Raw genomic sequence first — 144,179 nt, 5'->3', positions numbered from 1 at the left:
GCAGATGAGCTGACAGCTCTGACCACTTTCAGGAGCATCCTTGTGACACTGCTGCCACCACACTGCCATCTGGGCTATGGCAGCCGGCCAGCCTTGCCCAGGGGAAGGTGGCCTCTGACCAGGCTCCCGCCTGGTCTCTAATTAGAAAGGGACATTTGGCTGCAGACTGGCCTCCAGGTGTTCAAAAAAACCTATTTGTCCTCCCTTGGTCAGATTTCTGCCCAATCTCTGCTCTTCTCAGACATACAAGGGAAAATCAGAGAGAGGGGACCAGGATGTCTGGAAGCCCAAGTGGAAAAGAACCAGAATGAGGGGCAACATGGATGGAACTGGAGGACGTTGTATTAAGTGAAATAAGCCAAATAGAGAAAAAAAAAAAAAAAAACAGTACTGCACCATCTTGCTTATACTGTGGAATTAAAAAAAAAAAAAAAAGATCCTGAGGAGTAGTAAGCAGAATGCTGTTACCAAGAGGCTGGGATGGCAGGGGGAGGGTAGGGGTTGGTCATAGGTGCAAAGTTAGGATAGGAGGAATGTCCAGGTGTTCTCTTGCACAGTAGGGTGGCTATGGTTAATAATGGCGTATGGTATATTTTGAAATCACTAGAAGAGAGGATTTTAAATGTTCTACCACAAACTGATCATGAATGTTTGAGGGGATAAACATGCTAATTAGCCTCATTTGATCATTCCATCTAATGGAGTGATCATTTATATACTTATATCAAAACATCACATTGTATCCCATACATATTGTACAATTATTATGGGTCAATTTAAAATAAACCTTTTTAAAAAATTCCTACCATAGGGGCTGAGGCTGTAACTCAGTGGTAAAGCACTTGCCTCGAATGTGTGAGGCACCGAGTTCCATCCTCAACACCACATAAAAATAAGTATGTATGTTCATCTACAACTAAAACAAAACAAAACAAAACAAAACAACACACACACAAAAAAACTCCCACCAGAACAGAGAAGGTGGGTGGTTATATTTAAGCTAAGCTGGCTTTCAATGTCACATGACTTACTCAGGAATGAGTGGATAAATGAAGGCCTTGGTATTATAAAATTCATCCTTTAAGCTGGGCATAGTGGTGCACACTGATAATACCAGCAACTGGGGTAGCTGAAATAGGAGGATCAAAAGTTCAAAGCCAGCCTCATCAACTTAGTGAGACCCAGACTCAAAATAGAAATAAAAAAGGGTGGGGATGTGGGAATGTGGCTCAGAGGTAAAGCATCTCTGGTCTCCCCTCCCCTCCAAAAAAAGAAAAAAAAGAAAGAAAGAAATATCCCTCCTTTCCTTGCATTCCAAATTCCTATTTGGGGCATTTGTCTAGATGTATAAGGCACTGAATTCAATTCTCAGCACCGCATATAAATAAATAAAGTCCATTGACAACTAAAAAAAATATTTTAAAAAATTCTCATTTTGAGAGAACAAACACAAATAATAGTCCCTAAGGGACAATAATAAAGATTTGGCCATTAACTATAGACCAATGTCTCCTTCAAAATTTAATGAATGAGGATGGGAGATGGAGCTCAGTGGCAAAGCAAGCACAAGGCCCTAGGTTTTATCCCCAGCACTGAAAAAAAAAAAAAAAAAGAGGGAAAATTGTTTTCCTTTACTATTATAGAATATTTAAGGTGATTAGCTCTTGGCTGAGTTTTCTGCCTTCATGTTTATAACTGAATTTCTCAAAATGAAAAGCATGCATTTCGTTCAGCGTAGACACCAAATTAATCATAGTACATTATTCTAATATATTTAACAATGTGGCTATTCTCATTTCCCATAGAAGAAGGTGCACAATGAAGACAATCCATGAAAACCAGATATACTATCATGACAAGGACAGCAGGACCAGGCAGCAGAGGTCAAGAAACATCAGGCTACCCAATCATGGACGAAAACGATTTTTCAGAAGATACAACTTATAAGCAACAGGAGGATTTACCTTATGATGGTGATCTCTCCCAAATGAACATATGCAATGATTACAATTTTACCGGAAATACTAACACCCTCAATGTTATTCCAATAGGAGATGACCCTAAAGTAAAGGCTGCCCATGTTGAAACATACAGAAATACAGCCAGGGCCATGACGTGGGATAAAGTTACTGAAAATGCTACCAATAAAAAGTGTGATAAAGAGAATCAACGCGCCATGATTCTTCATGTTCAAGCTACTAAAGGAGCTGCTCCAAAGTCAAACATTTCTGATATTTTACTCCATCATCTTTCTAAAGAGCAATTACTAAGAGTTCAAGGTATTAACTTTGAAACTCTCCCAGAGGTACGTAATGGTGACTGTTTTGATGAAGCAGCTTTTATTAAAAATATTATTTCACGTTATGTTAAGAATTCTTTCCCCAAAGCACAAACCTCAGAATTCATTGACCAACTCAACCCCAAAAGAGATGTCAAAAAAAGCAGTAAGCCCACCTGTTCTCCTATCATGGCAAAAGAAAATACCTGTGATTTAGAAAAGCCAGTTGTGACTGCAAATAGCAACCATCACGAAAATTTAAATTTTCTAACTAAAGCCAAGGGTCCACAGGATGAACAAAAAAGTTGCCAACGGCAGACACCCCAGAAACAGTTGACAGAAAAAGCAACTTCAAGCAATGACTTCAAATATGGAAAAGGTCAAGTTCATTGCCAGCTGCCAGATTTCTCTAAAGTTGCTCTCAAAATGAAAATCCCTAAAAATCACATCATGAATAAGTCACTTACAATGACTAAGCCAGCCAGTTTTTCTCCTAAATTGAGAAACAAATCAGCAATCATGCAAGATATTTTAGAAACCATGTTTAGGTCAAAGTATGTTGAAAAACAACATCCGGAGCAGAAAGGGGAAAGTACAAAACCTTCACAACGAATGCAGGTAAATGAAAAGAGTCTCCTGTAAATATATACTGGGACTACTGGTCATCTCTGTCAGGGTGGGTTTTTGGAGGGTGAGTAGGGCTTAGTTCTGGTTCTGAGGTCTCATTCAGCTCCCTGGGACCATGGGGGCGAGTGACTTGACCTTTCAGAAGCTCAGTGGTATTCTCAAGAGAAAAATCATGGGCCAAATATACAACAGCATACAAGAGGGTGAAATCCAAATTCCTCAAGCGGGGCATCCCCTTTAGTGTCTTACTTCATCCTAACCTTCTAAACTCCGCTTCAGTTACCTGGCCAGCCTAAACCTCTTCTAAGCCTCTGAATTCTCTGAGCTCCTACCTTCCATGAAGCATCCCATCTCCTCTTGCCAAAGACCTGCTCCTTTTCATGGTCTCCTTCAATTTCCCCTGGACCGTGTAAATTTTCAAATCTGCAAAATCACAGTTATTTCTGTCCTTTGCTTATTTAGTACTTTTGTCAGAGCTTTTATCTCAGCCTGATTTGGATCAAAATAATTTAGAGGTAACTGTTTCTCCCACTCGAGTTTAAGCCTCTAGAGGGCCGCAACATTATCTTCGTCTTTCCATTGTCTAATTTCCATACAAACGTTGTCTAACAAACCATACAAACTGTTACATTGGTAACCACTTAATACAAAACGTTGTTAATGCTTAATCTATGCCTTTTCCCATTGCCCCACATCCCCTCTTCTCATCCCTTACCCAACTTTCCAATGTGATGAGGCTGAGGATCTCATCATTTGAGGGAGAATAGTAAGGCAAATTCACATTAATAATTAAAGTAGGCGGGGTGCTGAGGCATCCACTGTAATCCCCATTACCCGAGAGGCTGAGGCAGGAGGATCACAAGTTCAAGGCCAACCTTGGAAAGTTAGCAATACCCTATCTCAAAATAAAAAATAAAAAGGATTATGGATATAGATAAGTGGTAGAGTGCTTGCCTTGCATGTGTGAGGCCCTAGATTCAATCCTTAGTACTGGGAGAAATAAAAAGATCAAAGTGAACATTTTAGTTCTTTTGTCACTTTCCCAGGACAGTATGAAATTTCTTTTCAGCCTTTTATGAAGAGCATCCTGGACTGAATAGCAGTGTCTGCCTGTTTCAATTTCCATCCCTCATTTAACCCAGCACTGGGAAATTTGAACCAGAACCTCCCAGACACAACCTGGAGCCAGCAGCCAACCTGGTGGTGACAGCAATGCTTCCCTAAGTCTTGGAGAAATCTATACCTTTATGGTATTGGGAAGTTTCAGGGTTACTTGTTCTTTTTTTTTTAATTGGTGCATTATAACTATACATAATAGTGGGATTCATTATGCTTTATTTGTACATGCACATAATTTGGTCAATCTCATTCCTCAGTACTTTCCTTTTTCCTTCCTCCTCCCTCCCCCAATCTTCTTGCTCTACTTTACTGATCTTTCTTTTGTTATTATTTTAATTAGTGCATTATAATTATATAGCTAAGGCAGGATTCATTATAGTATGTTCATATGTGGATATAGCATAATTTGGTAGATTTTGTTCCCTAGTATTTCCCCTTACCATACTTTCCACCCCTCCTTTCTAACCCCTTCCTCTACTCTACTGGTGTCCCTTCTATTTTTGTGAGATCCCATTTATTTATTTATTTATTTATTTATTTATTTTTGCTCCCCCCCGCCTAGTTTCCACATATAAGAGAAAACATTCAATCCTCGACTTTCTGAGTAGAGATTAGTCACTTAGTTCAATCCATTTACCAGTAAATGCTATGATTTCATTCTTCTTTATGGCTGAGTAAAACTCCATTATGTATATATGCCGCAGTTTTTTCCATTCCTCTGTTGATGGACATCAAGGCTTGTTCCATAACTTGCCTATTGTGAATTGTGCTGCTATAAACATGTGTATGCATGTGTCACTATAGTATGCTGATTTTACTTCTTTTGAATAAAAAATACAAAGGAGTGGAATAGCTGGGTCATATGGTAGATCCACTCCTAGTCTTTTGAGGAATTGCCACACTGCTTTCCAAAGTGGTTGTACTAATTTTCAGCCCCACCAACAAAATATAATTGTATGATTTTCCCACACATCCTTGCCAGCAATTGTTATTTGTATTCTTGATGATTGCCATTCTAAATGGAGTGGGATGAAATCTCAAGGTAGATTAATTTGCATTTCTCAGGGTTCCTGTTCTACTTGGAGGATAACATTAATATTGTTCCCAGTTCTCAGTCTCCTGTGTTAGTAGAAGGAGAATGGATATCAGGCTCATCTCTCTCTCTGGCAATGGGAGTTTGAGATCAGGCATCTGTTGTTGTTTTTTTTTTTTTTTTTTTTCAGTCCTGTCAATTCAAGCTAGAGAACTGAACGCTCTAGGTTTCACATCTAGCCTATATTGGCGATATTCATAATGACCACAGCCTACTTTTACCACTGCCATTTCATTCTCTGGCCTCTGTGTATTTCTGAGCTTTATGCTGGGAGCAATGGGAAGACCCTCAAGGTGATTCATTGTGGGATTAAAACAGTTAGCCTGTGGTGAGCATAAAACAACCACTATCTTGACACATATTTTGGAGTGCATGGCACATTATAATTCCTAGAACATGTTTGGTGTTAGTGAAAGGACCACAACAGAGCTGCTGGAAAGATCAACAATGGTTCCTGAGTCATGGAGCTTACAGTATAATTTTAGGAGAAATGTTTGGTTAGTCCACCTTCTGGTATCAAACATGATCATAACGATAGCTAAGATGTATTGCTGAATGCTTAGCACATGCCTGATATTATAGTAAATATTTAACATTTAATTCTCATAGTAGATTCTATTACTATCTCCATTTCATCACCATGAAATTTGATGCTTACAGTGATGAGGCAATTGCTTGTGTCACCTAGCAAATTAGTGTCATAGTGGAATCCAACCCAAGCACCATGGTCCCAGCTCTTGACCACAGAACTGGGCTGCCTTCATGATGACCAGAACACATCAGATGTCCTGGAGGCAGCCCATTGATCATTCTGAATAATGGTGTAATTGGTCAATTGCAACAGTAATGTTTTCTTATTCTTTAACTATGCAGATGGAGCCCTCAGTACACAAACATCAAGACTTTCTTACAGGTATAGAGTTTTAAAACTTCTTTGTTTTAGAGTTTCAAAGACTATGTTGAATAGAAATGGTGAAAGAGGGCATCCCTGTCTTGTTCCAGTTTTTAGGGGGAATGTTTTCAATTTTTCTCCATTTAGAATGATGTTGGCCTTGGCTTAGAATAGATAGCTTTTACAATGTTGAGGTATGTTTCTACTGTCCTTAGCTTTTCTAGTGTTTTGAACATAAAGAGGTGCTGTATTTTATCAAATGCTTTTTCTGCATCTATATGATTTGATATGTGTTTTGAAAATTTCTAGAAGAGAATAGCAAGGCTGATTACTGCCACAGATTTCTGTTTTCAGTACTTAATAAGATGGAGATGAGTTGAAACGCATGAATGCCAAAACTTGTTCTTTCTTATGTAGAAATAAAAACTGAGACACATTTGTTGAAGTTGTCATCCGCCTCTCAGAAAGAGCCCTTCTCAAGTACTTACATATTTCAAAAGCTATCCCAAGGCAAGCAGATGTGTCAAAAGTTAAAAGAACAGACTGATCAACTGAAGACTAAGGTGATACTTTTAAAACTTATTATATAGAGGCTGAGCGCCTGCTTTGCATGTGTGAGGTACTGGGTTCGATCCTCAGCACCACATAGAAATTAATAAAGATACTGTGTTTTATTTACATCTAAAAATTTTTTTAAAAACTTATTATAAACATTAGAAATAAACAAATTTAAACACTGGAGACCATGCTATTAATGAAATATTATGTGTTTTTATTGCAGGTACAAGAATTTTCCAAAAAAATAAAACAAGACCCTTTCTGCCATTTGAAAGAAAAAAGAATGGTAATGAATTTGATTTAGCTTTTTTAAATCTTTTTTTAGAGAATTTGACATGGGTAAATACAAATGAATTCATGGTACCATGTTTTCTCTACAAGTGGAATGTTCTGGTAGGAAATGTTTGGCTGAAGATTAAACTGTCTTAGTTTATGGGGCTAAAAGAACTTAGAATTCTGTTTCTGTAAGAATTTAGCTCTCTTTCCTTTCCAGGGGATAGATACATCACTGACCTCACTAGTCAACTCATAATAAATCTGAGGTATGCTCAAGAGAAGAACATGGAAGCCATTATAAAGAGGGTGCCTGTCCTAATTGATCGGTCCTGGTGGATTTAGGTTATAAAAATTGCTAGAATCTGGCAACTCAACATTTAAGACTTTGAAAACTTAAGATCAAACTTGAGGCAATGCTTTTCAGGTCAAAATCTTTTACTTTCACACCCTTGATTGTTGTTAAATTTGATCACTCATTTATGTTGTCACTCTAACAGCCTTGTTATCAGTGACAGGGTTATGGGAAACGTGTGGACAATGAAGCAACAGGCCGAGGCTGGGAGAACCATAGATGAGCTGAAGTGGAAGATGTAGTTCAGGTCATCAAGTCAGCAGCAAGGCAGGTAGTGGGGAGTCCTGATGTGTGCACAAGCAAGGTCCAGGACGGGCTGTGCTGTAGAAACCTAAAAGTACGGGCCAAACCCAGGAGAACCCAGATGCTAAAAGGTACCATGGATTATCCATTTACTCATCAAATTAATGAAATCATTCATTCCTTCAAAAACCATGCACCAGGCCTTAGGGATTTGGAAATGAAGAAATTCTTCCTTTTCAAGTGGCTTATAGTCTCCTACAAACAGGATGGTGAACCGATTGTTAAAAATGCACCTTGAGAAAGGTTACAGATGATTCTCATGGCAGCCTAGGAGAAGCTCCTCCTGGCTATTGAATGCTTTGGAAAGCTTCCTGGAAATGACTTTTAACTTGGTGTATCGCAAGAGGAAGAAGGGTGAGTTCAGCAGAATAGGAGGCAGAGAAGTCTTCTGGAAGAAAGGAAACCACAGATGCAATAGTGTGAGGGCAAAACCTGCCTCTCGTGTAAATTTGTCAGACAGAGCTCAGTACATCATGAAAGGCCTTGAAGCAATGCTCAGGAGCTTAGATTTTTTTTTTTCCTGAGTTTGAGTGATAGGGCAACATGGAAGGATTTAAAATTGAGAAATGGCAGGCACCAAGCACTATGGTAGGCATAGACCCAATGCAGGACGAGTTTGAGGGCTTGAAGGCTGATGTGAGGAAGATGAAGAGGGAGACAAATCTATGTGTTCAAGGTAGTGGTGGCAGATTAAAGGAGTGAATAAAGAAAAGGAGGCGTCTTGGATGAATTCCAGATTTCTGGCTTGGGTGACACAAAGGTCAGGAACAAAAGTGGAAGATCCAGTTCAGAAGGGGTGTGGAAGGCAGGCAGAAGGCAAGATGTCAAGCGTAGTTTGGACACTTTTGAGTATGAAGTTCCTAGAGGACATTCAAATGAGGATGTCCAGTAGGCCCTTAGTGTGATGGGTCTGGCCCTCAGAAGCATTTGGGCCAGAAATGTAGATTTGGCACAGCTGTGAGTTGACGCTATGGAGGGATTGAGGTTTTCCAGGTCAAGTGGGAAGTGAAGAGGGTCAAGGATAGAGTCACTGTTCAGCAGCAAGCAGAGGGCAGGAGGAAAAAAAAACAGAGAGGCCCAAAAAGGAGACTGAAGAGGAAAGACCCAAAAGATCAGGAGCAGATCTGAAGAGGAAGAGCTATTGAAGCCCCAGGAAGGAGGTTTTTAAGAAGTAAGGAGTTAGGGCTGGAGTTGTAGCTCAGTAGTAAAGCTTGCCTAGCATGGGTGAAGAACTGGGTTTGATCCTCAGCATCACATAAAAATAAGTAAATAAAATAAAGGCATTGTGTCCATCTACAAAAAAAAAAAAAAAAAGATGTAGGAAATTGGGCCACACCATTCAAAGAACAAAAGAAAACAAGATGTATATTGGTCTGGGGATATAGCCCAGTGGCAGAGCACTTGCCTAGCATGTGCAAAGTCCTGGGTTCAATCCTCATCACTACAAAATAAAAAGAAAGAAAAGTTGAAAAATCGTCTATTAAAAAAAATGTGCATTGGATTTGGCAAGCCTGGTTTCACTGAGGTGGTGGATGGGAAGGCAAATTGCAGAGGCTAAGGATTAAATGAGAGATAAAGGAGATCTCTCAAAGGCCAGAGTTTGGGGAGCTTGCAGAACACAGAATTTTAGAGGGCAGAACTGGTTTAAGGCAATAGCCTTCAGAGGCCTCAAGTCAGAGAGATTCTTCTGATGGTAGAGGGTAAGTAGAAATTCCTGCTGGGACAGGGAGAACAGAAAACTAGCTCCTGAAAGTTTCAGCCTGTGGTCTGAGCGTTCCAGGCCCATTTGGATCAGTGTTGGAAGAAGGCCAGACAGGGTGGAACCAGCCTTCTCAGCTTGAGCAGCACAATAATGGGAAGCATTTGGATTTTGGAGCAGACATCCTAGTTCTACTTATTGGTTATACAGCTTAGACATGTTGTGGCACCTCTCCCATCTCAGAATTGTTCTGAGAATGAAAAGAGATACAGTTATGTCTAGAAAACTGTGCCCTATCTTCTGGAATATAACATGATTTATAACTCCAAGATCCTAAATTAGAATTAATACTTGGCTTTCTTTTCTTCTCATCCTCTGGCCTTTGAATACCTGATTCCCTCTCCTGGCTTTAACTGCCATTTATTTTCGTGCTATAGATTCCTAAACCATTGTTCTTAGCTTTTTTTTTTTTTAATATTTTTAGTTGTAGATGGACATGATACCTTTATTTTACTTATTTATTTTCATGTGGTGCTGAGGATTAAACCCAGTGCCTCATAACTTCCAGGCCAGTGCTCTACCACTGAGCCACAACCCCAGCCCCTAGCTTTTCATGTATAGTTCCAGCACTGCTGCGTGTCTTTCTTGGTCTCCTGCTCTCTCTACAACTCTAGTTCAGCCTTGATATCTTCACTCAAACTTGCTAGCCTTCTCCGATTCTTCATTTTACTCAAATCTATTACATTCTTTCTACCTCCCAACCCAGAAACTCTCTAGTTTGTTAGATTCTTAGTACCAGGATCTCTTCCTGGCAGGGAATAGATGGCTGGCTCTAATGGGGTAACCGAGGAGAGTTTAATAAAGGCCTTCTTTTACAACAAGATTAAGGAAAACCAATAAAGGATGAGAAAGCCTCTCACAGAAGGAATGTGGGGAGCTGCTTCACCTGCAGGCTTAAAGGAGCAGAGGAAAACCAGGCACCGGAGCCTACAGGGAGAGCTGTAGCTGTAGGAATAGTGGACAAGCTCTGTGGCTTTTGATAGACTGACATTAGCCAGTCTATGCAGGAAGAAGGAAAATCAGGGAAATAATGACTCTCACTCCTACCTCATTGTCTCCACCTCCTCTCTCCTGCTGCTGCCAACTGTTGGCTGGAAACAACTGAAGCCAGGGTAGAAAAGAGCCTGTTGATACAGTTGACTCAAAGTCAGCCCCCAGTCTGGGGCACAGAGGAAGAGAGAGGATGAATACAGGGAGGAAACGGAAAACAGCCACCAAACTTGCCATTTTCAACCCTATGGCCAATATGTTTCTAAACTCTTGTCTATTTGTTAATGTTAACAAGAATGCATAATAGTAGCAGCTATTATCTTTTGTATATGTATAGATAGCACCTGACTTAGGATGGTTTAACAATATTTCAATTTTATGATGATGCCAGGTAATACCCATTCAGTAGAAATCATGCTTTGGATTTTGAGCTTGGATCTTTCCCTGGCTAGGGTCATGCAGTAAGGATACTCTCTCAGATGCTGGGCAGCTCAGAGTTAGCCTGCAATCACGAGAGTAGACAGCCAATACTGTACAGTAGTCTGTGTTCAACAAATCACATGAGATATTCAACACTTTCCTTACAAAATAGATTTTTGTTTTAGGGATTTGTCCCAACTGTAGGCTGATGCAAGATTCTGAGCACATTTAAGGTAGGCTGGGCCAGGCTCTGATGTAGTGAATGCTTTTCTACATGTGATATTTTCAATTTACAGTGACTTTTTCAGGATGTAGCCCCATTGTGAGCAGAGGAACACTGGTACTGTGCTCCTGGCATGGTTATCTTATTTAATTTTCAGAAGGTGGGAGCTATTATATTAATTTTACAGATGAAAAATTGAAGTTTCAAGAGTTTGAGTTAACTCAAATAATTCAATTAGTAAGGGACAAAGTCTGAACTTGAACCCTGTTTTGTCTGCATTGTAACCTCATTGTGCAATGTTCCCACCCTTGGCAACATAGCTTCAATTCTTCCTTTAATCTCCATTTTCATGAATACTGCCTAGGCTAGGCTTCCCCGAGCATCCTTTAAATCTGACTTCAGTCTTACTTCCTCCATTGTGTCTTGGAGTCAAATACACAGTCTCTCTTTTCAGCAGAATAAAATCATTTGTACTAGGACTGTTCCTGAGATAGTTTTTGAATCTCATGCCTCAGGCCTAGGGTCAGACATAAGCAGGACTCAGAGAATGTTTAGCACCTGGGGATTTGGGTCAGAAGCCTCTACATATCTTCAAGAGAGGATCCTGACCTGCAGTGTTTAAACATTCATTTAGATTCATTTACCAAGCTGCCCCAGGTGACTTCTGCAAGACCCACCCACTTTTCTGGCTAAATTTTTGCTATTCCTTCCCCATCTTACCCTCCAGCTGCCATAGACTGAAACCCAGGTCCTCTAACTTCAGATCCTTTTTCAGATCTATGTGACTTCAGACATAATTTCTAGAGCTCCAGTTTTCTTCCTCTACAAAACCAGGATAATGAAGTCTCCTTTGCAAATTCACAACGTTGATGTGAAGATTAAACAAGATAAAGTGCCCTATAAGTGAAAGTCATTCTGCAAAATACAGGATAATGAATATGCCACTCAGGGGGTTCAGAGGCCTCCAAGCGGGTTCCAAGGGAGAAATCAGAAATGACTGTATTTTTCAGCCATCTGCTGTGAGGGGGTTGCGAGTGCCAAGATGACTCTCGGGTTATCTATATTTTAGATGTCAGATTCTGACACTACTGTAGGGTACACCTACTCTGCGTTTTGGGGAAAACAACTACACACACAGCTTACATGTGGATGATTCCAATGACTTCACTGCTACAGGTCCTGAAGAAACTTCAGGAACACCTTGAAGTGCTGGAGCAGGAGTTGCTGGCCACCAAGGAAAAGCATTTGGGCTTGCAGCAGCAAATCCACAAGCATGAATGCCCAACTGTAGATGACTTTGATCCCAACAGGTCAGGTTCACACCTACCGTGCAAGGTTCATGGGCCCAAGGTGGCCTCTTTCACGTGGGATTCTGAAGTAGCCATTGGCTTAGTAGGTGGAGAGCCACTGGTCTAGAGTCAGCAAAAACTGTGTCACCAAAGGGAAAAAAGTGACCATTCTCTCTGGTCAAGTAGCATAGATCATCTGTGATGTGTAAGGTGCTGTCCTGGACATCGATCCCAAATGACCAGTTGTCTCCTGGGACAGAGCTACCATGCCACAACTGTTGGAAGTTATTTTAATTGGTTCTGAGACTCAAGAGGAGCACAAGAAAATCTCAGAAGAATTCATGTGTCATGACAGAGGGGGGGCCTTCTCCTCTCCTGTCCTCCTCAGCTCTTTCCTAGTTCTCTCTGCTTCTAACTTTGCTATCCCTGCCTGGCTCTTGCCTCCTGTCCATTTTTGACCCCTTCCTTTTCCATCCATCTGACAATTCTGAAGGGCGGTGGCAGGAGAGGATCATTGGAAAGTTGATTTGTGCGGAGGTGAAGGACCTTCAAAATCCTGATAACGGAAAACAATTCCGGAGTTAATTCACATTAGAAACTTGGACGCACACTCCTATTGAAGTTTCCAGTTGGCCATTTTTATGGAATCATTCTCTTCTCGCTTCACTCCAAATAATTTTAAGATCCATTCCAGAACTCCAGGCTAAGATTGTTTCCATTTAATTTCCTGGTATGAATTAAAAGAAACCATTGAGTAATATTTGTGAAGTTCAACTCTTTCTACTCACAGCATTTTAATGTGGAATCATTCTTGATGCCAAAATAGTTTAATGATTTATGTTTCAGAACTAGCATCCTGAGATGTTTTTTTTTTTCTCCCCTGAGGTACAATTTACTTTTTTCAAGATGAATGGAACCTCTGTCTGCCTTTATTTCAATACTGTATAATTAAACAGCAGGGATGAGGTTTTAATATTGATTTTTTTTTCCCAATGGCTTTTTCTCCCTCTGGCGCGGGGCGGGGGGGGGGAACCATCTCTACATTATTCTGCTTTTAAAAAAATTAATAGAGTAAGTATATTTATTTTCAAGGAATCTCTTAGCTGTCATTTTCAAGACAGGCCTCTGTGTGCATTGAGACTGAAGTTATGCAACGCCTTATTTATATCCTAGTAGCAACCACACTGTGCCTGGCACAAGTATAAATCAAAAGGGTTTTAACTGCAATTATATCCCATATACGGGAAAAACTTTCAACACTGGGGCAAGGGAGGGACCCAGCCTCTCCCAAAACTCCCTTGGAGCCACCTCAGGACAAGCAAAGCTGATCCGCTCAAGACTGGTCCTCTTATTCTCACATAGACTAACGAGGCAATGGCAGAAGCCCATATAACCTTTAGGGTCTTGAAATGTTGAGAACCTTCTAAGTGTTTGTCCAGAAGCCGATATAGGTAGCCTTCTGTGGGAGCAAGGATTCTGCTGATTTATTGAGTAGTCACTTGTTTCCATTGACTGCTGTGCTCTTAGTAAAAGCTTTTTATCACAGTGGTAAGGTCTTCAAACCCCAGCCCCCTCCCACATACACAAAAAGGTAATATGCAGAATTATTTGTTTGGATCTCATCTATGTTGTTCATCAGAATGTCCAATGGTTGTCTAATTCTTTCAAACATCAGAAACCAAAACGAGTCAAGAAATGGGATTCTACTGCCAGGCACATGCCTGTAATCCCAGAAACTGGGAGGCTGAGTCAGGAAGATCGAAAGTTCGAGGTCAGCCAAGCCAACTTAGCAAGACCTTGTCTCAAGAGAAAGAAAGAAAAGGAGGGAGGGAAAGTGCTCCTGGGTTCAATCTACAGTACTGCCCCCACCCAAGCCCCCAAAAGAAGGAAGAAAAAGAAATGGGTATCTACCTCCATCAATCTCTCTGATAGTCTCAGCATCAATCTTGTCCTTTGCTTTACAGGAAAAATCATGAATTCCCTCAAAAATGTGTCTTATCTATCTCCAAATCTCCATGTTGACACCTCTTTTTTCTTCCTTCCTTCACCCTCCAACCTCCTTGAGCCTCCTGAGTAGCTGGGATTACAGGTGTGCACCGCTGTGCCCAATGTCAAAAGACGTTTTATCAAATACAAAATCTCTGCATGTAGATGTGACATTTTTCTATTTCATTCTACTGATCTGTTTCTGTCTCTATATTAACCAAATGTTTTTTTTAAAAAAATATTTTCAGTTGTAGGTGGACACAGTACCTTTACTTTATTTTTATGTGAGGTGCTGAGGATTGAACCCAGTGCCTCCCAAGTGCAAGGCTAGCGCTCCACCACTGAGCTACAACCAGACCTGCACTTCTGTTCTTAGCATTTTGTTGATTTTTACTTGGTTGTCTTCATTTATAAGGTATGACATTGTAGCATCTAAAAGCAATGACAGGCTTTTCCTCCCTAAATATTTATATACTTTATTTCTATTTTTCCTTCCAGTTCCTATGTATTTCTTTTTGTTACTTTATTTCATTTGCCAGGTTTTCAAGAATAATATTGAATAATTAGTACTTGTGAAAGAACTTTTTTTGGGTGGGGCTAGCCAGGGATTGAACCCAGGAGTACTTAACCACTGAGCCACATCCCCAGCATCTAAAATTTTTTTTAAATATTTATTTGAGACAGGGTCTCACTAAGTTGCTGGGGCTGGTCTTGAATTTATGATCCTCCTGCCTCAGCCTCCTGAGTCACTGGGAGTCACCACACCCAGCTTCTTTCTTTTTCTTAATGTTATTTATGTTTCTCATTACTTTCCAGCAGTTTATTTTGCAGATTTTTTGGAAACAAATTTATTTTATTGATCAATTTTTAAAAATTTCTAGATGTACTTTCTTTTTCTGTCTTCCTGTTGTGAACACTTAGTTTATTGATTTTTTTCAACTTTTTTCTTCTAATAATGCTACTTTAAGACTCTAAGCTGGGGGCATATCTTGGAACATAGCATACACAAGGTCCTGGACTCAATCCCCAGCACCAAAACAAAACAATCCAGAATGAAAAAGAAACATACCAATCCTCCCTCCCCCAACTCAACTAAGCTGGGTGTAGTGGTTTAAGTCTGGAGTTCCAGCTCCTCAAGAGGTTAAGGCAAGAGTATCACTTGAGCCCAGGAATTTGGGACCAGCCTGAGCAACACAGAAAATTGGTCTCTTAGGAAAAAAAAAAAAAAAAAGTATAAATTTTCCTCAAACTACTGCTTTAACTGCATTGGATTGATTTTCATATATTTTTCTCTCAAATTTCATCTGCTAATAAATTATTCCTCACTCCCATTTCTATTTTATGTTTAACCCAAAATTATTTAAATGAAAATTGGGTAAAATCTATGTTTTAAAATATACGTGCATGTAATCATAACGAGCTTATTCATTAAATTATTCTCCTACTTTTATGCTCCTCCTCTCTTTTAATTGGCATAATGATTATTTCCATGGCATTGCAGCTCTTAGAACTGTCAGGGATCCTGGTGTCATCAGATCCAGAAAAAAAAGGTAGAGCTGAGATACTGGAAGCTCAGAAAGATGAAATGATTTACCAAAGGATAGATAGCTAATAGATAGCAAATGAGGCTCAGAGCCCAGGACTTTGGAGTGAAACTCTAAACAGAATGCATCAGGGCAGAGGTCCCTTATCCTTCCCGTCTATAGATAGGCCACATTAAAAATGTAGATCAGTGCCCTTTTCAATTACTGTTGTCACCAGTTAGGAGGCTGAGAGCATAGCCCAGGAGGTGCCTGTTTATGTTTACCCAGAAAAGTGGAAGGTAAAATCTTCAAGTTGGAGGTGCTACTTGAAGATGTTAGAGAGAAAATTGACGAAAGCAAATGTACTTCAGCACTCTGTCTTCCTGTGAGCTCTCCAATCTTCCTGGATGACTTGGCATCCACAGCCTCTTCGTCCTCAAATGAGGTCATGCAGCAACCTACAGCCTAATTTTGTGCCAGGAAAAAATGGTTTTTATGCATGTATGGACTCCTAACTCATGGATTCACTGGATTCTATTTTAATATTTAATGAAAACTGAACTTTCCAAAGCCCTTTGAATCATAATATTTAAAATGGAACCAGCTTTTAGTAATTGGATGCTATTTCAAGTGTTGGTTTTGAAACATCCCATTAATTTTGGATGCAACATTTCAGTGTGAACTGATGATCCACAGAATAGCTATTTCTTCTGGATAAAGAGCAAAACTTGTGGATCGTGCCTGGGAAAATTTTTCTTTTCAATAGTTTTATGCTCTTTCTTCTAAATAAAGACTAGCACACTCAGTGAAATAATTATTTCCTCTAAATCCACTTCTGCATTTTCCTTCTCTCAAGTTAAATTCTTTTGATTGTCTGCATATACCAGATTGGGAATTCAAATCAATCACCACTGTCTAGTTTCTACGCTTTTTGTTTTCTTCGCCTCAACTATCAGAACATTTCAGACTAAATTAAAATTTGAAAAAAACTGAATCATCTAAATAATTGCCTTAAGTCGACTCTGGTGTCATTCAGTATTTGAAGACACAGTCCAGGGATGATATTCAAAATTCAAATGAGGTTTTTGTCAGAGCTAAGGACAAAATTTATTATATAAATATTAGCCTTCCAAAGAAGTGTGTTCACCTCCTCAGAACGCTTTGCTGCCTGACAAAAACCTCATTCCCTCAGGCCCAACTTTGGACACAGGTAATTTCTGCATCCTGGATCCTCAGCCCCCCACCTCAGGCAGAATTCTTTGCCTGGAGTGGTGTGAGGGAGCCTAAGGGTTCTTCAAGTCATCCGGCAGGGGCTGCCTCAGGCCTGGATTCACTCTGCTTCACTTTTTCCCAAGTTTACATCAACTGTTGTAAAATGAAGAAAACTCCACACTTTGTAATGATCAGTACTGAAGAAAGCATCTACTGCTGGTATTTATTATTAATTCATGCATTTACCCATTCAGCAATATTTATTGCTATATACTAGGCACTTTTTTCCTTTTTATTGTCGCATTATAATTATACATAACAGGGGATTTGTTGTAATATATTCATACGTGCACACAATAAAACAGTATAACTTGATCGATTTCATTCCCCAGTACCCCTCCCTTTCCCCTCCGCACCCTCCCCCTGATTCCCTTCTTCTATTCTACTGGACTCCCTTCTATTTTTTTTTCTTTTTAATTTGTTCTACTAGGCACTTTCCTAAGTATTTGGGATTCAACATAAACAAGGCAGACAAATCACCCCCTCCCTCAAGATGTTTGTGCTTCTGGGAGAGTTGAATAGGAGTACAGAATGTAAAAAGCACTATGCAGGAAGTGATCAAACACTCCCGTGACTCTGAGGCCAAACTTCCTGGGTTCAAATACTGGCTGTGTTACTTATCAGCTTTGTGATCATGGGGGAAGTTAGGCAACCTCCCTGTGTCTCAGTTCCCTCCTCTGAAAAATGGGATATCAATGCCTGTCTCGCCGGGTTGTTATGATGTTTAAATGAGTTAGTACACGTAAAGTACTTAAACCAGCACATTACTTGGGTGTTAGCTGTTGAGACTATTAAGTAATGGGACATGACCAAGGTAACTGTGAGAGGGCAGCATTACTAAGGGAGAGAGTCAGAGGGAACATTTGAGTTGAGTCCTGGGAGAAGGAGGCTACTTGGTGAGGAGTCTGGGAAGGGACCCTGGGAGGCATATTATGGTGCCTTAGGAGTGATAATGGGGAGCCTGACCTAATTTAGAGTCTCATCTGAAGTTAACTCTGGCCCTAAGGGCAATTCCTTCTGTGTGCTCCCAAGGAGCATTCTGGAGCCCTTTGGGCCCCAGGGGAAGTAAGGTGAATGGGGGTGGGGGTGAGGGTGGGGGTGGAGGTGGTGGGGGTTGCTGCAGGCTCCAAGCCAGGAGCTCTGTGCAGTGCAGATTTGAATCCTCACCTGGTTTTGTGTGCATGCACCCATTACTGGGAATTGAACCCTGAATTTCTCCCTTGCTAAGCTTTTGCTGAACCACTGAGCTACATCCCCAGTCCCCAGCTCTTGGACTAATTGGCAGGCTGGGTGTTAGGGCTGGTGATTATGGCTCTTGCTAAAGGTTTCCCATTCTTCCAGCTCTCAGGAGAAACTTGATTGAGGTACCTGGACCTAAATGAGGGCTTCTTCAACTTCACTGTATCTAGAAATCAATTTCAGATCTTTTTCTTTTCTTTTCTTGGTTCTTTTGTGACAATTGACAGTAGAATTCATTTTGATACAATTATCCAAGCGTGGAATATATCTGATTCTAATTAGGTCCCCATTCTTATGGATGTAGATGATGGGTGGGATTTGCCTGTTTTGGTGCCAATAGCATGCTGTTTTTGTTGTTATAACTCTGTTGTATAATTTAAGATCTGGGATTGTGATGCTTTGCTTTTCTTGCTAAGGATTGCTTTGGCTAGTCTGGGTCTCTTATTTTTCCAGATGAATTTCATGACTGCTTTTTATATTTCTGTGGAGAACATGATTAGAATTTTGATGGGAATTGCTTTGAATCTGTATAGCACTTTTGGTAGTATGGCTGTTTTGATAATATTAATTCGGCCCTATCCAAGAACAATTGATGGTCTTTCCATTTTCTAAGGTCTTCTCTCTTTCTTTCTTTAATGTTCTGTAGTTTTTGTTTTTTTTAAACATGGTGTCATTTTTAATACCTTTATTTAATTAATTAATTTATTTTATGTGGTGTTGGGGTTCAAACCCAGTGCAAGCTCTCTACCACTGAGCCACAACCCCAGCTCTCTTCTGTAGATTTCATTGCAGAAGTCCTTCACCTTTTTTGTTAGATTGATTCCCAAGTTGGTTTTTTTTTCTTTTTTTGAGGCTATTATGAATAGGATGGTTTTCTTAATTTCTCTTTCAGGTGATTCATTGTTGGAGTATAGGAATGCAATTTATTTCTGGGTGTTAACTTTGTGTCCTGCTACTTGCTGAATTCATTTTTTAGAGTTTTCTGGTGAAGTTTTTGGGTCTTCTAAATATAAATCATGTCACAGGCAAACAGATAGTTTGAACTCTTCTTTTCCTATTGGAATCCTTTAAATTTCTTTCCTTTGCCTAATTGCTCTGGCTAGAATTTCAAGGACTATGTTGAATAGAAGTGGTGAAAGTGGACATCCTGTGTTCCTATTTTTAGAGGGAATGCTTTCAATTCTTTTCAGTTTAGAATGGTGTTAGCCTTGTGTTTGTTTGCAATGTTTAGGCATATTCCTTCTATCCCTATTTTTTTCTAGTGTTTTAAACATGAATGAATGCTGTATTTTGCCAAATGCTTTTTCTGCATCTATTGAGACAATAATGTGATTCTTGTCTTTAAGTCTCTTTATGTGATGAGTTACATTTATTGATTTCTTTATGTTAAACCAACCTGGTATGCCTGGGATGAAACTTGCTTGATCAAGGTATACGCTCTTTTTTAATGTATTTTTATATGTGATTTGCCAATATTTTAGTAAAATTTTTTTGCATCTACGTTCATCAAGTTTTCTTATTATTTTGCATCTATGTTCATCAAGTGTATCTTGTTAAATTGATTCAGTAGGTCTGGGTGATTTGCAATCCTGCATTTCTAACAAGCTCCCAGGTGATGCCAACGTTGCTGGTTTTGGTCTGGACCCCATCCTTTAAAGAGTAGCAAAAATCCAAAGATTATTTCATTATGAATAAATTGGAAAAACTGGGATTAAAAGCCCAAGGGACCAAAATGATATCCATGTTATAACAAGCAGTGATAATCCTGTTGATTCAGAGCCTTACAGTTTGCAAAGACTTTTTGCATAGGAGGAATAACTTAGAAAGGTGAAACTTGCCCAGGGCAAAAGGTATTAAAGCTTCCATCTTCCAATTCAGTGGAAGGACACCTCCTCCATTTTGCTAATGCAAATCTGTTTGAAATGTCAAGTGCAGGGGAACCCTGTAAACTTAGTAGTGATAAAAGAAAATATGTGGAACAGATCGGAGGGGGGAACCCTTCATTTTTAAGTTATAAATGTGATAAATCTTTATTGCAAAAGAAATAAAAAAATATAGAGAAGTGTAAAGAAGAAAATTTTCCTTAGACAAGTTGTGGCTAATTTTTTAAGTAGTTTTTTTTTAATTGCTGATGAACCTTTATGTTCTTTATTTACTTATATGCAGTGCTGAGAATTGAACCCAGTGCCTCACTCATGCTAAGCAAGTGCTCTACCACTGAGCCTCAACCCCCAGCCCTCGCTAATATTTTAGTACATTCATTTTAGTATATATCCTTCCAGTTTTCCCCTCTTTTTTAAAAACTTTATTTTTTTATTTTTATGTGGTGATGAGGATAGAACCCAGTGCCTTACACATGCTAGGCAAGTGCTCTACCTCTGATACCTCTTGTGTATATATTTTTACAAAAATGAAATCTTACTATATGTATTTTTTTATAATCTACTTTTTTTCATTTAACATATTGTGGACATCTCTCCACGTCACTTAAGAATAAACCTACTTTTTTTTTTCTATTGAATCCAGTGCCTTGAGCATGCTAGGCAAGCACTCTACCGCTGATCTATATTTTCCGACTTACTTTTTGAGAGAGAGGGAGGATCTGGGGTTGCCCTAGCTGAACTCCAACTTTTCTTCCTGCCTAGCCTCCCAGGTAGCTGTGATTACAGGCATGCACTACCATGCTCAGCTCTATGGCTTCATTTTAATGAGCTTTTAAAATAATGTATACGCCTCCACCTCACCTATTGTATCAGCATCACCATGGTGCATTTCACTATATGGATGTATCCTGATTTATTTAAACAATCTCATTGATGGACATTTAGTTTTTCCCCAGTTCTTTGATATTATAAACATGGTTTCAGGTAACATCATATTACATGCAAACTTTTTTGTTGTTGTTGTCCATTATTTCCTGAGAATAAAATCGTAGCATTGCAGTTAATGATTCAAACCATTGTGAAAAGTGGCTATTTGTAGCCTCCACTTTACTAGTGCTTGGGAATATCAGGGTCTCTGACTTGAGCTCACATCAATGTTTTCCTAAGCTTTGCTACAGTGGTAAGTGAAAATGGGTATCTTATTATACCAATATATATATATATTTAATACCAGAGATCGAACCCAGAGGCACTTAACCACTAAACCACATCCCAGCCCTTTCTACTTTATGTTTTATTTTGAGAAAGGGTCTCCCTAAATTGCTTAGGGCCTTGCTAAATTGCTGAGGCTGCAATCCTCCTGCCTCAGCTGGGATTACAGGTGTGCACCACCAGGCCTGGCCTCAATCTGTTTTTTTTTTTTTTTTTTAACTATTTGTGAAATTCAACCTATTTTCATCTGTTTCTTGGACATTTGTACCTCCTCTCTGACAATATCAAAAAATTTAACTTATGTTTGCAAAACAAATTACAGTCAAATTTTTAAAGACAGAAAAATGGGAATGTATGAAAAACAAAAGGATGTTCACTGTTCAAATTGGTATCCTATCAAGTGCTCTGACAAATGCACAGTTAAACAGATTTGGGGTTAAGAACACAAGCAAATGAGTCACACAATAAAGATTCAATTCCAGCTCAGATACTCTCTATGTGATCTTGCCAAGTTGCTTAAATTCTCTGAGCCTCAAATTATTCATCATTAAGTTGTCACAACATGCCAGGATGGTAAGTAATAAAAAATTATCTGAGAAGCACTGGCACATAATGAACAATCAACAAATACGGCAGTTGTTTCTATCAATAAAAAAATAATGAAGCCCTCCCAAAAAATCAGTGGGCAAAAGATATGAACTGAAAAGCCACAAGCAGGAAATGCAACCAATAAATAAGCATGTGGGGAAATGCTCATCTTCTTTGGTAGCAGAGGAGATCCTTAATATAACTCGCCCCCCCCCTTAAATTAATGAAAACATTTTCAAGAGATAAATCCTGGTAGTGAGAAAGGTGTGGTCCAACTGAGCCATCCACATTGTTGGTGGCTGTGTAATCCGTGAACCTTTTGTGGAAAGCAGTTCAGCAAAATGTATCATCACACAAACATGTTCGAAACCTTTGGCCCAGATGTTTCCTCGGGAAGTAATTCAAAATGTGGAAAAAGATATGTCTATAATAATGCTTATGCAAGTATCCTTTGTAATGGTGGAAAAAAATACATTGATTTTCTGTTTACACAAAGGATAAGGCCATAGTAAAAAATACAGAGTGGCTGGTGTTAGCCCTTTCTGTTCAGTAGTGCAATTGTTTTGTGTTAAAAAGTGATGTATAGGGCTGAGGCTGTGGCTCAGTGGTAGCGCACTAGCCTGGAATGTGTGAGGCACTGGATTTGATCTTCGGCCCCACATATAAGTAAGTAAAAAAAAAATAAAGGTCCATTGACAACTAAAAAAAAAAAAAAATTTAAAGTGATGTATAAGCTGGGCACTTGTGGCACACACCTGTAATCCTAGCAGCTCAGGAGGCTGAAGAAGGAGGACAGTGAGTTCAAAGCCAGCCTCAGCAAAAGCAAGGTGCTAAACAACTCAGTGAGACCCTGTCTCTAAATAAAATACAAAATAGGGCTAGGGATGTGGCTCAGTGGTTGAGTGCTCCTGAGTTCAATCCCTGGTAACACCCACCCCAAAAAAGCGATGTATAGGGCTGGGGTTGTTGCTCAGTGGTAGAGCACTTGCCTAGCATGCATGAGGCACTGGGTTCAATCCCCAGCACCACATAAATAAACAAACAAACAAACAAAAAAGATATTGTATCTATCTACAACTAAAAATATATATATATATATTTTAAAAAGTGATCTATAGGGCTGGGGAATGTAACTCAGTGGTAGAGTGTTTGCCTTGCATCCGAGCATGTGCGAGACCCTGGGTTAGATCCCAAGCACCCACCCCCATAAAAAAAAAAAAAAAAAAGATGTTAAGATGTAGAAGACATAAAATCAATCATTTAGGGCTCTGAACAGTCCCTAAACCTTTTTTGTTTTAATTCATAGTTAAATGGATTTTTTTGAAGAAGCTTTTAGAGCTCTACTAACCTGTGATCAGATTGATAAGATTTTAAAATTACCTTCCAGGCTGGGTATAGCTCAGTGATAGTGTGCTTGCCTGGCTTGCACCCTGGGTTCCATCCCCAGCACTGCAAAAATAAAATCATCTTCCAAAATTTGTTCATTCTCTGGTACAGGGTGAGATAATTTGAAATAAAGGAGGAAAAAAAAAGGCAGGGGGGTTATCTTCTCATCTGTACCCTAGACTTAAAACCTGTTTTAAAGAAGAGAAGCCCAGCCAAGGTAGAGCTTCCGTTCTTAACACCCGGGCCTTCAGAGGCTCAGACCACACTGACAGACATCAGAACTAAGGATGGGCTCCTTTTTCCTTCCTGATCTCCTTGGGCCTCTGTTTCTCAGTCTGTATGGTGGTGTGTGTGCGAATGTCTCCCATCCTGATGTGGCAAGTTCAGCTGGGTCTGAGCAGCAGACTGGGCTGGGCTGCAGTCCCCGGCGGTGGGGTGAGTCACATCCTCCCTCATACCACATCTGTGTGTGTTTTGTGGTGCAGGAGGACCCCAGCAGCACCCGGGGAAGGCAGAAACGTGCAGAGATGATGACATCCAATCCAAGCTGTGCCTTCTGCAGCCGGCTCCTTGAATGGTGAGGGCTTCCTGCTGCTACTTTCCCAGGATGGGTGGGAGGTGTTCCTGGCATAATAACTCCAGTAACAGTGGGTGACAGCTTACTGAAGCTGTTCCTGGCATCCTAGGCCAGAGGCCTGACTTCGGAGTCCCAACTAACCAGGTCAGGTCTTGTTACTCATCCCTCAAAACTGAGCAGAAAAGGTTATAGTGGAAAGCAGGAAAAGAAACTTTAATCAATATTGCCATGTTGGCAAGGTAAAGCGAGATCCAGTGGCTCAGCACTGCCTTCGGGGTGCTGACAGGGGCTTTAGGTTTAAATAGAGGAAGAACTAGGGCAGTGGGTGAGAGGTCTGCTTAATTAAGCAATCTTGGCCAAACTGTGGTCTGGTTGATCATTCCACCTCACTTCTCTGTGAAGTGGCTCCAGAGAAGTCTTTATCACTCAAGGGGGACATTTCCACTTGTTGCTCAGAATGTTTATGAGACCCATGATCCTGGATGGGGGCAAAGACAGGAGACTTCCAGGCACCGATTCAGGGGTCTGAAATAGGATGCTGCAAATCTCCCCGCAAATCTGGCCTCAGTCTTGAAGAGAGGGACAAGATAGGTTAGGTAAATTTAGGGTTAAGAAATCTTGCATTACTAGATTTTGGATGGGCACTCGTTAAGTGATTAACATGCCTACCCATAGAGCCAAGCAGGGACCTGACTCAAAGTTTTAGATAGCAAAGGAGATAGATGCAGAATAAAGGCAGAGAGGCCAGGCTTGATCCTGCTTTTAGTTACCCACAGGGCAGCTGCAGATCTAGGTAAAGAGTTACTGTTTTTAGCAAAGGTATTCTAAGTCCCTGTTACAAAGCCACTGGCCAGTTAGTTATAGAAGCAGGGATCTCAGGGCTGGGCACCTTACAAATCCTCTAGCAGTGGCTCTTTACCCAGAGAACATCAACATACCTGGAGAGTTTCTAAAGTAATGCACATGCCCCTGCACACCCAGCCCCCATAGTCTCAACATCTCCAGGAGTGGAGCTCTGGTACGCACAGCATGTTCAAATCTCCCCAGGTGATTCTGGTAAAGCATCCTTGGTGAAGAATCAGAGCTACAGCACAAGGAGGGTGGTCCTGAGGACTATTGGAACATTGCCATATGGGAGATCATTCCCACATAGACAAGCTCCCTTTCTCTGCTCTCTTTATAAGCAAAAGTCTTCCCTGTAGGGTGCCACCTGTGTCCCCACCACCACATCCCAGGCTACTGGAAGTAAGCCACTTTTCTCAGGCTGACTTCTTTCCATTCCTAAGCGAGAACTCTTCCAGAGCTAACAAGCTGGAAATCATGTAAAATCCTAAGGAGAAATCCTTGTGGTAGAGCACTTGCCTAGCATATGCAAGGCCCTGGGTTGCATCCCTAGCACCGCAAAACAAAAACCCAAACAAAACTAAGGAGAGATCTTTATGGTTTAAACATCGATTGTATCGATCACAAACAAGGCTTCTGTCATTTGTAGTGTGTCTATGAGTTAGTGACAGGTGCCACTTCCCAGCTCACTACCACTCAGCCCAAGCTTGGCTAATTTACCTTTGAAAGGTCAAGAGTTAAGGAGGTAGCGGCTATTAAGCAACAACTATTACAAGTGCATAATGAACTCTAATAGAAGCAGGTGACAAGGACTGAAAGACTGACGTTTCCTGTTAGAAAGCATTGCACCACGGGAATGGGCACTTGTCATGAGTATTTTATTGAGTTTCCAAATCTAAAAAAAGAAACAGCACGGAGTCTGTACTAAAAATTACCATGTGTCATCGGGTACAGACCATGACTCCAAACCACCATGCCACTCATCAGCTTTGAGTGCTCCTTTAAATACCAGGGGCACTAATGAAGCTTGCTCACCAAGTCATCCCAAGCTTACTATTTTTGCTTATTGAATCAAAGTCTGAATTTTTTTTAATTTTTAAAAAGGTTTTAAGCATAATAAAAATATTTTGACATTAAAAAAAAACACTTTGATTAGGCTTTCAAGGTACTGTTTCTCTTCTGAGTTCTTCATCTAGATTCTACACAATCATGTAAATAACAAGACAGGAACCAATTTTCCAGACTAAATGTGCTCTTTTATTTATAACAGACAAGATAGAAAAGCACAAAAAAATGTAAAATCAAACATAGTGAATCCACTGCTGGGGAGTGATGAAGAGATAGGCATAAACTATGAAATGAAATCTTGGTAAATCATACAATACTCAGAGTTATTAATTGCAGGGAGCACTGTACACTCTTCGCTGTTAGATCACATTGCTCTATGATGGGGTGTGTTCTTTATGAAGTTTGCTCACGTGCATACTATTTTCAGGGTATTTTTAACTTGTTACAAATGTGTAGATAAATATACACATTTTATTTCTCTATATACATATTATTTATCTAAATGTAAATACCAATAAACATAAAATGTATATCCCTTTATGTTATTTCTGGCGCAAAAAAAAATTTAGATTTAAGTTAGGCTGGAGGTGCTTATCTGTAATGTATAGGCTGAGGCAGGAGGATTGCTAGTTCAAGACCAGCCTCAGCAACATAGCAAGAGCCTGTCTCAAAATAAAAAATAAAAGGGGCTGGGGTTGCAGCTCAGTGGTACAGTGCCGCTGGCATTTAACAGAATACCTTAGTTACTTTGTCTTGTTGAAAAACTTCTTCTCCTGTAGAATTGTCCTTGGCCATTAAGTTTGACCAAAAGACTTCAGTGCACAAAGGAGTTTAAAAGAAGTAGAAAAAGTCATGTGTTAGACTGTGTTAGACTGCACTCACTTGAGTGAGATCCAGGTTTTCCACTTTGGAGAGCAGATGTTCAAATGCCCCATAGGCAGAGGGTGGAGAGAAAAAATTAGGTGTGAGAAAATGTGTGACTCAGGAGGAGAGCATGTTTTCCAAGAGGAGGGAAGGGGCCTGGCTTCCCAGCCCAACCCCACCAGCCCCAGACCCAAGCCCTGCGTCCCCTCTACCAGCAGCCCGTCCAACACTCATGCCTTGGCTCAGCAACACCCGCACTTCCTACCCCAGGCCTAGGCCTCTCCTTGTGCCAGGACATCTTGGCAAAGCGCCACATCAAGAATGAGCAAGGTTCCCTGGGGACTACTACTGTATCCCAGTGGCTGAGCAAGAGCTTTGTTAAAAACTGTTTCCTTTGGAGGAGTTAGTTAGAATTTCTTTGGAGGAGGGAGGACCACACTACAGACAGGTGGGAGAAGTCTCCTGATAAATGCCAACTGTAGTTCCTTTTTTTCTGATGCCCCCTGGTGGCCTTATAAAACTAAAATGAACTCCACACTGCCACAGCCTTTAGCCCTATACACTGACAAATCCCACTTTGCTGGACTTCTTGGATACATTCAGCTTGTCCTTAAGAGCCAAAGCCATCTGACTCAGTGCTGAGGGATTGCATAGCTTCTTTCCCAGATAAGAATTGATTTTGAGGCATAAATATGAGGAAAACAAGTTATACACTTCCATGCTTCAGTTTTCTATTTTGTATATGTGTATATGATGATTAGGTATCATCCTTTATGGAACAAAATATTCATTTTTAATGTTTTGTAAATATATTATTATCAGACCAAATTGTGCTGGGTGCAATTTCTAAGAAGGCGGCTCTCAAACAGAAGGGCAGAGGGGGCCTCTGTGTTGAGGATGACCGGCCTCTCCTACGTTGTTCCAGGCTCTGATATATTTAACATTTCAGTTTACTAGCACTTTTTCCTTTCTCTATGAGAAATAAACTAAAAGTTTCTGGGATGTTATGCACCTTTTTTTAGGAAGCAAAACACAGAGAAAAAAGGCCACAGACAGATGGACTGTGGAAGGCTTTCAGTTGTCATTCATGAAAAGGCACTGCGCCAGCGTTCAACTCTCGGTGAGTGGAGGGGCTGCGGCTGTGGGTGCTCAATCTTTGGGGTTCTTCATTGTGGGGGATCTGGCCACAGCTTGCTATCTGCCACTCAAATAATATTGCTCTACACTAAGGTGTTGTATGTGGTTTCTTTTTCCCAAAATGAGAAGAATGATTGAGTAGATTTTTAAAAAGATGTGATTAACATGTTTATAGCAGCACAATTCACGATAGTCAAACTATGAAACCAGTCTAAGTGTCCTTCCATGGATGAATGGATTTTAAAAATGTGGTCTGTACGCACAATGGAGTTTTATTCAGATATAAAGAAAAATGAAAATCATGTATTTGCAGGAAAATGAACGGAACTTGAGAGCATTATGTTAAATGAAATAAGTCAAACTCAGCAAAAGTCGTATGTTTTCTCTCGGATATGGAAGCTAGAGAGGAAAAAGGAAAAAGGAAGGTGGAGGGGTGGGATCTCGTGAAAATCAAAGGGAGATCAGTGGGGCAGAAGAAAGGGACCAGGGAGAAGGAAGAGGAGAGGGAAAGGGAAATACTGGGGATTCATATTGGCCCAATTATATTGTTATATCATGTGCATGTATGAATATGAACAGCAAATCCCACATTATGTACAACTATAAGGCATCAGTAAAAAATATGGAAAAAAAGATGTGGCTAAGTAGGATGAAGTGCCAACACCTGTTTCTAGCTAGAGTCACAGAGGAATCTGGTCATCTGTCCATCTTTTGCCCAGCATGACCCATAACTGTCCGTGGGAAGGTGAACAGCATCATGGGGGTTGCTACTGACTTGTTCAAACATATTTCATAGAAGCAAATAAAGTTAGAACTGGCAGGAGACCCAGAGGGCACAAGTACATGGAATTCAATGATTTTAGTCTTCTAAGACCCTTTCTCCCAGGCTAGTTTAAGCAGAGAAACATTCCCTGGCGGAACTGTCCTGGGGAATGAAGAGGCGGGGCCAGAGGCCTGCCTGCTCAGGCAGCTCCTGAGCTTGAATGTCCCTGCTGGAGCCCAACTTGGAGGAAGCTGGAGGCCAGATGGCTGGTGTGTGCAATCACACACCCTATTGCCAGAGCCTTGCCTTCAGCTCCGTATTGTTAGGTCACTCTCCGTTCCGATCTGGGCTCTCTGTGATGGTACATTTTTCAATTAAGAGGTCTCATGGATTAACACTTAATACCAGATGCTGTAACAGAGTAGGGGTTTTCAAGCTGTGGTCAGAGGGCCTCTGGGTTCCCTGAAACTCTCTCAGAGAGGCCATGAGATCCACCCCTTTTCCAGCAAGGCCAATATTGTAACAGACTGATGGAGATACAGCTGTGGGATGCAGCTGCCTTCTATGAAGCCAGACCTTTAATTTGCCAAAATATAAAATAATAGCACTCTTCTCATTCCTAAAACATTTGGAACATAGTTTATTTTTATTAAAACATGTTAACATAAGCCTATTATTTTATTTATTTATTTTTTAGAGATACAGTCTTGCTGTGTTACCCTGGCTGGCCTTGAACGGCTGGGCTCAGGTGTCTTCCTGCCTCAGCCTCCCAAATAGCTGTGACTATAGGCACGAGCCACAGAGCTCTGCTTCTGGTTATTTTTGGTGATGCTGGGGATTGAACCTAGGGCCTCTCACATGCTAAACAGCTGTTCTAACACTGAGCTACACCCTCAGCCCTAATTATTATTATTTTAAATTGTTCTTAGCTGTAGAAGGACACAATACCTTTATTTTATTTATTTATTTTTATGTGGTGCTGAGGATCAAACCCAGTACCTCACACATGCTAGGCAAGAGTGAGCTACAACGTCAGCCCTAGTCCTTATTATTATTATTATTATTTTGGGGGGCAGGTACTGGGGATTGAACTCAGGGTACTCAACCACTGAGCCACATCCCCAGCCCTGTATTTTATTTGGAGACAGGGTCTCACTGAGTTGCTTAGCGCCTCCCTTTTGCTGAGGCTGGCTTTGAACTTGCGATTCTCCTGCCTCGGCTTCCCGAGCTGCTGGAATTACAGGCTTGTGCCACCATACCTGGTCTTAGCCCTTATTATTTTTAAATGACATAATAAAATTTTAAAAATGTGTCAGTTTAAAACTCTTTTTAAACAAAAAACCCAGAAGCATCCATTCAGTCTTGGGAAATCTGAATACAGAAATTATTTGCAATTTATATATCAAGACATCTCTACCAATTCATCCTCAGTTGACTGAATGTTGTATGATAGCTCTTCTCCAAATCAGAAGGATATATTTAACTTCAGGTATATAAACTGGCATATATTATGTGGTAGATTTTAAAAAATCCCCACAGAAACACATGTTGTATAGTGTCCTCAATTGTAAAAGTGTGAAGGATTCTGAAATCAAAAGTTTGAGAGCCATTGACATAGTGTCATTTAATGATTACAACACTCCTTTAAAGTAGGAATTATTATCTTTAATAAGGAAATGAAGGCTCAGGGAAATTAAGTGGCTTATCAAGGTCAAAGAACTAGTGTAATTGGTTATCCATCATTGTGTAATCACGTATCCCAGAATTTAATGGCTCAAAATAATGAATCTAAAATATCTCAGTTTCTGTGGATCAGGAATTTGGGAATGGCTTAGCTGGCTCAGCTGCCTGGCTCAGGCTCAGGCTCACACAAGGTCACATTCAAACCTATACCAGGGCTGCAGTCATCTGGAGGATCGACTGACGCATGAGGAGCTGCTTCCAAGGTGGTTCACGCACGTGGTCATTGGCAGGAGGTCTTAGCTCCTTGCCACATGAGCCTCTGCAGTAGGCTGCTTGCAGGTCATGACATGGTGCCCAGCTTTCTCTGGAGCAAGTGATGAGAGAGAGAGAGAGAGAGAGAGAGAGAGAGAGAGAGGTGTGGAAGCCTCAATGTCTCTTATGGTCTCGTTTTGGATGTTATAAGCCATCATCTCTTATTTGTTTGAATTGAGTCACTAAATCCAGCCCTCCCAGGGATGAATTAGGCTCCTTTATTTCCCCCTGTGGTGCTGGGGATTGAGTGCTAGGCAAGTACTCTACCATTGAGCTACACCTCAGCCCAGGTTCCATCATTTAAAGAGAGCGTCAAGGAATTTGTGGACATATTTTCAACTATCACAGCTAATAAGTACCAGAGTCATGTTTAACCACAGGCGTTCAAACTCATTCCATTGGTGATTCATACTTACATGCTCCCCTGTCTGGCCTTGTGCTTTCACGCTCTGTCCCTCCCTGGGGAATTCCACCGCCCAGCAAGTTCTAGGTCTGTACCAGGCACTTGAGCTCTCTGCTGCTACCCAGCCTCTTAGCTAAGAGAGTCAAGTTATCACTCAGATTCTCATGGACTTATGAATGCCACATACAGGAAAATTATCTTTTCAGTTGTGTAGATGACAAAACAAAAGCTCTTGACCATAACAGAGTCTGAGTTTAAGAATATGGATGTATCAGGGTAAGTCTGGGGAAAAAAAACAAACAAACGTACAAATGCAACATTGTCTAATTCACTGGGTCAAATTCCCACTCAACTCAGCAGACGTGCATCTATATATGTACTAGGCACATCTTGAGACTTTCATTATCAGATCTGTCACTTACCAAAATATCTCTGTTGTCAGAAGAGGATCCAAGATGTTCCTCTCCCGCTGACAACATCCCTTGGAAACACAGCCGAGGAGGTGAACACTTTGGTGTCTAATGCATACCCTGTGTGTTACAACCCTACTCTCCACACCACATTTAATGACTGTACTCAAGAAACTCACACCTCCTTTGTGTAACTTGGGCTTTTTTTTAGGTTCTGACACAGAAACCAGGTTCTGTTCTGGTTCTGACACTGGGTGGCAAAGGAACAAATGTGAGAACTGCGGCAACAATATTCGTAACTACCGAAACGTCTGCAGTAAAGAACCACTGAACGGTGAGACCAACTTGGGGGCCTCTGCAAGGCTAAGTGTAGTGAGAGCTGTTGTTTCCAAGCAATGAATTGCGTTTGTAATCTTTTCTTCTTAGAATTTTATTATAGATACAACACCCCAGGACAGAATTACTTAAATCATAGCAGAAAAGGTGCCTTTGTGCAGTCTTCAGATGAAAATAAAAATTCTTCACCTCGTAAGTACATTCCCTGCAGGATCCTGTCTGTATGGGTCGCCCATGTGACATTGGCCACTGCTTCTCCCTGGAGAGCCTTGCCCTCTCCAGTCTGCTGCCCAAGTGTCCTGCACTCACCTGACACTTCCAAATTCAGCCCTACACCTGGGTGGCAAGAGGACAGTGGGGGATGAGAAATATAAAATCCTAGGGATAAATGACTTTGAAAGTTATTGTTACACCAGTGCAAATCAGTAACAAAGCATAAATGTTTGGTGAACAAATGACTGAATAATCGCCACTATTCAGAGTGGCTACAGTTTTTAAATATATCCTTTCTAAAAGCATGTAGAAAAAAAATAGACCGTTTTTATATTTCTTAGACATCATATAGCTCATTTTCAATGTGAAATTTTGCTGTCTTTCAAGAAAATTAAAATCCCACATTTATTTATAAGGATGACTAAGACATGGCTCCTCCCTCTCAAGGGGTTTCCAATCACAGAAAGGAACTTATCTGCACATAAGGAAAGTTCAAGGCAAAGTGTGGTGCGCCCTGGGAACATGAAGGACGGAAGAAAATACCTCTTGTTTTACCCTAGTGACAGCCACATTTAATTCTCCCACAGGGGCCACATCCTTTCCTTCATCCCTTCAGAACTCTTCCCCTGGGGACAGGAGACCAGGGAGAATTTTCTTATTTTTCCCCTATTGCTAGTGCCCAATTAAACAATGTCATTTACCTGACTGACCTTAGCTGTGTCTCCCCTACTCACCGCCAGCTGCCAAATCCTCCACTGAGATGTATTCTCTCAAACTGAAAGTCACTAAGACCCTGCAGAAGCAGATTTCTTTACTACCTCCTCAGTCTTGGGAACTGTTACTCCAATACATGTATGAGGAATACACCTGAGCCACTGAAATGTGATCTTGAACTCCCTTAGTAAACACAGTGGCTAAGGGGGTAGAAGTCACAGTGACTAAGAGGGTAGAGGCAGCTTTTTTCTGGTGTTGGAAAGGAACTTTCCAGTAATTGGAGCTGATAGAAAACTGAGTGGGCTGTGGCAGGCCTTGAGCCCCATCTGGGAGACAATGGATGTTGTCTGATATTATAGATCCGTGGACTAGACTAGAACTGGATCTGATGACCCTGTGGTCTTTCTGAATTTCTGTTTCCACAAAATCCAAAGTTACATTTGGAGACCACCAAAAAATTATGATTGAGCTCATTAGTGCCTCCGTGCATCATGACCCAATGCCAGGTGGTCAGCATGACTAAAATCTGGACTTTTTGGCTTCTGTCCTACCTTCCATGTCTGAGGGACAATCCCTTCCAGTTTCCCTTGTCCAGTGGGGCGAAGCCTGGCTACTAACACCAGTGAATACAGCAGGAGACCTGGATTGAGAAAGCAGGAAGATAGAGAAAAGAGGAAGAGAAAAACAGAGAAAGAATGGAGAAGAAGGGACCTCAGCAGATTTGCTAGCTGATGGCTTGTCCCTCTTCCTTTTTCTTTCTTCTTATCTTTCATGGTGACTTTCCTACATACTTCTTTTTAAAAATATATTTATTTTTTAGTTATAGTTGAACACAATACTTCTATTTCATGTATTTATTTTTATGTGGTGCTGAGGATTGAACCCAGGGCCCCGCATGAGGCGAACACTCTACTGCTGAGCCACAACCACAGCCCCCCTACATACTTCTTTTCTGTTTAGTCTCAAATTATCTTTTTGGTGTGTGTGTGTGTGTGTGTGTGTGTGTGTGTGTGTGTGTGTGTGCTGGGGATTGAACCAGGGGCACTTTACTCCTGAGCTACATCCCCAGCCCTTTTTAAGTTTGATGCAGGGTCTCAGTAAGTTGCTAAGGCTGGCCTTGAACACTGACCTCCTCCTGAGTTGTTGGGATTATAGTCATGCACCACCATGCCCAACTCAGAATTGTGTTAACATAATTGCTAGTTTTTGACTCCTAGATTTCTCACTCTGAAGTTGGAGAGGATTTCAGGAACTTCCAATCTCTTGGAAGCTATTATCTCTCCATTTATCAGATAAAGTAGTTGAGCCACAGAAGTTGGACAACATGCCCTGGTTAACAGCAAACACCTTAGGATTCTAAACTCTTGGTCTCTTGTCTGTTAATAGAATTCCTTTTAAAAGTTACCCTTCTTTTCATGAATTCAGAAGACTTGATAGAAAATTTCTTGTTTTCTGTGTTTCCTTTATTTACATATTTATTAAAATTTTATGAAATATTTTATTCACATTGAAAAGTTCGGGAAATGATATACATCATCATCTGGGAATTGTTTTGTTTTCAAATGAAGTTTATTTAATTTGGGGGATCATTTTTTTGCTCTCAATTTAATCATAGCTAATCATTTTCAGTTTGTCCAAAACCAAAACGGATCTGTTCCCAGAGAGTGAATTCAAAATCCTTTCAAGGTGAACATGAGCCCACACCTGGAAAGTAAGTATCATTTTGTTATTACTAAAAGTCACGAAATTAGGTATCATTGGTTAGATGCATACAATGTGTTTATCTGGGAATGATGGGAAACCAAGGAAGAGAGTTTTGTAATGTTTTAATTCACTTTGAAATAGACTAGAGGAGCCAAAGGTGGAACAAAGAGGCCAAATAAAGAGGCTAATGCAATGATCCAGGTGGGACAGTGGTAGTCATGGAGACAGAAGTATGTGCATTCAAGAGGCAGAACCAATAGCAAGCAGGGTGCCTAATAATTCAGTTCTGCGATCAGATCAACTCAGTCTGAATCTACTATCCACTATCATAGTACAGCATAGGGCTTAAAAATGTAGTCTTTGAAGACTTCTGGGGTTTCCATTTTGGTTGTGCTCTTTGGCAGGTTATTTGACTTCTCTGTGCCTCTGTTTCCCCATAAGTAAAACAGGGAAATCAATAATAGTGCAAATTCATTGAGGACTGAGTCAATACATTAAATATTGAGAATGGTACCCAGTTCATAAAAATTACTAAGCAAATGACAGCTGTTATTAATATTATTGAAAATGATAACTGGACACAGGGTAAAGCCCATGCTCTTCCCACTGCACCACCGCCCACTGCCACCCCCAGCCATTTTTCATCAGCTAGGGGACCCTGATGCAGAATGGACAACACTTATGTGGAGGTCAGATCCAATGTGCTAAACAGCAGAACCAACTAATGTTAATGTGGTAAGGAAAGAGGGATGAAGGGAGGTTCTGAGGTCACAAGTATCTGAAGTAAGTCTTATTGGAGATGATATTGCTCATAAATGCAAGTACCAAAGTAAGGCTTAGTAGAGGGATGAAGCAAGGATGGACAGGCAAGTTTATATGGCAGCTCTCAGGGCTACTTTCTCATGGTTGAGAAAAGCATCACTACTTGCATTGCCCATCATACATGCTGTGTGAATAAACCCCCTAGTTATGAACAATACAATGAACAATACAATGGCCCTGGCATTCCAGTCACCCAGTGCAGACTTCGGGCCATCCCTCAGCAACAGAACCATAATTATAGTGTAGTAGTCTAGGGGGGCCTATTGACTTAAAGAGATGCTTCTTTTATTTTTCTACCGCCTCAGCTTCCTTACTGTGTGAACTCATTGGTGCTAGAATAAACTCTATCCAAGGTGCCTATGGTTGGCAATGTTATATGTGTATTTGTTTTATAAATATTCAGGGTATAAGACTGGTCCCCCCAAGAATGAAAATGAGGTAAAAATCCCTTTGGAGTTTTGCCTGTCTGTTTCAAAGAAAAAGGAGGCCAATTCTAGAAGAATTGTGCCCTCCTGATCATGGCAACAACCTTGTTCCGAAAGTCAGCTGTGGTTGGTGGTAAGTCCACAGGACAAACAAGAGCTATGAAAGGCTGTGGGTGTGTACACACATGTATGAATCGTCCCAACCTCTTGCCCCCAGAGAGCCTTTTTAGTAATAGTTGTGCACAATATCTTTATTTTATTTTATTTATTTATTTTTATAAGGTGCTGAGGATCGAACCCAGGGCCTCATATGTGCTAGGCCAGCGCTCTACCACTGAGCCACAACCTCAGCTCCCAAAGAGCCTTTTACTAAACCCGTGCTGACTGCAACAGGAGGGTTTTGTGAGGGTGGCACTTTACACAAGTACCAATGAATGTGTTTTTGCCTTCCAGAAAAAAATCTAAAATCTTAAGACTTTCATGACCTACAGCTCAGACTTGCAATACCTTTACTCCTTTTTCACTCCTTCAGGATTCCTGGAAGCAAATCCTTATGTGGCTTTAGTGGCTCTGAAGAAACAGAATCTAAGGTAAGGACTTAGGAAAAAAGGTTCTAGAATCTTGCAGCTCATAAGTTTAATCTTAAAACTACAGAACTATTAGCTTTTAAGTCATTACAATATAGGTTTTCAGAAAATGCTCTGTTAAAAGCATTTTGTGCTCAGTACTAACCTAGAGACCTGCCATGTGGTTTGTATCATTCCTAAATTGGTTCCAAAGGACATTTCCTGGAGAAAGTGTTTTGTGGGTGGTGCCTCTGCTGCAGGATTCCCCTGGCCCAGGCTTGAAGGTCTGGAGTGTGTTCCAGGGACACTGTGGTGAGGGTTGCCAGCAGTTTCCTATTTTCAAGCCAGTAACACTTATCCTCAGGCCACTTTCAGATGTTCCACATTTGTGCACTGTCTCCCTGGGTGGTCTCTCAGTGGTATGGCCCCTAATTGGGACCCCTTCAATGCCCCCTAAGAACTTTTCTTTTTTTTCTTTCTCTGCAGCAGGGAAACAGACCAGCAGGTTGCTGACCTCACCCTCTGATTCATGCTCATCAGTCACACGTTGATCTTTTCTCTCTCCCTTTCCCTAACAAATATATTCCATCTGACTGGTTTCCTAGGAAACCAACCCTCAAAAACAGAAATAAACTGTGTGGAAAACAGAATGCTCCAAAAATTCCATCTTGCCATGTTTAATAATGAAAGAAGCCAATTACCAGAAACATTAGTAAGCTTATGTAACTAAAACATGTGGACTTTTCCTCTGTAGATTTTAAACTCGGCTTTGGATCATGCCCTAAAGACAGCAACCATTTTGAAAAAAACTACTGATCAAATGATTAAAGGTATTGCAGAAGATCTTGCCAAAGCAGAGAGATGGAGGAATCAACTGAAATACTACTAGTTCAACACAAAGTAACCAAGGGTTAAAAAGATAAAGAAAACTTGATCTGGCCCCCAAAGTATTTCACTTATTACACAATTGAGAAAGATTATTTTCTACAGAAAGCACCAAAACCATAAGAAGTGGTCAACAAAGTGTTTAAATGAAAACAAAACAAAACAAAACAAAACCCTCTGATTCTTAAAAAATCAAAAGCAACCAACAAATATTTATATTAAATAAATCTATGTCCTTCCTAATTCATAATAAAGAAAACAAAATGAAATAAAATCTACTTTCACCTATTAATAGTATGGAAGAAATTAAAGTTTGAAAAAACTTTGTCAGTGAAGATGGAAACAAATGGGTGTTCTCATACAACGTTGATGGAATTATAAGTTGGTGAAGCTTTTTTGGAAAGCAGTTTGTTAAAACAGATGATCCTCCATTATGAAGGAAATTTTACATCCTGATAAACCTATAGTAAACTGAAAATACCAAGTAAAAAATGCATGTGAGGGACTGGGGTTGTAGCTCAGCGGTAGAACACTTGTCTAGCATGTGTGAGGTGCTGGGTTTGAATCTCGGCACCACAATAAAAAATAAATATTGTGTCCATCTACAGCTAAAAATATTTTTTAAAAATGCATGTGAAACACCTGATCTACCAAACATTGCTAGCCAGGCGTGGTGGTTCACACCTGTAATCCCAGTGACTTGGGCAGCCGAGGCAGGAGAATTGCAAGTTCAAACCCAGCCTCAGCAACTTAGTGAGGCCCTAAGCAACTCAGTGGATCCTGTCTCTAATAAAATATAAAAAAGGGCTGGGGATGTGGCTCAGTGGTTAAGTGTCCCTGGGTTCAATCCCTGGTACCAATACCAAAACAAAACCCAAAAAACCATTGCTTAACAACACACACACACACACACACACACACACACACACGGTAAAGTATCACTTGTTTCCCCTTGTGACTGTTCAGCTAACTGGGAGCTGTGGCTGGCTGTCACTAAGAGCATTAACAGAGTATTATGCCACATATCACTAGTAAGAAAGAGTATCAGATCAAAATTCAAAATTTGAATTACAAGTTCTACTGAATACATATCAATTTTGCACCATCATAAAGTTGAAAGAATTAACAATCCAACAATTGCAAGTCAGGGGCTGTTTGTAGCTACCAAAATCTATAGATTCAAAAAGCATTTATCTTTTGACCAGCAATTCACGACTTGGAATTTATAGATAACCCATACAATATGTTACCATACAGGTATAAGAAGGGCTGCTGGATCATTGTAGCACCTTTAGGGAAAACGAATCTTAAATACTCTGTATGATGATTAACAAATAATACTCTGCAGCCACTGAAAAGAGGTGGATTATCTGCAAGGCAGATAATGAAGAAAAGATACCTAACAGTATATCTAGTGTGACCACATTTGTGCATGTTTTGTTACAGGATATACCTATTTGCTGGAAAGATGCATACAATTCTTAAGTGACCTCTAGGAAATAAAACTGGGTGTTTTGGGAGAAGAGGAATTTTTTTTTTATTGGTTGTTCACAACATTACAAAGCTCTTGACATATCATATTTCATACATTAGATTCAAGTGAGTTATGAATTCCCAATTTTTACCCCAAATGCAGATTGCAGAATCACGTCGGTTACACATCCACAATTTTACATAATGCCCTATTAGTAACTGTTGTATTCTGCTACCTTTCTTATCCTCTACTATCCCCCCTCCCCTCCCCTCCCATCTTCTCTCTCTACCCCATCTACTGTAATTCATTTCTCTCCTTGTTTATTTTCCCATTCCCCTCACAACCTCTTATATGTAATTTTGTATAGCAATGAGGGTCTCCCTTCATTTCCATGCAATTTCCCTTTTCTCTCCCTTTCCCTCCCATCTCATGTTTCTGTTTAATGTTAATCTTTTCTTCCTGCTCTTCCTCCCTGCTCTGTTCTTAGTTGCTCTCATTATATCAAAGAAAACATTTGGCATTTGTTTTTTAGGGATTGGCTAGCTTCACTAAGCATAATCTGCTCTAGTGCCATCCATTTCCCTGCAAATTCCATGATTTTGTCATTTTTTAGTGCTGAGTAATACTCCATGGTGTATAAATGCCACATTTTTTAAATTCATCTATTGAAGGGCATCTGGGTTGGTTCCACAGTCTAGCTATTGTGAATTGTGCTGCTATGAACATCGATGTGGCAGTATCCCTGTAGTACGCTCTTTTAAGGTCTTCAGGGAATAGTCCGAGAAGGGCAATAGCTGGGTCAAATGGTGGTTCCATTCCCAGCTTTCCCAGGAATCTCCATACTGCTTTCCAAATTGGCCACACCAATTTGCAGTCCCACCAGCAATGTACAAGAGTATCCTTTTCCCCACATCCTCGCCAGCACTTGTTGTTGTTTGACTTCATAGTGGCTGCCAATCTTACTGGAGTGAGATGGTATCTTAGGGTGGTTTTGATTTGCATTTCTCTGACTGCTAGAGATGGTGAGCATTTTTTCATGTACTTGTTGATTGATTGTATGTCCTCCTCTGAGAAGTGTCTGTTCAGGTCTTTGGCCCATTTTTTGATTGGGTTATTTGTTTTCTTATTGTTTAATTTTTTGAGTTCTTTGTATACTCTGGATATTAGGGCTCTATCTGAAGTGTGAGGAGTAAAAATTTGTTCCCATGATGTAGGCTCCCTATTTACCTCTCTTATTGTTTCTCTTGCTGAGAAAAAACTTTTTAGTTTAAGTAAGTCCCATTTGTTGATTCTTGTTATTAACTCTTGAGCTATGGGTGTCCTATTAAGGAATTTGGAGCCCGACCCCACAATATGTAGATCGGAGCCAACTTTTTCTTCTATCAGACGCAGAGTCTCTGATTTGATATCAAGCTCCTTGATCCATTTTGAGTTAACTTTTGTGCATGGCGAGAGGAGGGGATTCAGTTTCATTTTGTTGCATATGGATTTCCAGTTTTCCCAACACCATTTGTTGAAGATGCTATCCTTTCTCCATTGCATGCTTTTAGCCCCTTTATCAAATATAAGATAGTTGTAACTTTGTGGATTAGTCTCTGTGTCCTCTTTTCTGTACCATTGGTCCACCCGCCTGTTTTGGTACCATGCTGTTTTTGTTACTATTGCTCTGTAATATAGTTTGAAATCTGGTATCGCTATACCGCCTGATTCACACTTCCTGCTTAGAATTGCTTTTGCTATTCTGGGTCTTTTATTTTTCCATATGAATTTCATGATTGCTTTATCTATTTCTACAAGAAATGCTGTTGGGATTTTGATTGGCATTGCATTGAACCTATAGAGAACTTTTGGTAATATCGCCATTTTGATGATGTTAGGGAGAAGAGGAATTTTTACTTTTTCTTTATTTACTATGCTGTATGATATTCTTACAATATTATGAATTAAAGTTATATTATGAATTAAAGTTACTGTTTAAGAATTTTTTGAAGTCAATAATCAAAAAAAAGTCCTAGATTAATGAAATTTTAGAAAAAGATAATCAAAACTGCATACCAGGAATTAAGTATATTTGATAACATTCCCCACAGAATGCTATGGCAAGCTTTTTTTTTTTTTTTTTTGGTACTGGGGATTGGACCCAGGCTCAACCACTGAGCCACATCCCTCAGCTTTTTTTTTTTTTTAATTTAGAGACAGGGTCTTACTAAGCTGCTTAGAGCCTTGCTAAGTAGCTGAGGCTGGCTTTGAACTCAAAATCCTCCTGCCTCAGCCTCCCCCAAGCTGCTGGGATTGCAGGTGTGCACCACAGCACCCAACAACAGCAAGCTGTTGATTTATTACCTCCTAATGACAAAGCAGCAGATTATTCCTGAGGTCTCCAAACTCCACATACTCTTTTTAAAAAATTTTTCTATATTTTTAATTTGTTCTTTTTAGTTATACATGACAATAGAATGTATTTTGACATATTATATATATAGGACTATAATTTCCCATTCTTGTGGTTGTAATGGTGTGGAGTTACACTGGTCATGTATTCATTTATGAACATAGGAAAATTTTCATGCACTCTTAACATTCAACAAAAGGTTTCCCAACCCCTAGAATTTGGTTCAGCCGTGAGGAAGGAGTTAAATGCACTCCCACTTTAAAGTTTTGTGCCAACCAAGGCAGTTGCTGTTTGTCTAGCAGGCTGGACAATGGGTTATTTTTAACTTTGGGGCTTGGATCTTGGTTTAGGATACAATGGAAGAGATAATGAAAAGGCCAACTGGAAAGTAAATGACTTTGTGGCTAAATTTAATTTTGGCTGTGGTAATATAAGAAGACAACAAAGACTTAAGGCAGTATTGTAAAAGAGAAGAGGGAGCTTAAGCTGTATATATTCTACTACATAAAATTTGTGATGGCTCCCTTTTGTGTCAAGCTCCTGTAGAGTAGACCAAACCAAACTAGAATGGAGTCACTCCTGCTAGATGCCATGTAGTCAGACTAAACTTTGAAATGCAATAGTTTAGTTGGCCAAGGTGGTACATGCTTATAATCCCAGCAACTTGAAGGCTGAGGCAGCAGGATTGGAAGTTCAAGTCCAGTCTCAGCAATTTAGTGAGACCCTGTCTCAAAATAAAAAATAAAAAAAGACTGGGAATGTAGCTCAGTGGTAAAGTGTCCCCAGGTTCAATCCCCAGCACATATCCCCCCACCATTAAAAACCCCTCTTTTTTCAGTTTAAAAACAAATACCCCAGAATATTCACAGTTAACTAGTCAGAAGGGGCCCAGTCAACATGAGCTGGCACCATAAAGCAGTCCCTTCTAGCCAGGTGCAGTGGAGTACGCCTGTATTCCCACCTACTCCAGAGGCTCAGGCAGGAGGATCTCAAATTCCAGGCCAGCCTTGGGAAACTCTTGAGAACTTGTCTCAAAACAAAAATTGAACAGGGGAGGTAGCTCAGTGTTTGCCTAACATGTGTGAGGCCCTAGGTTCAATCCCTAGTGCCACATAAAAGGTAGGTGGGGGGCCAACTGGATCATTAAACTCAATTATCTATCTATCTATCTATCTATCTATCTATCTATCTATCTATCTATCTATCTATCTATCTATCTATCTATTCTAACCAGTTATACATGACAGCAGAATATTCTTCAATTCATTGTACACAAAAGGAGCACAATTTTTCACTTCTCTGGTTAAACCCAAAATAGGGTCACACCATTTGTGCAATCATACATGTACCTAGCATAATGATGTTCATCTCATTCCACTATCTTTACTATCCCCATGTCCCCCACCCTCTCCAGTTTTATGGGGAACTTTGGCTGATCCAAAGTTCTTCCACTCATCCCATGCCCTGCCACCCATTATGGATTAGCATCCACTTATCAGAAAACATTCGACCTTTGTTTTTTGGGGATTGGCTTACTTTGCTTAGCAAGATATTCTTAACTTCATCCATTTACTGCAAATGCCATAATTTTATTCTTCTATTGCTGAAAAATATTTCATTATATATACATATATCAATCACAGTGTCTTCATCCGTTTATCTCTTGAAGGGCATATAGATTGGTTCCACAGTTTGACTATTTTGAATTGTTCTGCTATAAACATTGATGGGGGTGTGTCATTATAGTACACTGTTTTTAAGTCCTCTGGGTATAGACTAAAGAGTGGGATAGCTGGGTCAAATTGTGGTTCTGGTCCAAGTTTTCTAAGGAATCTCCATATTGCTTTCCATATTGGCTGCACCAATTTGCAGTCCCACCGGCAATGTATATACATTCAATTTCTTGCAATTTCGTTTTCTAGTAGCTCTAACAGACTTCTAGCTTCATAAAATAATTAAATTTAATCATAACTTGATAGTGTTTTATATACTAAGTATCACTATCTCCAAATTTGATTTGGTTGAAGTATTCTTAGATGATTCATTAGTCCTTAATGTTTTGTGGGGGGGGGGTATTGGGAATTGAATCCAGGGGCACTGAGCTACATCCCAGTTCTTTTTTTTTGAAATAGGGTCTTGCTAATTTGCTGAAGGTCTCACTAAATTGCTGAGATTGGCCTAGAATTTGTGATCTCTGGGATTACAGGTGTTTGCCACTGCATCCAGCTAGTCCTTTATCTTTTTTGGGGTTTATCTCTGAGAATCTGATGAAAGATATGGAGTTCCCCTTCCCCCATGTTCTGCCCTCCCATAGAAATATGTGCATATACACAATTTTTAAAAGTTCACGGTTACACTGAAACAAACCCATGGAAATATGGTTAGAAATAACTACCATTGATGAATATTCCTTATTCTTTAAACCGACCTTTATAGAAACTTGCAAGTGTAATCATTTTTATTTAAAAACATGGCTCATCTATGCCTATTAAACCATATTCTAAATGTAATTTTACAGCTTTTTGATGACTGTGAATCATTACCAGCAATCACTGCAATGTGGCTAATTCAAGAAATAAAGAAATAGGGCAATGTCATTTAGGAGTTCTGTTAAAGTTACAGGCCTTGATTTATAAGGATAATTTTATACTTACTGATCCTGTAACCTTGGCTGTCTCCTCTCTCATGCATGTGTGTGTCAGTTCTTACAGACCTTTCTTCTAATTCTTTTCCAGTAATAAAGCGGAAAAACCAGCTTGTTAAGTAAAATTGTATCCCTATTGCTGTGAGCCAAGGGGCTCAGGATTGCCTAAGGGCAGTGGTGCTGTATATAAACAGCTGGCAGTCTTCATTGTGCACTTACTCCAAGGAGTAAGCAGTGTTCTGCCTGTTGGACTGCCAAGAGGGATAGCAGGGTGAGATTATCTGTAGAAAGTTTTTCTAGGAAAAAGTTAGGGCCATCTACTTTAGTTAATAATTAAACCATGCAAAAGAAAACTCACCTTTTTGTTATTCATTTCTATTGTAATCTTGTTAATGAATTATATAAAATAGACCTAATTTACACTAAATATGAATATATACTTATGAATATATATTTATGCTTAAAATCCCAATTATTTTGGTAGTAATTTTGTTGTAAGAGGAAGGCATTTTTTTGCTCCTTCAGTTTTAGAAGAAATCCTTATATCCTGACAGGACTCAACAAAGGTTACAAAATATCTAATGCAGAACTGAATTATGGAGGCATTGCATCTTACACAAAAAACTGCTAGAATTAACTCCTCTAGGGCTCAAATCCAAGAATCTTGTGCCCTTGTGAATTACTTCTTTGATCCTGGGACAGTAGATGCCAAGGGCCTAAGAACAGAATTACTGAAGATATTTTTCTTATTTGTTTTTTGCCAATATGTATGAACAATGTGAATTCACTGTATTTTATAAACCAAGTAAATTTCAACAGGAAGCAAAACTACCAAGTGAATTTCAACAGGAAGTAAGTATAAAAGAGAGCTCATGTTAAAATAAATAAATAAGAAAAATTATAGCGTTAAGAGATAGTGAATAAATAATTTCAGTTAGTTGCAGTAACAAGAGTCTTTTTTATGGACTTGATATCAGAACCCATCATTTCTAATACTCTGGGGGAAAAAGTCAACTTAAATATTAAGAGCTTATGAGATCATTAAAGTATCTCTCCAATTCTACACTTAAGTATATATAAACAGGCCAGTATTTGCTGGCATCACATTTTCAATTCCATTTGTCATTGGACATTAGGTTAGTCTAAATATTCCACACAGATTCCAACTCTGGGCAGAGAGTAACCAAGGTATTCAAGACTCTCAGGTAAAATGAAAACATCAGAAATAATTCTCACTGGAAAAGTACTATTCTTATTACAGAGATTCAAAGAAAAAGCCTATTTATTAATGCCAAGACTTTCCTCTCTATATTCACATCTATTGTCAAGTTACATAACTCTCTTGGTGCCTCAGTTTTGTCAAATTAAAAATGGAAATGATGGGCTGGAGTTGTAGCTCAGTAGTAGAGTGCTTGCCTACTGTGCCTAGCCTGTAATCCCAGCAGCTCAGGAGACAGAGGCAGGATGATCCAGTTCAAAGCCAGCTTCAGCAAAAGCATAGGCCATAAGCAATTCAGTGAGACCCTTTCTCTAAATGAAATAAAAAATAGGGCTGGGGATATGGCTCAGTGGTTGAATGTCCATAAGTGTAAGCCCCAGTATAAAAAAAAAAAAATGGAAATAGGAAAAAATGTTAGAACTGTATAAGAATCTTAAAAACAACAACAACAGTGTCTGGAATATAGAAAACACTAAGTAAGCATTTACATATTATTTTATTATCAGTACTTAAATAGCAAGTTAGGAAAATAATATATCAAAAAAATTTTCAAAGACTTAAAAATAAATAAAAATTTCTATATATTAAAAATCTATTTAAAAAGAATAGAAGATCCAATCCACAATGGAACCAAAAAAGAGTATATACAGTACCTATATAAAGAAAAATTTTGATTTTTTAAAGATTTACACAAAAATATTGTGCCTATATATGAATATATAACAATGAATCCTTTATGTACAACTGTAATGCACCAATGTTAAAAAATGGAAGAAAAATAAAAAGATTTAAAGACATTCTATTTTTTTTTTTTTTTTTGCAGTGCTGGGGATTAAACCCAGGCCTTGTACATGCTAGGCATGCCTTGCTCTGAGCTACATTCTCAGTCCTAACATCCACATTATTTGTATCAAAGTTAAAATATAACAAAGATTTCAATTTTCCCTAAGTTAATCTATGAATTTAATGAAAATATCAAATAACATTTTCGGGAACTCAACAAAATAATATAAATTCATCTAGAAGAATAGAAAAAATTTTTTAAAAATATTAAGGATCACTACCACTACGTATTAAAACATCATGAAGGCTGGAGATATAGCTCAATGGTTGACCACTTGCCTAGCACGTGCAAAGCCTTGGATTTGGGGTTCAATCTCCAGCAACACAAAAAAAGTAAAGCAAAACAAAACAACAAAAAACATACCATATGTTGAAATAGGGAAAAAGAAACACAAACTATAGGTCAATTTAGACAAATCCTAAATCTATGATAAAGATGGTACTTCAGATTAGTTGAGGAAAGAGAGATTACCCAATAAAATGTGGTACAACACCTGCCCAGAAAGGAATAAAGTTTGATCTGTGTTAAATTCTGCATGAGTGAGGGTTCTGTGCAGGAAATAAACCCCTCTAGATACTTCAAGTAGAAAGGGATTTAATAGAATTGGGTTTTTACTAAATTGCTAAAAAAGTTGCAGGAGCAGAAACTGGAGACTCAAGGTCATACTACCATCTGTGACTCAGAAAGCTAATGCTGCTGCCACCACCAACAGCATTACCTCTTACCCAAGAAGCAGGTGACAAGACACTAACCTGGAATCTGGTTGCTACAAACAATTGTCTACACTTGCACATCCACAGAAGAAGATGGCCTCTGCCTCCTTTCTATCTTCCAAATCTTGACCAAATGTATATTATTGATAGAATCTAAGCTTTTCAGAACCTACAAAGTCTGCAAAGCTTCACATTGGTGGGAGGTATGGGACCTAATACCAAGTGCCAAGACAATACCTAACATATATTCTTATATTAAAATAAATTTCAGATAGATGAAAATTATTTATAAAAAAACTGAAATGAATCTATCAAAATGTTCTAGAAGAAACCATGGGTGAATTTATTATCTTAGAATAAGAATATGAAATTCTGAAGCCAAAAAGGAAAACAAATGGATCTATCTGCATAAAAATGAAAAAATAGGGCTATGGGTGTAGCACAGTGATAAAACACTTGCTTAGCATGTGTGAGGTCCTGGGTTCAAAACTCAGCAACACACACACACACACACACACACACACACACACACACACACACCCCGCTTTGTTTAAAAGCTTTATTTCTAAGAGCAAAACTCTGAACATGAGTACTACATAAAATTATGGTCCATCAAATGACAGAACACTCTTAGGTCAAGTAAAAGGAGAGATTTAAAATGAAGACGTTACCTTTGAATAACACAAACACAATTGCAAACATATTCTTATGTGATGTAACCTTATGCAGTTATCACATCGTTTTTTAAAAAGTCATTAGGAGTTATCTTGGTTGGATTTTATGGTACCTTCTTTTTCTTCTTTGTAATTCTAATTTAGAATTTTTAAACTTTCCAACTTTCTCCTTTTTTCTCAGGAAAAAACCCCATAATTTTTGTAACTATATATTTTATTTTTTCTTAGAATATTCATGATTATTTTTGGTTTTCTAGTTTAAACATACATCATTTCAAAATTACATAAAATTGTGTTTTTTAGAAGTATCTTGACAGTACACTATGAAATCACTCAATGACTCAATTATTTTACAAATAAAACTGTGAATTTCAGTTGAAAGAAAAGCTGCACTAATAGGAAATAATTCTATCATACATACACATTTACAGTTTTTACTTTTATATCTTCATTTAAAAATCATTTTTCCCCCCAAAACTATACTTCAGCATAAGATAGATAAGTATTTAATACATGATTAATATATATACACAAGGGGTTGTGAAAATTCTTTAAGAAATTCTGTTCCAGAGGTTAAAAAAAAAGTTTAGAAAGCATTTTAATATCTTATCACCTATAAAGCAGCAACAATATTTAAATTATTAAAGGTGGCAAATCCAACAATACATAATCATAAACAGTCCTTTAAGAAATGTATTTGAAAGTCATTGTTCCATAAAATATTTACATTGTTTAAATTACATGATAGTAACATTTTCTTTTTCTATTTTTAATTAAACGTATTAATTAAAAAAGCCTCTAAACCACTTCCCCTGAAGCTACTCTTCTTTAGTAAAGGAGACTTTATCCTTGGGTTTATTCAGCATCTTTATATCATCCAACAGCTTTTTGGGTGTTAAAATATGTGTAGAACCTGATAGAAGAAAAGAGAAAAGATAAATTTTTAGAGGCCAGCATTTAAATTGATTTTCCTTGGCTTAATATTTTGTCTTATCCTTCAAATATGCAAAGTGCAATAGCTTTGGGGCAAATTAACAACATTTCTATAGACATCTTCTTGAAATATGCCTATATTGTACTAGTTCAATTGTTCCTTGTCTCTGAACATGCTCAGTAATCCATCAGAAACACAGCCAATTCCTAGTGTTCTACTTTGTACCACATTTTTTTTAATATTTATTTTTTAGTTGTAGTTCGGCACAATACATCCATTTTGTTTTATTTATTTTTATGTGGTGCTGAGGATCGAACCCAGGGCCCCCACATGTGCAAGGCGGGTGCTCTACCGCTGAGCCACAACCCTAGCCCCTGAACCACATATTAAAGAGCAAAACTGAGAATTTTCTCTATCCTCATAACAGAACCCCAATAGTTATCATTTAGTAACAGAACGTCTAAGCAATACTGACATATAAATCCTGAACTTCCACAGGTCAGGAGAGTTTACTCATCAGTGGCTTTGACTGAAGTTCTTTTTTTTCCCTGGTATCAGGGATTGAACCCAAGGACACTTAACCACTGAGCCACATCTCCAGCCCTTTTTACATTTTATTTTGAGACAGGGTTTTGCTAAGTTGCTTAGGGCCTCACGAAGTTTGAGGCTCGCTTGAACTTGAGATCCTCCTGTCTTAGCAACTTTTAGTTGAGTTGCTAGAATTATAGGTATGCACTATCACACCCAGCTTAACTGAAATTCTTAAAACTGAATTCCTCATAGGCCTTACCTATGTGGCATTAATGTCCATAAAATGTCACATTCATGTCCACAAAAATTTATTAATATTTCTGAAGTAAACATGTATTTATGTGTCCAAAATTACTTAATGATCAGAGGAAACAGAATCATAGGATATAATATTTTAAAGGGACAAGGTTATTTCCCCCAAATCAGAATATTTAAAAATAAAATTATCAAGCTGGGCATAGTGGTGCAAGCCTGTAAGACCAGCTACTCCATAAGCACAATGCATTTCAGAATATGTAATTCCTCAGCTACTTCAGGGGCTGAGGCAGGAGCATCACAAATTGAAGTCCAACCTGGGCTACTTGGCAAGACACTGTCTCAAAGTAAAAGAAGTGGGGATGTTGCTCACTGGAGTGTTTGCCCAGCATGCATGAGATGTCTCTGAGTTCAATCCCCAAGCCTATAAACAAAATAAAATAATCAAAAATATCAAATCATATAAAATACATTTTATGGTTGAAAATTTATTTTTGCATTCATCAATTTAGTCTTTTTTTAAAAAAGAGAAAGAGAATTTTTTAATATTTATTTTTTAGTTTTCGGTGGAAACAGCATCTTTATTTTATTTTTATGTGGTGGTGAGGATCAAACCCAGCGCCCTGTGCATGCCAGGTGAGCACGCTACCACTTGAGCCACATTCCCAGCCCATCAATTTAGTCTTAAATTGATGAAAACTGACACAATTTTACATATTCATTTTTGTATTTAGTATTTGTTTTAAAATACAAAAAAAGGAAAACAAAAATCTTACCAATAATAACTTCACAGGATTTATGTGCCTGAGAAACTTCATAAGCACAACGCATTTCAGAATATGTAATTCCTCCAATTACAAAAATAATCAGCTTTGATCCATTTTTTCGGTCCAGTTCTAAATAATTGGTTCTAGGTTTCTGGCGAGCACTTAAAAGTAAAGGAAAAAAGTGAACATGTTAAAAAAATTTCCAAACCTATACTTTAAAGACTTTTAAAAAGCCCAATTTAATCAAATTCAACTGTGATACCAATTATATTGATTTTTAAAATATTTATTTTACTTATTTTTGCAGTACTGGAGATTGATCCCAGGAACACTCTAACACTGAGCCACCTATTCAGCCTTTTTAATTTTGGGGACAGGGTCTCACTAAGTTGCCTGGGATGGTTTCAAACTTAAGATTCTCCTGCTTTGGCCTCCTGGGTTGCTAGGATTATAGGCATATATCTTGCCTGACCCAAATATATGAATTTTAAGGAAATGACCTAACTACAGTATGACTAGAGCACCCAGAATTAGCTAGGATAGCCCTGTCTAGCTTAGCATTTTAACCTTAAAGTAGAACTAACATCCTCCCTTATTTATTTGATACGAAGAAATAATGCACCTGAAAAGTCTGCAGCTTACTGAAATTAAAAAGAAAAATTGGTAACTGGCATTGAAACAGTAAGGTTTTGAAGATATGAAAGGGAAGTGGGACATATACAGATTTGGAGCCAATATATTCCTGGAATTCAGCAAATATGATGGTAGGAGGCTGGGTTGTAAAGGTTTTTATTCTTACTTTGTTTATTTTTGACTAGCTATTATACTCAGCAAATTTCTAAGCCTCTCTTTAAACCCTGAAATTTGCTTAAGAACTAAATGAAGTATTATATAGGACACAGGAAGTATATAATCAGGTACTGAGTAAGCAGTGAATAAATAATAACTCTTATTTTGGTCATTTCTTCTCCCAGACTGTTCTAGATCTGCACTGTTCAATATAGTAGCTACTAACCACAAAGAGATTAATGAAAAATTAAATAGCATAAAAAATTCAGTTCCTCACTCACTCATATCAAGGAACCCAAATCCACTATGGCTAGTGACTATTATGCTAGACAGTGAAGACAGAGAACATTTCCAACAATGCAGAAAGTTCTAGTGGATAGGACTGCTCTAGAGTATAAGAACTAATTTTTTTGTTTACATCTTCTACTGGTAAAAATTTTGAGCTTCTACAAAAAATTTAACAAAAAAACCAAATAACCTAATCAATAAATGGGCAAAGGAACTGGTACATGTACTTCACTGAAGAAGAAATATGAATGGTCAACAATATGTTTAACATCTCTAATAATTAGAGAAATACAAATTAAAACTACACTGAGATTCTATTTCACCCCAGTTAGAATGGCAATTATCAAGAATACAAGTAATATCAAGAATACAAGAATGTGGGGAAAAAGGTACACTTATACATTGCTGGTAGAACTCCAAGTTGGTGCAAACACTCTGGAAAGCTTGGAATAAAACCATCATTTGACCCAATTATCCCACTCCTCAGTATATACCCAAAGGACTCAAATCAGCATACTACAGTGACACAATCACATCAATATTTATAGCAGCTCAATTCACAATAGCTAAACTATGGAACCAACCTACATGCCCTTCAACAGATGAATGGATAAAGAAAATGTGGTATATACATGATGTAGTATCATTCAGCCATAAAGAAGAATGACTTTATGACTCTTTGCCACTTAATGGAAACTATTGTGCTAAGTGAAATAAGCAGTCCCACCGGGCACGGTGGCTCGGGAGGCTGAGAAAGGAGGAAAGCAAGTTCAAAGTCAGCCTTAGCAACTTAGTGAGGCCCTAAGCAACTCTGTGAGACCCTGTCTCTAAATATTTAAACACAAAATAGGGCTGGGGATGTGGCTCAGTAGTTGCCTGCCCTTGAGTGCAATCCCAAAAAATGAAAGGCCAAAGTTCTCTCTGATATGCAGATTCTTACACACAACAAGCGGGAAGGAGGGAAGAACAGATGTTCAGTAGATTAGACAAAGGGGAATGAAGGGAAGAAAGTGGGGATGGGACTAGGAAAGAGAGTAGAATGAATCTGACATAACTTTCCTGTGTTCATATATGAATACATGACCAGTGAAACTCCACGTCATGTAAAACTACAAGAACGGAATCCTAATTAGACTAAGTTATATTCCATGCATGTATAATATGTCAAAATATACTATCCTGTCATGTATATAAAAAAATTAAAATGAAAAAACAAGCTTCTAATTATACTGTTATATTGTGTGCATGTATGAATATGTAACCAAAAAATTCCATTATTATGTACACTACAATGCACCAATAAAAAATATAGAAAAGAAAAAAATATGAGCTATTTGAAAGGTACATATTTCAAAAATAAAAATTTACATACATTTATAAATAAACATTAATTCATAAATTATATGTGTATACTAGTATATATTAACAAAAAGCTTAATTTCTCCTTTTGGAGGTAGCCTAGCATGCATGGGGCGCTGGGTTCAATCCTCAACACTACATAAAATAAAATAAATATATTTCCACCTAAAACTAAAAAATAAATATTAAAATATATATATATATATATATAAATAACCAATAGACCACTTTGGGGGTCACTGTTCCAGATGACCTCTAAGGCCCTGGAATATGGGATCCCACAGTAAACTTTTAATAATGTTTTTTGCTTAGCCTTTGGCAAGAATGATGGTGGTAAATTAAGGGGAAAAAACCGGTAGTTGGATTTGAAAAATGAAAATTGGAACAAGACACACTCTTAGCTCTCAACACACAATAAGGCTGACTTAAGAAATTTTTCAAGAGAGAGGAATAGTTAAGAAAGCAAAAGAAAAGAAGATAATACTGCTCACAATAATTATGTGACAAGTATATTTGAAAAATTAATAAGAACTTCTAAAACAAAAAAATAAAACTGTAGAGATGGTTTAAATAGATTAGATTAGGCACAAATTTAAGAGATAACTAAAGACCTGAAAACTAAATTTGAAAGAAAACTAAATTCAAAGAACAATTTCCAGAATGAAACACAGAAATAAATTAAGAGATATTTAGTTAGAATAAGGAATTCAAACAAAACCAAGACTAAAGAAATGGCAATATTGGAAGCATTTATGAAAGATGTGAATCCTCAAATTCAGGAAAACAAATATAAGGAAAGAAAAATAAATCTTTAGATAGACTTAGTATAGGGCATGTATAGGATACCAAAGACAAAAAACAATCAGGAAAAGGCAAATTACCCACAATAGTGTAACAAGGCTGAGAGAAAACACACCCTCCTTCACAACTATCTCAAGACCTAAAACAACAAAATATTATCTACAAGTGTTGGGTAAACAGAACTGTGCACCTAAATATTCATAGCCATCTAAGGCTGCTATGTAAGAACAAGGCCAAAATGAAAATATTTCCAGACAAATAAAACCATGAATACTCTACCACTAACAGACCTCCACTGAAAGAAATAACAGGAAATAGTTTGAAAAGAAGACAACTGAGGATGCAAGAAAGCACTGAGCAATGTAACTGGTTAACATTCAAATACAACTGAATAAAAAATAATGCTGAGCATTTATATGAGGAGTAAAAAAATATAAGGTAAACTTAAAGTATATGAGCTAGGCACCTACAATCCCAGCTACTTATAAGGCTAAGGCAAGAGAACTATTAGTTTAAGGACAGCTTGTCTCTGTCTTAAAAAATAAAAACAGCTGGTGATGAGTGGTGAAGAACTCCTGGGTTCAATCCTTAGTACTGGAGGAAAAAAAATGTATATAACATTTAAGGGTATGTGGTTTGCATTAAATTGTTTTAAGGTTCTTTTATCCTCCCCCACTTAAAAAAAAAAAAAAAAAAAGCTGGGAGCAGTGGTGCACACTTGTAATCCCAGCAACTCAGGAGGCTGAGGAAGGAGGATGTAAATTCAAGGACAGCCTGGGCAATTTAGCAAGACTCTTGTCTCAAAAAAAGAGTCTTGCTAAAAAAAAGCACCCCCTGGCTCAATCCCAGAACTAAAAAACAAAACAAAACAAAAAAACCAAATAAAAAGAACAAAATGTAGAAAGGACTTGCAGTCATGATGAAATAAAGTGGGCAGGAGATTTCCCTGTGAGAAAACAAGTATATAAACCTGGATGACATTGTGTATGTGTGTGGGGAACCCAAACGTTTCAGGTCAACTGGAAATTGTTGACAGGCAGACAACAAACTGAGAAGCATTTATTCTTGAATATCTCCTAAATTACCGGGTAAAGAAGGTGGTAGTCATTATGGTCTTCTAGCCCAGGACTGCAACCTACTTCTATTGCTCTGCCTTCTCAGATGAGAAAAATTATAGCTTTACTGATTTAAAACTGCCTGTGAAAACCAGTAATGAAGGGTGGTAGTAGCAGGAGTACAAAATCCTGGACTGGGGTTGTACAGCGTTTACCTAGCACACATGAGGCACTGGGTTAGGACCCTCAGCACCACATAAAAATAAATAAATAAAAAAGGTATCATGTCCATCTACAACTGAAACAAACAAACAAAAACAACAATAAAAAACAAAAAACAAACAAACAAACAAACAAAAAAGTACACAAAACCCTGTAGCTTTGATAATTTAAACTGGCAGAACTGTTTCAGAGCAAGAAGACCTACAGCTTTGATAGCCTAATACTGTAGTCTCAATTTGAGCTTGGCAGCAAATCAGTCAGAAATTTAATATGTAAACCTTGAAAATCTTGAAAATGAGAAATCTAAGGAAGGCAAGGAAAAGCTCTCTAGACATTAACTGACTGCTAAAACTCTGCATGTAAGAGAATCCTGAGAACATTTAGGGGAAAAAATGAGATGGAAAGAAAAAAAAGTGGAGATTGAAGAACTAGATATATGGAATGTATTCCTTAATGCACCCTTAGCTTGATTAGCAGAGGATGGAGACTGTACATGCTTAAAGTGCTTAAGCACAACTTCTGCATAGATAAATTGCTGACCTCTAAATCACACAGAACCAACCATTAAGAGCCAAGCTAAAGGGTTAAAAAATGCAGCAATGATATCAGTGGCTATATAAACAAAAGAGAAAGAGTCCATAGTTTAAGTCTACACAAATTACAACAAAAAGCAACTCAGAGTTGCTTCAATATATTATCTATAAGGTCCAATTTTCAACCAAAAATTAGTAGCTATGCAAAAAAACAGGGAAGTGTGATTCATGTTTTGGGGAAAAAAGTCAACAGAAACTGACTATAAGTTGACCCATATGTTGGATCTAGCAAAGACTTCAAAGCAGTTATTACAAAAACGCAAAAAAAAAAAAAAATCACTAACCAATAGGGTTTTTCAACAGAAATGGAACTAGGATTTGAAGTGAAGCTCAGTGGTAGAGTACTTGCCTAGCATTAGTGAGGCCCTGGGTTTGATCCTCAGCATTCCAAATAAGAAGGGAGGGAAAAAAAAAGAGAGAGATGAAAATAAAAAAGAACCAAATGTGAAAAGTATGTTAAGTGCAATGAAAAAACCAGCAGATGGTCTCAAAAGCAGATTTGACATATCAGAAAAATCCGTGAATCTAAATATAGACAAGTAGGTATTACATAAAACAAGAATAGCAACAACAACAAAAAAAGAGTTTCTGTGATCCTAGGGGCAGTGTCAAGTCCTCCAACGTTTTGCATAATAAGAATTTTGAAAGTCGAAGAAATCATGCCTGAAAACTTCCTGAGTTTATTATCATAAAGACACAATAAAAAATATGTTATGTATAACTGTAATGCACTAATAAAAAACATTTTTAAAAAATCTAAAAAAAAATTAACTTGCAAATCCAAGAAACTCAACAAACTGCAGGAAGAATAAACACAAAGAACTGCACCTAGACACAAAATAATTAAACTGCTGAAAGCCAAAGATTAAAAAAAAAAAATTCTTGTAAAACACAACTCAAAATATTGTTTAGGACACAAATATAGATAGGAAAAGCACAAAGACAGATTAAAAACACAAAATTAAAGATAGGGAAGAAAGGAAAAATAATAAAAGAGAGTAATATATAGAAAGTATGAATTATATTTATAATGATTTATTTGTTAAGCTGGGTACTTAAGTATAAGGGAATACATTATAATATTCTCTATATCTTTCTCAATGTTTCAAATATTCCATCATAAAAATTGTCAAAAAGGCCTCTGCTATATGAAAAGAAAGGTGGGGGACTTTTTATTTATTAAATAAATGAAATATTTATGAAAATATTTTTTTAAATAAACTATGTTTTCATGTTGCTTACCTGAACTCATTTAAAACAGGTTACAGCTAAAGAAAAACTACCTCTGATGTGACTATATGCTTCAAAGAGAGTTGCCAAATACGAGAACACCTATGTACTACTTTCAATTATTAGTCTGTAGCATCACACTGAAAATTTCACTGACTTTCATTTATAAGTTTTACCTTACAGCTCCGGAGCCGTTCCAAACTGCTGGACACTGAGAACAATACGGCCACTCCTTTGAATCTAATCTATTATCAATGGCATCCTAGAGAAGAAAAGAGTTAACAACATTAAAAAGATATTTTAAGTTGAAGATTTCTGTTTGTTTTGAGTGAAGGACAAAATTTGTATTTATAATAAATAAACATTAAGAACATAAACAGATAACAAAACATTAAGAATATAAACAGATAACAAGATTAGTCCTTTCTTTTTTTTTTTAAATATTTTTTAGTTGTTGATGAACCTTTATTTTTATTTCCTTGTATGCGGTGCTGAGAATCGAACCCAGTGTCTCACACATGCTAAGCAAGCGCACTACCCCATCCCCAAGATTGGTCCTTTCTGAAACTCAGTTGCTTCAAAAACTAACACTATCAATTACTTACTTATTCAACTACTATTTATTGAAGACCTATCTTTCTTCATTAGGAAGGTCCCTGCATTGGCACGAGGACCTTTTTTAACTACAGAGTGCTAGGGGTTTCTAAATACTATCCCAGTTCTGACATACCTTCAAGACTTTGTCATTAACAGCAATGACTCTAAAGTAGGTCGCACACACCCGGCTTAGAGATACTCAAAACAATCCAATGACATGAAGAGAGTTTTTCTTTTCACTTTATTTGCTAGAATTTTCCCTTTGTTCAGTGGTGCATTTTAAGAAATACTTAAGTATAATGGATATATTTTATACAGAGATTATATATGCTTTATTAGTATGTTAATCTATCACTTATAAAAAGATTCATGTTCACATTTTTTATAATTAGGTCTATATGATCAAAATTTTGGAGCTGGGTATAGTGGTGCATGCCTATAATCCCAGTGACTTGGGAGGCTAAGGAAGGAGGATTCCAAGTTCAAGGCAGACTCAACAACTTAGCAGGCTTTCAGCAATTTACCAAGACTCTGTCTCAAAATAAAAATTAAAAAGGGCTAAGGATGTAGCTCAGTGGTTAAGCACGCCTGGCTTCATCCTCTGGTACAAAAAATAATAATAATTTTTTTGGACATCACTGTATTACAGACAATACAAATAGTATAGACAAGCAGGCACAAGAAGTGAGCACAAAGTAGTCAAGACTATTTCAATAAGATCATAAGGAAGAAATTGTGTTTCAGGAGAAATCCTACAAGCCCAAGTGATTTTTAAATATTTATTTTTAAAATACTAGCTTAAGATAAATCACTTAGTTTTCTGTAATTGCTGAAGGGGAAAAAAGTTACATTGCAGAAAACTAAGTTCTTTAGATTTTTCATGTAAGTTTACACATGTATGAATTAATCTAGCAAAACAAAAAAAATCATAGTAATATGTACCAAATTAGCACTCAGAGGAAAGTATAAATTGAAGTTTAAGTCAAAGGAAAGCTGGAATAAATTACTATTTTATTGAGCTCATAAGGTAATTTTTAAAAAAAATACCTACTGTGTTCACTTCGTAATTCTCTGCTTTGCACAGAGCATTTTTTTTTTTAAATGAACACAACACAATGCCTTTATTTTTATGTGGTGCTGAGGATTGAATCCGGGTCCCACCCATGCTAGGGGAGCACTCTACCCCTGAGCCACAATCCCAGCCCCCTCATAAGGTAATTTTTAAATTAGTTCATTTTACAATTTCCTATGATTGAATACTATTTTCTAGGAAAAAACAGTTCTAAATGCATTATTCATATGTTAGATCTAATAACAACTATATGAAGTTTATATTTTAATCACTAATATACTACTAAGAGTACTGGCACTTAATGGTTTCTAACAGTGGTATATATGTGAATGTTGTTCTGTTGAATTTTCATTCACATAATTCCACTTATACTACCTATAGTTATTTAAAACAATAGTATTGCTTTTCATAAAGCAGATGTGTGCTTATTTTTATTTACTTATTTATTTTGAGACAGACAGTGGTGTGTTTTTCTTAGTTAAGAATCTTCAAGGGCATCCTCTCCTCCTTTGACCCACATGTAGCCTTTTTTGGTGAATCCACCAAGCATTGCAGAAAATTCCTGCCCCATTAGACATACTCCAATGACAGCTAAACATAAAGAGTTCAAGAGTGCTCTACAGAAGGCATTCAGAAGTAAGTAGAAACTTAATGATATTTACCTCCATAATATCTTTGATAAAAGGTGTCCATCGAGAAAGTTGAAAAGTTTCTTCTGCAGACCGATCCTTTCTTAATGGTTTGCCTTGTTGAGACTAATATCAATAGAGGAAAAAAAATTTAAAACCAGTAATTTGGGGCTGGTGTTGTGGCTCAGTGGTAGTTACTCACATGTGTGAGTCACTAGGTTCAATTCTCAGCACCGCATATAAATAAATGTCTATCAACACTAAATAATATTTTTAAAAACCCAGTAATTTTATTCAGTAATATAATAATCTTATGTTTCCTAACAAAGATATTTAATTTATCAGAAAATACTATATTATATTTGACTTAAAACTAAGAGTAGGCTGGGGATATAGCTCAGTGGTACAGGACTGAACCCTGTATTCAATCCCCAGTAACACAAATGAACAAAAAATTAAGAGTGAAAGTACTTCCTTAAAAAAAATGAAGTAGGTATAGTCACATAACTTCATTGAACAATATTTGAGCTGTGTAGGGAGGAAAAGCATGAGAAGAAGATTACCACTAAATAGGGAAGAGAGGTGGGAGGGAATGGGAGGGAGAAGGGGAATTGCACAGAAGATGGAAGGAGACCCTTATCGTTATACAAAATACATGTATGATGATGTGAGGGGGAAGAAAAAAAAATGTTTCACGTTAGATTGGGTAGAGAGAGGTGATGGGAGGGGAGGCGAGGGGAAGGGGGGATAGGAAGGGCAGCAGAATAAAATAGACACTAGTATTGCTGTATGTATATACGTGGCCATATAACCAATGTGATTCTGCAACCTATACACTTGGAAAAATGAGAAATTTATGATTTCAAATGTATGATATGTCAAGATCATTGTATTGTCATGAGCAACTAATAAAAAATGTAAAAAAATATTTGAGCTGTAGTGCTAAAATTTATGAGAGCATAAGGAAATACATTTATTCAAATAAAAGTATCAAAATAATAGGAAAGAATGGGAATCTGGAAAGAATGGGAATCTTTAAAAATTTTTTTTGTAGTTGTAAGTGAACACAATACCTTTACTTTATTTATTTATTTTTATGTGGTACTGAGGATTGAACCCAGTGCCTTAAATGTGTTAGGTAAGTGCTCTACCACTGAGCTATAACCCCAGCCCAAGAATGGGATTCTAAACAGAAGTTCTTCCAAACTTAACTTTGAGCCTAGATTTTTAAAGCAAGAGAATATAATTATTTTTTGTGCTATATTCCAATTCAAATGTATAACAAAATGACAATTACTATAATTGAATCATTAAAGAGAAAAGAATAAAGAACAAATAATAACAGAACCCATAGAATACAAATTCACTAGAAAATCGTTATCTGTCCAAATTATTCTCATATGGAAATGACAAGAAATCAGCATTTTTAAGTTTTAATTGCTTAGTCAAAATCTATAGTATGAAATTAAGAAGACTGTCTATATGAATTCCCACATTTAAAAAAAACCAAACATGATTAACTCAAAAACTCCACACATACATATATGTAAGAATACACACACACACACACACACACACACACACAATGTAAGATTTCTTACTTGGGGAACAATGGGAACACCAAGGTAACTCCAGTTACGAATCATGTCACTCTCATTTTCTATCTTTACATTCTGGATCAACCTGTCCAAATTTTCTTCCGTAGTTCCTTAAATACGTAAAAAATATTAGTGTGTACTCAATTTACATAATTGCTACTGCAATCAATTCTAGGTTACATATACCACAAATAAAGCTTTTGAAAAAGCAAACAGTCCAAAAAAAACCAAAAAAAGCAAACAGTCCATTTATGTCCCCTTCAGTCTTCTAATTCCTATTTTCCCTTGTATTTACCTTAACCAACTTAAGCCACTACCTTTGAGTTTCCAAAGATTCTCTTATGATTAGTAGAAAACTATTTATTAAAAAATGATTGTAGAACTGGGTATTTTAATGCGTTAATGAAAATAAACAAAATATCAATTACCATTAGTACTGAAGATATAAAGTAGGATTGCTCTTATTTTATCACAATTATCATGATTTTTGTTGAGTAGAACTGGAAGAAGTACTCTCATAGCATCTTTCACCTTCTGTCCTTCTGCATCAGTTCCAAGTGCCAGGTCCTTAATGAAAATAAAAGTCAGTGGCCTTGAGCGGAGGATGTGGCTCAGCGGTAGAACACTCGCTTAGCACGTGCAAGGCCCCGAGTTCAATCCTCAGCACCACATAAAAATAAATAAAATAAAGGTATTGTGTCCTACTACAACTAAAAAAAAAATACATACATATACATTATATATATATATATAAATATAAAAGTCAGTGGTCTCTAATCCAAATTCATTTTTTATTTAAAAATACCTATTATGAAGATATCAAATTTTAACAAAACACACATTTCTTTCTTTTTTTTAACTTTATTTTTATTTGTTTATTTTTATGTGGTGCTGAGGATCAAACCCAGGGCCTCACATGTGCAAGGCAAATGCTCTACCACTGAGCTACAACCTCAGCCCCCAGAACACACATTTCACAGGAAAATGTGGACATCATTCGTAAACTATTTGTTGTACAAAATGCAAAAAGTCAAAAAGTAAATCAGAGAAGAAAATCATTAATCTAAACCTATGCTATCCAATATGGTAGCCACCAGCCACATGTGGCTAGTAAGCACTTGAAATGTAGTCAATCTGAATTAAGATATACTCTGGGTGTAAAATATCAGATTTTGAATAATTGGTGTAAAAAAGAGTAAAATATTTCATTAATAATTTTATGTTTATATGTTGAAATATTTTGGGTGTATCAGGTTATGTGAAACATATTTTTTAAATATATTTATTTTTTAGTTATAGGTAGACATAATACCTTTATTTCATTTTTATATGGTGCTGAGCATCGAACCCAGTGCCTCACATATGCTAGGTGAGCACTCTACCACTAAGCCATAACCCCAGCCCCAAGTCAAACATATTGTGAAAATTAATTGTACTTTCTTTTTCCCTTTTTAATGTGGCTACTAGAATAGTTAATATTATATACAACTTGAATTCTGTTTCTGTGAAGAGTACAATGATCTAATTAGTTGAAACATTATACATAAAGCTTCTTAAAACAAATATAATGTGCCTATGCAGTTCTCTGCAGGGTGTTATATTTAATCCTGTACTCAAATAATGCTCCCAAAACCTAAATCACTCCATTCAACCAAAATACATAATCATAGATTAGAAAGGACTGTTTACTAAGATACCTCCACCAACACGGCACTATTGGGAGGTAGTAGAAATTTTAAGAAGTGGGGCCTCCTGGGAGATCTTTAGGTCATTGGGGGGTATGCCCTTGAAAAGGATAGTAGAGCTCATACCCATTCTTTTTTCCTCTTTGATTTCTGGCTGCAATACAAGCAGTTTTGCTCTGACATGTACTGATGCCATGTGCTGCCTCACCATAGGACTAAAAAGAAACAAGGCCAAATGATCATGTACTGAAACCTACAAAACTGAGCTTTGAGGGGCTAGGGTTGTGGCTCAGTGGTAGAGTGCTTGCCTTGCATGTGCGAGGCACTGGGTTTGCTCTTTAGCATCACATAAAAAAAAAAAAATAAAATAAACAGGACTGGGGTCTTGGCTCAGCAGTAGGGCGCTTCGCCTAGCAGTGTGAAGTCCTGGGTTTGATCCTCAGCACCACATAAAAATAAGTAAAATAAAGGTATTGTACCCAACTACAACTAAAAAATAAATATTTAAAAAACCCAAATAAACAAAATAAAGGTATGTGTCCATTTACAACTAAAATATTTTTTTAAAAAACTGAGTTTTGATTAACAAACCAAAACTGAGTTGGGGTTATAAAATAACCTTTTTCTCCTTATAAGGTGATTATCTCAGGTATTTCTTACAGGAACAGCAAGTTGACTAACACTATTGGGAAATGATTAATATGTATTAACATGCTTGTCTAAGTTGGTCTCCTTCTAAGAGTCTGTGATTTTGAGAAAATCAACCATTGTATTCAGCAAAATATTATATTTTAACTTACAAAGTTCATTATGGAAATCTATAAACATAAGTATTTCTGACTTTGCTCATACCTGTTCAGTTTTACAGAGCTTTTCTATATTAAGCTTGAACTTATTCATGCAATCTTCTGCTAAATTAAGATGAACAACTTGCTGAAAAACAGAAGAAATCAATCATTTAAAGCATTTTAATTATTTTTATGCAAATGATAATATTAAAAGAACAATGGAGAAAACCATGGACTTTTGTAAAAGAAGGTAAACTACAAGTAAGGGAAACAGCTCAAGAACGGAAGTGAAAATTGATGTGATCAATGGGAACAAGCAGGCTATGGTGGCACGCTGGCACATGCTACAAGTGCTGCATGTGAACTTCTCCTGCAATGTACAAGCAGTGTGTCACCTGTGTGCCTTCTGTATACCGCCTGCCAGCACCTGGCCTTGTGTGCAAAGCACATTGAGGCCAGGATCCCCAACGAGCCCCGGTGCCTGCCAGTGCCTGTGAGGTCCACTATGGCTCAGGGAAGTAAAGCACCTTACCATCAGACTGTTTTGGCTTCAAGCCAAACACCTCCACCTCACAGCCCACTGCCACCACATTTTCCTAGCCTCAGTTTCCCTGTCTGCACAATGGGGATAATGTTTGCCTAGCTACCTCATATTATGATTTTACACAGAAGATGAAGGCAAGATTAATAACTAGATGTCTGGGGGAATAAAGGGAGATAATCAACAAAAACCAGAATGGAAGTACTGAATTTGTGATGAGTTTGGGAATAAAAATAAGGTGACAAAAAAATACAGTAAGGGGCTGGGGCTGTAGCTCAGTGGTTGAGCACTTGCCTTGCATGTGTGAGGCACTGGGTTCGATCCTCAGTACCACATGAAAAAATAAATAAAAAGATACTGTGTCCATTTACAACAAAAACAAACCCCCCCCCCAAACAGTGAGCTCCTAAAGACCAACAGAAAAGGTTTCACTGGTTCTGACTGGAGTGCAACATGATAAAAGTATATAAAAGTTATTCTGACAGAGATATGGAAAAAGACCTGGAATAGCAGAGGAAAAAAAAGTTTATCAGAGCCCCCTGCCCCCACCAGCTTAAAACCTCCTTAATCTATTAATATATAACTACTAATATAAAGTAACATGTAGAATGACAACCACTGGTCAATATACTGCTGAATTCCTATGAGGTTGATAAATACTAAAATTATTCTGCTTAGCAGTTCAAGATAAAGACAAAAAAGTCTATGCTGGATTTGAATAAATCTAAATGACATATGTAGAAATGTTATTGGAAAGCTTAGATATTGGGATATTTCAGTCTTAAGAATTTTAGAGGACAATGCACAAAAAATATTCCATAAAAGTCACTGCTAATCTTAACTACAGGACTGGCTAGATCAATTATCTAATAATAATACAGTACCTTATAGACAATATTGCTTACCTTAGTAATCTGTTTACGGAAATGGGGCATCTTTTTCATCAGCTGGGTAAGAGCACTAAGTGATGTCTAAGAAAAATGAAAATATTTTGAGTAAACCTATGATTAATTTACTCTATGCTACAACTTTTAAATTCTGAAGTATTAGTTAAGCTACTAAATTTAGTTAATTTACTAAACATTTGGCAAAATTTTATTTATTCATTTATATTTGGGTACTGAGGATAACACAGGGGTGCTTTACCACTGAGTCACATCCCCAGCCTTTCTTATTTTTGACACAGGGCCTCACTAAGTTGCGTAGGGTCTTGCTAAGTTGCTGAGGCTGGCCTTGAACTTGCGATCCTCCTGCCTCAGCTTCCCAAGTTGCTGGGATTCCAGGCATGCACCACCATATCTGGCTACATTTGGCAAAGTTTTAAAAGAAAATTTTATGAAGCATTTAATTTTAGTCAAGACAAAATAGATGATATCAAAATTACTCTCCCCCTACAAGCAAAATTGAATGGACAAATAAATAAAACAAGAACTTTTAGGCAATGGATAAAAAACAGTTCTGAGTGAAGGAAAGTACAGAAGGTGATTCTTGCATTCACCCTGACTTCTCCCTGGAGATGTTTTCCAAACCACACTGAAAGTAAAGTCTGAGAAGAAGAAAACAATTCTCTCTCTGTGAAAAGAAAAAAAAAAAGATTAGCGTTTGAAACTGCTAAGGTAGGATTTGGGGAGCAGGGTGCCAGAGAGAAAGGAACCAGGTAGAATATAACCCAAAATGTATAGTATGGTGTCCTTGGGCCCCTAATCTGCACACATACAGGGCAGAACTCTCAGAGGCCTAGTGGACAACTATTGGGTTAATTTCTACACAGAGATTTGAAGGGGTCTTAGTGCTAAGAAAATGTTAACATTCTCAGATTCAAAGTAGAGACCTAATTGAATACCCTAAACATTTAGTCCTAGGACTACAACTTAGGACTAAGTGCAAAAGTGAAATATACTCATCATAAACACCACCTGACATGAAGTCTCAACATAGTCAAGGTTATTCTTTAGCAACTTAACTACTTGCCAGATGAAACTTAACACTTAATACAGAGAGAACGTTATCTGGAGTCTCTGCAATGTATAATACACTATGTCTAACACACAATTAAAAATTAATAAGTAGAACAGGAAAGAGGTCAATATCCAAGTGATAAAATAGTCAATAAGTTTCTAAGAATCATGCCTGCAAATCAGGATTCCTAATCCAGAAACAATAGCCTTATGAGAGCCTGAAGACATCATCAAAAGTAACTGGAAGTTAAGGGAAAAAAAAAAAGAGAGAGAGAGAGATAAGTGTCACAGAAGAATGGGTAGAGAATAGGGATGGGAGGGGAGGGGAGGGGAGGGGAGGATAGGGAGGGTAGGAGAATACAACTGACTCTAGGATTGCTATATGTATACACATGGATGTATAACCAATGTAATCCTGCAATCTGAACACATGGAAAAATGAGAATTCATACCCTATTTGAATCAAATGTATGATATGTCAAGATCACTGTATTGTCTTGAACAACTAATAAAAAAAAGTAACTGGAGGTGTATTAAGAATTGTAATGCAAAAAATAATAATAATAATTAAAAAAAAGAAAAAAAAAGTAACTGGAATGAAGACTGCTGACAACTTTGATGACATAAATCTCTCAAGAGTCCCTCATTCATGGCATCTATACCAATGGCCTTGAAAAGTTCTCTGAAATGCAATAACAAGTCATTATTCCTCGTATTAAGAGTTTTAACATGATGTTTAACATGAACGTTCAAACTCATTCTGGAAAAATGACAACATTTACCATCTTGATTCTGTAACAAACTAATTCTGAATTAGATCTAAAGGCTACACAGGCCTTGGTACTGGAATCCACTCAAGAATTGGATGAGAAGACTCAGGTGGCTATACCTCTGATCACATCCTTATTGGAGGAATCAATATACGTGTTGAGGTGCAGAAGCTACAGATGGAAGGTGACCATATCATTATGGGTACCCCTGACTATGTGATATGCTGTTATAATCAGAGATACCTGGCTCCCCAATACTAATATGTTTATATTGGATGAAGCTGTTGAAATGTTAAAAGCTATAGATTCAATTTATGACAAATTTATGACAAATTCCCAAAGCTCAACAGCAATACCTAAGTAGTTTTGGGGTGTCCAGCTACAATGTCTTCTGAGGTACTTGGGGTAACCAAGAAGTTCATGAGAGACCCCATTCCGATTCCTGTCGAAAGGAAAAGTTTATCCTGGAGTGTGTCTGCCAATTCTCCATTAACACAGAATAAAAGAAGTGGAAGCTGAACACACTCTGTGACTTTATGAAACTGACTATCACCCAGGCAGGCATCTTCATCAACACCTGAACAAAGGTTGATTGCTCACTAAGAAGATACATGCCCAAAACTTCACTGTCTCTGCCATGAATGGAGATAAAGACCAAGAATGAGATGTGATCATGAGGGATTTCCATTCAGGCTCTAGAAGAATACTGGTTACCAGTGACATGCTGGCCAGAGAAGCTGACATGCAACAGTTTTCTTTAGTCATCAACTATGACTTTCCCACCAACAGCGAAAACTACAGACACAGAATTGGTTTTGCTATAAGATTTTGGCAGTAAGGATGTGGCTATTAACAACAAGAGGACTCTTTGGGACATCACGACTTTTTAAGACACCTCTGTTGAGAAGATGCATCTGAGTGTTGCTGATGACCTCACATGTGAGGGCTGCCCTACCACATAGCCTCAGCCAGCATTCAATCCTGGAAGGGGGAACGGAAAGAAACCAAGGGATGGATATTTTGTAATTTTTTTTTCTTGGAATAAATGTCATAATTTGAGGCTAAAGAATGAACTGTGAACATTTCAGACAACCTTTTCTTTGGGGTAGACTCTTGCCCCAGGTGCTGTCTCTCCCCTACAGACACTATACCATTTCCTTAACCTAGTCATCCTGAGATTCCAGAGGCTTTCCCCACTCCAGCAGAATTCCTTGGAAATGACTCAAATCTGCAGGGAGAATCCCTAAGTGAGGTTGCTCAGTGGACTGTCTCTTGGGAGGAGAAGGAGGGAGGAAGCAGAAAGGAGGGAGGTAAGATTGAGAGAGGAAAAATGGTAGCTATTTTAATATTATTTTATTTTATTTTATTTATTTTTTTTTAAAGAGAGGGTGAGAGAGGAGAGAGAGAGAGAGAGAATTTTTTAATATTTATTTTTTAGTTCTTGGCGGACACAGCATCTTTGTTGGTATGTGGTGCTGAGGATTGAACCCGGGCCGCACGCATGCCAGTCGAGCGCGCTACCGCTTGAGCCACATCCCCAGCCCTAATATTATTTTAAATAGCATTTACTATTTCAAGAAACAATCATCAAATTCACAATAAAATGGCTTGGAAACTACCACACAATCAAAAGTAGTCCCAAGATGATCTAGATATTGGAGTTAGCGAAGATTTAAAAGTAACATGTTAATACTGAAGAAAGCAAAAGAAAAGATGGACTACATAGATCCAAAAATGGAATATTTCAATAGAGAATTAGAATTTATTTCTTAAAAATTCAATGAATATCCTAAAACTAATTATAAGACTTTAAATCGAAAACAATAAATGACAGTCATACCATGCTGGTTGGACTCCAAAATGGTATCCCATCTTTGGAAAACACCTTGGAAGTTTCTTATGAATCTCAGCATGTGTATACCGTATGACAAAGCAACCCTACTCCTAAGTATTTCCCTAAGAGAATGAAAATATCTGTTCACAGATGTGAATGTCCACTGTGGGAAAAAACAATGCTTAAAGCAGTTTTATTCATGAATTCCAAAAACTCAGGGGAAAAAACTCAAATACTCTAAAACTGGTAATAAACATCCATGCAAATGGAATACTAATCAGGAATAAAAAGTAATAGACTCTCCTATTACATGTAACATAGGTAAATATTAAGTGCATTATACTAAATGAAAAAAATCATAGTAGGTTATTTCAGTTATATGACAACCTGGGAATGGTAAAATTACAGAGATAAGAACAGATTAGTGGTTGCGAGGGGATGGGGAAGTAGAGTTCAAAGACTGTCTACAAAGGGCATGAGGGAATTCTGGGGGGGTGATGGAGCTATTCTAGTATCTTGACTATGGTGGAAGTTACATGAGAGTATGCATTTGTCAAAACTGTATACTATAAGGATAAATTTTATATTATTTGGGTTTAATAATAGCAGACTGGACATGAGAGAAGACAGAAGTAGGGAATTATTGAGGTTAACAAAAAAATAGATCAACAGACAATATTCAATCATACAGGATGTGGGACTGGGGATAGAGTGCAGAGGGAAAGTGTATGATTAGCTATGGAAGGTCCAGAATTCAAACCTCAGTGACATAGAACAAATCAAGATGTGAAAAACTAATGGCCATGAATTTTACAAATACGAGTAAAGTTGTCAACCCAGTAATTACAGAAACTCAGCAAACCCCAGGGAGGATAAATGCCAAGAAAATTGTACATAGAAAGAAAGGCATTATCATGGTCAAATTGCGAATAATCAAAGAAAATATTACTAAAGGCACTCAGAGAAAAAATGATACATGACAGCTGGCTTCTTTAACAGAAATTACGTTAGTTAGAAAGTAATATACTGAAATCTTTAGATTGATAAAAAGAGGGAAGGGGGACAAACTTCCCAACTATAAATTCTGAATCCAGCAAAAGTACGTGAAAAACTTACAAAACAAAGATGTCCTTAGACAAAAAGAATGTTGAGAGAATTTAACCCAGCCCAGAAGAAGAAAACACTAGAGAGCAATAGAGAATAAACAACACAAGTCTAGATACCTATGTGGGTAATATAAAAGTCTACTGAGTGTTTAAAACAAACACACACTGAAGTAAAACACATGAAACAAAAGCACAAAAAAGGAAGGAGAAAATGGAGCCAAACTATTATAAGGTTTCTGAATTATGTATGATATGCAAAAAGTGTACTATAAGGTAATACACTTTATAAAATAGCCATACATTAAAAATACATAGTACAATAACTAAAAGAAGTATATTAGCCAGGCATGGTAGTACATGCCTGTAATCCCAGCATTTCAGGAGGCTGAGGCAGGAAGATCACAAGTTCAATGCCAGCCTCAGCAATTTAGTGAGAGACCCTGTCTCAAAATAAAAAGGGATAGGATGTGGCTTGGTGGTTATGTGTCCCTGGATTCAACCTCCAGTACAAAAACAAAAATAATAACAACAAAAAAGGATACTCAAAGGTATATTGGAGATAACATGACACAGTAATAAAAAATTTCATAAAAAAAACCCTATGTTCCTCCTGCCTCAGCCTCCTGAAACACTGGGATTACAGGCATGGGTTACTGCGCCCAGCCAGGGAAAAATAAACATGGAGACAGACATTTTAAGCAAAATATTAGTAAGTAGAATCCAGCAATACAGAAAAACGATAATGCATTGTGACCAAGTAAAGTTTATTTTAGTAAAGCACAGATAGTTTAATGTTAGAAAATATTTAAGTGTAATTCATCCCCATTAATAGAACAAAGAAGAAAAAATACAATATTGAAAAAGCACTTGAGCTGTGTGTAGTATGCACACTGGTAATCCCAGGTGCTTGGGAGGCTGAGGCAGGAGAATTGCAAGTTCAAAGCCAGTCTCAGCAACTTAGCAAAGCACTAAACAACTCAGTGAGACCCTCTCTAAATTAAAAATGTAAAAACAGGGTTGGGAGCGCTGGGGTTGTGGCTCAGAGGTAGAGCACTCATTTAGCATGTGTGAGGCACTGGGTTCTATTCTTAGCACCACATAAAGTAAGATAAAGACATTGTGTCCACCTATAACTAAAAAATAAATATTAAAAAAGGGGTGTTGGGGATGTAGCTCAGCGGTTTAGCACTGCTGAGTTCAATTCCCAGTACAAATTAAAAAAAAAAAAAAAAGGAAGAAGAAGAAGAAGGTTTGAATCATTCCAACGTTTCCTTATTAAAAGAAAAATAACAGGTATAGGAGATGTGGCTCAGTGGTAGAGTGCTTGCCTAGAATGTAAGAGTTCTTGAGTTCTACCCCCAGCAAAACACACACAAACATACACACACATTTAAAAACCTGTAAGCAGAAAATGGATAGAATTTGAAACCATTATATTAAGCAAAATAAGCCAAATTTATAAGGTCAAGGATTTTCTCTCATATGTAGAAGCTAGAGAGGAAAAAGGAAAAGAAAGGTGGATAGTGATCTCATGAAAAGCAAAGAGGGGTATTGGTGAAATTATATTGTTATATGATACGCATGTACTAATATGTAACAAATTCCACTCTTATGAACAACTATAATGCACCAGTCAAAAAAAAAAAAAAAAACCACACACACACACACAAAAGGGGAAGAAAAATTTAAAAAGAAGCCTGCTGGCAAGCTAAGAATAAAAAGGAACTACTCTAGTCTCATAGGATACAACTAAAATCACCTAAAACTAACATAATATTCAATAATAAAACATGGATCACATGTCCTCTACGGTTGGGAATGAGACAGGATATTTACTACCAGTTCTATTCCACTTCATACTGGAGGTATGAGCCAGAGGCAGGAGATATTAACTACTAAGAAAAATAGTTTAATGTAAATAAAGATTATCCAGAAAGGAATAAACTCAATTTTCTTTATTCATAGATGACATTATTGTACATATTAAAAATTCAAGGGCTGGGGTTATGGCTTAGCAGTAGAGTGCTCGCCTCACATGTGCAAGGCTCTGGGTTCGATCCTCAGCACCACATAAAAATAAATTAAAGTTATTGTGTACAACTATAAAAAAAATTTTTTTTAAATTCAATCTATAAATAAGCATTAGAATTAAAAAATAAATTTAGCAAGGTCACCGAATTCAAGGTCAATATACAAATATATACTGATAAAACAGAGTTCAAAAAAATTACCATTTATAATAACATAAAAAAATCAAATACCTAGGAATAATCCAAAATGCACAATATTTCTTATAATGAAAATTATAAAGCAATGCTAAGAGAAATTAAAGAAGAGCCACATGAATGGAGCTATACTCCATTTCAATGAGTAAGAAAACTTTATATTTTTATTAGTTCTTCCCAAATTGGTGTACAAATTCATGTAACTTAATAAAAATTTCAGGGAAATGTTTTTGTGGACATTGTCAAGCAGAATCTAAAATATACATAAAAATGCTGAAGTTACAAAAAGTTAAGATGATCCTGAAAAAGTTGAAAGATTTTCAATATCAAGTTTTAAAACTAATACAAAGTACATTAAGACAGGGCAGTATTGTCACAAAGACAGACACACTGAACAAGGAAAAGAACTGGAGATCAGAAATATACCTAGGCATTTATGGTCACAGTCTTTTCAATAAATAGTGCTTGAGTAACTGTTTTTTTAATATAGAAATAAAATGAACTTAGATGCTTACTTCACATATACAACAAAATTATTGAGTAAATTATAGATTTGTAAAAGCTAATCAACCTTCTAAAAGAAAACACAGAAGAATATATTAATGATCTTGTGATAAGCAAAGATTTCTTAATCAAGACACAAAAGCACTATGAAAAACTGATAAAAATTAAGAACTTCTGTTTATGAAAAGACTTATATATAGGACTTCATCCAGAAAATATCTTCTACACATTGGTAGGAAAAACAGACAACTCAGTTAAAAACGGAAATAATACTTAAACAGGCACTTCTTAAAATAGGATATCCAAACAGCCAATAAGCTTAAGAACATAAGGGAAATATAAGTTAAAAATACAGTAAGAACCCAGAATAGCTAAAGCAATTCTTAGCAGGAAGAATGAAACAGGTAGCATCACTGTATCAGACGTTAAACTATTCTACAGAGCAATAGGAATAAAAACAGCATGGTATTGGCACCAAAACAGACTGGTGGACCAATGGTAAAGAATAGAGGATATAGAGACTAACCCACAAAATTACAATTATCTTATATTAGACAAAGGTGCCAAAAACCTCTGTGGGAGAAAAGATAGCCTCTTCAACAAATGGTGCTGGGAAAACTGGAAATCCATATGCAACAAAATGAAATTAAACCCCTATCTCTCAACTCAAAGTGGATCAAGAAACTAGGAATTAAACCAGAGACTGCATCTAATAGAAGAAAAAGTAGGCCCTAATCGTCATCATGTGGGATTAGGACCCAACTTCCTAATAGCGTAAGAATTAAAAGCAAGAATCAATAAATGGGATGAACTCAAACTAAAAAGTTTCTTAGCAAAAGAGACAATCTGTGAGGTGAATAGAAAGCCTACATCTTGGGAGCAAATTTTTTAGCCCTTTTTATTTTTATTTTGAGACAGAGTCTTGCTAAGTTGCTTAGGGCCTTGCTAATTTGCTGAGACTGGCCTTGAACTTGCACTCCTCCTGCTTAGCCTCCTGAGTGTTGAAAATTTTAACTGGCAAGGGGAAAAACCCTGAAAATATTGTGGAATAGTGAGAATACAGAGCAACTGGAACACTTATATGTTGCTGACAGGAGTGTAAATTGGTTCAAATACTTTATAAACGTTTGGCATTATCTTTTGTCATTTGTTAAGCTAAGTATATTCCTTATAATTTAATAATTCTGCTCTTAACATATCCCAGAAAAAGAGGACATCTATTCTCTAAAAAATATGAACAAAAATATCCAGAGAAGCTTTGTTCAAAATTTGCCTGAATTGGAAACAGTCCAAATATCCATCAAAAGGAGAAATACAAACACATAAACAAAGTGCAGTACAGTCATGTACTGTATAAAATGATTTGGTCAATGATAGACCACACATACAATGGTGGTCTCAGAAGATTTATATTACCTACTTATGCACCCATCTTAGTCTGCATAACTACACTCTATAATATTCCCATTGTGAAAAAATCACCCAATGACACGTTTCTCAGAATGTATCCCTATAGTCAGGTGCCATGACACACCCCATAATTCCAGCTACTGAGGGGTGGGGATTAAGGCAGGAGGATCTCAAGTTCACCTCAGCCCACTGTGGGCAATTTAGCAAGACCTCATTTGAATAAAAAGTTAAAAAGGGGTAGCGATGTAGCTCAGAGGTAGAGTGCCCTGGGGTTCAAGCTTCTTCACAAAGAATGTATCCCTGTTGTTAAGCAAAGTATATCTGTATATTTATAAAAATGGTATTACTATTACACAAAAATGAAAGAACTATTGAAAAGATGTAATGTGTAAATCACAAAAACATCATGCTAAATGAAAGCCAAACAAAAAGATCATATACCATAAGATTCCATATATGTGAAATTTAAGTAAAGGCAAAACTAATCTATGGTGATAGAAATCAGAATAGTTTACCTCTGGCAGATTGCTGACTGGGAAAAGGCAGAGAGAACTTTTTGAAATGTTTTTAATCTTGATTTAGGTGGTAGTTTAATAGGTATATACATCAGTAAAAAGTTATCCAGTGTACATTAAGATTTGTGTACTTGTTGGGCACAGTGGTGCACACTGGTAATCCCAGGAAGGTTGAGACAGGAGGACCATGAGTTCAAAGCCAGCCTCACCACTTAGCATGGCGCTAAGCAACTTATTTATTTATTTTTTATATATTTTTTTAAAGAGAGAGAGAGAGAATTTTTTTAACATTTTTTTTTTTTAAGTTTTTCGGTGTACACAACATCTTTGTTTGTATGTGGTGCTGAGTATCGAACCCAGGCCGCACACATGCCAGGCGAGTGCGTTACTGCTTAAGCCACATCCCCAGCCCCTAAGCAACTTATTGACACCCTGTCTCAAAATAAACTATAAACAGGGCTGGGGATATGGTTCAGTGGTTAAGCATCTCTAGGTTTAGTCTTCAATACCAAAAATTAAAAAAAAAAAAAAAAATTTGTGTGCTTTGCTTCTGTAAATTATACTCCAGTATAAAAATCCCAACAGTAAACTGAAATTGACTAAATCACCTTTTTAAAATCAATTTTAATGAAGCAAGACAGACAAAATGGTATTTTAAAAAAAATTTTTAACTATACATGAACATATCTTTATTTTGTTTATTTATTTTTATGTGGTGCTGAGGATGGAACCCAGTGCTTCAAATGTGTGAAGCAAGTGCTCTGCCACTGAGCCACAACCCAGCCCCAAAATGCTAACTTTTGGTGAGACTTAGGTACATAGGTGTTTATTTTCTTGACTTCTGTGTTAGAATGTTCCCCAAATGGAAATTTAAATAAATAAAACAAAAATTCAACAAAGTTTAAAATTCACCTTTACCATTATTTTGAAAGTTGAAAAGAGCTTACCTTTCCTTCTGTTGCTTTCTTTGTTGATGAAATTTCCTTCACAAGCTTTGGAATTTCCCTGTAAAATTGTGAAACAATTCTGTAACTTCTAAGGTGGAATATTTTTACAGAACTATTTTAAATTTATAAAATGTACTACAACATATTGAATACCTAAGAAATATGAAATAAAAATTAAAAGGGGTTCACATACTCTAGTACAACTGCAATATGCCGATGTCGAATTTTCACCCAGAGATCATCATCTTCTTCAAGGATTGCCTCCTTTTCTTTTCCTTCTGTTTTGTATCTACAGGAACACAAATGCAAAAAACTTTTGGATTTTTTTTTCCCATAAAAGTGGGAGAAACACTTTCATGAAAAATACTTTTGAAAAACTGAAAAGTAAATATACTCAGTCTATTACTAAAGGAGGAAAATGAATACCTACTCAAGATGAATACCTACTCAAAACTAAGGCACATTGCTATTTTTTTTGACCTGGGATTAAACCCAGGGGTAATTCCATGGAGAAACATCTCCAGTTCTTTGTTTTTTATTTTGAGACAGGGCCTCACTAAGTTGCTGAGGCTGGCCTCAAACTTGTGATCTTCCTGCCTCAGCCTTTTGAGTCACTGGGATTACAGGTGTGCCACCACGTATAGCATACTGCTATCCTTTCATTAAAAATCAGACTGCTGTACCTAGCAAGATATTTTTATTCTTAAATGTTAGGTTTATAAAGTTTGGCAAAATTTTACAAAATTTACAAAGCAAAAATTCAATGTCCTACAAACAACTTTAAGAACAAGACTGAATATACTAACCATTTGTGTTCTAACTGCTTAAAACACTATTACAATGTGTTAATAGATCATAGCACAACTATTAAATATACATTAAGAATAGAAATGTCACCCCAATGTAATCCTATTGAAGGTATTTCAGAGTTGACACAAAATTCACAAACATTTAACATCTGTTTCTTTATTCTTCCACAATCCTGTAACTTATATCTTCTTTAATGAATGGGAAAAGAAGTGAAAGACTAAAATAGTCATAAAAACACTATGATAGCTTTAATGAGTTCTATTTAAGTGACCAGCAACTCAAGGGGTTCATAAAGCACTCAAAATGAGATTCAAAACAGCTTCTCCTAATGGAATTTCTCCCTTTTTATTCTAGTAACCCTCTTTCCATTTGAGGAACTTGGGAAGAATCCATTGTCCTTGGGACTGCCAATTTCCTTAAGCCAAAATTAGAAAGGACTGCATTAAGCTTTCCTAGCTCGGACTGCAGACAATACCTGTAGTTGTCTGCTATGTGAATACAATAATTTCTGCAGCTCAAAAAAATTATAGGTCCAACCTTTAAAATCATTCACCTGTGTGGTCTTAATTACAGATGCCCAAAGATTAAATGGCTGTGCTTTATTACAAGACAGCACTTAGGACAGGGGGCACTTTTGTCATTTAAAATGCCACTTTGTACTTAAATAATACCCCTTTTTATGCCCACATCTTTATTTATATGTATGCACATTAATACACATATATCCTAAGACACATCTGTCTACTTTTGTTTTTTTTCCAATGTATGCAAGACATGACACATAGAAATGTTACATAATACCTTTGACTTTTAAGTGATTTACAAAGATTAATCTATCAGCAAGCCTCGATACTCAAAGATAATGACAATCCCTTAAGAGTAAATTTAAAGAGGTGACTAAGAACAACAAAAGAATCTGGATATTCAGAATTTACTGATCATTTTGATTCTGTTAAAATTTGGGTGGGGGATCAGCAAGGAGGTGAATCTAGCTACAATGAAGGGAGCACAGGGGAAAGTAAAAGGCAATAAGGTCAAATAATAATGGAGGGAGAGCATAAATGATGGCCTTGAAGACCATTGCAAGGGCTCTATCTTTTACTGTGAGGAAAATTGGAAGCTTGGGCTGGGATTGTGGCTCAGTGACAGAGTGCTTGCCTCACACGTATGAGGTACTGGGTTCAATCCTCAGTACCACATATAAATAAATAAATAAATAAATAAATAAATAAATAAAGAATTGAGTCCATCTACAACTAAAAAAGAAAGAAAGAAAGAAAATGGGAAGCTATTTAAAAGTTTTGAGAAGTGATTTCATACAAACTGACCTAGGTATTACCAAGATTTTTTTTTTTAAACACTGTGTTGAAGGGAAACTGAAGATGGGCTGAAGAAGCAATAGACACCATTTAGAAGCGCACCACAATAAACCATAGGAAAAATTATATGGACTTGAACTAGCTTTAATTATGGATATGTTTTGAAAATGTAGCCATAAAGATTTGCCAATGAATCCAACGTTTTTGAACTTGACTGGCTGTTAAAATGTGAGAGATGACTGAAATTTTTGGCTTAAGTAACTATAAGACTGGACCCACCATTTACTAAGATTGGGAAAACTGGTTAAAGTAGTATGAAGTGGAATATCAGGAGCTCAGGTTTGGACATACAAGTTTAAGATGTTCATTAGACATTCCAAGTATGAGATATTCAATAAGGCAGTTGGATATATAAATCTCAAGTTCAGGAAGAAGGTTTAGAATAGACATAAATTTGAGATCAAAGAACAGATAAATCTTGGGAATGAATGTGCTTCTGAAAGAATATAAACAAGGATAAGTTCCAAAAACTGAATACTACAACGTTATAATACTGAGAATGGAGGATTAGGAAGGAGGCTATAAAAACTGACTTCTGGATTTAGCAACACAGAGGTAACTAAAATATTTTTTATTTTTAATAATAAATCATGTCCTATATTTTTAAAAAAAGAAAGAAAGAAAGAAAACTGCTGGGAACAGTGGCACCCACCTGTAATCCCAGCTACTCAGGGAGGCTGAGGCAGGAGGATATCAAGTTCAAGAACAGCCTCAGCAACTCAGCAAGACCCTGTCTCAAAAATAAAAAATACAAAATAAAAGGGCAGGATCAGCTGGTGCAATGGCACACACCTGTAAACCCAGGTCTGCAGGGGACTAAGAAAGGAAGATCATAAATTTGAGGCCAGTCTGGGAACTTAGTAAGACCCTGTCTTAAAATAAAAAATAAGGGCCGGCGCTATAGCTCAGTGGTTGAGTGCCCCTGGGTTCAATACCCAGTATTCTAGTCAATCAATCAATCAAATTGTGACAGAACACCTGGAGTTTATGCTAATCTGTGAATTTTTTTGATTCTGGGAAAGGCCATGTGTCTTTAAAAAAACAAAAACAAAAACAAAACAACAAAAAATATAAACTAAATCTTGCCGTGCTTGCCAGCAAACCTATAGAGATATATATTTTAAAAGCAAGGTTAGAATTTATATCTATATTATTTACAAGTCAAAATTCTTTATTATCCATCAGTTTATTAATTCATTTTTAAATCTCTTGAGTACAGTTTTATAGACTTAAATAAAAAACCAAGGTAAATAATACTCCTTCAGAAAATTCTAAGTAAACAGCTAAAAATGACTTTCATATTAGAAAAATATTGCTTTTTCTGTTAACTAACATTAACGCAAATCACACAGAAAAATTCAGATATATGAGTGACCAGAATGCAAATTAAAAATACAATAGAAAATACAAAATTATTTTACCAATATTTGAGAAAAATTATTAAATACTATAATTATCAAAGACTGTAAAGGGTTGGGGATGTAGTTCAGTGAAGTGCTTGCCTTGCACGCACAAGGCCCTGGGTTCAACTCTCAGTACTGGGAAGAAAGCTGTTCGTATCTTTTTAATAAAACTACAAAATTAAACATAAAATTTCAGAAGACTAATTTTCATTTTTACTATTATACTCAAATAGTAAATCTTAGCTGAAAATGCCAATTAGAAAAAACATATTTAATGTATACATACACATACCCATAAATAATATATAAGAATAAGTGAAATGGTTGCATGATAGAAAAGCTATTCATATTTCATTAGCTTTTTAACTGATATTACTTTTAAGGTAAATATGCTATATCAAGGTTAAGTAAATTAAGTTTAAGAGTAGGTAAAAAACTGTGTCTATTATTAATAGCCATCCTACTTTGTTTTCTTATATCTTAATTTTTTAAAATACATTTCATTGACAAGACACTTTTGGGTGTATGATTCAGAATAATCACTGCCAAACCATTTTGAATAGCATTTCTGCTTCCAAAAATATAACAGTGAGCTTGATGTTTACTTTTACCATAAATGAAAAAATCCAAATTCTATCTGTTTAAATGTAGCTTTGCTGTAGACTAGTTAAGGAGGTAAACACATTCAAAAAGCTGACAAAGTCAATACGTTCTTTAAAAAGATTATGATTATAGGTGTAAAAGTAGTCTCTGAATAAGAAAGTTTACAAGTTTTTCAAATTTCTGATCCTTCATAAATCATTAAATGCTCATATGCTATCCTGTTTGTATATGCCCTTTATATGCCCTTCAAGTTATACTTGCTTGTATGTATCATTCTCAATTGGTAGTAGATCATATGCCATTGCCTGAAAGGTCAGTTCATGCAGGACAGTGGACACAGGATCAAAGCCACGATCAATTATTAAGAGCTGGGAATGAGTTTTACCCTAGAATAACAAGATAAATTTATCTTAAGAAATTTTAATTTGGGGGGGAACATATTTTTAATATACTTAGAAAATAAAAGCAGACTTTTCCTAAGTTCTGATCCTCCCCACCAAAAATATACAATAAAACAAAACAAAACACATGGTTAATTTCCTCAAAGAGTGAAGTTATAATAAGACAAGAAAAATCTGAGTGGTACATTATGGAAAAAATACATATTCATATTTAGATTAAAATACTACATTTAATATTTTCAACATTTCTTTTAAAAAAGTAATATTTAGCTTGCACTAACTATTAAGAATTCAACTTGATAAACACTAAAACTGATGTAATTATGAAGAATAGTTACTATTTGAGCTCTTGTATTAGACATTTTGCTAAGTAAGAAATACATACATTATTTAATTTACTATTCAAAATATTTCAGATTCTTGTAGCAACCCTGTAAGACAGATACTGTTATCTCCACTTGACAATGTGGCATTAAGGCTTAAAGTTAAATAATTTGTCCAAATCACACAACGGAGTTTAAAATCCAAGTTGGTTCTATTCCAATGATTGTGCTTTTAATCATTACAATATTTAAAATACATTGGTGCCAACTAAGATGATAAATCACAAAGACATTGTTAATTCACAAACAGCACTAATCACTCAATGACAAATAAGTATTGGGAAAAGTCACTGTTAGTATTGCTTTTATGTCATTTTCAAAAGTAGTAAATTCTTTGGCTTATTATTCAAAGCAATAAAAGATAACTATAACTCATTAGATAAACATTTTCTATTTATTTACATATATCAGGCAGAAGTAAATCATATAGGTTAAACTTTAATAAATGTACTTAAATTACAATTCACTCCTTGTTATGGCTTATCATCTGGAATGTCCCCTCCAAAACTCAGGTGTTGAAAACATGATCCCTAAGGCAGAAAGGTTCAGAGATAGGGCTTTTAGGCAATGAATGGTCCTGGGGCTCCACAATTTGATGAATTAATCCACTGACAGCTAAATGAACTACTGGGAGATGGGACTTAGTTGGAGAAAGTAGGGTCACTGGTGCAGTTCTGGGGGTTTATCTAGTCCCTGGCCCCTACCTCTCTCTCTGTTTCCTGGCTGCTACCAGCTGAGAAGTTATCTTCTTCATGCCCTTTTGCTTTTCTTCACCTTACTTCAGGCCCAAAGCAATATGACCATACACTGAGACCTCTGAAACTGTGGGCCAAAATAACCTTTTCCTCCTCTAAGTTGTTCTTGTCAGATATTTTGGTCACAGCGACAAAAAGATGACTAAATCACTCTTAATAAACTTTGAGATGGTAATGTACACTATTTAGGAGCACAGCATTTGTAATCAGATCTGGATTTGAATTTATCTTTGGTCACTTTTCTTCTTATTTTATTTTTATTTTTTTGTAGTTGTAGATAGACAGAATGCCTTTACTTTATTTGTCTATTTTTATGTGGTGCTGAGGATGGAACCCAGTGCCTCACACATGATAGGAAAGTGCTCTGCCACTGAGCTACAGCCCCAGCCCTTGATCACTTTCTTGATGTACGACCTTGAATAAATTTCTTAGCCTGTTATATATCAATTCTCTCTTCATAAAACAAAATATTATCACATAACATCTTCCTTGTAAGATTGTTGTGCAGATCAAATACATTTATACCATGAAACACTTAGCACGTTGCCTGGCAATTATTAAGTTCTTAATATATATGAGCTACAAGTCCTTGGAAAGGTCAATCAGAAAAAATACAATCTAAGTGCTATATCAGGGCTTAGGATTTATGACAGTATGTAGGGGAAGTATTGCTTGGCATGAAAAGTCAGGAAAGATTTTAAGAAAGAAACATTTATCAGGTTCTTGAATAAAAGGTATCAAGCTTTTGAAGAGTATGTAATTACTTAGAATAGAAAGCACAAATTTGTTTTTTGTGGATGTTGCCACTTTTTCACTGAAATTATGAAAGATTAAACAGATTTACTAATATATTGTTAGTGTATCTCTTCATTCAACAAGTTTTAGTATACTGTTTATATGAAGTCATTCTATCTTCATAACAACCAGAATAACAGCTTTCACTGGACCTCCAAACCAAAAACTTATAAAAGCAACTAACACCATACCTAAACTTACATCCTCCATTCCAGGCAAGTTGTTTAGTTGTTAATTTTGCCTTTTTCTCTATGTCTCAACCTAAGGAATCCTATTCCTTGCAAGAAAATCATGCAACAGACTTCCTACTTTATTATGGTGTACTCATTCTTATTTTTTTTTAAAGAGTTTTGTTGATGTTGTTTTTCCTTTTTTAAAGAATTTAAACTTTACTTATTTGTTTGTATGTGATTCTGAGGATTGAACCCAGTGCCTCACCTGTTCTAGGGGAGTGCTCTGCCACTGAGCTACAGCCTCAGCCTGGTGTATTCATGCTTGAACCTGAAGGGCCTCTTCATCTAGAATGCCTTCCAAGCTTCCAGTTGAGAATAAAGTAAGTCCCAATCCATGCTCCCATTGTACTCTATATATTCTTCTCTCATTCCACATACTACATAGCAGTGCATTTGATGGTTTCCTGAAATATCTTCTCTCCTAAACTATGGACAATTCCTTTCTTTCTTTCTGTAGCTATTAAATATGGCCTCTCTCTAGCACCTCCTCTGTCAGTTTCCGCAGGCTCTTCATTCTTTAACCACACCTATATTCTGGTATTCCCCAGGTTCCAACTTTAATCTTTAATTGCATTTTTTTTTTTCAATGCTGGGGACCCAAATCCAGGGCCGCATGCATGATAGGCAGGAGACTCCTAACTGACCTATATCCTTAGCCTTGATTACATTATGTTATCTTTATTACAATAGTTGTTATTTATTAAACTTCCATATGTGCTGAATACTTACATGTTAACTTAATCCTTATACCAATCAAACAAGGTACTTATTATCTCATCCATTTAAAAGATTAAAAAAAAAAAAAACCTCAAGGTCACATAGCTCATAAAAGCAGAAATTTTATATTTATTAAATATTAACTCAATGGCAAACATTATTCTAAGGAATTTACATGTATTATCTTATTTAATTCTCTCACTAATTTAAAAAAATAGGTATTCTTTGAGGCTGGGGTTATGGCTCAGTGGTAGAGTACTTACTTGCCTAGCACATATGAGGCAGTGGGTTCGATCCTCTGCACCTCATAAAAATAAATAAATACAATTACTGTGTCCATCTACAACTAAAACTATTTTAAAAAACAGGTATTCTCTTAGCTTTTATTTTCTAGAAAAGAAAACTTAGGTACAGAAAAGTTACATAATTTGCCCAAATTAATATAACTATGAACTAAATGGCAGAGTCAAGCTGTGGACACAATGCTGACTTCAAAGCCCATATCTTCCCCTCTAAACCACACTGAGCACTCTCTGTTAATGATTCTTTAATCAGTATTGGAAGTCTATGTTAATGATTCCCAAAACAATACTAGAAAATGAATGAACAAGCTGCTTTGGCTTATAAAGAAATAATACAGATTTTATGTAGAGTCACTATTTGCCTTTTATACATTACCTTTATTAGTCTCTTTTCATCAATCTTGTAGTAGTCTTCAAGTTTTTTTTCAACCAGCTGTGCAAGTTTACTGGCATTATCTAGAGGCTTACTAGAATTGGAAAAGAATATTCAAACAATTATTTTTCTTTCAAGACATACTTTACATATCAAAAAGTTGAATTCTGGGCTGGGGTTGTGGCTCAGTGGTAGAGCATTTGCCTAGCTCATATGAGGCACTGGGTTCAATCCTCATATGAACACATAAAAATAAATAAAGATATTGTGTCTGACTACAACTAAAAAAATTTTTTTTAAAAGTTGAATTCTAAAATGAAACCAAACTACTTATAAAATGAAAAATTTTATAAGCATGGGAAAATTCAGATAATAAATCAAATGTTACATAATTTACATTATCCAGAATTTACAAATGCAAATCTTATCATCTGTGTCTCAGATTTTTTCAATATACAGGGAAAAAATATTACATATAAGTTGCAGTTCCCTTTATCCCCCACCTAAGTTCTGATAAGTTCTCTCACTTGTCTCTATCCCAACACTCAAGGGCACCATTACCACAAATTTCAGTGTATCCTTTGTCATTTCTGTTATTTGTGTATGTGTGTGCATGTGCGCACGCATGTGCAACATCTATTGACACATATACAACATCTGTTCATTTTATATCATTTAGTATCCCATCATATGATTACACTGGATTCTATATATTCATTTCCCTAAAGATGGACATTTAGGGGACTGGGTTTGTGGCTTGGTGGTATAGCACATGCCTAGCATGTGTGAGGCACTGGGTTCGATTCTCAGTACCAAATATGAATAAATGAATAAAATAAAGGTCCATTAACATCTAAAAAAGATGGACATTTATTTCATAATTCATTCTCAATTCTTAAATTTTTATTGGAGTACTAAAGATTGAACACAAGAGCACTCTATCTCTGAGCTGCATTCCCAGTTTTTTTTTAAATATTTTTTTAGTTGTCAATGAACCTTTGTTTTGTTTATTTATATGAGGTGCTAAGAATCAAACCCAGTGTCTCACACATGCTAAGCAAGCGCTCTATCACCGAGCTACAACTCCAGCACCCCAAGCTCTTTTTATTTTATTTTTGAAGATAGTTATTGAATTATAATTTTAAGTCACAGTGTTCACATTTCATATCACAAATTAATGAAACTAAATACTTAATCCATTTCCAATATAAAACTCCAAAATTATAACATGAAGTAAAATACAAATTTATAAAATACAATTATAAATCTATATTATCTTTTAAAAAATTTTTTTTTTATTTTTTAGTTATCGGCGGATACAACATCTTTATTTGTATGTGGTGCTGAGGATCGAACCTGGGCCACACGCATGCCAGGCAAGCGCGCTACTGCTTGAGCCACATCCCCAGCCATAAATCTATATTATCATCCTAATATCAAATAGGAAATTAAATTTTAAAAAGAACTATTTAAGATAAGCATTTTTCTTCTTTTTACAACTTTAAAAAATTTTAATTTGTTATACATGGCAGCAGAATGCATTTGAGACAATTCACATTACACATACAGAGCAGAATTTTTCATATCTCTGGTTGTACACAAAGTAGAGTCACACCATTCATGTCTTCATACATGTACTCAGGGTAATGATGTCCGTTTCATTCCACTGTCTTTTCTATGCCCATACCCCCGTCTCTTTCCCTGTTTCCCCTTTGCCCCATCTAGAGTTCATCTAATCCTCCCATGTGCCCCCCAATATTTTATTTTTTTTAATTTTTTTTTTAGTTGTAGTTGGATACAATACCTTTTATTTATTTATTTTTATGTGGTACTGAGGATCAAACCTGCACCTCGCATAAGCTAGGCAAGTGCTCTACCGCTGAGCCACAACCCCAGCCCCATCAAGCTCATTTTTTATTTTATTTATTTTACTTTATTTTTGGCACTGAGGATTAAACCCACGGCTGCTCTACCACTGAGGTACCTCCCCAGTCTTGTTTATTTTTCAAGACAAGGTCTTGCTAAGTTGCTCAGGGTGGCCTTCAACATACCATCCTCCTCTCTAAGCTTTTCGAGTTGCTGGGATTACAAGCATGCATCACTGCATTCGGCTGAACCTTTAGGTTTTATACTTATTAAATACGCAAAGCAGCCTGTATAAAAAGTGATTTATGCCATGTGCAGTGGTGTATGCCTGTAATCCCAGCAGCTTGGGAGGCTGAGGCAGGAGGATTATAAATTCAAAGCCAACCTAAAAAACTTAGGTTGTGAGCAATTTAGCAAGACCCTATCTCAAAATAAAAAACAAAAAGGGCTGAGATGTGGCTCAATGGTTAAGTACCTGTAGGTTCAATCCTCAGTACAAACAACAACAAATACAGAAATAAAACCCAAGTTGTCTGGTGACACTCAGCAACACGGATGAGTTAGAAAACAATGTTGAGTGAAGAGCTAAAAGACAAATCATGACTCCATTTATATGAGTTCTAAATCAGGAAACACTAAACTATATGTTAGCAGTTGGATAGAGGTTATCTCTAGGAAGAACAGGGATGAGTGACTGGGAGGGGTCATGAGAAGGGCTTCTATGATGCTATTAATGCTGTATGTTTTATCTTGGTAGGGTTAAATGGGTACAATCATTTTGGATGAACTATCAAGCCATATACAAATAATTACAACATTTTACAGTAAACTCATTTTCATAAAGAAGAAAATAAAGTTATATAGCATGAAACTTAGGCCTTCTCTTAAAAAAAATCCCCAAAAGAGTAAAAATGATAAGACATAAAAAATGTAAGTCTATTCCCTATATGAAATAAAGACATTTCCTCAAGTATTCCTTAAACCAATGAAAAACCATGTCTATAAATAGTACCAAGTTTAAGCTTTAAAATTCAGTAACAGAGGTTATTACTAAATATTAGGTAATTTGAAATTTAAGCCTTAAATTTTAGATTTCCTATATGCAGAGCATGGTAAATATATAAGAAAAATACATTTTGCAAAATAAAAAAAAAAGTCACAAGAGATATCCCTTGCCTCTACATTGGACAGCAAAGAGAAGCATAAAATGCACAAACACTATTATGTCTTACCTTTTATATCTTACTCCAGGATTTTCATCCAAAGTGGCACATACTGTAACTATCTGCTCGGCCATTGCTTCCATAATGGCATCTTTTCCATTGGCATTGCTAGGGTCTGGACTATAACAGTAATAGAATGCATCTGGTACATCAAGAGTATACACCTAAGTTAAGCCAAAAAAAGTTATACTGTCAATCTAGAGACTTGACTTTTAAAATGTATCAAGAAAAATACAAAAGAAGAAAAAAAAGAGAAATGCAATTGTGATTTGAGGCATTAAAGAAAAAAATACTTGCACTAACCATGCTGTTTCCTGAAACAACTGTGTCTTTACCTCAATCAAATCATTCTGTCATCTTGATTTCATCCTTTATTTCTTTTCTCACTCTCCTTTCCTGCTTAGACTACCTCTCTCCTTCAATTCTTGTTTCATAAAGAGATTGTACAGTTTGCTTTTCACTACCTGTGCAACAGATGAAGGAATCTGAGGTAGTCAAACTAAAATAAAAATCTAATACCTGGTAGAAAGAAATACAACAAAGCCAAAATTTGCCTACATATCAAAGATTAAAAATCTTAGCCCATTAGAGAAAAACCTAGAAATTTCCCACAGTTGACATGTCTTCAGTTCTTTAGACTCTTCATGTCTCTAAGATAAATATTTTCCAAAATGACATGCCACTGTGCCAGAAACAAGTCTTATCATAATGCAATGAATCCTTACAGACACATTCATCCATTTGACTAACTAAAGCATTTACTGATATAGAAAAAAACTGGATTGGAGGCTTGTTATTATTATACTATTTGAAGATACAAAGGCAGCAGCTCCCTATCAGTACTGAAAATTCCCCATTAAACTACACGGTGGGATTAATAAATAATAATAATATACCAGGTGTAAGAGCAGGCAAGTAATAAATAGTATAAGTTAAATAATGTATTATGAATAAACTACCTTGCATTTCCTTCCACATTCATTCATTTCCTTCTGGAAACCATTCATTTCTCTGAACATAACCATGACCAACAGCAGCAGCAGCCTGAATGAACATGGACTGAGATTCAGCTATGGCCAATCCACTTCTTTTTGTGCTGCCCAAGGGTTATATTGCTGTATTAATTTATCAACAAGCACCCTACACTTGGACTGTAACTTTCTCATAGTATATTATCCCACTGCAGTAAATATTATTTGTTCAAAAGTATTTATTGCCCTGCCTTAGAAGGCTTCTCCCTATTTCTTACCCACTGATGGCAGTTTTGGCTATAATCATTAGAATGTGAATATAGAGACAAAAAAGCTTTAAGAAATATTGTGTGGGGTTGGGGATATAGCTCAATAATAGAGCACCTGCCTGACATGTGTAAGGCCCTAGGTGTGATCCCCAGCACTGCAAAACAAATAATTAAAACCTTAAAACAAAACCCATAACAACAACAACAACAGAACCCCACTGTGTGGTTCCAATATTTCCTCTTTGCCCTCTGCTATGTCCCAGAGCATCCCTTCAGTTTTAGTCCCAGAATGTAGAAAATGCAGAAGTCCAGGCAAACTACAATGGACAATAACATGAATGAGAAATAAATCTTTGCTATAACGAACTGAGATTGCAGAGGAGGATCTTATACTGTTTAAATCAAGCCATTTAATATTTCAGTGCATCAAAAAGGATTTAGGGGCTGGTTTTCATTCTATACTCACATTTCTTCTTTATCCCTCACTCTCTTCTTCCTTTCCACTTTCTAGCACCATCATTAAAAGTTCCTTTAGACCACTACCATATTTCTTCATCTTTATGACTCACAACTAGTTTCTTAATTATAGATCCCCTGCCTTCCTCTACTCTTCAGCTAGTTGACTTTCCACCTAGATGTCTTTTAGCCCTCTCCCATTTTCTTGAGTGCTTTCATCTACTTGCCTTAATGTATATGTGAGAACATTACTTACCTTAAACTTTCTGAAGGCGAAAGAGATCTTTCTTTGATCCCTTGACTCATTAAATTATGTGGATGTCCTCAGTTTAACTTCTAAATGTGTTACATGTTCAATTTTACTTCTTTGAGGCACTATCATATCTGACATTATCAACTGCTCCTCAATAATCTTTTGACTTGTGGGCCTCTTGTCTATGGCCATCCTACCCTAAACATACCTGATCTTGTCTGACTTCTAGGATTCTACTTCTCCTTAAAAACTTTAGGACCAGTCCCCCATCAGTTTTTGTCATTAAACTTGGTGGGAGTCTCCTATTATATAGTCCCAACCTAACTAGAGAGAGCCTTCATACTCTTGCTCCTCATAATCCGTATTCTTGCTGCTCCCCTACATTTTTCTGCTTCCATATCTTTGCATTTAGATTCCCATCTTATAGAATGTTACCTTTTCATTACTACTTTATGAAATTCTATCCATTCTTCAGATGTTTTCCCAATCTCTCTTTCTGTGGCAAACTGTGAGATGCCTCCCCCACAAACATATTCTCCCTTTCAATAACTATACTCCAATTCATTAGGAGGAACAGCAATATATGTTCAGGCAAGACTACTCCATGAACTTAGATATACGATTAAACTTTGGCTAATAAAATATAAATGACAACTCTTCCTTCATTCTCTCTTTCATCCTGCTTCCTCAAATGAGAATATAATAATTCTATAGTCAGGCTGGGGATGTGGCTCAAGCGGTAATGCGCTCGTCTGGCATGTGCAGGGTGTTGGGTTCGATCCTCAGCACCACATAAAAGTAAAATAAAGATGTTGTGTCCACTGAAAAATAAATATTAAAAAACTCTCTCTCTCCCCTCTATCTTAAAAAAAAAATAATTCTATAGTCATCTTGGATCATGAGGGCCATGCCTAGGAGACAAGGTTCCTGACAATTCTGTATAGTCAGCATATAAGCTTTATATAAATTATTTCCCACTTTCTTTAGTATTAGCAAAAACTACATTCTCTTGTTGTTTAAACCAACACATTTTCTTGTTGTTTAGATTTTCTGTTGTATGCAGTTGAACCTAATCATAATTGGTAGTTTTTTGAAGCTACATAATAATTTGTATCTCTTTTATAGTATTCAAATGAGGGTAAGTAACATATTTTGCTTGTCATTTCATAGCAGACTGCTTTGAATCTAGCAAATTATGTCCACTGAACATGATATTGATAAATGCTCACAGAGGTCTCTGCTTATAGTGCAAAGCACTTAGCAATATTTCATTTATATCTTTATTTCAAGCAAACAAAAATCCCATATATTCTGTCATTTCTCCAAAATAGTTAAACTTATTAAGCAAATTCTCTTAAGATTTTTATCAAGGAAGTAAATTAAAAAGACTTTATAAAATCATAACATTTCACAAATACTGGTTGAGTAAAAACTTCTCATGAGATTTCTCTGTATACATGCAGATAGGTTATTGCCATAAACTATCAAATTAGTCAGATATCTACATAAATCCCTCCTTCAAATATAGCAATTGCAGAATTTTAATGAATTGTAGGGCTAAAACTATATTTATCTGCTGTGAAACAAGATGTTCTGGAAACATTTATAATACTTATGCTACTGCTTATATCCCACATGATTTTAGGAAACCTATTTTCATTCTATACTAAAATTTACATGTCATATTAAAGAAGTAAGCATAAAGCTAACTTCTCAAAAACAGTTTAATGCTAAGCAGATATCTGAACAGTTTTCAATTTGGATCATGATCTTTGTTGAAAAAAGCAACTGCTTCAAAGAGAAATCCCTTATCTAGGATCCTTTCTATACCTCAATAATGAACCTCTCAGCTCCAAATAAAATTGAACTAACAATTTCAATTCTGTAAAATGCTAGAATCCAAACACAAAGAACAGAGCACAATAAACCTGAATAATTCATTAGCTGTGTGACTTGTTTAAATAAATTATCCTCTTTGATCTCTGATCTTTAAAATAGTTTCATAAAACTACTGGAAGAATTAAATGATTAAATTTATTAAAGCATCCAAGAAAGTACTGGACACACGGTATTATACAAAATTTATTATTATTATCATCTTTACTATTATTCTATTTATTTATTTATTTTGCAGTATTGGGGATTGAATTCAGGACCTCACACGTGCTAGAAAAGGGCACTACCACTGAGCTACATCACCTGTCCTTTTTATTTTGAGATATAGCTTCACTGAGTTGCCCAGACTAGCCTCAAACTTGTGATCCTCCTGCCTCAGTCTCCTGAGTAGATGTGATTATAGATGTATACCAACACACTCAGCTAACCATTACTATTATTAATCAAAAGTTTATTAACTATTCCAAAGGCAAAATGAATAGAAAACCTTTATTGTATAAATTAAAAATTTATTAGAGAACATTTGATTTTGCCAGGTGTGGTGGCACATGCCTATAATCCCAGCAAATGGGGAGTCCCTAAGCTACTCAGAGAAACCCTGTCTCAAAATAAAAAATAAAAAAAGGGCTGTGGCTCAGTGGTAAAGGTCCTTGGGTTCAATCCCCAGTACCCACCCCCCAAAAAAGCGGCAGCATTTGTTTGAATACCACAATGGCTACAAATGTTTTTCTGGTCTTATCTAACAAAAATTTATGCTTAGAAATCTCTTGATTTCATAATCCAGAAAGGCTGTAATTTGACTTTGTGGCAGATATGAAACTTAAGTCTCCTTTGTTCATTATTAATGTCATATTCCAATTTTTTGCTCATTTTTTTTCCCTGTATCAAGGGGAGTCCTTATTTATGGATTAGGCACAAAGTTCACAAATAATAAATAAAAACATCTTTAGAATATGCTTTATTATTAAACTCATAAAATCAAATTTATAATCCATTATGAACTTAAAAAAAAGAGAAAGTACCTGAGATTCATGTGGAATGAAGGAAATATTTATTTCTTTACATCTTCTTATTGACTTGGGGGGACAAGATGTCTTAATTTTATTAAAGAGAGTATCAGGGCAAACTGAGAAGAAAAAAAATTAAAGCACATAATTCCATCTAACTCTTTATTACTTTTGAATAAATCATCCCAACATTTAAGAATATTTTTATATATAATTAATGGCTTTCACAAAGTAATCTACTGTAAGTGTTCTTTACAGACAAGTATATTCAATCAAAAGAACTATAACAGAAACTCCATTTTCTCCCATTCACACTCACCATAATCTCTACTAGAGATCTGTTAACAGAGCAAACTAAAATTGTTAGAAAGGAAAATTACATCCAAACTCATGACTTAATAAAATTGGCATTTTCAGAACTGCTTATAATTTTACTTTTCCAGGTTGGCCAGTAAGTGAAATACAATGCCACACAAACTGTTAATTATTCCTTGAATTAAAGAAACTTTTCTAATGTCCAGAAATTCTAAGATTCTAACTAGTCAGCTCTAAAACTTAAGAGGCCATAATTTCACCATTCTAGGATGCAATATCAATAATAAACTATTAAGATTGATAAGAGATAAAAATCATTGGCTCTTAATGTCTTTTTTAAGATGGGGGTCTTACTATAATGCTCGGCTGGCCTTGAACTTATGATCCCACTGCCTCAGCCTCCTGAATAGCTGGGATTACAGGTATGTGCCACCATGCCTGGCTTCCTAATGCCTTTTAATATATGTTTCAGTCTCAAGAGTCTTAAGTTTAGGCTAAGAATAGAGCTCAGTGGTAGAACAATGCCTAGCATGTATAAGGCCCTGGGTTAGATCTGCATCAACAAGGATGGGGAAAGGAGGGAGGAGGAGAAAGATGGATTCTGTAAGTTAGAAGAAGGTTCACATTCATTAAATTTTATCAATTTCATATCATGAAGATCTGTATAATAAAGTTACTTAAATAACAAATATTTATGATATGACCTTATAAAAAAAACTACTACTGGGCAAGGAAAATTATATGCTCCTTAAAGTAAGGAATCTCTAATAGTAGAGACCAAGACTTAACTGAATACATGGTATTTTTATTTTGAAAATATAGTTATATAACATAACATAAAACGGAAATGTGTCTTTGAACTTCTTATAATACTTTAGCTTCCTTTGTTTGAACATAAATATAACAGACTTTCTCTCTTACTGGGAGAAATGGATGGCTGTTTGTCCCAAAGGTTCTTATTTTTTATAGTGTAATCAAATCCTCAATTGAAACTGATTAATGATAAAAAAAAAATCACTAGTATCTAAACAGTATAAAAAGCAGACACTTTAAAATTAATAGGATCTTAAACAATGAAGTAATAACTTCTAAAAAGATACTTACAGTCAGTGAAGTATAAATATGCTGCTTTGTATTTGTTCTCTGATTTACTTGAAAAATCTCGTAAGAAACAATCTACAGACTTAAAACAGGTTAGATGTTAATACAAATTTTATTAATATTAATTTAAATATGCTGGCTTTTTTTTTAAAAACAGTATGCTAGCTTTTGAAATAACTAAAATTATTTCAACGATAAAATAAAACTTTATTGGCTAAAAATTTAATTTATAAACTGATTTTTACAGATACAAAGTTCTCTAGCCAGTGACAGCTAATAGGCAACAAAGAGTAAGGTAATATGCATGAACAAGGTGCTTTTATTGGCAATGTAGAAGTCTAGGAACTAAGCTTGAAGCAAAACAGGAGACAATATTATTGAAAGATAACAGACCAAGGAAATGAAAAGCCAAGGTACTAGAAGTATCATCTACATGGATAATGAAACCACCAAGACTTATGACAGAAGTTTTAAAGAGCATGATGGTGAGGTAGGAGCTAAAACTGTCATGTGATTAAAAGCTCAAAGCTTGTTAGATGACTTCGAGGAGGAATAGCAGGTAATATAGGCAGTTGTTATATGGTTGGTAGTATGTAGTCATTTTAAAAAAGAAAATCATCTGGATGAATTTATTATGTCTCTGTTCCTTTTTCTACTTCTGAAGATCCCCAAAATGTACTTCTGTTAGATCACATGGATCTTTATCTTTTCCTCATGATCTCCCCGACTTTTTTTCTCTTAAAGACATTCCATTTTGATCTTACAGCTTATTAATCCATATTTCAAAAGTGCAACGGACTGTTTAAGAAGTCACATTCTAAGGAGCTGGGGTGTGGCTCAGTGATAGAGCACTTGCCTAGCACGTGTGAGGCACTGGGTTTGATTCTCAGCAGCACACAGAAAAATAAATAAAATAAAGTCATGGTGTCCAATTACAACTAAAAAAAAATTTTTTTTAAATTTAAAGAAATCACACTCTGAGCTTTAGAAACTATTTAAGGTGCTATACTAGACTCTCTTTATGTAGACTATTTTTTTTCTGTTTAGATTAGCATTCTCTTCAAGCAGCTAGATTTTGCTAGCTGTGTGTTTTCTTCATTTCACTGAACTTCCTCTCTTTGGTATCTTAGACAACTTAGCTGCCAACTTTTCTTTTGTCAACTCACTTGTGGCTTAGACTTAGTTGTTGAAAAATTCTAAATAGAGCAGTTCCACAACAGAAGGAAGACAAAGAGGTTTCTCATTCCACAGCAAAACCACCAAAGTATATAGACCACTAGGGATTTTCTGAGACATGCAATTGACTTTTACCCTGGAATTTACAGATCTCTTATAGCAAACTCTTTCTGAAATCTGTCACATTAGGATCCTTGTCTGGGAACTCTTGTGTTGGTCTCCAAGTACTCCCAGTTCATGAGGATGCAAGTCTCACACTATGTTTCTTTACCAGAGCTCTCAAGAACCCCAATGCCTCACATACACAGAGGCCTATAGAACCCAGCAGGCATTTGTTTCAGGACAAGAGGAGAAACTTCAGTTGGCTGTGGTAGGGAGGGGAGGCACATCCAAGCACCATCTTCTCTGAATCCTTTAATCCTTTATTGAATATATAATCTTATATCCTGATTTTATCATTTAATATTAAAAGTGAATTCCTAGGTCATGAAAAATTCCCACAAACCTCATTTTTAATAATTACTCATTCTATGTTTTATTAATTCTAGTAATTTACCTGGTCTTATTTATTCATAGGAACTTTATTTGACCATTTATATGATTATTTTCTTACTATTAATTCTAAAATATAGAGCATCCTTATAAGATTCTTAAGAAAGAATGGCAAATTGTTTTTGAAAAAGGTTATCTCAATCTGTATTTCCACTAACAGTATATGGCAGTTTCTGCTTCATTACTCACTAACAGATAAAATAGCTAAAATGTAACATACATATGTACACAGATATTGTCTGTATGTATACTGTGTGTGTATGAATGAATGAATGAATGAATGGATAGATGGATGGATGGATTGACTGACTGACTGACTGATTTGCTACATAAAGAATGGTTTGCTTTTTGTAGTACTGGAGATTGATTAAACCCAGAGCCTCGCACTGAGCTACATTCCCAGCATTTTTGAATTTTATTTTGAGAAATGGTCTCTGGCTAAGTTGCCCATGCTGGCCTCAAACATGAAATTCTCCTGCCTCAACCTTCTAAAAGTAGCTGAGATTACAGGTGTGTGTGCACCAGTACATCAGAAACAACAGTGGTTTTTAACTTGCATTTTTCTCTAATCATGAATTTTCTTCTGTGGAATTATATCATGGATAAATTATAAACTGCCATTAAAACCCCTTTTGTACCAGTAGTAATATTGATTATCTGATTTTTTTCCCTATCATCTGCTAGAGTTAGAAGTGAAATGAAATTGGGATCACCAAATGATGAATATTCTAGGTATAAATGAGTAAGAGGAGGTGTTGGAAAATACATTCTCAAGATACTTTCCGAATAAAGGAAGGAACTTTATTTGGCTCTAAGTTTGGCTTAAAGTATGAGTTAGATCATATAGTCAGACTGTAAATGGAAAAAGTTCTTTTGAAATAAAATACAAAAACATACAGACATATCCATATGCACATAAACACATACATACAGTACAGGAAAGTCACAATGATAAATAAAGGATTAATACAAGATCTATTTCTTTTATCTATATTTCCATTTTCCTCAAAATTATGGATCAATAAAAACTGCATGAACAACAAATTATGCAAAGAAACTCTACCACTTTATACAAGTAAATTTTGCATATATATATATATGAGAGAAAGGAAAGCTTTCATTTTTGTTTCCATTGGGAAAAGAACAAATAAAACAACCTTCTAACAGAAGGTTACTAAACAAAATAATTTACGGAAATATTTTTCTGAAGAGGAGTATTTCATTACTTTTAATTTTCTAATAGCAAATCATGACAATACTGAAAAATATACTTTTTTATTTTATATACTAAAGAATATACTTTTCATTTTACAGTTTTTGTGCTGGGGATTGAACTCAGTACCTTATATATATTAAGAACTCACTCTTCCACTGAGATATACCCAGGGCCCAGGAATCCACTTTTTAAAGACAATATACTCACTTTTGATGTTGGTGTGATAAAATAAAGAGCTTTCATTTGTCTGACAGGTTCACGATTCTTATAAATATTCTCCACAACTAACAACAATAACAAAAAGGTCACTTTATACAAGCAAATATTTATGCATTTGAAACAAATTTTAAATAAATTTTACTGTACTTTCCATTTACAATAATAGAGAAACACATTTATACACACTTGGTTTATGCTTTTTTTTCATTTGGTAAATTTTAAAAAATCATAAAAGTGTGTCTTCCCTGAGTCTAAATCATAGGCTGCACTGCTTTCTCATTGTGAGAAAAAAAGATAAAACAGTGATTTCATAGGTAGGTTTACCAGCATAAGCAAAGAATATGCCATGAAAAAAAAATAAAATGCATTAAAAATTAAAAATATATTTCTTTAAAAATATTCTATTATAATAGCAAATATGATACCAGTTATACTACACTAAAGACTTTACATATATTATCTATGAAACCTTATAACCACACTATGAGTACTTTTCCTCAGTATTGGGGATTAAATTCAATGGTGCTCTTATCATGAACTACAAACTACAACCCCATGCCTTTTTAACTTTCAATTTTTTATTTTGAGACAGGATCTTGCTAAGTTGCACAGACTGTCCTCAAACTTTTGATCCTCCTGCCTCAGCCTCTGGAGTAGCTAGAAAATAGGCATGGGGCACCATACCTGTTTATTTTGAAAGAGTATTTTAAAATTGAGGACACTAATCTTTTAAAACCACATACTAACATTTATATTTTTTCAACAATAAAACAAAGTGAATGTAACAAATTCTAATTGTCAAATTACTTAAAGCTCTTAAAAAAAAACTAAAAGTATCCTATAAATCAAAAGAACCATATTTCAAGACTTGTATTGGCAAAGGACTATTAAGAATCAACATATGTGACATGCAATGAAGGCTACTGTTGGACTTTATTTTCCCCCAGTAGTGGAGATTGAATTTGGGGTTTTGTGCATGCTAGACAAGTGCTTTACCACTGAGCTACAACCCTACACACCCTGGACTTCTCTCTTAAATATGGTGATTTCATTTTTTTCATTCTTAAATTAATATTACTAATGTACAGTTTGTTATTAGATATCAAAGAAAATTTCCAAAGAAAATTTCAAATACTTTAGGTAGGAAATTGTAATTTTTATACAATTCCAACAACCATGATTTTTACTTTTAAAAGATTAAGGTTCAGGGGGGTTGGGGTGAATTTTGCTAGTTGAGCACATACTAATTATTAGCATGCCTGAAGTTCTGGGTTCCATCCCCACAGTTCCCCCAAAATGATTAAGATTCAATGTAAATTTACTTCTAGTGGTTAATACTCAAAATGAAGTATCTAACAGTCATCCTGTGCTGTACATAATATTATAATTTGGTGAATAATGTACAGGTACAACCCTGTAAAAATGAAATATCTGTTTAACAAGAGCAGAAAAGTATTACTTCTCCAATTCACTGAAAGTGTATATCTATTAAATGATAAAGAAAGGTCTTCAGGGGGGCTGGGGTTGTGGCTCAGTGATACAGAGCTTGCCTGGCACGTGTGAGGCCCTGGGTTTGATCCTCAGTACCACATAAAAATAAATAAAAAATATTGTGTCCAACTGCAACTAAAAAACATTAAAAAAAAAAAAGGTCTTCAATAATAACAAAGTCTAATTCCAAATCTTTACTTTTTAAGGTTTTTGTTTTTTATGTGGTGCTAGGGATGGAACCCAGTGCCTCACGCATGCTGGCAAGTGCTCTACCACTGAGCCACAGCCTGAGCCTCTTCCCTCATTGATTTTTAAAGAATAACAAGACCCATGCTGGGCACAGTGGCACATGCCTGTAATCCCAGCTGCTTGGGAGGCTGAGGCAGGAGGATTCTGAGTTCAAACCCAGCCTTGGCAAAAGCAAGGTGCTAAAAACTCAGTAGGACTCTGTCTCTAAATAAAATACAAAATAGGGCTGGGAATGTGGCTCAGTGGTTGAGTGTCCTAGAGTTCAATCCCTTGTACCATAAATAAATAAATAAACAAATAAATAACAAGACACTACTGAACATTTAGTCTTATATAAAGTCTTAAATAAAGGTTCTTAGAAGGGCTAATATAAAATTTGAAAGGACCATAAGTTTAAACTAATAGATAATGACTGTGATTATACCAGAGCAAACCTACATGACTCTGGAAGATATTGAGAACATTCCATAGCACTGTGCTCTATGATATAGTCAGAGGAGGAGGAGGAGGAGGAGGAGGAGGAGGAGGAGGAGGAGGAGGAGGAAGAGGAGGAGTAAAGGAGGGAGGGAGGGAGGGAGGGAAGGAAGGGAGGGAGGGAAGGAAGGAAGGAAGGAAGGAAGGAAAAGAAAAATTAGTATTCCTTTTTTAAGTTTAAAAAAGGAATACTAATATTTTTACCCAGGGGATCTATATATGTGTTGGTCTACAAGACCAGGCCACAGTAAGAAAAACAATGGTCTACAGAAAAAGGTAATTAAAAACTCTTTATAGTGCTCTACAGTTTCATTGTGCTTTCACACATTTATAAAATGGTGCTCATCCTAGTTTCAGACCAAAATATTCTCTGGGAACTTGAAAAACTTACATAGCCTTAATCAACAATTTACTTTATTAATAGTAAAAAAAATTAAAGCTTTAATCTAATTTCTAGTTTACAACTTTTTCCATAAAGATCATAAATTGAATATATAATACAATTAATGATAAAGATTAATTTACATGTGACTATCAACACACAAATATTAGCTGGATGTGGTGGCATATATCTGTAATCCCATCTACTCCGGAGGCTAAGGCAGAAGGATTACAAATTTGAGGTCAGTCTGGACAATTTAGCAAGATCCTAACTCAAAATAAAAAAGAGCTGGGATTGTAGCTCAGCAGTAGAGTGTCCATAGATTCAATCCCTAATGCCCCTAAACCAAACCAAAAACCAAACAAAAAAGCCCATAAATATTTTATGGTCAGGCTTTCTAGAAAATATTGGGTATACACTTAGGAGCAAAATATAAAAGAACTGTATTTGACTTTGAGTCTGTTTCTTCATTGCAGATGGGGGTATTTAATCTCTCTCTGTACAGGGGAATTATGAAGATCAAACTTATAAATAAATGAGTTAATGGACGATGAGTTAAAAATAACATGATCATGAATGTTATAAGATGTTGGTACTTCCTCCAGAAGGTAATACAGATTAATACAACATAACTTCGAATCAACATTATGTATTTTAAAATATGTACAAAGGTTGATTTTATGACATCTTAATAGTCATTGAAAAACAATACAAATAAATGACAAGGGCAGGAGGTGTCACTCAGTGGTAGAGTGCTTACCTAGCACATGTGAAGCTCTGGGTTCAATACCTAGCACTACAAAACAAAACACTAAAAACAAAAACCCCAGAAACATTAATGAAACCACTGAGGTAAACCTAGTGTAGCAATAAACTAAACTACCAAATATGTAAGAGGAAAAAAAATTAAAGAACCACCTCAACAAAGTAATTGACCTAAGTCTTGGTCAGGGCACTTAATTATATGCCTCCAAGGTAAAAATTTAGAGAGGTTATTTATTGGTAGAGTCATAATGAAACATAATGTCCTCAAAAATAAAATTACAATAATTTTTTTATAGTGCTGAGGATTGAACCCAGGGCCTCACTTACACATGCAAAGCACATGAGCTACCAGAGCTATATCCCTAGCACTCAAATTTCTTTCTTTCTTCTTTTTTTCTTTTCTTTTCTTTTTTTTTTTTGGGGGGGGGGGTGGTATTGGGAATTTAAATCCAGAGGTGCTCTACTACTGAGCTACAACTGCACTTCCCCTTTAATATATATACACATATATATGTATATATATATTTTTTAGTTGTTGACGGATCTTTATTTTATTTATTTATACATGGTGCTGAGAATTGAATCCAGTGCTTCAAACATGCTAGGCAAGTGCTCTACCACTGAGCCACAACCCCAACCCTTTCTGGCCCCTTTTTAAATTTTCTTTTGAGACAGGGACTCACTAAATTGTCAAGGCTAGTTTCATATTTGTAATCCTCTGCCTCAGACTCTGAAATTACTGGAATTACAGGTATGCCCACTGTGTCAGGCTCCCAGCACTAAAATTTCTCAATACTTCACACCTTTCCAATCAGTATAAGAAAGAATTCATAAGAAAAATTTGTAACACTTACCAGTTATACTTTCTTCTAGAAGATCTGTCATTTTGCAACATGATGCCAAAAGCCTAGTGGTAAATTCATCTAAAAGCATTATCTTAAAAGAAATATAAATTAATATATTATAAGTATCTGAACACCAAAAATTCACAAAAGACAGAATTTTGGCCCTTAACTCTACTCAGATTTATAGATCATTTATAACATAAAATTAAAATATCAGGACAGTTAGCAAAATGATCTCAACTCATGTTTTAACTTGCATGATCTGAAAATTAATTTTATCACTAGACATACACACAGTATTATATATAAGCACAGGAATAGAAATATTTCTATTTTGATGCAGGAGCTTGTTCAACTTTTAAATGTCTTATATTTAACATAAGATTTTCTTCAAATCACAAATCATCACTTACTGAAAAATGACACTTAGTTCACTTAATATTTACAAGTAGCACTTGAGTTACTACCATCCTTATTTTATAGACAAGAAAACAAGAGGCAGAAACAACCATTAAGATGTGAATTTAGGATTTGAAGGCAAACAGTGTAAGTCCAGATCCTATTTCCTTAAGAAGTATCCTAAAGTACAACATACTGAAGTCCTCAATATAAAAGCAAGGTATACAATTTTACCTTCCATTCACCTTCTTTCTTGCAGTCATCAAACACTGTTGCTTTTATCTCTGTTTAAAAAAAGGGGGGGATTATTTAGGAATCTAAATCAACAGTTTGTAAAAATAATAACAGCAACTACTCAAGAGGTCCAAAATGACTTGGAAAATTCCAATTTGAAAATAAGAAAAACTACATTAAAAGCATACATATTTGTTGTACCCTAAGTAAAAAATCCAACATATTTAATACCTAACATATAAGTACATTTCAACTATATTTTTAAACTGAGATAACAATTATAAAAAGGGCTAATATTTTTAAGTATATAAACATATAAATACATGAAAATATTTCTGAAAATTTTATCTGATTTGGTTTTTTCTGTTCTACTTAAATCTTAAGTAAATAAGATGAAAACAAAAAAATCCATGACAATTCTAAACTAATTTATAATTTATCCTAAAATAATTTACTCATAAATTATATTCAACAATTGAATCTGCATAAACATTTTTCATCCTGACATTATGCTTTGCATCCCTTCCTCCCTCCCCTTCTCTTCCCCCCATTTATAATTAAATTAGGATAAAAACTTTGCCTTGATTTATCAAGAAATATTAATATGGTCTTTTAAATAATTTTCAAAATTAAATATTTTATAAACTAGTTCATGGATTTACAAAATCCCTTACATAATAAAGAATACATGTAGGCAATACATACAAATTCTATTTTATAATAAGACAATCTCCTATATTTAATGTTTTTATTGATATTCAATTAAATTTGAAAACTGTAGTAATATTGTACCTAATGCATAAAATATAACTAAAATGTAAATTATGGTAAGTCTTCTTTCACTAATTCTTATAAATGAGATAGTTATACAATTCATTTAAATTTTTCTACTTCATAATTTAAAACTGTTTTAAGCTAATCCTTTTAGAAAATTTACCATCAAGTTCTTCAGACCATGTTAAAAAACAATAGCTCCTGTAACGGATGGGATATAACTAATAAGGGTTACTATGGTATAATTTTTAAAAATTAGGTCTTTGTTCCTAATTCCTGGCATAGAGTTTCTAGAGTGCTTGAAATCTACTGAGTGAAAGAGTATCTATGCTATATTAATGACATGACTCTTGGCTAAAGGGCTCCTAGATAGCTTTGGGACTCAGGTTGGTCACAGAAAAGACCAAGACATGACCTCTATGGAGGAGAGAGAGGGGCAGGAGATTGAATTAAATCTTCAATGACTTGATTTAATCAACTGGGCCTACACAAGGAAATCTCCATTAGGAAAAAAAAAAATTTAAAGGAAGACCTTGGAGAGCTTCTGAATTGAATGTTTATCTACATACAAGAACAGTGGTGTACCCCAACTACGCTCCAGACCCTTCTGGATCTCACCCTTATATATTTCTGTATCTGGCTACTTTATTTGTATCCTTTATAATACACTGATAATAGGAAGTAAAGTGTTTTATAAAGTTTTGTGAGCCACTCCAGCAAATTATTGAACCTGAAAGGGAAGGGGGATTGTGGGAACCTCTGATTTGTACCCAATCCAGGAAGAAGCATAGATAACCTGAGGACCTAGTATTTGCTAACAGTATCTGAAGTGAGAGCAGTCTTGTGGGACTGAACCCTTAAACCTAGTCTGACATAGTTAAGTAATACTAGGTAGAGTCAGAATTAAACTGAATAGCAGGATACCCTACTGGTGTTCACAAATTAAAGAATTAATATAGGGCAGGGGATCATATTTGGTGTCAGAAGTATTGTAAATAAAAAGTTTAATTACTATTAAGAATTGTGAAGTGGAAGGCTTTACTGTGACTGAGAAACTGCTGAGAAAAATTAGTTAAGACAATTATATATTGCTTGCTAGGAGGATTATAATGTTATCTGAGAAGAATTATAGTAAAAAAAACAGAAATATTTAACTATAATTTAATCCAAAGCACCAGTTTCTAATACCCTATAGGCAAATAAACAAAGGATTTTCTCAGTTAGAGCTCAGATACTGAAATATTATGCCACTTCCCTTTCTAAATTAGCTTCCTTCCTGATACCTCAAATAAGCTCAAATTGAAGACATTTTGTTTATTCTTAACAGATTTTCTTGTTGTCTTTCTCTTAAGAAATGAAAATGGAATTAATGACAGAGCAGATTGGAGAAGGGGTAACCTGATAGTTTTACAAGTGAATTCTACAAAACATTTAAGAAAGAATTAATACCAATTCTTTCTAAACTGTTCCAAAACACTGAAATAGAAGATACTCTTTTTATGAGGCAAACATTATAGCAAAACCAGACAAAGACAGAATTAAAAAAAGAAAACTATAGACTCATATTCCCAAGAGTACAGATACAAAAATTCTCAACAACAACAACAAAACAAACAAAAACTAGCAAACCAAATTCAATAACATATCAAAACTATCATATATCATGATCGGGTGGGATTCATCCCAGGTATGCAAGGACAGTTCAACATACACAAATCAAAAACCATGATACAACACATCAACAGAATGAATGACAAAACTCCTATGATCATTTCAATAGATGCATAAAAAGGATTTAAAAAGGTTCAACAAGTTGGGCATGGTGGTACATGCCTATAACCTGTGACTTGGGAGGCTGAGACAGGAGGGTCACAAGTTTGAAGCCAGCCTAGCTAGACAACTTGGCGAGATCCTGTCTCAAAAAATAGAAAGGGCTGGGAATGCAGCTCAGTGGTAGAGTGTCTTTGGATTCAATTCTCAATACCACCAAAACCAAATGAACAAACAACAACAAAAAGAATTAACATCCCTTCATGAGGGCCTGGAGTTGTAACTCAGTGGTAGAGCACTTACCTGGCACATGTCAGGCACTGGGTTCAATCCACATAAAAACATAAACAAATAAACAAATTGTGACCATCTACAATTTAAATTTAAAAAAAAAATCCCTTCATGATAAAACTGAACAAATTAGGTGTAGAAAAAACAATCCTCAAAATAATAAGTGCTATATATGAAAAACCCATGGCCAAATGGGGAAAACCTGAAAGCAATTCCTTTAAAATCAGGAACATGGAAGGGCTTTCCACTTTCACCACTCTGATTTAATATATAATATTGGAAGTCTTAGCGACGGCAATTAGGCAAAAGACAGAAATGGCATCTTTTAAAAGAAATGAAGACAAATTATCCATGTTTGAGGATGACATGATCCTACACATAGAAAACCATAAATTACTCCATCAGAAAACTGTTAGAACTTACAAATAAATTCAGTGAAGTAGCAGAATAAAAAAAACCAACATAAAAAGTAGTATATCTATACACAAATAATGAACTTACAGAAAAAGAAATTAAGAAAGCAATCCCATTCACAATACTACAAATTTAGGAAGTGAAAACACTGATAAATGAAATTAAGATGATACACACAAAAAAATGGGAAGATAGCCTATGTTCATGAATCAGAAGAATCAATATTGTTAAAATAACCACACTATCCAAAGTGATCAATAGAGTCAATGTTAATTCCCATCAAAATCCCAATGACTTTCTTGACAGAAATAGAAAAACCAATCCTAAAATTCATTTGGAATCACAAAAGACCCAGAATAGCCAGAGATCTTGAAAACACACACACACAAATCACACAAGGATGGAGGCATCACAGCACCAAACTTCAAAATATACTACAAAACTCTAGTTACTAAAAAAACGTATGGTATTGTATAAAAAACAGATATGTAGACCAATGGAATAGAACAGAGAAGCCAGAAATCAATCCACCCTCATACAGCGGATTGGTTTTTAACAAAGACACTAAGAACATAAAGTAGAGAAAGGACAGTCTCTTCAATTAATAATGCTGGCAAAACTGAATAGACATCTGCAGAATGAAAATAGATATCTTTCTCTGATATCTATTTTCATACACAAAAACCGACAAAAATATGTATCAAAATCCTAAATCTTAAACCTAAAACTATGAAATTACTGTATAAAAACATACCAGAATCACTTCAAGACACTGGTATAGGCAATGATTTTTTTCACATAAGACCCTAGAATCACAGGCAACAACAACAACAAAAGACAGGCTTACCTTAAATTAAGAAGCTTGTGCATATCAAAGGAAGTGACAAGATCAAGTGACAACCTACATACAGAAAGGGAGATAATATTTGCAAAAGATACGCCTGATAAGGGACTGAAAACCAAAACACGGTAAGAAACTAAAAAAGATGAACACTAAAAACAGTCCAAATAAAAAAATGGGCTAAAAAACTAAACAGACACTTCTCAAAAGAAGTCATAAACATCCAACAAATATATAAAAATGTTCAACTTCACTATTCAGCAGAAAAATGCAAATCAAAAATCACAATAAGGTGTCCTCTCATTCCAGTTAGAATGGCTATCATCAAAAAGACAAGAAATAATGAATGCTGAGGATGTTGGGAAAAGTGAATATTTACACACTTGGTAGCAATACAAATTAGTACAGCTATTATGGAAAACAGTATGGAGATTCTCAAAAAAACTAAAAGTACAACTATTATATGGTTCGGTAATTCTGCTCCTGGGTGTATACCCAGATCTTAATACCAAAAAATGAAATCTTAATACCAAAAAGATACTTGGGACCCATGCAACATTATTTACAAATAACTAAAATATGGCATCAACCTAAATGCCCCTCACAGGATGAGTATATTTACCACTTGGTCATAAAAGAGAATGAAATTCTGTTATTTGTAGCAACATGGATTGAACTGGAGAACATTTTGTTGGGTAAAATAAGCCAGACACAGAAAGACAAACACCACAAGTTCCCACTCATTTACAGAAATTGTTACGGTTTGCATATAAGGTGTCCGTCCAAAAGCTCCCATGTTAATGCAGGAAATCAGAAATTAAATGATTATGAGAATTATAACCTAATCATTGGATTAATCTATTTGATGGATTAGTAATTTGAAAGGACTAACTGCATTGTAACTACAGGCAAATGAGGTGTTGGCTGGAAGAGCTGGATCACTGGAGGTGTGCCTTTGGGGATTTCATCTTGTCCCCTTGGCTTCTCCTCTCTCTCTACTTCCCAGCTGCCATGAGATGAGTAACTTTCTTCCAGTGCTGCCCTTCTGCCATAGTGTTCTGCCTCACTTCAGGCCCAAAGTGCTGGAGTTAGTTGACCATGGACTGAACCTCTGAAACCCTTGAGCCAAAATAAATGTTTCCTCTTCTTGAGTTGGTCTTGTTGGGTAATTTGGTCACAGTGATGCAAAGCTAACTAAAACAGAAACCAGTAAGCCAATATGGTAAAGTATGGAACAGAATAGTGGTAACTGGAGATAGGAAAGTGTAACGGTTAAGGGTATAGAAGAAAATATGACGACTTTGAAACTAGAAAGGGTACAGAATAAGGAGGTTTGAGGGTAGAAGGCAAGTAGACATGATCAATGTACAATGTATGCATGTATATATCACAGTGAAAACCATTAACCTGTATAAATAATATATATTAATAATTATAGATTTTATTTTAAAAAAAGGTCCCTGAATAGAAGTCATCTCTACAATATTTGAAATTTTATACCTACACCATTCTAGATAATAGAAACTAGCCATATGAGGCTCTCAAGCACTTGGAGTGTGGCTAGTCTACACTGTGATGTCCTGCAAACAAAATACATATGAGGGGGCTGGAGTGTAGTGAAGTAGCAGAGCACATGCTTAGCATGTATGAGGCTCTGGGTTTGAACCTCAAAACAAAAAAAAGGGGTGGGGGACTTTGAAGAAAAAGAAAGGAATATTAAATATTCTGTGAATTTTTAAATTACATGTTTAAATTATAACACTTTGAATACATCAAGTTAAACTAAATATTGATTATTAAAATTAATTTCACCTGGGCTGCGGTTGTGGCTCAGTGGTAGAGTGCATGTCTAGCATGTGTGAGGTCCTGGGTTCGATCCTCAGCATCACATAAAAATAAATAAACTGTGATTCATCTACAACTAAAAAATATACATAAAAAATTTTTTTTAAAATTTGGACTTAGAATGTTTTCTCAAGCGGTTTCTCTTAACACTTTTATCTTTGCTCTGCCTACTCTATCTACTCTTCCTCAAAGATAAATATCACCAAAGTTAGTCATCTATCAGATTATAAGATCAATCCTTCAGTTTCCAATCATCTTATAGTTCATCTCTCCTAGACTTCATTCAATTACACAATACAGGTTTAAGCACTTTAATGCAGGTTTAATGCCTCCTAAAAACTGCTCTAGACTTCATTTCTACAAATGTGTTGTTTTCTTAGTCTTTGACTATTTCCTCCTTCCCCCACAATCAATAATTAGGCAGTACTGATTTTTCTTTCTGGTATTTGACCATTATGTTTTACTGCCACTGGCACCAGCAATACCTTAATTCTTATCACTCACTTAACTACTGCAACAGACTCCTATCTATAGATTTCCTGCTTTCCACCTCCAACCCCTTTACCTTTCCAATTCATTTTTTCACACTGCTGTCAATTACCTTCCTGAAACTCAACTCCTTGCTTAGATTACTATATATCTCAAGTCTCAAATGTTCACTCTTGCCTACAGAATAAAAAAAATCTATTATTCAATATTCTCCATGAACTGCTTCTACCTAATCTCTATATTGATCTTCCCTAGTCCAAATGCTACCCAAATAATTACCTATCAATATCAATTATCTTATCTTTGCTCATTTTATTTTTTTGAAGTACAAAAGGAAATACATTTAAAACTGTAAAGTGCTGGGGCTGTAGCTCAGTGGCAAAGCACTTGCCCAGCATGCGTGAGGCACTGGGTTCGATCCTCAGCACCACATAAAAATTAAAAAATGAAATAAAGGTATTTTGTCCATCTACAACTACAAAAAAAATTATTAAAAAAAAAACTCTAAAGCCAAAGAAGTGAAAACACTGAAAGGAGAAATAAAAGAACTACTATAGTACATAACAATATGAGCAAAGCTGAAAGTATATTTGCACAACTATCTTAAATCACAGAGAAATTGTTAATAAACCTGATAATAATACAATAAAAACTGATTTGCCTGGAAAATAGAAAATAATCTATGAGTAACAGTTTTAAAAGAAATTAAAAAGTCAGAAAACATGAAAATCATAATCAAGAAAATGAGTGGGAAAAAATTACCACTACCAGAAGATAATTTCAATATTGACCTGGAAAAGTTATCTTGCATTCTCTTTTATCTACCCTACCTTCCCTAAATAAATGAATCCCACCATATGCTGTAGCCTAAATCCTGATCTCTTCATTCAGCTTCCTTTTCTGTAAATGTATATTTACTTATCTCCAACTGCTACTGGACACTTTGACTTGCACTGAAAATTCACTATGTTCTAATTCTAAACTATTTTTTCCCTTCAAGCCTGTTCCTTTTTTCCTCCTCATCGATAAACAGGAACAATACTGTCTAGTCTAGACTGGAATTTTAGTCTAGGATGACGCTCCCTTAGATTATATCTTATTGAGTCTACTGTTTAAATTTCTCCTTTCCTCATTCATCTTCTCCTTACCTCCCTTGTTACAGTTCAGCCTTCTATTCTAGACCAATACAATAACTATGTTGTCTCTTTGCCTTCCATTCCCCATTTCTCTTTCAAATAAATGCCCCCTTCCCTCTAACCTCTGAGTTTGTTTTAATAACCAAATTATCAAATACAAAAAGTGAATCAACATAACTCACTTTCTTTATTTCACTAAACTAACATCTTGGATAACCTCCATGTAGAGTATGAACATACAATAACTCCTTTAACAGTTATAAAATATTCCTTAATACAGAATTTATTCATCTGCTTTATGACAGATAGTCATTCTGTTTCCAATTTTGCCACTGTGCTGCAATAAGGATCCTTAAACATATATCTGTATCATTACTTTTTTTCCTCGTAAAACAATCATTTAAAAAATGTTATTTATTTATTTACATTTGACATAGGGGATTGAAAAAGAGGTGCTTTTAACCACTAAGTTACATCCCTATCCCTTTTAATATTTTACTTTGAGACAGGGTCTCCCTAAATTGCTGGGATTTGAGATCCTGTTTTAGCCTCCCAAGTCACTGGCAAAACAGGCATGCACACTGCACCTGGCCTATTTTCTTTTAACATATTCATAAGTGAACATGAGATATTTTACTCCATTTCAATTCCCAATACTACTTCCTTCCCTTCCCTCCTTCCTTCTCTGATCCCTTTGCTCTACTCTATTGGTCTTCTATTTTTTTAATTGGTTATTATTATACATAAAAGTGGCATTCATTGTGACATACTCACATATGCACATAGCACAGTGTGGTCAATTTCATTCCACAGTTATTTTTTGTTTGTTTTTTAAAGACAGGGTCTTACTAAATTGCCAAGGCTGGCCTTGAACTTTTGATCTCCCTGCCTCAGGATCTTGAAAAGCTGGAATTACAGGTGTGCACAAACATGCTGAATGATAGAATTTCTTATATTTTTGATCTGCATTTGGTTGAATCCATGGAGGTGGAAGCTGTGAGTTCAGAAGGCCAACTGTACTATATTTATTTTTATTTATTCCAACTGTACTTTATAATAATAAAGGATCTGGAGGGTTTCTCTCTTAGCATAACAGCATAAAGGCAAAAGTCACTATTACAAAATGGGTTGGACTGGGAGGAGTAATGCAGTGCTTGGAAACATTGTATACACTGATTTGGGTGAAAGCTACACCAGCAAAAATTTCATCCACTGTATTTTTTTTATTGGTACCAGGGATTGAACTCAGGGGCACTGTCAACCACTGAGCCACACCCCCAGCCCTTTTGATACAGGATATCTCACTGAGTTGCTTAGTGCCCTGCCTTTGCTGAGGGTGGCTGTTAACTGGATCCTTCTGTCTCAGCCTCCCCAGCTGCTAGTATCACAGGTGTGTGCCACTGCGCCCAGCACATCCACTGTACTTTTTGCGATAGTGTACTTCACCACCATAATATATCTTGAGTCATTGCCCTTCAAAAACGAACAAGAAAAGGGTCAGATGCAATGACACATGCCTGTTATCCCACCAGCTTGGGAGGCTGAGTTAGGAGGATCGTGAGTTCAAAGCCAGCCTCAGCAACGGGGAGGTACTAAGCAACTCAGTGAGATCCTGTCTCTAAATAAAATACAAAAAAGGGATAGAGGTGTGGTTCAGTAGTCAAGTGCCCCTGAGTTCAATTCCTGGCATAAAAAAAAAAAAAAAAAAAACTTTTGACAATATTTAATTGAGTACCCAAAATGCTGGTGACTGCTTTTCAGGGGTCAGGGGGATCGTTTTTATTGGTTCCCCATAGCCTAGAGAATAAACTACTTAGCAAAGCATCAGGATTTTTTTTTTTTTAATACTGGGGATTTAATCTTGGGTTGCTCTACCCTTGAGCTACATCCCTATACCTTTTTATTTTGAGAAAGGGTTTCACTAAGTTGCCCAGGCTGGTCTTTCAGCCTCCAGAGTCACTGGGATTACAGGTGTATACCATTATGTCAGCTCATCCAGGACCCTTCCTAATTGGCTCCAATCTACCTTTAGGTCTATATCCCCCTTCACCTGCAACAAATACCCCCTGTACTCAGTCAAAAGAAAAAAAAAAAAAACTGTTCCAGCAGAGTATGGTGGCACAGCAACAACTCAGGAGGCTGAGACAGAAGGATCACAAATTCAAGGCCAGCCTCAGCAAGTCCCTCAGTAACTTTATAAGACCCTGTCTCAAAATAAAAAAATAAAAATAAAAAGGGCTGGGGAAATATCTCAATGGTAAGTGTCCCTGAATTAGATCCTCGGTACCCAAACAAAAAGCAAAACAACAACAACAAAAAAAACTGTTCCCTTTTTTTGGTTCCCCATCCTAAAAACAATTACATATTGATAAAAACAAACAAACAAACAACAAAATAATACAATTCTCTGTGTGGACTTTATTTTCAGAAAACTTTAAGATTTATAAGAAACCTAAAAGCTGGCAGGTAAAAGTTAAAAGCCACTAAGAAGGTGGTAGCTCATTTGAACTGAAACTTGAAGGCTGGCTAAATTTTGGATAAAAATAAGGGAAGTTGGGTGTGATGGCATCCTAGTTACTTGGGATGCTAAGGTAAAAGGATTCCAAATTCAAGCTTCAGGAACTTGGCAAGATACTGTCTCAAAATGAAAATAAAAAGAGCTGGGGGACCTATTCAGTGGTAGAACACCCTTGGGTTCAATCCCCAGTACCAAAAGTAAATAAATAAACAGACAAACTAACTCTTTAAATTAATTTTAAAAATAAGATATGGCAGTAAAAGATTTCAAGATAAGCCAGATGCAATGGCGCATGCCTATAGTTCCAGTAACCTGGGATACTGAGGCAGGAGGGTCACAAGTTGAAGGCCAGCTTCAAAAATTAGTAAGCACTTAGCAAGACCCTGTCTCAAAAAAATAAAAAATAAAAAAAGGTCTGGGAATGTAGCTCAGCGGTAAAATGCCCCTGGGTTCAATCCCTAGTACCCCAAAAAATATTTTTTTTCAAGAAGAGTAAATAATATAGACTAGACAGAAAAATAAAAGTATACAGGTGAAAGAAAACAAGAATAACCAAGTAGGCTGGGGCCAGATCTTCAAAAGTAGACTCTGAAATGAACTTTAGGTAACTGGAAGTCTCTAAACAGGTCTCTAAACACACAAGCACAGAGCAACTAATTTTACTATTACAGGAAAATTAATATGGAAGCTACTTGCTGGATGGACTAGAATGAGAAAAATTAAGAGTTTAAAGGATTAGTTTCGAGATTGGTTAGGAGCCTCCTGCAACAGACTGGGCAAAAAGTAAGACCTTTTTAAAGGTTTAAACACGGAAAACCACGGACAGCTCAAACATTAACTCTGCAGGGTGGAAAAAAAAAAAAACAACTAAGTGTAAATCCTAGGTCTAGATTTCACAGCTGTTATCAGCATTTATTTTTAATTTTTATTTATTTATTTTTTTGGTACTGGGGATTGAACCCAGTGGTGCTTTACCACTAAGCTACATCCCCAGACATTATATTTCTTTTATGTTGAGATAGGTCTAAAGGTCTCACTAAATTGCTTAAGTTGACCAACTTGCAATCCTCCTGCCTCAGCCTCCCAAATCAATGGGATTACAGGCATACAGTACCACGCCCCATATCAAGGTTTATTTTAACAGCATAACTGAGATATAATTTGTATACCATACAATTCACCCACTAAAAAATGTGTGATTCGATGGTTTTCAGCATATTCACAAAGTCATGCATCTATCACTGCATTACCACAACCGTGAGAACATCTTCATTATTCCAAAAAGAAAATCCATCCCTCCAAATAGGCATTCATTTAATCCACTTTCTGTCTCCATAGATTTGCTTGTCCTGGGCATTTCATATATATGGAGTCATACAGTGTGAATGTGGCCCTTTGTGACTGGCTTCTTAGCATAATAACATTTTCAATATTTTGTGCTACTGTAAAATATATCAGTATTTCATTTTTTCTTACTGCCTTTATTTATCCATCTATCAGTGCCTGGACATTTGAACTGTACAGTGTTTGCTTAGCATGCATGAGGTTCTGGGTCCAATCCTCAAAACCAACAACAACAACAACAAAAAAAAAAAAAAAAAAAAAAGGAAGGAACGAAGGGAAAAAAGAAGTAGTGGTTCCATTCTCTTTACCTACCACTGTCTAGTCAAACTAAAGGTTATTTAGTTTTCTACCCGCACCTATTATATCATCAACCTAATAAAACATTTTCTCTAAAAATATGATTCTGATTCTCTTATCTCTTTTTAAAAATTTTTTAGTTGTCAATGGATCTTTTATTTATTTATTTTATATGAAGTGTCAAGGACTGAACCCAGGGTCTCACACATGGCTGGCAAGCGCTCTACCACTGAGCCACTACTGCAACCCCTGATTCTCTTATCTCTTCAAAAATTCATTCAACATTTCTCTCAGATTCTTTTTTTTTTTCCTTTCTGCAGTACTGTGGATTGAACATAGGACCTAGCACATGCTAGGCAAGTACTCTACCACTGAGCTATAATCCTCCCTTTTCTAAAATTTTTATTTTGGGCCATGGATCTCTAAGTCACCCAGACTGACTTTGAACTTATCACTCTCCTGACTCAGCCTCCATATGTTTTACCACACTCGGATGGGGGGGGGGGGGACGAGGCAGGGCCTGGTACTGGAGAATTAACTCAGGGTATTCTATCACTGAGCCACACCCCTTCTTTATTTTTGAGACAGAGTGGTGCTAAATTGTTGACTAGCCTCAAACTTCCCATTCTGCCTCAACCTCCCCAGCCACTGGGATTATAGGCATGCATCACCACACCCAACAAGTTGCATCTTTTGCTAACAGAACTCAGAGGCCCCCTCTTCTCAATATATATACTTTACTCAATAAATGTTGAATGACTATTGTCTTTTGTTATGTTTCTATTTACAAAAAGTTTCAAAGAAACACTTTACAACCCTACATCTTTTTCCTTTCATTTTGTCTGTCTTTACCTTACACTCCATCTGGAAAGTCTGGTGTTAACAGCACAAATTAGAAATTTTGTTATCCCTACACTCTCCCTCCTACCTAGTTTCATGCTATTAAGATTGGCATTACCATCACTAATCTTTTCTCATAAATGCTAATGTAAAGCAAAATGTACATCTTGGAAATTTTTATACAACACATTTTACTATCCATTTTTATACAAATATATTTAAATGCCATTGTTTTTAACCATTTCCAAATCCTTACCATGTTAAGCATGTTAATCCTGAAAAACAAAATGACAACTTTAAAATTTACTAATTTTTTTAAACTATAATTTCTTACTTCTTCTTTACACACTCATAGCGTCTGCTATATATGAAATACTAGCCCAGTTACTGATTTGGATTTTTCATTTTATAGAAGAACTTAAAACTCCCAGATTTTTGCCAAGCAATTTCTGTTCTTTGTTCAACAAGTTGGTGTAAGAACTACTAATCAGAAGTTACTCCCTTTCCACTACTAGACCATAATTACTTTGAACCCAAAGATGCCAAACAATGATGGTTCTTCCTGTTTGGTGGGTTCATTCCTTCCCTAACATGCCTGGCCTAGGTTTGGAGTAATTTTTATGAAAGCCAAGGATGATAGAGCAGAACATCAATAACCAACAAGCAGCAAAGTTCTAACAACAGAGAGTCGCCCCAGAGTGTAAAGGAAAAGGTGAAGGTGCATCTTTGCCCAGGTACGCAAGCCACTGTCACGGGTAGAGATTTAATTATTCCAATTAAATGGTCCCTTCTCAAAAACTTATCAAGTAGGCTCCTCTAGGAATCGTGGAAGAAGGATCTGTTTAACAGTGAATTTTTGTTTTTGTTTTGTTTTTTGTTTTTAAAGGACATTGGAAAGTACAGTAATAAAAATCCTCCTTGATACTAACACAAATAAGGAGAATAAGCATTCTCTGGAAACTCAAGGGCGGGGAACAGGGGACGGGATAGAAAAACAGAGCCCAGATTGTCCCCAGTGGAGAGACATCCCCGACTGGTAGGGCCCCGGCGCAGGCGGAGGGGAGCGCGGCCGAGTACGCCGACGGCCGCGGGAGTGAAGCGGCCCCGGGGCTGCTTCAGCAGGGCGGGGCTTGGAGGCAAGGTAAGTGGGTGCCTAAGACCAGCGCGAAGGCCGCGCAAACCTGCCCATTCCGGGTGCAAACCAGAAACCGGGCTGGGCATGAAAGCAGGAAGAAGTCCGAAGCCGGACGCGGTTCCGAAGCAACAAGTGCCCGTGGGAGCTCCAAACTAGGCTGCTGGGCGAAGACAGGAAAAAAAGGCCCGGCGCGACGGCGTCCTGGCCTTCCCTTTCTCTCAGCCCCTACCCGATCCCACTCACTCTGCCACACGACGCTCTTTAGCCCCCTCTCGGTCACCGGTGGCGCCATCTTCCCAATGCCGCAGAGCTACGCCGACGCCTCCCACTCGCAACCCACTTTAGCCCAGTAAGCGGCGCCCGGGTGGCCCCGCCCCTCACTGCGGGGAAAGCCTCGCCCCTCCACGGACCGCGCCCTCCGGTGACGTCAGGCGCGTCAGCGCGGGGATTCTCGCCCCCGCCTGGACGGAGGCTGCGCAGTGCACTGTGGGCTGAATGTCAATGGGCTGTCGGGCGCCTCCTTGCGGAAGGCCGCTTTAGCTCAAGATTGGGTTCCGACGACGGTTATAGCAAGGGTGAGCAAGATTGTGAGCCAACTTAATCTACAAAATGATGAATGCGAACATACATGAAGAAGGTGGAATGCTTCGCCTTACAAAAGGATTCTTCACTTTGCAAAGCGATTCATAATAGACGTCACTCAGTAGCCAGCTCAACCACAAATGGATAATTCACTCTCCCCCCAAAGGTTTTTTTTTTTAATTCACATTTCAAGGACATAAGAGGTTGTGTGGAACTATGAGGTATTCTCCAGTGAGCCCAGAATTATGCTGGGCTTTCAGGAAACTCAAAGGAATGAGAGACCCGCTTATCTGAAGACTTTATAATCTAATAAAGGATCACAATTTCTGACATACTGTAGATAGTCAAAAGTTGGTTGAAAACTGAATGCCTTAAGGATACAATATAAGTAAATGAAACAATAAAACAATCATTTATTCAATGAATTTGTGCAAAAGATGTATGGGAGGGGGCTCTCAATGCTTTAGGACCCAAAATTGTTGTTGAAAGCTGATTAACAGACATGATTTGACCTTAGACTTTTTTAAGATTTTTAAATGTGTGTGTGTGTGTGTGTGTGTATTGCTGATGAACCTTTATTTTATTTATATATGGTATTGAGAATTGAACCCAACGACTCACACATGCCAGGTAAGTGCTCTACCACTGAGCCATAACCCCAGTCTCAACTTTGAAGATTTATTTACTGAGATAGTTCTTTGAGAACTTGAAATCAAAGTAAGCAAATATGCACTAGATCAATTAAGTTACTGAGAGCCCTATCATATAACCATTGTATACATTGGCAGATAGTAGGCCTTCCTAGAGGAATAAGCAAAGAAACAAGAGTTTTAAAGATTCAAGTTGATCGCATAGTGAAATGGTTAGGGAAGACTACTGCTAATATTGTCCAGTATTTAGGAAGTGCTCACTATATGCCATGCACCATGCAAAATGGATTATCTCATTGATCCTCAAAACAATCCTTACAGATTAAAAAAAAACAGGCTTAATGCAGTTAAATTAATTGCCAAGGATGCACATCCAGTGCTAGGGGGAATCAGAAAGCAATAGAGCAGTTTGTGGGATAACTTATAATTTTGGAGAGAGAAAAGGAGAATGAAGAATAAAAACAGCCATAATAAGGATTCAGGTACAACCTATAACATGAATTTTTTTTCTGTTTGAGGCTTATATGAGAATAGAAGGTGGAGCCCTAGCCTCTCTTAAACCTACTTTAAATAGATTCAGTTCAGAATTTTATATAAATGCACATATTATTTGCCCATCCTTTTTCAATTTTAAATCAGATTCTGCTAGTATAAGAGGGTGAAAACCAAAACCATAAGAAAATTTCAGGACAATGCAGACTGACTCTTGGAGCTCTTTGCCCTGAATGGTCAAAACAAGAGGAAAGTGTGATGCTTCCATCTCTCAATTTTAAGGAAAATAACTTAAGTGTCAGGGAATAATACACACACACAATTCGTTGGTGTTGGAAGTTTGACTTGGACACAAGGAATAAAGTTATGGTTATGCTCCTAAGGCCCTGGCTCTGCTTCTTACTAGCAGTGTGACTTCAAACACCTCAGTTACATTGCAGTTGTGTGCTAAATTATTTCAAACAGCATAACAACCCAGCAAGATTTCAATCTTTGTTGCCATTTCACAAATGAGGAAACTGAAGATAATAAAGGTTAACTATATCATGTAAAATATTAAGATGGGCTAGAATCTGGATCTGGCTCCAAGACAATTGCCCTTTCTCTTATTGCTTATCCTCCCATGCTCCTCCAATTTTGCATAACCTCCTTAGGTGGTTTCTTTAAATCTCCCTTAGTTGGTTTTCCTGGGCAGATCAAAAAATGAATTTTGATTCCCTGAACATGACACTGCAAAATGAAGGTAAAATCCACTAACGCTGGCCAAAGATGAAAGGCTGCTTTATATAATTCACAGAGCAAATAAACATACAAAATAACCAAGGACTGAATGAATGTACAGGCACTTGAGTTAGGGCAGATCACTTACTCACTATCCTGTTCTCAGGTTGTATTCACTAATAATTCATCATGATAATCTAAAGAAATGTTTTCCATAAATAAAACATTGATTTCCATGTCTAAACAATGCCACTTACTTACTTGTTTCCACTGAAGTGTTTGTACTGATTACCTGTGTGAATGTGGGTAAGCTTTTTGAACTTTCTGGGTCAAAGGGAATAACTTTATTACTCAGCTTATAGCATTGCTATGAGTAATGAAATAAGTTTGTAGAAATCACTTAGGAGCACATAATTTGGGCTATATACATGTCAACTAGTTTTTTTATATTTATTTTTTAGTTTTAGGTGGACACAATATCTTTATATTATGTGGTGCTGAGGATCGAATCCAGTGCTTCATGCATGCTAGGCAAGCACTCTACCACTGAGCCACAATCCCAGCCCCAACAACTATATATATATATATTCATTTATTTATATGGTTATATATATTTATATATGGTTATATATATACATTTATATATACGGTTATATATATGGATATATATATATGGTTATATATATGGATATATATATGTACATGTTGTAGTTGGACACAATACATTTGTTTTATTTATTTATTTTTATGTGGTACTGAGGATCAAATCCAGGACCTCACACATGCTAGATGAGCATTCTACCACTGAGCCACAACCTCAACCCCCACATGTCAACTAGTTTTATCTTTGCTCAGTGTGGACCATATTGTCTTCCATGGAATTCTGATCAAGGTAGCTCAACATTAGATGGCCATTTAATTTTCTGTGCTCTGATATTTGCAGGATATGGGACAGAGATTCTGGCCTTCTTTGGCCTTTGCCTGGGCTCTTTGGCTACTTCAGTCAGCATACTTTGCTAGTGACTGGCTCAGTACATGGTTTCAGTGGGATCTGGACCACACAGCCCCAGTTCTATACCATCAGGGTTGCACTTACAGGGTATGGGACTTCTCCAAATCCTCCAGATCTCAACAGTCTTTCATCACAGGGCACAGGCCTCTATTTTACCAGCCTCCCATCAATAAAATTTTGCTTCAAGGAAGAGCTTACCATGGCAAACTTCTGATGGAAAGTAGCTCAATGATTGATTGCTTGCCTAGCATGCCTAAAGCCTGGGGTTTGCTTCCCAGCACTGAAAAACTAATAATTCCCAAACCTGGCTAATCAGAATCACTTGGTGAACTTGTTAAAAATATGGAATCCCAGGCCTTAAAGGTATGGATTCCCAGGCCACATCCCAGATATAGTGAATTTGAACCTCCAGGGGTAATTCCCAGGAATCTATGAGTAATGAGCTCTCGGACCTAGCCCAACCCACCTCCTGTTCACTCACTAGTGTTTAGGAACAAAAGTGAACTAAACTCAATCCTCCTCTATGTGTGCTCTTCGATGCATCAAACTCCACTTTTAGGGGTCATTGCCTTTGACTTGTTTCCCTTTAATGTGCAAATAAATGCTCTAGGAAAGATCTCTTGTCGGGGCTGCCACATAGGAACTGAGCATCCCTTAGCCCTAAGTGATGAGAATGTGGAGATGTCGCAAGCCAGCCATGGGCTGTGTGTGTGAACTATCAGCAGTGAGAGAACAAAGTGGTCTGAACCGACATTACCTCTCTGTTTGGGCAGTCCTCACTATGGTCTTTTTGCTGGCTCTGCCTATGATGCCCACACAGCTCATGAGATGGGCATGGCCTTCCTAGATGTCAGCCAATCTGCTGACAGCAGACGTCAAGAAGCTAGACTCAACTCCCTGAAACCTGACCCCTTTGCCCTTTTGGGGATAGAATGTTCCATGGAAACTCCCCTTGTGTGTTCTCTATATGAGAATAAAGAATTCCAGTGGCTCTCTCTCTTTCCAAGGACACTTAAGGTCGAAGAGCCATCTCCGGATTACAGAAAAGATATTTCTGTGTGGTTGCATGCTTTCTTTGTCATTTTCTTGAGTTACTGGAATAGTCAGATTTTGTGAACCCAGCATTAGGTCACCAGCTAGGATAGATAGTGACAAAATCTTATCATTGATACATTATATATCTCTAACTAGTCTTTCAGAAAAAGGATGTCACCTTCTCCCTTAGTTTTGATAGGTTAATTCAGAAAGGGAAAGGAGAATCGGGCACAGTGGTGCACGCCTGTAATCCCAGCAGCTCTGAATGCTGAGGCAGGAGGATCAAGAGTTCAAAGCCAGGGTTGGGGATGTGGCTCAAGTGGTAGCGCACTCACCTGGCATGTGTGTGGCCCGGGTTCGATCCTCAACACCACATACAAACAAAGATGTTGTGTCCACTGAAAAACAAAAAAATAAATAAAATTCTCTCTCTCTCTCCTCTCTCTCTCAAAAATATATCTAAAAAAAAAAAAAAAGAGTTCAAAGCCAGCCTCAGCAATGGCAAGGGGCTAAGGAACTAACCTTGTCTCTAAAAAAAAAATACAAAATAGGGCTGGGGATGTGGCTCAGTGGCTGAGCGCCCCTTAGTACAATCCCTGGTACCCCTCCCGCCCCCCACTCCCCCCCCCCATAAAAAAGAAAGGGAAAGGAGACATAGGGAAGGAAGTTTACCTTTCTTCAGTGCTAACTCCATACTCCCAACTTCCTCTGGGCAGTGGTGATTTTTTTTTTGGGGGGGAGGAGAGGTTACAGGGGATTGGATTCTGGGACACTCAACCACTAAGACACATCTTCAGCTCTTTTTTGTATTTCATTTAAAGACAGGGTCTCACCGAGTTGCTTAGTGCCTCGCTGCTGCTGAGGCCGGCTTTGAACTCATGATCCTCCTGCCTCAGTCTCCCAAGCCGCTAGGATTACGGGTGTGCACCACCATGCCTGGTCTGGGCAGTGTTTTATGGTTGTTCCCAACCATAGACATTCTTTCCCAACCATAGCCATGCTTTTGGGGAGTAAACATTAGTTGTGTGCATATGTGTGTTATACAAGTTCTACTCACACTGTTTTTTAATTAAGTGACAGACATTAAAAGGACAAACATTTTTCTAGGTACAAGAGATTTATGTTCTATACCATAGACTTTCTCCTCCAAAGATGAAAAAAAAAAGCAGTTACAATGTGAGTGGGGAACACAGCCAACAGGATTGATGTTACTCCCCCGAAAAGATATGTCGGTGTCATTCTGTCACAGTTTGAGTCTCTGCCGTTGGCTGCTGCTCCATCTGACATCTTTGCTCACTCAGAAAGCATGATCAAAATCCTTCTTGCAACAGCCCAGGAGCTCTGCTTTCCCAGATGCTCCCACAGATGTCAAATCATGTGACGGTTTGGCTCAGCAAACCCTGTAAGCAGCTCAGCCTCTCTCCTAACTTGCAATAAGGGCATTTGTTACCACAGCTTGCCCTGAAAGCTGCTGCTATCCAACCTAAGCTGAAGTCCTGATGGAGGTTTGTTCTGGGATGAATGCTGTCCTTACGTAGGTGGCTTGACTTCTCTGGAAGTGAATGTTTCTAGCCCCTGAATTGCTAGGGGGCTGCATGGCAAGTGCTGGTGTTGATGAAACACTGAAGTGGACATATTGAAATCTATGGTGTGTCTGGATGGGAAATCACTGAATTTCTGCTAAATAGAGCTTTTATGCTTCCAGGGCTCTTTTATGCTTCTGGTGCACTCTGGCAGCCTTCCAGAGGAATTTCTGGATCCTTATCTCCAGAGTCCTCTCCACAGCTGACATTGAATTCCTCTGCAGGTGATGACACACCTGACCTTGCCCTCAAGAAGCAGTCAGAGTTACTTTTGTAAAGGCCAGAAGAGCTTTATCTATCCTAGAGGAATTTAATATTCTAATAGATCTTTTCCATCTCTAACAGTTGAAACGACTCTGCAACAAAGAAATGGGAAGAATTTTTTAAATAAACACAAAAGTTTGCTGTGGATTCTCACCAAATCAATTTACATTACTCACTTGGTCAAGTCTCTGTTTTTATCTGGGACTTACTGTATCATTCTGCATTCCTCTTCCCTCTGTAAATCACTGGAAAGGACAGGAAGGAAAGAAGCAGTAAGACACATTAAATATGCAGACATTTTTTTAAACTAAAGAGCACAAATGTCACTGAGGTTTTATTTGTGTTTTGATTTGAAATGCAGCAATTCACAGCTAGTAAGGAGGAAACTGAGACAATCTGACTGTTCAAAAGGCAAAGTGTTCAAACTCACCAGCAATTTCCGACTAACCAGGGTGATCTCTCTGGCTTTATGAAACAAATACATCTGAAGAGTCTTTTTGAACTCATACTACTGGCTCACGACAAGGAACTTTCTTCCATCCACAGGCCAAATGGCTGTGTTCCACAGGGAGCCCCAATATTTCATTCATTCAGGGAGTTGTGCAAGGGGAACATAAACCTGTCCAACTGCTAAGCAGTTATAGACAAAAATATTCCTCAAAGTTTCCCCAGGATGCACAGGTGACACCCACATGGTGACAATAAAGGATGCCCCATGGGGTGATGTCAGACACAAACCCTTCACTTTTTACTTCAAATAGGTTATTTTCCTCTTCCTTTCAAGATGCGTCTAATTTTCAGTACCAAAGTAACTTTCCTGAGCTGTGGTTTTCAAACTTTAAGTTGTATCAGAATCACCTGAAGGACTTGTTAAAACAAAGATGACTGGACCCAGCTCCAGAATTTTTGATTCAGTACGTCTTTGGGGGAAACCCAGAAATTTCATTTCTGAAAGCTTTTCAGATGATGACGATGATGTTGTTGGCCCCAGGACCACACTTTGTGAATAAATGAGTTAAGGTGTTATGAGAATATTATGAGGGCTTAGGTTAAAATATAATTACCTTAGTTAAGAGTAGCATGTTAAAATCTTAATAACTGGCACATACTATAATAGAGTATGATACGAGCTTAAATTGATTCTGAATTAGTAACTACCATTTATTAGTTACTTACGATGAGCACTGTATCTAGTAAGTTACATTTCATTTAATTCTCATTAGGTTTTATGAAATGATTATGATTTATTCCAATTTTCAGTTGAGAAAACATGGGCTTAGAGAGAACTGAGGCAATTTGATATAATATATATGTAAATATAAAATAATATCAGCAGAATTTGAATCTAGATCTGTCTCTTAGAAAGTCAATTCATGCAGGTGACAAGCTTTAGGATAATCCAGGAGTCAAGGAAGACCAAAAGTCTTAGACCAGAAACATTCCCGAGGCTCCCCAGATCACATCCAGAGGCTCCACATAAGCCAGGGTTATGATTTGACTTGTTGTGTGTACAGGGAGAATACTAAAACTGGAGATAGCAATTTAGAACTTCCTCCTATATATAACAATTTCCATATGATTATAGAGGTCTTCAAAGGACCTGGCTTAAAGGTCTTTAAAGATCTTGCAGGATTTCTACAAGGATTTACTTCATGAGAAGGGCCTATTTCAGGTTGATGACAGACTTGCAAGGATAAGTTGCAGCCCAAAGACACAGAAGAGAGAAGAGTGGTGATCTTCAGCAGCACTTTTCAAACTTTGTGTAGGTCAGAATCACCTAGGAATGTGCTAGAAAATACAGCAGTGCTTTCTGCAATGCTAATACTCTTGCAATCATCCTAAATGTTCCTAAAACCCACCAGGCATACTGTAGGAAGTATGGCAAGCACCAAACCATAAAGCAACACAGAACAAGAAAGCAAGAATTCTCCATATGAAAAGGGAAAACAGTGGCTATGGTGGGCAGACTAAACCGATGCCCCCGCCCCCTGCAAATACTAAAACCATGGAGAAGATTGTGCTGGAGGCTGAACTGGTGGGAAATAAGAAGAGAAAGGCCAAGTGATCCAGTTCTAAGCTTCATTTTTCATTTTCTTATTAAGACAGTAAAACCATGAGGTTCAAAAAGAAAATAAAAATACAGCAGCATTTCAGTGGGCATAGGGCCTGGACCCCTGTATTTCTTATTAGTTTTTTTTTTTTAAGATTCTGATACACACCAAAGTTTAAGAACTACTACCTAAGCAGGCCTTTTCAGACTTGAATACACATACAAATACCTAAGGATTAGTTAGGTCAGAGTGGGGCCTGAGCATGTAAACTCTCTGGGAATGCTGATGAGTAGCAATGCTTAGGTGTAATGAAATTTGATTTGCATTTTGCTGCACTGGGGATTGAACTCAATCCCCAGTACCACTGAGCTACATCCCTAGCCCTTTTTATTTTTTATTTTGGGATAGGTTCTTATTAAGTTGCTAGGGCCTCACTAAATAGTTGAAGCTGGCCTTGAACTTGCCATCCTCCTGCCTCAGCCTCCCAAGTGTTTGGGATTACAGGCATGTATCACTGTGCCCAGCTTTTTTTTTTTTTTTTTTTTTTCTGGTGGATGCACTAGGAATTGAACCCAGGGCCTTGCACATGGTAAGCACATGCTCTATTACTGAGCTACATCCACAATCCCTAAAGCAATTTCTTATAACTAGTTGTTTCCTCAGTTTGTTTTCACTAAGCCAGACCTATTTCTCTATAACTATGGGAAACAAAAAGTCTTGAAAAATTAATAGGGATTGTGCTTATTTTAGACCTGCAGGTGGGTCAGGAATTGGAAAGTATGTGCACTGCTGTGCTCAGAGAAGCAATGGGCTGGGAGAAGAAAAGGAGCCCAGGCAGAGGACAGGCAATGGAGAGAGACTCTGGACCACCCAGGCCCTGGCAATGGAAGGTGTTGGGTGGAGAGTTGACCACCACTGGGAAGCTGTCCTCTGTTGCTTGTTGGCAGGGAGGCTTCATTTCCACTCACACCCTCTGAAGCCAGCCTTATCTGACTGGGATCAGGAGAATTTGTATTTTGGAATTGATTATATTCCCTGAGGGGTTTTCCTAAGGTCCCACGGCAAGCTGTGGCAAAGATTCCTCATGAAGCAGTTTATGCTACCTGGCCAGCGCCCAGGACTGTGTGTGTGTGATCATCTTCCACTGTCCTACCCAAGAGTAACTTCATGGGGGCAACCAAAATGTCCTAAACAGCATCAGCCCTGAGCAAAAGTGTAAAGGCACTGAGGGTTGTCTTTATTCCAACTCCCTTTCAACATCTCCTTTTCTCCACTGGGGAATACCACCCATGCAAAACATCTAGCTCTCTGCAGGCTATTAACAAATTCCCATCTGATGACTAAAAGTCTGTCAGAACAATAGCATGGGTATCACCAGCATGCCCTGAATTTTGTTAGCAATGCAAAGTCTTGCACCCTTCCATACCTAACAAATCAGAATCTGACTTTAACAAGGCCAAGGTGATTTGTATACATAAAAGTTTGGGAAAGCTGGGCACAGTGGTGCACACCTGTCAAACTCAGGAGGCCGAGGCAGGAGAATTGCAAATTCAAGACCAGTTTCAGCAACTTGGTAAGGCCCTAAGCAACTTAGCAAGACCCTGTCTCAAAACAATTAAAACAAGGGCTGGAATGTAGCTCAGTGAGAAAGCACCCCTGGGTTCCATCTCCAGTACCAAAAAAACAAAAACAAAAACTGCTCTAAAGCAGCAGTTCTCAGTCTTGACTACACTTTAGAATCACTTAAAAAGCTTTTAAAAATTCTGATATCCAGCTAGGCACAATAATACATGCCTTTAACTCCAGCAATTTGGGAAGCTGAGGCAGCAGGATCACAAGTTTGAGGCCAACCTCAGCAATTTAGCAAGAGTCTCAGCAATTTAGCAAGACCCAGTCTCAAAATTTTTAAATAACAAAAAGGCCTGAGGATGCAGCTCAGTAGGTAAAGTGCTCTTAGGTTCAACTCCCAGTACCACCGAAGGAAAAAAGTCCTGCTGCCCAGCCTCCACTTCCTACCAATTGAATCAGACTTTCTAGAAAGAGAGCCCAGGCTTCAGTTAATGTTAAGCCCTCCAAGGATTCCAATGTACAGCAGGGAAGAGAACAATCTTTTAAAGTAGGAGAGATTAAGGGAGCAGACCCTCCAAAAAACTTTTGCGTTTTTCTGGGGGACCCCAGAAGACTTCAGAGTCCAGAATCCAAAGGAATTCACTTCAATTGGTGGAACCGAAGGGCAGTATAATGGGAAAGAAAATGTGACGGGAGGGGAGGGCAGGACACTCTTGCATCAAAGAAAGAAATCATCATTTGCCTAACTAATTGGAGCATCACCTTTGACCCTGATTTCATTAAGTCACCCAAATGCAATAACAAAAAGTCCCTCTGTTTTATTCATGAGAAAAATGACTTACCCATTCCAAGGGTACTTCCAGAGCAGGTTACTGTAAATAAAAACACAAACACTGAAAATACATTCCTTGATGTATTTAAGAAGATGTAAAATTTTTAAAAAGACATAAGTTAAGAAAAAATAAGAGGAAAGTGAACCAAAGAATGAATAAGAAGAAATTTGGGTGATAAGAGGAGATACCTATTAGCACTATGACCTTGGGCAAGTCACTTCAGTTTGTGTGTGCAAGTGTCTCAGTTTATCGGTAAAGTGAATAAGAATAAGAATGCCAACCTCACAGGTTTATTATAAGGGTTAATGGAATTAATACACATAAAATATTGTTCTTGGAACAAAACACTCAGCATTTATTACTTCATTTATGATACTGTCCTGATTATCAGAATAAGGCATCACTGATACTGCAATAAACGAGGAAACTTAGTTTTGTTTTGTTTTATTTTGTTTTCTTTCCAGAAAGACTGAGAAAAGGTGAATTTCCTAACCAGATTCTAGGTCCTTATTAAGGTGAAATGGCAGCAGGCTTGAGATGACACCCCACCAAAGAGTTCTAACAAGGACTTCTGGCAGCTAACAAACCATCAGAGGAGTGAGTCTCTAAGGGTTGACTTGCAAGCCTGGATCAGGAAAACAAAATAAAAAACAAAAGGATTTCATTACTCATTCACTTAGCTGTGTGATCGTGGGTGCCTCAATTGGCTTGTTCATTCTTTTTTAATTTAAAACATATTGAGCAACAGTTATATGCTAAGTAAATACTAAGAGTCAGAGAGATCATTTATTAAGGGATATGGCACACATTCAAGTCACAGTCATATGCTGTGGTAAATATAAGGGTGCCTTGAGGTCATAAACAAGAAAGGGACAACACTAACTTGGCCTATGAGAAGTGGAGAAGGTCAACAGAAAATTTGGGCTGTTTTCTGGATGGGGATGGAGTAGAATGCTCTTCTGGACAAAGAGAAGAGTACCGCATTTACTCAGAAACATGATATAGCATGGTCTATATGTGTGTTGGGGGCAGGCATGTGTGAATGATTCCATGCCATAAGACTAGAGAATAGAATCCTCTCAGGAGGAGGGGGTGGGGTTGTGGCTCAGTGGTAGAGCACTTGCCTCGAATGTGTGAGATACTGGGTTCGATTTTCAGCACCACAAATAAATAAATAAAGGTCCATCAATAACTAATAAAACATTAAAAAAAAAAAAAAAGGAATCCTCTCAGGAGGAGTGCTGGGGAATGAGCCTACCCAAATAGTAGTAGCTACCCACCACATAGCTATTGAGTACTGGAAATGTGGCTAATCTGAACTGAGATGTGCTATATGCATAAAACATACACCAGATGTATAAAAAAAGGTAAAATATCTTAATTTTCACATTGATTAGATATTAGAATATTTCAGACACATTGGCTTAACTAAAATGCATTATTAATTTTACGTGTTTCATTTTACTTTCTCAATGTGGCTACTAGAAAATTTTAAATTTTCATTCATGATTCACAATAAATTACTACTGGACAATGAAGATGTATATAGACAAATAAGAAAAAGAGCATGAAAGATCTTGAACACCATGCTTAGAGGATCAGATTTCATCCTACAGAGCAATGAAAAACCTTTTTAAGATAGTGAATCATAAGACAACTGGGCCAGGAACATCCTTGTAGTCCCAGCACTCAGAAGGCTTCTCAGCAGGAGGATCAGTTGGGCCCAGGAATTTGAGGGCAACTTAGGGAACAGAATGAGACCCTGACTCAGAAGAAAAAAAGGTGTTAAATCCTAAACAAATTAAAAATATGTAAAGATGAATTTAGAGATTAGGAAAAGAGAAGGGTTGCAGATGAAGCTTCAGTAGCCTCTGCACTGGTTTCCTCATAATTGGAGACAATAAAATCCATTGAACCTCTCAGGAACATTTTGATCATTCACTGAGATATGGAATGTGAAAACACTTGATAAACTGTAAATCATTATTCAAATCGATGAAGTATTGTTATTGAGCTCCTATTGTTATTGGGCTCCTCTTCCAAAGAGCTCACCCTTACCCCAAGAACCTGTTCCTATCTCTTCCCTGCCTTGGGCCAGCTTGTCTTGGGGAAAAGATAATGAAAAAACAAGGAATCAGAGCGTGACATCCAAGGACAGTGAGAACACCCTTTCAGGAGGAGCTGGCCTTGTTCCATCACCAGGAGCCATCTCAGACTTCTTGTCACCACCTACTTTTAATTGGAAAATTTGAATTCTGGGTATCAGTAAAGGTTTGGGAACCATGTATTCCTCGTCTTGTTTTTGCCTGTGAAGCCTGGGCTTCATCATTTCTTTTCTTTTCTTCTAGAAATGTGTGAAAAATATATGACTGTGCCCTGGGCAAGGTAGCAGAGTTTGCTGGAACTGAGTGCTGGAGAATTGTAATGTCTTTCCGCCGACGAGGGTGGAAATGATGGCATCACTGATTGCCACATTTTGTGATCAGATTGTCTGCCCACTCATATATCCAAACCTAGTTTACAACTTATAAATTCATTTTCTTTCCTGATCTTCCAACTTTTCCTCAGTCAGAATTCTCAATCTGTGCAATTGAAAGTTCAAGTTTCTTAATTTTCAACATACCAGGGTATCTAGCCTCATCTCTAAGAACATGTTAAAATTATCCCCTAATCTTAAATCTTTTTGAATTTTCTTTACTATTTAAGCAACAAGCATCTGGTGTTTTCCCTGAAGAGTAAGACAGAGACTGAGAAGGGAAGAGCACTTCAAATTGAAGAAGACCACAATTCCAAAAATTGCTCGGGGGTCCCTTGAAGCGTGTAGAAATTTCACAGGTAGCAAATGATTCACAGATCTGAGTTGAGGGTTCAATAAAGGGTCATAACTTGCTTTACCTGAATATATTTTTTTGGGGCAAAAAGTAAGCTTCAATCCTGTTTCAGCAACGGGTGAGACCACCACAGTATATACATCCCCGCAGGGTATTTCAGTAACATCACAAAAACTCAAGCCAGCACTTGGGGTGCATGTGAAAATGCCTTTGGAGCCATAGAGGTCAGTGCTGTAGTTGGCAGAACCCCTGGAGGCTTGCCAGTAGATCCGGATGCCATTAGGCCCCAGCCTATATAATTTCACCCCCAAAGGGCAGCAGGCATCTGCAGGATAAAATTAAATACAAAGTCACTTATTCTATCATCACACACAAACATGGCCTTTATTACTCAGGGGGGAAAAAATGCAAGTAAACTATTCCAAATAATATGATTAGTTACTGAATAGAATAGAGCAAGATTTGAAGGGATGTTGAAGTTCTTCTAATGCTGAGCCACATGATCAGAAATCTGTGTGTGAGGGTGGTATGCGGTATGAATTTTTAACATAAAACAATGGTGATTCAAAAAGTTCCACACTTGGCAGAGATACGCTGTATTGTACGTGACTCAAACTATGAGTCAAATGCCCAGAATCCTATTAAGATCCCTGTCAAGATAATGGGTCCCAGTTTCATTTGATTTTAGTGGAACAAAGTTTAAATATAATTCATTGCATTCATCTCTAGTTGAAAAACAATATTTTGCTGAGCTGAGTGGCATGACACTTTGGGAGCAGCCTCTTACATGACAGGCTGGTAGCCAGGTTGGTTGGTCCATATTTCATCCATGCTAAGCTGATTAGGCACTTTTTTGATCTTTTCTTAAAATCCTTGAGCAGGCCACACCTTAGATGTTGATGAGGGCACAAGAGGCTATTGTATGTTTTGTAAAAGTTGTTACAGATAAGCAGTCTCATTTGATTTATTCTTCAAAAGGATTTTTTTCAGGTGTGAAGATAAGCAATGGGCCATATTCCCAAAACTAATTAATGAAATTAATGGAAGATGGTCAAAACAAAGTATAATCCAGCTAACATAAATTGAAGCATACTGCACATGCTTTCATATTATGATTTGATTCTCAAAACAACTTTAAGGAATAAGCTAGAATAATTCTATTATTATTATTATTATTATTTGGTATCAGAATTGAACCCAGGGGCACTTAACCACTGAGCCACATCTCTATCCCTTTTTATTGTTTTATAGAAACAGGGTCTCATAAGTTGCTGAGGCTGGCCTTGAACTTGCAATCTTCCTGCCTCAGACTCCTGAACAGCTGGGATTACAGTTGTGTGCCACTGTGCCTGGCTAATTTTTATTTTTTCTTACCAGTGAGGATGCCTGGAAGATAAGGCCAACACAGCTTATCAGAAATCATGTTTATGTAGACTCCCTGTTGAAGACTTTTTCTATTATCTCTGAGATGCCAAAATTACATTTCAACCTTCCTATCCCATGCCCCAGGCAGACATAATTAATTGATCATGGTACTCTTTTTTTTTTTCCTCAGGCCAGGAAGGCATCCTCAGGAGTTTTTCAAAGAGTTTTCCCTCCAAGCAGCCACTTAAGTGAATTATGAATCTTAATGAACCATTTTTACTTCCCCCTGTTATTCCCTGATGGTTTGATCCTTCTGATGATAAGTAACAAAATTGTCAGTAGACAGATATTTTTGCTATCTTAGCCTGTCGAAATACAAAATCATGGGAGGAGCTAGAGTGGTTTAGAAGAGAGAGAGGTGGTAGCATAATAGAAAATAAGAAAAATAAGAAAATAATGCAAACCAAATAGAATGTATGATCTACTGCTTACTGAAAACTCTGCCATCCTGAGTTACTTTCAGCTGCAAGTCTTTATGTCATAAAAATATGTCATTCCTTCAGAAAACATGCACCTGAAGGTGGTCAGCAGAAGAGGCAATTCACCAACTACCCACAGAAGCATCTGAAGCTCTGAGGTCAAGGGGAAACTATAAACATTTTAGAAAGTAATCTGCATTTATAATGCAAACCGGGTAGAGATGCAGCATCTTTTTAAATGAGAAGAAAGGGTTGTGCCTGGCTCTGGAAGTGCTGAGTCCTCACTGATACTCCAGTAGTAGAATTGAGAATTTATTTACTTACTATAGTGTGGTGTTTGAGTTCATTGGTATCTGTGTATCATTCAAAATAAAGAAGAGAGGCAGAATGGGAAGAGAAACTCAGATTAATCCCAGTCAATAAGAGATTCTTATTTCATTCTCCTCCAGAAATTTACAAAATGTAAACTGCACTGCAAGCATAGTTCTTGTATAAAAATATTCCCTCTCTATAACAATAATGAATACCCCTGGAAACTTAGGTAGAAACTGAATAATCAGCATAGCCAATGAATCATTAATACATCATAGACACATATTTATTTTATCTTGCTGAGCACCATTGATTTATATAAATTGTATAATTTTTTTTAAAAAAAGAATTCACTTACTAGAGGAATAACTTTGGTAGGCGCAGTCTGCAGTCAACCCAGTGGCACTAATTGCTTTTAATGCTACTGTGTAGTTGATGCCACATGTGATACACCCCAGGAGGCAGTGACTTTGATGGGTATGACACTTAGACTGTCCAATGTGTGATTCCAGAACTGTCACGTAGGTTTGAGCTGCCATCCCAATAGTCCAGCTCACATTGATTACTGATTGGGTGACCTGAGTTACTGTCATGCCAGTTGGACAGCATGGCACTTAAGTGGGGAAAGAGAGAAAGAATTAGGTTTTATTTCCACTGAAGATGATTTTGTGAAAAACAACTAATAATTGTACTTTGTCTGCATTTCACTCAATATCTTAAATTTCTCAAGCTTACTATTGTTAACCAAAATTTTCCATGGGTCATACCCTCTGTTACATCTTGTAACATCAACTCTTTGTAATGAGTACTTTCCCCAAGAATGCAGAGCGCTAACAGGCTGTGATTAGTGTGAGGTTTTCCCTTTTCTTTCAGAATAATCCCTTTTGTTCCTCAACATGAGAAATTCTAGATACAGACTGCAAAGCAATGGATCCATTCACCTCTTTTCCCAGTAGAACACCTTATAGCATTTGCAAGAAAATGTATTTTGCTTTTCCTGAGCACTTTGTAGTACATTACTGATATAAAAACTTGATTTCCTGCACTGGGGTTATGGCTCCGTGGTAGAGTACTTACCTAAGATTTGATCCCTGGCACCAACACCACCCCCCATGCCCTGAAATTAAAAAAAAAAAAAAAAAAAAAAACTTGATTTTTTTAGATTTTTTAGCCTCCTAAGATACCATGTCATCTCAATTTTTCAATTTTTCAGAGACCCTTTATATAAGACATAGAAACTTTCTTCTTTTGTACTGGGATAGAATTCAGGGGCGTACCACTGAGTTACGTCTTCAGCCTTTTTTATATTTTATTTTGAGATAGGGTCTCACTAAGTTACTTAGGCTGACCTTGAACTTGTGATCCTTCCGCCTCTGCCTATTGAGTTGCTGAGATTACAGGTCTGTGCTGCTGTGCCCAGCAATAGCACTTTCCTTTTATGGAGATTTTACTTTGATTAGGTCATATGCTGAGTGCTCTGCACCATTAATTTAATACACACAACCATCTAAGGCTATTATCCCCCTCTTACTGATAAGGCAACTGAAACTCAGAAAGCATTTTTTAGAGAAAGATATAAAAGAGCCCAACTAAAGAGACAAAAAATAAATCAGTTCATTTGGTTACTTGTTAGCTGTTTTGACAGATTGTACCTGGAGAGAATATAAATTCTAATAAATGTTTCTGTAGAGTCAATGCATTGCTCCTTTGATGCCAAATGTAAGATGATTCTAGAGTCTTTTGATGGTATTTTTACAGAGCATATAAAATGTTGAAAGTTTGATTTTTAAAGTCTGGGACTCTTGAAAAGAGTTCTAAGTGTACTGCATTTACATCATATGCAGGGTAGAAAATAAAGTCCATGTCTTAAAACATGTCCTAGAGACCTCCTGAAGTCAGCATTTGAGCTGGTGGTTGCTACATACCTGTTTCCAGGGGCATGCTGTAGCTGGGCAGACTCCATCCTGCCTGTGTTTCGGCCACAGCAGTGACCGAGAACACTGAGCCACAGGGCAGGTCTCCCAGGGTACAGGACTCTCCTGTGCTGCTGCATTGATACAGTCCCTTCTCCCCCTGGGCAGTCACTGTGTAAGTGGCATCGTTGTTGGTGGATCGCCAGTGCACATGAATCATGGAGAAGGCATCCTTGGAAATATTTATTATTTCAGGACTGCAAGGACCTAGAAATTTAAAATTATTAAGTGAAACAGCTTGAGTCAAAAGTGTCACAAGTGGACTGGGTCTGGTGGTGCAGGCCTATAATCCCATTGATTTGGGAGGCTGAGGCAGAAGAACAACAAGTTCAAGGCCAGCCTAAGAAACTTAATGAGTCTCAGTCTCAAAATAAAGAATAAAAAGAGCTGGGGATGTAGCTCAGTGGTAGAGTGCACCCTGGGTTCCAGCCTGCCGGTTGGGAGACTGAAAAGGGGATACATGTGTTATTTAGTCTAAAATTAATTTTTTGCCAGGCACTGCGGAACACTCCTATGATCCCAGTGTCTCCGGAGGCTGAGGCAGGAGGATCACAGTTCAAGGCCAACCCCAGCAACTTAGCAAAGCTCTAAGCAACTTAGTGAGACCCTGTCTCAAGATAAAATTTAAAGAAAGCTGGGGATGTGGCTCAGTGGTTAAGTTCTTCTGGGTTCAATTCCCTGCTACTGGAAAAAAATAGGATTCCCCCCTGCCCCGCAGTAAAATTAACAGGCTGGGCATAGCACACACTGTAATTCCAGTGATTTGGGATGGGGCAGGAGGATCCCAAGTTCAAGGCTAACCTATAAGCAACTTAATGAGACTACATTACGCCTCAAAATAAAGAATAAAAAGAGCTGGGGATGTAGCTCAGTGGTAGAGACCTCAGGATTCAATCCCCAGCACCATACACACACACACACACACACACACACACACACACACACACCCCACCACCACCACCACCACCACCACCAACAACAACAACAATAACAACATCCTACCATCATAGTTTTCAAAAATATCTTGCACATAGACCAAATTTCTAGAGACTGTGTGGAAAACTGTTGACACTGTCATAGGGTATTGGGTTTTTAGAGTGTAGAATCAACTGGAAGAGGTTTAAGAGCATTTTTAATTCTGAAATCAAAAGTAAGACAAACCCTCCCTGTACACCACGGGTGTATGGACAGGCACATCCCTCAAAGGCAGAAAGAACTGAATGGCAGAGATAGTCATTGGCAAAACCTTCTCTCCCTGGGGTCTCCTTTTGTTTCCCTTCCCCCACCTTCCTCTTCCACTTTCTCTTCCATCTCTTCTTAATACAGTTAGGAAGTCTACTGGTCCCTACAAACAGCGGTTAGTGGGATTTTAGGTCTTGCTGAGTGGCTGTGCTGCGGCACGCAGCTGCAGTGAATGAAAGCAGAGCTCTCCCATACCTGTGGTGATAAAGCGTGAACGGCATGACATGTTGATGCCCCGGACTTCACTGAAGGAATATACCGTGATGCTGTACTTGGTGTCACACTCCAGAGCTGAGAGAGTGCAAGCAGGGGCGGTGTCGTTGCACTCTACCACGTTGGACCCAGCCACAGCCTTGGTTTCGTAGAGTTCGGCACCACGGACAGGAGACCAGACCATCTCTACTCTCTCGCTGGACACCAGCACTGGGTTAATGTCACTAGGACAACAGGGAGCTGAAAGGAGGAGCCCCGAGGGAACGAGGTCAATGCAGGAGCAATGCCACCAGAGGGGGTCCTCGAGGCCTGACTTCCTCAAGGCCACAGCCTTTGTCACCATACTCCTACACTACTGCAATATCCTCCGACAGGTGTGTTTGTCATCTACCCTACCGTGTTCCCGGTCCTGTTCTGCTGGGTGACCTAACAGAATTTTTACTATGCTCTAGTTTTTCTTGCCCGAAGGCCAGAAATTCCTCTTCAGCAGGACTGGCTGAAACACCAGTTGGAGCATCTAAGCTGGCTCTCAGAGGGACCACTAGACAACCTCTAACCTCAGGAAAAAAGACATGAGTATTCCTCCTCCTCATTTCTTTAACCCTATAACTTCCTGACCCCCAAGGGATGAGAACTTGATTTGTGAGTTTATCCCCCACTTCTGTTTCTGGCCAAGAACCAAATCTCCTTCACTGCTCAATCAGTGCCCCATATTGTTATTGGTTCTATAATTTCAAGAGAGAAAAGAGACCCATTTTTTTTTGTGTGTGTGTGCTCAAAAATCAGTTACATGGGGGCTGGAGTTGTAGCTCAACAATAGAGTGCTTGCCTAGCATGTGTGAGGCACTGGGTTTGATTCTTAGCACCACATATAAATAAGTAAATAAAAATAAAGATCCATCAACATCTAAAAATAATATATATTTTTTTAAATCAGTTACATGGCCAGGCACAGTGGCACATGCTTGTAATCCCAGTGACTCGGAGGCTGAGGCAGGGGGATCACAAGTTTGAGGCCAGCTACCGAAATATAGCATGGCCCTAAGCAACTTAGTCAGATCTTGTCTCAAAATAAAAAAATAAAAAGGGCTGGGAATTGTGGCTCAGTGGCTAAGCACCACTGGGTTGGATCCCTGGTACCAAAAAATAAATTAATAATGATGATGGGATGATGATGATGATGATGATAATAATAATAATAATCAGTTATGCATTCAGTTCCAACTTTGGCCTAACTCTCACTGCATATAGGATAAATTCTCAGTATGACATTAAAGGTCATTACAAGCTATAATATTCAGATGTCCCCCCCTCCACACATATCAGACCTCTCAATACTCTATTTTGTGCTGTCACTACAAGAGCCTTGAAGACTGTGAACCCCCTACAAGAAAGCCTTTCCCCTCTTCTGCCTAACAAGGTCATTCTAACTTCTCAGATGCTATCACTCTTTCCAGACACTAAACCGGATAAAGCTGGGGTGTGGGAGAGGGGAGCATGATTGTATTAGTAAATCTTAGAAGAGACCTTAAAAAGCCTGCCTAACAAATGTCTAACTAGGATTGGGGTTTCTCTGAGAAGTTCTTGCCCCACCTACATTCCAGCCATTCTAAACTTCAGCTCAAGGCCACTCCTTTTGGAAGTCCCTCCTGTGTTCTTGAACCTTAATGATAGCCGCTTACTTCAAATTCCAAATTCCCAAAGCACCAATTATTTGGACCCCTCAAACTGGTAAATTTTTTTTATGATCAAGCAAATATTTTATATAACTATATTATTCTTATTTGTAAAGATAGTTAATTAATTCCAAGTTAACTCCATTCATTCTTCAAAAATTGAGCATCTCCCCTATGCTGACCACACTATGATAAGCACTGGTGACAGATAAATAAAACATAATCTGTGCCCAATACAAATTCCAAGCCTAGTGGAGGAGAGTAGTCATGGTAATAATCATGATCATGAAAATATTTGCATTCTGCTTTATTACATACAAAATCCTTTTCACATTTATGTTATTATTATTTGTCCCACTTTTAGTGAAGGATACTAAGGAAGTAGCAAGGTAGACATCATCATCCCTTGGCATGGTCGAGTTAGAACTTAAAACCAGGTGTTGTACTCCAAAGCCCTCCAAACCATGTAGCATCTTGGCTATTGCATCTGTCTCTCTGGTCCCAGAAACAGAGTAAACTCCTCAAATGGAGAGCTGCCTCCTCTTCAGCATCCAGGCCTGTACAGTGACTAGATCTTTGTGGACGATTCAACTTTCAGAGCATGCTAGAGCTATATATGCTTTTCAGGATCTGGCTAAGTTGCCCAGGCAAGTCTGGCCTAGAACTTGCAATCTAAGTCCCTGAGATTACAGGCATGGAGTGCTACACCTAGCTAACCTTGCATTTTTGTAAAGTTTGGGTTCACAAAGTCAAATTTTCCGAGTCTAGGAAGAATGAAACAAAACATTCATTTTGCATTCCTGGCTCTAGAATGATTCCCAGGTGGTGACCTACTCTGCTGCTGAGTTTAGTGAACTCAGACTCCCTTTACAAACATCAAATGTGACTTACCTGTTGTATAATTGAATACATCACCCAAAGGACTCTGCCCTGCCTTGTTATAGGCAAAAACGCTAATAAAGTAAGTGAAGCCACACTCAGATAAGAAGCTGCACTGGGTGGTGGATGTGTTACAGTGTACTTCCCAGCCATCATCACTCTTCACAAAAGCCACGTAGTAATCACCCAGATCTACATTGGACCAAGCCACAGACAGATGGCCAGGGGGATCTTCTTGGATCATCACTCTTCCAGGTGCACAAGCCACTAAGAAGTAATCAATAATAACCAGTTGTAAGACTATTGCAGGAGATTTTTTTTTTTTTGCATCTTTGCAATTATCCAAGAACAACCCAAATCAGCAACTATGAGTTTTGTAATAGATTGAATTTTTTTGGTGTACAATATGAAAAATTATTTACCAGAAATGTTAGAAGATTTTCCTTAGAGAACAAAAGTCTATGCTACAGCAAACCACAAAGACCTATTCACATTCTCTCATTATATGAGAGAAATAATGGGCTGTCAGAGTTTGGTAGTCATCTTAAAATACGGGGATTTTGCTGTGCATGGTGATCCAGGCCTATAAATCAGCTACTTGGGTTCAGAACTATAAATATCTTCATCTTTAAAAATATCTCCCACCTTTGGAGGCTGAGGCAGGAGGACCACAAGGTCAAAGCCAGCAAAGTCATAAGCAACTCAGGGAAATAAAATATATAAAAAAAATAAAGGTGGGGATGTAGCTCAATGGTTGAATGCCTCTGGTTGAACGTGGTTGAATGTTTAATCTCTGGTACCAAAAGAAAAAAAAAAATCTCCCACCAAGTCTCTGTCATGAAACTTAATGTCAATAAGAGACAGTTGTCTGTATTTCACATTTAGGGCTGTGTGTATAACTCCAGCTGGCCAGGCCCAGTGACACATGCCTATAATCCCAATGATTTGGGAAGCTGGAGCAGGAGGATTTCAAGTTTAAGGACAGCCTAAGCAACTTAATGAGGCTCTAGGCAACTTAACAAGATCTTGTCTCAAAAGTCTCAAAATAAAAAATAAAAAGGGGTGAGAATGTAGCTCAGTGGCAAAACACTCTTGGGTAATCTCCAGTACCAAACAGAAACAAAAACAAAATCCCTCCAATTGGATCTTCTTTAAAAATGAAGACGAAGCCAGAAAGCGGAGACAGGATGGTCACTTGAGCCCAAGAATTCAGCCAGCCTGAGCAATACAGCAAGATTCTGTCTCAAAAATAAGATAATAAAAATGAAAAAAAAAAAAAAACAAACTCACTAATGGAAGATCTGGAGTAAAAGCCAGGCCTCCACATATTCAAAGCGGTGCTTTTTCAAAATTCACAAAACCGGGTTTCCCTATCCACCTTATTCAAACTCATGAGAATGTCCAACTCAGTGCTTTTTTCATTTAGACCAGGCTTTGGTTTTGACTGCTTCCAGAGTGTTCTGGAATATGGTCAGGGACTTTTGACTCGCCAGCCCTGCAGGGTTCTCACTCTTGTTTACATACCTGTCTTCAGGGTCCCTGCTGAAGAGGACTTGCTAGATCCAGCATCATTACTTGCTAAAACCAAAATCAGGTACTCAGTTCCACACTGGAGGGAAGAGATGCTGCAGGAACTGAAAGTTGTACTGCAGCTCCGCTCAGAAGAACCACTCAAAGCCATCACAGTATAGTTGAAGGCTCCTTCGGTCGGTGTCCATGAAACAGATGCCTTCAGAGCCCCACTGTCAAAAGAGACTTGAATGTTGGCAGGAGCACGAGGACCTATGTTTTTGAAAAACAATTAAGATTTTATAACCACCTCAAGCCAAGTGAGACGTAGCCTAACAATGTTAAGGAGCTCAGTGGATAATAAGGTACACCAATAGTTGGATAAATACAAGCATTCAAAGCGTAAAATTGGGATTTTGGATACCTGGGAACTGGTAACACATCTGCCATTAACTATGTGAACTCATATATCTATGTGACCCTGCCATATTATTTCAACTATTTGTTAATTTTTTTCACATCTACAAAATGGATATAAGATCAGTGCCTATAAAGGTGCAAAAAATATATATACTTTCATGCATGCATGCATATATGAATATACTATTTAACAAGTAGCCAGGTGTGGCAGCACAGGCCTGTAATCCCAGCTACTTAAGAGGCTGAGGCAGGAGGCTCTCAAGTTCTAGACCAGCCTGGGCAACTTACCAAAACCCTGTCAGAAAACAAAATTTTAAAAAGGGGATGGAGGGCTGGGGATGTGGCTCAAGTGGTAGCACGCCCTCCTGGCATGCGTGTGGCCCGGGTTCAATCCTCAGCACCACATACAAACAAAGATGTTGTATCCGCCGATAACTAAAAAATAAATATTAAAAAATTAAAAAAAAAAATAAATAAAAAAGGTAATGGAATAGGTGTTCATCAGTGATGAGTAGATAAAGAAAATGTGATATATATACAAAATGAAGTTTTATTCAGCCATAAAGAAGAATGAAATTAAGTCATTTTGCAGGAAAATGGATGAAACTTGAGAACATTATGTTATGCCAAATAAGCCAAACTCAGAAAACCAAGGGTCTTTTATGTTCTTTCATTTGTGGAAGCTAGAGTAGAAAAAAAGAGAAGAAAAATGGCAGGGGTTCTCATGGAAATTGAAGGGAGACGTGTAGAGTAGAGGGAAGGAAGCAGAAGGAGGAAGAAGAGGAAGAAAAAGAGAAATACTGGGGAATGACTTTGGCCAAATTGTAATGTTGTATTGTGTGCATAAACAGATATGTAATGATTCCCACCATTATGTAAAATTGTAATGCACCAATAATAAATATGGTGGGGAAAGGGGTCTCAGGATGTGGTAGAGCATCTGCCGAGCATGTATGAGGCCCTGGGTTCAATCCCCAGGACTTCAAAAAAAAAAAAAAAACTGCAAGTGATTATAGAATAAAATGAGATTATAAGTGGGGGCACTGTGGATATAGCTTGGTGATAGAGTATGCGCTTAGCACTGTGAGGTTCTGGGTTCAATCCCAAGCACCCCCAAAATAAATAAGAAGAGTTAAAAGCGCCATAAGAGTATGTTATCATTACATGATAGGCCAAATATGTTGTTACTAATTGATGAAGCAAACATATCCCTTCATTATTTTTGACCTCTGCTGGGTCACAATTGTTTCTGGAGGAGTAAACATTTCCTTTGTAAATTAAAGGGAAGGAAGGAAAATATTGAGAGCGATGACACCTTATGCACTCTCAGTGTCTCCCAAGTACTTTCCCCTAAATTGTAAATATGCCTCCTTATCTTCTCGGCTATCCTGTTAAAAAAAAGTTGGGGGACATATGTCCACTGGGCCAAGTGGGGAGAGGAACTGGCTTTGGATCACCTTTGGAATCTGTACCTTAATGAAGACCACCCAGCAGAACTTGAGCAGAGATAGCATCCTCTGGTCACATCTGGAGTACAGGAAAGACCCTATTTGAGGACATAGGGACCCAACTCATTCTCCACAAGACAGGTACCTGCTGTGTTTCCCTTATAGGTCATCTCCACAGGTCCCTTTCCCCCACTGCAGGGTCAACTCATCTACAAAGGAAGGTCTGCTTTGGGGTAGGTAATGCTAGGCCAAAGGCTGTTAAGTGTACCCTACAGAAGTTTAGGACAATGTAGTTCCCATATGGGATATGGGAGAACTAGGAAAAATAGGTAGGATAGTGGGAAACTGTTACGAGTTGAAGTCATTCCTCCCAAAACATGTACGTCAAAGTCCTAATCCCTAGTGCCCTCAAGACTGTGACCTTATTTGGAAATAGGGTCATAGGATAGGATCTAATTCAATAGGATCAATGTTTCCCCCACTACTACCTCAAACCCGGGGCCTAGTATGCTATGTGGTACTGTACCACTGAAGCATGTCCCCAGCTCTCCAGGTATATTTATATCTCTATGTATGAATTACATCAGCTTGTTTATTTTTTAGTACTAGGAATTGAACCCAGGGACACTTTACCATTAAGCCACATCCCCAACCGTTTTTTATTTTGAGAGAGGGTCTCGATAAGTTGCCCAGGCTGGCCTCAACCTTGTGATCTTCCTGCTTCAGCCTCCTGAGTCACTGGAATTATAAGTGTGCCAAGGTGCCCACATATGGCTGATGTTCTTATGAAAAGAGATCCAGACAAAGACAAGCACACTCGCAGGCCAAGGAAAAAGTTCTGAACAGATCCTTCCCTCACAGCCCTCAAAAGGAACCAACCCTAACTGGGCAGCGTGGCACTTGCCTGTTATCCCAGTGAGGCTGAGGCAGGAATATCGCAAATTCGAAGCCAGTCTCAGCAACTTAGTGAGGCCTTAAGCAACTTAGAGAGCCCCTATCTCAAAATAACAATAAAAATGGCTAGGAATGTGGCTCAGTGATTCAACTGAGCCCCTGCGTTCAATCCTTGGTTTAAAAAAAAAAAAAAAAACCAGCCCTGCCAACACCTAGACTTCAGACTCTGCTTCCACAATTGTGAAACAATCAATTTCTATTGTTTAAGCCAGCTTGTTTGTGGCACTTGGTGACAGCAGCCCTAGCAATCTAATACAGAGGCTAAATTCAAACTCTAAGACTTTATTTATTTTTGGTACTAGGGATTGAACACAAGGGAACTTAAACATTGAGCCACATCCTCAGCCCTTTTAAAAAAATATTTTATTAGAGACAGGGTCTTGCTGAGTTGCTAAGTGCCTCGCTAAGTTGCTGAGACTGGCTTTTGAACTCGTGATCCTCCTGCCTCAGCCTGCAGAGCCGCTGGGATTATAGGAGTGCACCACCTCGGCCGGGCTCTAAGACTTTTCAAAACATGGGGAAACAAGTAAAGGAGAAGGCCTGCAAGAAACCAGATGGCTCTCTCAGTCCCCCAACCTGATGCAGATGCTCTCTCCTGTGCCACACTGTGTTTGTGTGATGCCATCAAAGCACTTGTTATACAGAACCATGACTGTGGATTTATGCATCTTTACACTTGATCTTAGCCAAAAGGCCGAGAAGCGATTTTATGCATCTTTAGATATAATCATATCTTTGAGTGGAAGCATGCTTTATTTGATGTTGTATTCCCATCAGCTAGGTTCTGCCCAGCTCAGAGTGAGCCCTCAACAATTTTTTGTGGGAAGATGAGGGTGGGTGGTTCGAGGGTCGGTGCGGGGGGGGGGGGGGGGGGGGCGGTAAGGAAGCAAGCAAGCAAACCAGCTAGCCTAGGAAAAGGCCCAGGAGCTGTTTGTCACAAATATCCTGACTCACCAAGCCCATCACAAATCACCTTGGGGCTACTTGCTATGGTTTCTCCTAGAGAAGTAGTATGCAAGGCAAATTCTTCTCTCTACATTTCTGTCTTGGCCATAGATCATAGAGTTTCCATTCCCCTCCAAAAACTAAAGAGAACATTTCTGGTTTCTTCCTAATCTTTCCTGGTCCTCCCCCAAGGGAGGTTAACAGCTAATCCTGTTAATCTGGTTGGTGCGAGTCTGGCATCTATTTAGGTCACATTGCAAGCAGATAGCTTACTCAAGAGAAGAAAACTGTCATATTCAACTGTCATATTCTCTCTCCCTCTCTCCCCCTCCCCCCTCACACCCTCTCATTCTTCTGGCTCATCCCAGCAGTTCCGTTTGGATTTGCAGTTATTAAGCTGCATTCCCCCAGCCAGGTTTCCCTGGGGTGGGGATGGTGAGAGAACACAGCCTGCACGGGGCAATGCAGCTTCTCTGCCTACAACTAGAGGAGAGGTGGTGGGAAGCAGGTGTCAGCCTCAGGCCTAGGTGGAGGCCTTTGGGAAACAAATCTGAAACACTGACTCCTATCACAGCATGAAGCACCAGGACAGCAGGAACTCTGTCTTGTTTGCTGCTGTACCTCTGCACTGAAGCCAGCATATGTTCACTGAATGTCTGTTGAATAAATGAATTCCTGTTTGGCCCAATTCTTTTTGTCTAGACTATTGCTGAACTCAGGAAGAGACAAGGAGCAATTGGTAAACCTAACGAAAATCGTGATATCAAATGCATATGCAGCAACTGAGTTGGATTTCAGAGGGGAAGCTGCCATGCTCCTTGTATTCTCTGCAGCATTTCTTTATCCATGCAGTAAGCATTTAAACTGCCACGGAGGAATAGTCAAGGCACTATAAATAACTTCATAATAAATTTAAACAGCTGCTGCCAGCTGCTCTGTACTTATCACTTAACATTGCTCTTGATGGTTGCAATGCACAGGCCCCCCTCATTAATCAAAAATGAGATTGTTTGAGGCTGAGCTGAGAAGTCCTTACTTGTTCTCTGATTGCAGGTGGAGTCATCCCCAGGGATTCCGTTGGCGTTCCATGCATAGGCTTTTATGGTGTAGAGAGTCCCGGCATCTAGACTGCTGAAGGTCAAGGAGGTATTTGTAGTATTCTCCTTCCAAATTCTACCTAAGCCATTGGCTTGCATAATGGACACAGAGAATCCGATTGCCATATATACAGCTTCCCACTGCACAAGGATAGAGTCTGGACTTGGCGAGCTTACTTCCAGAATTGGTGCAGCCAACACTAAGGAGACAAAAGCAAAATGAAAAACTGCATTTGTGTTTAAAAGTCCAATAGAGGATAATTCAAGTTATTTAGGAATAAGTAAGTTCGGGTTGATTATCTATTGAGATTGATTTTCATCTTATAATTATTTGATTTATAAAGTTATTAATTATAGAGTTCCCTTAAATAATCATTATTTAAGTGTGTATTAATCATAAATGATGTGGCAGAGACAAAGGGAAACTTTAAATATTAGACACTACTTTCAGTGGGAAGTTAGCCAGAAATCAGACAAAATATTCCTATAATCATAATATAAATCAATTATAAAAATGATGTTTATACCATTTCAATGTGCACACAACTTTTTAGAAATATGCCTAGGAACAACTTTATCAAATCAGTGTAAATAATGCTGATGGTAAACTTCAAATGTTTTTGTTAACAGGTATACCATGTGGTTAAAATGTGGAAAAACCCTTCTACGTATTCTTTTTTTTTTAATTGGTGCACTATAGTTGTGCAAATTTAATTGGTGTACGGTTATGATGGAACTTGTTACATTTTCATGCATGCATACTAAACAACAATATAAAGTGGCCACTCACTTCCTGGCACTTCCACCCACCTTTCCCTCCTCCAGTCCCCCAATCCCTTTCCTCTACTGATCTCTCTTTGCCTTGTATGTATCCTTTATTCAGTACGGTTAAAAATAGAACTTCTTTTCAGATATGTAAAAGCAGGAATACATTTAAAGATGTCCAGAAGGGCTTTATGTTCAAAGCAAAAACATGAGGCATTTAAATACCACCTCCTCCACAGATACCTGAGTTGCCAGAAAATATCATTTGGTGATTTTTCACTTCTGGGCCCTGAATTGTGGCACCCATGTGACACCAAACTGCCTTGTGCATTTGCAGCATCATTATAATTGATCCAGGTCACAGGTCACAGAGGGTGAGCATCAGCTACCTGTCTTTGCCTGCTTTGGAGGTGATGCCTGGCTTCTGCCAGCAGCACTGATGGATCTGATGGTGATTTGGTACAAGGTCGCAGCCTTCAGGCCTGTTACAGTGCCTGGGGAATTGGCCACCATGGTTTCAATGACTGTGTCCCCATCTTCAGCTGTGAGCAGGTAACTGGTGGCCCCTGGCACTGTGGCCCATTCCACAGTGATACTGTTGCTGATTTTTGAATATGCTTGATCAATAGTGGGTATTTGGGGAGCTGAAAGAGATTTTTAAGTTGTCCATTAGCCAGGATATCTGGAAGGGTTACTTCTTTCATCATTTTCCTCTTCTTATGCCATCCTTTATACATAAGCTTTGCCCTCATTTTCCAGATCATGATAAGACAGAGGGAAAGAAAGCTACAGTTGTTCGCCAGAAGAGAGCAGAAGCTCAAACCTCTCACTCGGGGACGGAATTTCAGAGTCCCCCCACCCCCGCCCCCAGTTGTACTTATTTTTTATTTTATTTTTTGTACTGAGGATTGAACCTGGGAGCACTGCACCACTGAGATACAGCCCCAATCCTTTTTATTTTTATTATTTTTTTTAATTTTGAGACATATCTCTCTCTACATTGCTTAGGGCCTAGCTAAATTGATAAGGCTGGCCTCAAACTTGCAGTCCTCTGGCTTCAGCCTCCAGAGTCACTGGGATTACAGACTTGTACCACTTGCCCTTTTAAATAAGCGTGGGAAGGGATTGTGGGTAGAGCTCTGAAAGGAGACTTTCCCAGGATGCTTGGCCATGGGTGTTCCTTCCCAGTCCTGAAACTGGCTCCACTGCTTCCAGCTGGAACCACCTCCGTCTCAGCTCTCTGGTGGCTGTCGTCACTTACGCACTCTGCCCACGTCCCCACTGGCATTCATTCTCAAGGAGGAAAGAGGGAGTATTGAGTCCTTTGTGATGATTACTTCATAGTATGTTCCTAACACAGGAGTATAACCATTTTCAGATTCTTTTACATAAAATGAAAAACTTTATTCTCCTTTTCTCTATCAAGACATTTGTCTTGGGCTGGGGTAGTGGCTGCAGGTACAGCACTTGCCTAGCATGTGGGAGGCACTGGGTTCAATCTTCAGCACCATAAATTAATTAATTAATTAAAAAACAACATCTGTCTCAGCATAAAAATGTGACGCTGTGGTCCCTTCTTCTGTGGGCCTGGCTATGGTTTGCCATGGGGATGTAAATGCTTGCATCCTGAGCTTACACAAGGCATTCCTATATTTTGGGTATGGGATAGGAGACATGGAACAGTAACCATACTTACCCCTTTACCAAATCCACAGACACAAAAAACATTTGGGATGTAGGAGATCCAAGTGGAAATAAGGTCATAAATAAGAACATGAACTGGATTTTAATTAACTAATTAATTGTAGTATTGAGGGTTGAACCCAGGGGCACTCTACCACTGAGTGCCCAGTCCCCCTTCCTCCTCCTCCTCCTCCTGCTTCTCCTCTTCTTCCTTTTCCTCCTCCTTCTCTTCCTCCTCCTCTTCCTCCTCCTCCTCTTCATCCGTCTCCTTCTCCTCCTCCTCCTCGTCCTCGTCCTCCTCCTCCTTTTTCTTTTTGAGACAGTCTCACTAAGTGGTCCAGGCTAGACTCTAACTTGCCTCAGCCTCACCTGTTGCTGGGATTACAGGTGTATGCCATTTTACCTGGCCATAGCTGGGTTTTCCATCTGAAGCC

General features: G+C 37.5%; 3 protein-coding genes and 1 pseudogene across 4 annotated transcripts; 2 read left to right on the top strand and 2 right to left on the bottom strand.

Annotated features, from left to right (window-relative positions):
* Positions 1-1,811: 1,811 nt before the first annotated feature.
* Aknad1 (AKNA domain containing 1) lies at positions 1,812-37,216 on the top strand. Its single transcript, XM_078027803.1, is given in 14 exon segments — positions 1,812-2,896; positions 5,991-6,030; positions 6,427-6,572; positions 6,791-6,853; positions 12,067-12,200; positions 15,977-16,141; positions 23,603-23,845; positions 27,643-27,740; positions 31,540-31,662; positions 31,755-31,856; positions 34,221-34,306; positions 35,996-36,038; positions 36,041-36,132; positions 36,863-37,216. Coding segments are annotated over 14 exon segments (2,535 nt in total). The 5' UTR covers positions 1,812-1,831; the 3' UTR covers positions 36,998-37,216.
* A 9,608-nt stretch (positions 37,217-46,824) lies between these two features.
* On the bottom strand, positions 46,825-113,566 carry Stxbp3 (syntaxin binding protein 3). 2 transcript variants are annotated; one of them, XM_013364149.4, is made up of 20 exons: positions 113,407-113,544; positions 103,566-103,619; positions 99,470-99,519; positions 98,846-98,927; positions 94,619-94,695; positions 91,471-91,549; positions 90,067-90,170; positions 85,209-85,363; positions 82,114-82,204; positions 78,413-78,537; positions 74,150-74,245; positions 73,957-74,014; positions 63,593-63,658; positions 62,211-62,291; positions 60,102-60,240; positions 59,677-59,783; positions 58,109-58,201; positions 55,954-56,039; positions 49,450-49,601; positions 46,825-47,866 (listed from the first exon to the last, which is right to left on the bottom strand). In XM_013364149.4, the coding sequence occupies exons 4-20, from the start codon at positions 98,922-98,924 to the stop codon at positions 47,772-47,774; spliced, it is 1,683 nt and encodes a 560-aa protein (XP_013219603.1). In that variant the 5' UTR covers positions 98,925-98,927; positions 99,470-99,519; positions 103,566-103,619; positions 113,407-113,544; the 3' UTR covers positions 46,825-47,771. The 2 variants fall into 2 exon arrangements, with proteins under 2 accessions (XP_013219603.1, XP_005338119.1); XM_005338062.4 differs by lacking the exon at positions 103,566-103,619 and having other exon boundaries at positions 113,407-113,566.
* Positions 64,814-66,377, top strand: LOC101969058 (eukaryotic initiation factor 4A-I pseudogene; annotated as a pseudogene).
* A 5,135-nt stretch (positions 113,567-118,701) lies between the features above and the next one.
* Positions 118,702-143,354, bottom strand: Fndc7 (fibronectin type III domain containing 7). Its single transcript, XM_078027802.1, has 12 exons — positions 143,324-143,354; positions 142,452-142,706; positions 141,237-141,497; positions 136,449-136,706; positions 134,937-135,191; positions 132,352-132,609; positions 130,867-131,121; positions 129,300-129,554; positions 126,850-127,110; positions 123,964-123,993; positions 119,678-119,746; positions 118,702-119,593 (listed from the first exon to the last, which is right to left on the bottom strand). Exons 1-11 carry the CDS (start codon positions 143,352-143,354, stop codon positions 119,715-119,717), a joined length of 2,151 nt encoding a protein of 716 aa, XP_077883928.1. The 3' UTR covers positions 118,702-119,593; positions 119,678-119,714.
* Between the last annotated feature and the right edge of the window lie 825 nt (positions 143,355-144,179).

The sequence above is a fragment of the Ictidomys tridecemlineatus genome, chromosome 11 (assembly GCF_052094955.1).
Source record: "Ictidomys tridecemlineatus isolate mIctTri1 chromosome 11, mIctTri1.hap1, whole genome shotgun sequence".
In the NCBI taxonomy this organism is placed as follows: domain Eukaryota; kingdom Metazoa; phylum Chordata; class Mammalia; order Rodentia; family Sciuridae; genus Ictidomys; species Ictidomys tridecemlineatus.
The sequence above is the reverse complement of the archived record's forward strand: the minus strand, read 5'-3'. Positions and strand labels throughout refer to the sequence as shown.

Excerpts from the sequence above, each read along its gene's own strand:
- Stxbp3 (XM_005338062.4), bottom strand. The coding sequence starts at position 113,455 with ATGGCGCCACCGGTGACCGAGAGGGGGCTAAAGAGCGTCGTGTGGCAG. Across the intron at positions 98,928-99,469 it reads AGAAAGAAGGTGAATGGAAG|ATAATGCTTTTAGATGAATT; the intron begins GTAAAATTGTAT and ends ATTTCTTTTAAG. Across the intron at positions 63,659-73,956 it reads AGAAAGCAACAGAAGGAAAG|ACATCACTTAGTGCTCTTAC; the intron begins GTAAGCTCTTTT and ends CATTTTTCTTAG.
- Fndc7 (XM_078027802.1), bottom strand. The coding sequence starts at position 143,354 with ATGAATGCCAGTGGGGACGTGGGCAGAGTGC. Across the intron at positions 142,707-143,323 it reads TGGGGACGTGGGCAGAGTGC|CTCCCCAAATACCCACTATT; the intron begins GTAAGTGACGAC and ends AATCTCTTTCAG. Across the intron at positions 129,555-130,866 it reads CAGCATGCCCCTGGAAACAG|TGCCATGCTGTCCAACTGGC; the intron begins GTATGTAGCAAC and ends TCCCCACTTAAG.